The sequence below is a fragment of the Dreissena polymorpha genome, chromosome 12 (assembly GCF_020536995.1).
Source record: "Dreissena polymorpha isolate Duluth1 chromosome 12, UMN_Dpol_1.0, whole genome shotgun sequence".
NCBI classification, from domain to species: domain Eukaryota; kingdom Metazoa; phylum Mollusca; class Bivalvia; order Myida; family Dreissenidae; genus Dreissena; species Dreissena polymorpha.
The window spans coordinates 3,111,936-3,256,114 of record NC_068366.1 but is presented as its reverse complement, the minus strand read 5'-3'; the positions used below and the strand labels follow the sequence as shown (position 1 = coordinate 3,256,114).

At 34.3% G+C, this 144,179-nt stretch overlaps 3 protein-coding genes across 9 annotated transcripts in view; all 3 read right to left on the bottom strand.

Annotated features, from left to right (window-relative positions):
* Positions 1 to 28,966, bottom strand: part of LOC127853365 (centrosomal protein of 85 kDa-like) — a 58,455-nt gene extending 29,489 nt beyond the window's left edge. For all 7 annotated transcript variants that reach the window (XM_052387838.1, XM_052387836.1, XM_052387839.1 and 4 more), the window contains exons 1-7: positions 28,826 to 28,966; positions 15,279 to 15,380; positions 7,610 to 7,648; positions 5,885 to 6,906; positions 4,622 to 4,689; positions 1,539 to 1,677; positions 610 to 704 (exon numbers count right to left, since the gene is read on the bottom strand). In XM_052387838.1, coding sequence (XP_052243798.1) covers positions 610 to 704; positions 1,539 to 1,677; positions 4,622 to 4,689; positions 5,885 to 6,906; positions 7,610 to 7,648; positions 15,279 to 15,324 — 1,409 coding nt within the window. In that variant the 5' untranslated portion in view covers positions 15,325 to 15,380; positions 28,826 to 28,966. The remainder of the gene's footprint in view (positions 1 to 609; positions 705 to 1,538; positions 1,678 to 4,621; positions 4,690 to 5,884; positions 6,907 to 7,609; positions 7,649 to 15,278; positions 15,381 to 28,825) is intronic.
* Positions 28,967 to 53,814: 24,848 nt separating this feature from the next.
* On the bottom strand, positions 53,815 to 87,168 carry LOC127853372 (cubilin-like). The gene is made up of 9 exons (XM_052387866.1): positions 87,020 to 87,168; positions 67,796 to 67,890; positions 67,179 to 67,383; positions 65,969 to 66,162; positions 64,918 to 65,106; positions 57,349 to 57,493; positions 56,358 to 56,440; positions 55,741 to 55,890; positions 53,815 to 55,478 (listed from the first exon to the last, which is right to left on the bottom strand). The coding sequence occupies exons 2-9, from the start codon at positions 67,857 to 67,859 to the stop codon at positions 54,952 to 54,954; spliced, it is 1,557 nt and encodes a 518-aa protein (XP_052243826.1). The 5' UTR covers positions 67,860 to 67,890; positions 87,020 to 87,168; the 3' UTR covers positions 53,815 to 54,951.
* On the bottom strand, positions 72,291 to 73,916 carry LOC127853826 (uncharacterized). Its single transcript, XM_052388615.1, has one exon. It carries the CDS (start codon positions 73,914 to 73,916, stop codon positions 72,291 to 72,293), a length of 1,626 nt encoding a protein of 541 aa, XP_052244575.1.
* Positions 87,169 to 144,179: the final 57,011 nt, after the last annotated feature.

The following is a 144,179-nucleotide window of genomic DNA, read 5'->3' as shown; positions in this document are numbered from 1 at the left end:
GAGGTTAATGCAATTGTGAGTTAATGGCAGTCCATGCAATTGTGAGTTGATGGCAGTCCATGCAATTGTGAGTTCATGGCAGACAATGCAATTGTGAGTTCATGGAGGTCAATGTAATTGTGAGTTGATAGCAGTCCATGCAATTATGAGTTCATGGAGGTCAATGCAATTGTGAGTTGATGGCAGTCGATGCAATTGAGAGTTCATAGTGGTCAATGCAATTGTGAGTTGATGGCAGTCTATGCAATGGTGAATTCATGGAGGTCAATGCAATTGTGAGTTGATGGCAGTCCATGCAATTGTGAGTTCATGGAGGTCAATGCCATTGTGAGTTCATGGCAGTGAATGCAATTGTGAGTTGATGGAAGTTTACTTAATTGTTCGATTATGGCAGTGAATGAAATTGTGAGTTGATGGAACTTACTGCAATGTGATGTCATAGAAGGCCATTAAAAGTAAGACTAAAGAATATCATACAAATGTGATTTAATTAACAGAACAGACAGTTAATAAAGACTAAAACATTTGTACATAGTCTTTAACGCATATAATTATTAATAAAGAAATAAAAGTCAATGGAAAGCTATGTAAAAGATAGCCGTCTCCTACCCCAGTTTGATCTCCAGTTCCTCTATCTCAGCCTGCTTCTGGTGCTTCATCTTGGCCAGCTCTGTACGCAGCTCCGCATTCCTGAACTCTAGCTCCTGAATGTAGACATACAGAGGTCAGAGGTCAATGGGGGTCTGTGTGCAGAAAGAACGTAGCACTGAGGTCAATGGCAGATGGGACAAGAGCACTAGCCATAGAAAAAGGGAAAAAATAGTATGGCAATACCAAATTTGTGGGTAACTCTCATGCGACCTTAATTATAGAGAGAATTGTAAGGGGTAAGTTTCTTTATTACACCTAGGTACATTTTGAGGGAAAACTGCACTCATTTTAAAGAAACATTTTGAACAGATTCAGCATATATTTTGCTTAAGGTATAGAATTTTAAATTAGTCCTTAATGCAGTGTTAGAAATAAGCTTGAGCCAGTAACCATGCACTTTGCAGGGGTTTCCTTTAGAACCGCGAGACAGATGAATCCTACAGCTATTTTTTACTGAAATATTTAAATAAACACAGCTACTTTTTAGGCTTTAGTAAAAAATAATCTCAATGGCCCCTACACTTACAAATCAACTCTACTTTAAATCTGAATGAAACCCCAGCATTGTTAAATTTTGAATGGGACTTGCTGCCTTGCTCAGATTTTCAATTTTATAATTGCAAACTTGAAAAGTTTTCTTGGACACATTCAATTACATATGAACACTTCTGCTTTTTCTATGACTGCAATATAGTGCATATGGTAGGAAGTGGATGGACCTTTCTTTGCTCTTTATTTTAATTTTAAATCACAAAAAGAAAACAGAAGATAGTTTAATAAAGAAAATCTTATCTTGTTTTCAAAAAATTATGTTGTTTACTATTCTCGTATATCCCTTAGACACACATATAATGCTTTAAAGAGCGTACTATCCTAAAAGTTCCCACCTGCATCTGAGTGAAAGTCGCCCCAGTCTCAGTGCCGTGTGAGCGCTGCCTCAGCTTAGTCTCATACTCCTTCACAAGCTCCTCCAACTCCAACACTGTCTCTCTCAGCTGACTCTCAACTCGACGATGGCTGTCTGTACTGAAAGATTAAAATGTTTTATTTATTTTATTTTTTTATTTATATTTGTTGTTGTTTGTGTTGTTGTTGTTTTGCTTATTGAACTGAGCCTCACTCTGAAAAAAAACAGGGTTAAATGCATGCAAGTAAAGTCTCATCCCAGATTGGGCAGTGCAGTCTGCACAGACTAATCAAGGATCACTCTAGTAAACGCCCAAACTGGATTTTTGTCAAGAAGAATCTTCCTTTAAACAAAAATACAATTAAATCGGAGAGTTTTGTCCCTGATTGGCCTGTGCCGACTGCACAGGCTAATCTGGGACGAAACTTTACGTACATGCATAAACCCCCTTTTAACAGAGTGGGATCAAATGTTCGTTCGTTTTATTTCAATTTTGGGTTTCTTTAACAATTTTTTTTCAGATCATGGTGATCATGTGGAAATAATTTGATTGCCAAACCCCACATAAGATATGTGAAAGGGCTGGGAATGGAACCCGCAATCCTCAGATTTGTATTCAACAGCTCTACCAACTGAGCCAGCGAATATGGCAAATTAAGATATATTTGTTCATTTAACCCCCGCAGACATATAATGACAATTACTTTATTCAATTAAGTTGAGGTGGAGAGCAAACAATTACACCGTTTCATTTTAAAACAAAGTTTTAAAACATAAAACATGCTTTCATGTACAATCTAATAATATAAATCTTGTGTTGAAATCAATATAAGTAAATGACTATGAACAAGCTTTACAATCTAAAGATACTTGTTTTTAGTTGTGTGAGTTTTATCCTTGTATATTTTGATCCCCAACTTTACAGACAATAATAGAAGTAAATGCACACTCTTAGTAAGTCTAAAGACACAGATAAAGTCATGATCCCAATGACGAGCAACTTAGTCTTGGTTTAGCTAACTAAACACCCACAACTATTTGAAGATTTCCAAGTAATCTATAGCAGGGTTCGACATTTACTTTTTTTACAGCAAGACCGTCGGACCAGCTCCTCTTAAAATGTACTAGCCCGAACCTGATGTCTACTAGACCATAAATGACATAGCAAATGAACTCAATTGTGTCATGTAACTGTTTAATCAGGATTTATCAGTAAATAATCAGTGAACACCAGATTTTTTTATGCATAGAGTAAAACAATAAAATAACCCTTTTTTTGCTTTTCTTCATCAAATTCAAGCCATGGGAACTGACTCGATTTTCCATCTAGGATAAAATTAACGTTTTTGTGTTTCTTCATATTTACGTTTCGTGTCAGTTAAGCGTCGTATTCTTTTTTATTAACTGATTTGTCGGACAAAAATCCGAACTTGAAAAAAGCCATTCTTTAAATTACATTATCTTGTCTGCTACGCAAAAATGTTTACATTGACGATACTGATTTTCGATAGAAGTCCTAAAATCATGCTCTACAGTTTTACGACACTGCAGAAAATCATTAAAATTCATGACAACTTGACCAATTAAAACAAGCAATTTCTGCAGGAAGCTCTCCTTTGCGTCTAAAAATAGTGATGAATTATGTGAATTCTCTGCATTTATTTAAATATACTAGTTTTGTTTTAATGTAAATAACGGATACATAAGTAATTTTACACATTAAAAGTAAAGGTTTTCACAGCAGTTATTTATAGTTATATGAATCAGCATTGATTTTTTTTTTTAATTTTTGTACGACCAGTCGGACAAGCTAGCCCGCAGTTTTACTAGCCCGACCACCGATCTTACTAGACAATGTCTGTCGGACGTGCCTTAGTGTCGAACCCTGTATAGTAAAGTACAGCCAATCTTGTATTTAGAGACCACTAAAGGGAGTAACCAAAAGTGGCATCTTAATAAAATGGTCTTTAAATAAAAAAGGCCATTTGGGATTAATGCAGACCTTTGATTTTAAATTCAGATATAGGATTATCTCCTTTTGACACAGCAATTTCAGCTTTTGTAATCAAATGAATCTATATATAAATAAAATGAATAAAACATTTTTTTACTTAAAATAAGTTGTATTTGTTCTCTCTAATTCTAAATACAATGTAAATGGTTTGCACGGAGAATGGGTTTTTCCGACTCCAAACTCATTCGCGATTAAATTTACGTGTACTTTTACTCTTCGACACTTCATATACCCGATTTTTCTCATTTAACATTAATACTTTTTGTTTTAACATTTTAATTTCTGCATATAAGCTTATAAATATCTGACTCGATTATGGTACATAGGGAAATATTAAAACACCTTGATTGAAAACTAATAAACACGCCTGATTGAAAAATTTGCTAACACAAACTAATTGGCATCATAACAATTACCAGTACATTTTTTAATGAACAGATTTCGCTACATGTTACCGATTAATATTTTATTTTTTACACCTCTCGAGAACACTGTGAAAATGTTTGTCGCGTCGGCGCATTGTTTCTGCAATAAAATCGGCGATCAAATTTGTCACTTAACGTCCCAGATAGTAAACTCTATAACCCGTAGACTGTTGGCAATACCTCACTGTATTATTCGACACCAAAAATTGATACGCAGTCAGCATTAACACCGGTCAGAACCGGTCATTGAGACAAAGGAAAATGGCTGGTGTGAAATTAAAACAAAGGTGTAATCAGTCATGTTATCGGCTTAGATAAACAATCAAAACTGACTTGTCCCTGAACGGTCAACTGATTTTCCACTTTTACCTTAAAGCGGTCGCTTAATTCAAGACTTGAGCATCAAAATACACTAAAATCAGCAGTGGCTGGTCGCGTAAGACACAAGTCGCTTAATACAATATGAAAATATAGTTAAAACGCTCAGGCGAGATTTAAAGTGGTCGCATAAGACAAAAGTCACTTAATTCAAGTGGTCGCAAGCACAAGATTGACTGTATGTTCTCTATGTTTTCTTAAAGATTATTGTGCATTGCCCAATATCCACGGCAGTTTAATCCTTACTCATTCTGCCGCAACAGATCTGAGTCTGTGTTGTTATCACTGGAGAACTCTCTGTCACGGAACGCTTTCTGAAATATAGAATTGTTCTTTGCTCAAACTTCTTAGTCATACCATAGCTTTTCAACATATATTTTAGCGGTAATTATTTTACTTTTTATTTATCTAGTTAAGTATCAAGTTGGAATATTATATTATAGATAATTTATACATAATTTAACGCCTGTAACAGGTAAGGGTTCCTTTTGAAATTCAAAGGCAAATATTTTAAACTGAATTTTCTATTGTAATTTGATACTGCCTGACGATTAATTAACATTCAAGGTAAAGGAAGAGATGATTGTTAACGCATGTATGCCCCACCCCCTGCAGCAGCTGTTTCCGTGACCTTGATCCAATATCTCTTGATTTACAAAAAATGGGGTTGTCAAGACTAAGCCGCATTTTAATTTATGATATTATAATCCAACAAATTCTCTAGAAATAGTGTGGAACACAATTTCTAGACACAAGCCCCATAGGCCTTGACCATCGACCTGGTGACCTCAATATTAGTAGAGGGCTTATTTTCCACCCATGTAACAACAACATAACAGATTTTTTTTCACTGTTTTGGGAATGGGGCCGGGTCCCTGTGGATTGGGAAAAATCACCGCGTTTTGACCACAATTGGGAAATTAGTGTTTTTGTTATTTTGCTAACAAATGCTTCAAAATATGAATTAGTGTTTTAAAAATTTCCTTTAAAAAAGTCTTACTTGTAGAGCTCCATGGGAGATAAAAAAAAATGCTGCTCTAAAAAAACAAAAACACTTTCAATTGGGAATTTTTAGGTCCAAATTTGGGAAAAATATATATTTCTTTTCCATTTGGAATGGGGGACCCGATAACAGGCCTCGATTTTGAACAATAAAATAATTTGCATGATCATATGGTGCAGAGACTTATGTCCTGTTACAAGCCTTGTAACCGTGACCTTTGACATATTGACCTGAAAATCTACGGCCATCATTCATTCCTTAAAAGCAACAAGCATACCAATTTAAATTCATGTCAAAGCATTCTCTGGCTATCATGAAGAAACTAATTTCTTTACACAAACCCATGGGACTTTGACCTTTGACCTGGTGACCTAAAAATCTACATGTGTCTTCTTTTGAAACAACTATATCAGCCAAAGGCAAATGTTAAGCAATATACACTTTGAAGGGGGCATAATTTGAATAGCCCAAAGAGGTCAATAAAATCTACAACGTTAACATGATACCTTGTCCTGAGAGTACGGCCTATGAACCAAGCCTGGCTTCAAGGACAGCCTCGTGTGAAGGTCAAGGTCGCGAGGGCTTGGCGGGGAGCGCTGCTCTTGCTGCCAGCTTGTCAGGTTGCTGGGTTTTCCCCGCAGCATCTTACCATGTTGGACCAGTGTCAAGTCAGCAACATTGCCGTGGTAGAGAGGCGGGGAGGTGAAGTTTTCCCGGAAGGTATCGCTGTTCTGTTTCCCCATTTCACGGTCGGGACCACTGTCCTGGTCATCACTGTGACCATCTGAACGTCTCTCGGCTTTATTGCCATTCCTCTTGGCCTCATTATGAGAATCTAGGTTTGGTTCGCTCTGCGAAATCTTCCTGTAATGATTATGCTGCAGCTGCCCAGGCTGCTCATCGTCATCAAAGCTTGCCTGATTGTTGTTGAATCGTTCAAAGTCTGCTGCCTGGATGCTGCTTTTCACTGGTGAACTGAAAATATCCTCATTGTGCGACCGGGATTGACTGCGAGACGTGTCCGGGCTTGGTATCTCCAACTCAAAGTCACTCGAACGCTGGCGTTGATGTCGAGGGTTCATTCCGCTGTCGCTGGAGTAATCAGAGATGGACGGACGACCGATGTGGTTGCGGCCAGAATCACTAGAATAGTCCACCCGCTTAGTAGAATGAGATCTTTGGCCAGAATCACTGGCATAGTCCGTTACCCTGTGAGCTGCACTCCTGTAGGGTTCAAGGTCAAACTCACGACCTACGTACCCATAAGTCTTATCATTATACACATTTTCCGACCAATGGCTGTTCTCATCCGGTGCTAATGACCTATAATTTGACAGACTGGTTGCATTGTACCCGGATGATTCCACCGGTACCCCGTATTTACCCGGCTGGTAAGTGGTTGAGTAGCCAGGGTGGGAACCGGTTCTAGCTAACCCTGACTGGTTCCTGGCATGCAGGTAGCTGCCTGAACTTGCTGCTGGGAACCGACTGGAGTAGGAAGGTAGAGATGGCTGGGTGCTGCTCCATCCTGCAAAAACATCAGAAACAGGGCATAATGCATGTGCGTAAAGTGTTGTCCCAGATTAGCCTGTGCAGTCTGCACAGGCTAATCAGGGACAACACTTTCCGCCTAAATTGGATTTTTGCTAAAAAGAGACTTAATTTAAACGAAAAATATCATAAAAGCAGAAAGTGTTTTCCCTGATTAGCCTGTGCGGACTGCACAGGCTAATCTGGGATGACACTTTACGCACGTGCATTATGCCCAGTTTTCTCAGAACATGACACATATGAATCTTTCACAGTGATTTGTTTGCTATATATTCTACAGCCTGATTGGGGGGAAACGTGTGATAAACCATGAAGTTGGGAAAACAGAATCATTACTAATATGATAATAAATAACAATATTCTAATTGTTAATAATTGCATGTTTAATTGCACTTTTTAAATAATATCATTAAGTGCTTTGGATTTATATCCCTGTATAATACACTCCATTACCTAATTATTAAGTTAATTGGGAAAATTATGCATCTTTATGGGAAAATATTTGTCAGATTTTCTAGAAAATGTACACTTTTTGCTGTTATTTTTGGCAAAACAATTAATGTTTTAGAACTTTGGAAATGTTTCTATCACTGTTATATTGTTATATATATATAGATATTTCCCAAGGATTCCAAAGACATTTTAAGACAATGATCCCTTTTAAGAGTTCCACTACCCACCTGAGGCTGGGGCTCGACCCTGCAACATCTTCTGATAATCTGAAATCATACAACAACATCAGGTAATTGTAGTCATCAAAACAGTGCTTTATCAAAATTAGAAAACAACATATTTAATGTTTGTTTCAAAGTACATTGTACCCGAGCTACCCAAAAATGATGCCCCGGCTCTTGGAAACTTTAATAATTTAATTTGTCATTATCATGTTAAATTAATATTTTCAGAGAAAAATATTACATTTTTGGATTTACAAAATTTATTTGATTACATCAATTTTAAACAAAGGATTTTACAGAAACTGTCAGAATATTATTAAATGTTGTATAATCTTGATGAGTTTTGTTGCTAAGAAGACATTAAAGGGGCGGTTAACCAGATGTCCAGATTGCTATATATCACGAAAAAAAAAAAGAAAAAATCTAAAATACCATATTTCTTTACAACTATTAGTTTAAATATTGATTACAATATAATGAATGGTACACGTATATGACATGAGCTGAAAAATGTTATTCAGTTTTCATATTTTCAGTATATTCAGTAATAAAATTTTACTGAGTATGTCTACCAGGTAATTTGGAGAGTTCTGTTGTTGTCGTTTTATTGTGAAACTACGAGGATTGCTTATGTAAAGTATAAAATACAACGCTCATTGTATGAGCATGGATGGCCGAGTGGTCTACTTGGGAGACTTTTTACTCATTTTACTCAAGGGTCAGTGGTTCGAGCCCTGTTCGAGCTACTTTTTTTTCTTTTTTTTCCATTTCATTCTTAACTTTTTACTGGAGATGTTTAGATCCAATGTTTAAATTTATCAATATAAAGCATTTAATGACAGTATTTTAGAACTTTTGTTTTTTTGTCAATTTGGTTGACTGACCCTTTAAATGTTAATAATCAATATCTTTCTGCAGTATTTTTTTTAAGATTAGGTTACCAGGGGCGTGAACAACAAAGTGCAATAAAATTTAGTGTAGATCTTGGTTCTAGTAATAAGTCTTTAACTTCAAAGATTGCATCATGCTGGTCATGTGCAATATACAATCTTGAAACACTTTATTATTGTGAACTTGGAATATGAAATTTAACTTAGGATGGACATCACTTTGGCACATTCCCACTCATAAATGTTCATTACATGTTTTGTTATGATATTTTGAATAAAAAAAGCATTTGTTCATGACTTTTCATTAGAAGTAATAATGTTTTATATCATTTTAACTATTTGTTTAACAGTGTTCCATCGTTCATGCATGCATGGACACAGGAAAAGATTTAGAGAAATTTCAAAACCAGCATTCATTTTGTGATCAAATAAATTTAAATAATTCAATTACAGATCAAACTGATAATTTGCTAAAATTAATAAATACAAGATGTAAAACTGAGTTTGAAGCATTGTTAAAAAAAAGCATCAATGTAGTTTATTCAAAGATGGATGTCTTATTTCAATTTCACATAATAGTGTGTTTTAAGTAATTAATTAAGATGGGTACCTAGTGAGCACATGTGATTACAATCATTAAAGGGGCCTTTTCACGTTTGGGTAAATTGACAAAATTGAAAAAAGTTGTTTCAGATTTGCAAATATTCGTTGTAGTTATGATATTTGTGAGGAAACAGTAATACTGAACTTACCATGCTCTAAAATAAACATTATATGCATTTTTTTGACAATTTGAAAATCCGAAAATTATAAAGCGTTGCAACGCGAAACAAATGAATAATTTGGAGAGTTCTGTTGCTGTCGTTATATTCTGTGAAACTACAAGGATTGCTTTGATAGAGTATAAAATACATCTGGCATTGTATCCGGAAGGATGGCCCAGTGGTCTAAGTGTTAGACTTTTTACTCCAGGAGTCAGTGGTTCGAGCCCTGTGGAGGGTTACCTTTTTTTTCTTTTTTAAATTTTATTTTTGATTTTTAACTGGAGCTTTTTATATCAAGTTCACATTTATCAATATAAAGCATTTTATGAAAAACTTCAAAACATTCCCAAATCTGTGAAAAGGCCCCTTTAAGAGAACAACAGCATGCTCCATGTAGATGGAAGTTTAACATCAAATGCCATGTTTAATTCGATATATGAAAACTTATAAAGCAAAACCTAATTCATTCAACACAGTAGTTTCAAGGGTCACTCACTAGAGTTATTCACCATCACAATTTTTTTTATCTCCCCTTTCTCATACTTGACAACAGCCACTTTGAACACCATCATCAAAAACAACAAAAATAACAAGAGCGCATCAAAATCCGGTGTTGAAATGACACAATTCACTTCAGTCTATTAATATCTCTTCAAGAAGCTCAACAAACAAATCAGAGAAGTCAACATAGGGTCTAAAGGCACAACTTCAACTTACAAGCACCAAGACATTTGTGCAAAAGCTGTTTATTTTAATATCAAATAATTTAAAAATCCCTTTCTCCAGACTTATTAATCTTTTTTAATTTAAATAAAAACATGAAGAAGAACTCAAAGATTAAATCCAGCACATAAACTGAAGAACACGAGTTAACAAATTAACTCCAATATAACAAATGATACTTAAAACCAAAAAATATCTTACATGGCTAAAGAGGAGCATCCCACAATAGGCCATGGCTATCTGTTTACATTAATGTAATTGTAATTAAATTTCAAAAGAATGCAAATCAACAAAACAAGGCCAACCAATGAAATGAACACTCTGGCCACTAATTAGGGCATGTGTTCATTCCTTCAATGTTTATCCAGCTTTGATATCAAAACGCAAATTGAACTATTTTTTTAATGGGGCCTGGTTCCGTAAGGATTGGGAAAATCTCCAGCGTTTTGACTATAATTGGGAAAATTGGGAAATTAGTGTTGTTGTTTTGCTAAAAATGCGGCAAAATTGAGAATATAAGTGTTTTCAGTATTATATTAACTTATAAGGTTGAACTTATATGGATGGTAGATGAACAATATATTGAGATCTACAAAAAGTATATATATATATATATATATATATATATATATATATATATATATATATATATATATATATATATATATATATATTCATACTTTTTTAAACCTTCCATTGGGAATTTTTAAGCTCCATTAGGGAAAAATATCTACTTGTTTCACTTGGGAATGGGGCGGATTACCAGACCCTATTTTGAATGAACAAAAACACTGCAGTCCATGCACAATATCAAACAAAAACAAGAGTGCCAAACTGTCACAAGATACGCCCCTTTGAAGGTTTTGGACAACTTGATAACTTTACCATGACCCATATTTGAACTTGACCTACATATCATCTAGACACAACTTCTGACCAAATTTGGTGAAGATCAGATGAAAACTACTTCAGTTAGAGAGCGGACACCATGCTAAATGCTTGAAATGCACTAAGTGACCCTGTGACCTAGTTTTTGACCCTGCATGACCCATATTCAAACTTGACCTAGATATTGTCTAGATACAACTTCTGACCAAGTATGGTGTTTTTTGGATGAAAACTACTTCTATTACAGAGCGGACACCATGCTAAATGCTTGAAATGCACTAAGTGACCCCGTGACCTAGTTTTGAACCAGCATGACCCATAAACGAACTTGACCTAGATATTGTCCAGATACAACTTCTGACCAAGTTTGGTGAAGATCGGATAAAAACTACTTCAATTAGAGAGCGGACACCATGCTAAATGCTTGAAATGCACTAAGTGACCCTGTGACCTAGTTTTTAGCCCGGCATAACCCATATTCGAACTTGACCTAGATATTGTCTAGATAAAACTTCTGACCAAGTTTGGTGAAGATCGGATGAAAACTATTTGAATTACAAAGCGGACACTGCTGTGAACGCCGCCCGCCCGCCCACCCACCCACTCACCTGGGAAAATAGGGCTTAATGCATTTGCAAACAGTGTCATTTGAGATAAGCCTGTTCAGTCAGCACAGGCTGAGCAGGGACGACACTTTCCGCTTTAATGGGAGTTTTCGTTTAAAGGAAGTCTATTCTTAGCTGAAATCCAGTTAAGACAGAAAATGTTGCCCCTTATAGCCTGTGTGGACTGCGAAGGCTAATCATGGATGGCAAACCACACTCATTAAGCCCCATTATCCCACTGGGATGACAAACCACACTCATTAAGCCCCATTATCCCACTGGGACGGCAAACCACGCTCATTAAGCCCCATTATCCCACTGGGATGACAAACCACACTCATTAAGCCCCATTATCCCACTGGGATGACAAACCACACTCATTAAGCCCCATTATCCCACTGGGACGGCAAACCACACTCATTAAGCCCCATTATCCCACTGGGACGACAAACCACACTCATTAAGCCCCATTATCCCACTGGGACGGCAAACCACACTCATTAAGCCCCAATATCCCACTGGGACGACAAACCACACTCATTAAGCCCCATTATCCCACTGGGAAGACAAACCATACTCATTAAGCCCCATTATCCCACTGGGATGGCAAACCACACTCATTAAGCCCCATTATCCCACTGGGACGACAAACCACACTCATTAAGGCCCATTATTCCACTGGGACGGCAAACCACACTCATTAAGCCCCATTATCCCACTGGGACGGCAAACCACACTCAATAAGCCCCATTATCCCACTGGGACGACAAACCACACTCATTAAGCCCCATTATCACATAGTAAGGCTCAACTCATTTATTGCATGCTTTTAGATACAGTGGCAAACAACAAAATCTTTCCAATAACTTGAAGATTTACACTTTGAAAAGAAACTAAAGTCAATAGTAGTCTCTTTGACTTTTGTAACATACAACAATATAGGTCTCCATTTAAGAACCCACTGTACAGACTGTTCAAAGTATAAAGTGCAACTAATTCCAGCTCAGTCGCACTGAAATTTGGAACCCATTGAAAAGAATAACACCAGAATATTAATGTACAGAACTAAAAACATTCTGTCATAGGCTGATTTGTTAATACTTGATTTCAGAAAATGTTTTATCGCCCAACTTAGTACACCAATGTGGACGTAATCATGAAAATTAGAACTCATTATAATGGATTATATGCCAGTTTAGACACACAATTAGAAGTAATTTCCACATTCTGTCAGGTTTGCTGGGAACAATCAAATACAAGTTTACATAAATCAACATTTAACTGAGAGAGTAAGGTCCCCTGTGAATGGACATTGCATGCTAGAGACAGTTTTCTTGTCACTGTTACCTCCCTTAGGATCTGCAGCGCCACTACTCCGAAAACAAAAGCTTTTTAACAGATTTATTCTATGAATGTATTGCTTTTGCCTCGGGGACTAAAGCAAATAAGCAGAAAATGTGCCACCTATATGCACTTGCCATCTCAGCTGAATGCCCGATGATTTATTACATGTAGTATAAACTAGAACTAAAATCTACATGTATTATCTTACAGACTAGAACTAAAATCTACATGTATTATCTTACAGACTGAGGGGCCGTTGTCGAAACAACAAAAAGTCAATAACAGCAGATATGAACGGGGTGGCAACAGTTGTTTACAAAAATTAAAATGTTTGAATAAAATATACAAACAATTCTTTGTCTGTGTTTTTGCACTTCAAAATTGGCAGCTTACGTTGGGCTGGAAAAGTTTTAAGGTTTCAACAAGGTCTTATTCGCGGGTAAAGGTACATGTAGGTGTGAACAGGGAATTCTTAGTGTTTTCTAGTTTGGTCCAGGTCTTTGGAGCCTTCAATGTACATCACATTCAGGCCTGTGTAGTGTGACTAACAATGACATCACATGTCCAACATAATAGATGAACAGTTGTATGTCAATACTGACATATTGATGTGCCCCAGTTTTCTTTAAATGTGTACATTTTTTATTACAATAAACATCACAGTTAATTTCGACAATAAGTTCACCTACAGTTTTAATTTGCATAAGGATGAACGATTTTTATCATAAACATGTTTATTTCTCCCCATAGCAACACTTGTCTCGTGTTTTTTCTTTTAAACACAGTTTAAGGTTCGAGTCCTAATCCTATAAAGTTAATATATGTAATTTTTTTAATGAAGCCATTCTATAGGGAATGTCATTGTTTACACATATGCTATAATGGTCTGTGTGCATATTTTTGGTCGACCATAGGCCGTGTAAACTCGATCGACCCTGTTGACCAACGCAATCGTTCTGTGAGCTATAAATAGTCTGTGTAGTTTCAGAGCGGTAGGGCTGGAATTTCAAGACGCTGGAATATACGCTTGTTGGATTTATCAATTCTACGTATGTAAACGGATTAGTTTAACTTTAAATAACATCATTCTGTTGTTTTTTAAGATCATTTTAAACTGTAAAATAGTTTTTTAAAGTGTTCGGTGGTTTTTAAAGTGTTCGGTGCCAACTGCCCTCACCACCGATTTCGCGAGTTTAAATCAAACGCGCTTTTGAAACTTGGATTACGATTACACAAGTGTTACTGTGGCTTTTGTGTTTTTTATCTTGTGAGCAAAATATGATTATTGCCTAAAAGTGGTTATGACAAGAGTTAGAATTAATAAATCATTTAATAAAATAACTGAGTTGCTGTGTCTGTTTCCCCCGCACATAAGAGGAGCGCAACAATATCTCAACAACTACAGCCCCGTCTCCCATGCCCTCCTAAGATTTTATTCAGCATTCAAATTTAAAGCCCATGGAATCCCCGAGGAAGAATGACATGATGTACATGATTTATTATTTTCACATGCTTTACACGCATTGCATGTGGACTGTTAGTCTGTTGCTAGAAAGTTACTAAATTGTCAGAAAATTAGTGCTACGCAACCCATGCTCCTTATCATAATGAAGCTTTCTCTTTTGAATGAATAATTAAACTTTCCAATAACCCGGATTAATTGATTGCATATAAAAATGGCGGCCGATTTTTGGTTTGATTTTCAGGTTATTTTTTTCTTCATTTTTGCTATTAAAAAGCGCATGCGTGTTATACATGGGGTGAGTTATAATTCGGTACATAGATAAACACACTCACACGACATATACAAGTTACAATTATTTCAAAGAGCCTATTGTACATAATTTTGACTTGAATGCAATAAGTTTAAAAATCTGTAATGAAGGAGTTACTAACTACTGAGTACTGAACCAACCATAAAAAACATGAAAAAGACTCCTCAACAAATAACCCAGTTCTGACAAAGGGCAATAACTCCTGATATTTTCAAACTGAAAGACCAAGTTTTTCTGTCATATCTGTTGAACGGACCTTTTCCCAAAGTAAAATGGTAAAAAATAATCATCCCAATTTGAAACAAAAATCCAATTAAAAAAAATTCAAATAAAGGTCTAATGATTATTATATCTCAATTTTATTTGAATTCCATCTACAGGTGTGACAAAGTATATACCTATAATTTATATGATTTTTTCCTTCTAATTTGATTTATTATAAAGAGATATATTCAATTAGAGGACTTTTTACACGAGAAATTTCCAATCCCAAAATTATATTTTTACAAAAATGGCCAGGCAAAAGCCTTATGGCAATTGTATTATGGGAGGTGACTCTATAGGTTTCTCACCTGGCAAACAAGGGAGGCTACTCTATGAGTTCCTCATCTGGCAAACAAGAGAGGCTACTCTATGGGTTTCTCAACTGGCAAACAAGGGAGGCTACTCAATGGGTTTCTTACCTGGCACATTAGCGTCCAGATGGCTATTGGAGCCCCGCCACGACATCCTGTAGTGGCGATGATGTCACATCTACACCTTGCCTGGGCTGATTACATCTTTATCTGCGAAGAGAGACAACATCATGTGAAATGTCTGGAATTCCTAAAGGTGTAGGGGACTGTAAAAAGTTGTATGCGTGTAATAAAGGTTTGAATGCAATTCATGTATAGTGTTGAAAGTTGAAACCAATATTATATGCTAGCCACTTACATGAATGTTATGGGTGTCTCTCAGCCACAAATTCAAATTGTCTATGAACATCTATTTAAATTAATATAAAAAGAAGACCCGCAATGATTGACCCTTCTGACTGCTGGATTTAATTTCAAGCATTTTAACTAAAACATGATGTGTCCATAGGGCACAGATGACTCCTCATTTTAAAACAAAACCCCGCCTTGATCTAAAAGTCATGCTGTTAGACTCAAACCAAAAATCCAGAAAATATCTAAAAGTGTTTCACAAAAAAATCTGGGAAATTGTTGATTTAGAGAAATCAATGGACCAGAAAGAAACTCAAACTTGATCTGTAGGTCATGTAGGTAGACTCACACACCAAAAATTAGGTACATATCTGCAAGCGTTAAGGAAAAAAATCCATGCAACTATTATTGTAAAGAAAATTCCAAGGCCAATAACTTTGGGAAAAATCAATTGACGGAATGGAACTCGAACTTGATCTGGAACTCTGGAAACTGAACGCCAGACGGACTAACTGACAGACAGTCAGACAACCATATGCCACCCTAATGGGGCCATAAGAAGAAATCTGTATAAACCGTGTAGCTGATTCATCAAGGAATAAAAAGGATTGAAATCAAAGTCCAAACACAAATCCATTTCAGTATTATTAAAATTATCAATATTATTTTGTCTTAATATTAAACAAGATGTGTTTGTCAGAAACACTATGTCCCCTTCTGCGCCGCTTTGAAGCTATATATTTGACCTTGAAGGTTGACCTCGACCTTTTACCACTCAAAATGTGCAGCTCCATAAGATACACATGCATGCCAAATATGAAGTTGCTATGTTCATAAATGGCAAAATGTTAAAGTTGGAGCAAACAAACACACAAACCAACCAATAGACAGGGCAAAAACAATATGTCCCCCACTAAAGTGGTGAGGGACATAAAAATCAAAGAAATCACTTAAATTAACAAAATAATCAGGATAAATCTAACATGCTCAAAACAAATAAATGTGTAAGTCAAATGTGTTTTTGTTTGCTTAATTCGTATGTTAAAAATTACCCACAAACTCAGTTTTTCAAGTAAGGATCCCATCATCACGTTACACAGTTAACATTTGGTTGGTAGTAAATTAATAAGTAAGAAGAATACATGTACAAATACTAAAAACACTTAACACAAATAAAGTGAAATTTCACCTTTATTTCATTTAAATATATAGTCCTCAATGTCACACTATTCATATGCATGTATTTAGACTAGAGTTTGTCATACACTATGTTAAAAATACCTGATAATTACACTTAATTCTTACAACACACAACTTGGCAGAAAACAACCATTTTAAATAATTACAATACTGAATGTACTTAACTATTTTACACTCTTACTACAATACCTTCTCCTATTAGTTTTAAACCATTGTTTACAATAATCCTTGTGCGGAAATCCTGACTTAAGTCAATACATATTGTTGTGTTACAGGCAATGACCAGGGCTTATCAAATATTGACTATAACCCAGGTACCTCAAAGTGGCTTCTTATAATAGTCATTGAGTTTATCTGTAAAGACTCAACAACAGTCAAAGAGAATACATTACAGAGTTGGACATTGTGTTTCAAATCTGATAAGACACTAATTAGCATCAGCTTTTGATACTAAATAATTGTTGGGGTCAGATCGGTCATTTCATCTTTGTAATAGCAAAATATAAATACTTAGCCTAAAGCTCTCTTTCTGTGACACTCTAAATATACTTCACTATTCAAAATCTCACCCCCAAGGCTTGGCATCAAAGAAGCAAAAATCTTACAGGTACTTGAACATTAGGGTTAAGTTTGGTCAAGATCATGACACCAAACAATAAGTAAAAATATTTGACAACAGAAATCCATCTAGCCTTTAAGTCTGTATACAAATATATGCATCTTCAATTTGGAGTCTAAATAAAATATAACAAAAATTCCTTAATGAACATTGTCAATTCGGGGTGAACGGAAAACTGTTGTAACTCATATTAAATAAAGAAGAAGATACTGCAGTTTTCCGTTCAGCCCTCGAATTATGTTTACAGACAGTTGTTTGACATTTTAACCCTTTGCATGCTGGGAAATTTGTCGTCTGCTAAAATGTCGTCTGCAGAATTTCTAAAATTAGCATTTTCTTCGATTTTTTTCAAAGAATACTATCAGAACAGCAAACAGTTTGGATCCTGATGAGACGCCACGTTCTGTGGCGTCTCATCTGGATCCAAACTGTTTGCAAAGGCCTTTAAAATCCGGTCCCGCACTGAAAGGGTTAATTTGTTTTGTAACCATGTTCTATGCAGGGATTTCAATAGATTTTTAAACCCAGGAGTCAATGACTCCTGGACTGAAATTTTGAGGAGTCAAATTGAAAAATGCTGGGGTCAATTTTGAAGCGCACAATTAAGTGAACGTGAATTGTGTTTTTTGTCTGTTAAGTTTTATTCAAATCGTTTAGATTAAAGAAGACTAAGAGTGACACAATTTCTTATTAACTTATATTGCTTTATTAAATTATTAAATAACAATATCATGATAAATAATATAACAGAATGTTAATAAATTGGTACAAAATGATAATGACAAAAAATATAATTATGAAGTACTGCTTCTTTGTAAAGCAATACATAAATCAAGCACCAGGAATACAGATATCAAGCATCAGGAATACAGAAATCAAGCAGCAGGAATACAGAAAACAAGCATAAGGAATACAGAAATCAAGCATCATGTATACACAATCAACATAAATGTTACCAATAAGTTTATCAATGCCAAAAATCAATTATAAATAACTCTTAATGTCAGACCAACTTTAAAAAAAAATCCTACATTCTAATTTAGAAGTTCACACAACAGTATTGGCATATAAAATGTTTCATATGAAGGAACACAAGTAATACAATGTAGAATCTTTTTATCAATAATACTAATACCAACCCCTTAATACCTTTAAATACTGGTATAAACTATTTTTTCATTCATTAACATGCACCATTAACACTTTTATTCACTATACTTTTTAGGCATGTATTCACAAGTCTCCATTCACCTTTTGACATCAAAATGTTATTCTTTATTTTCTTCTGTTTTTACCTTTCATGAAATTCCTGGCAACTTCTTTAGCATCAAAGGCACATACTGATGGTCCCTCTTCCACAATTCGGATTAGTTTAGTAAGTTTGCTATGCTCCATCCTGGACCTTGCCTTGGTTTTTAGTCGGTTTTGGGTGGAGAAGCCTCGTTCACATGCCACACTTGTTACTGGTGCAGTCAAGATGTACTTGGCTAAGACAACATAGTCAGGAAACATGTCCTGGTATGAAGATATGACTTCCTGACACACCACTTTCAGTGAACGCCCTTTCATGTGTTTAAGGACCATCTTGAATTGTAGGTAATTGTTTATCATCCTGTTGCTGTCAATCAGCCCAGCTGCTTCACCATCACATGCACCCAGCCACTTGCAGATTTCTTGGACCTCAATTTTTCCATATTTCCCAATCTCAGCTGGCACAGTAGGCAGATATTTAGGATTCATGACTCTGTTTGCCAGCTGCAGTTTATCCATGGACTCCTTTTCAAACCTGTCCTTGATGTTATTTATAAGTGTGTCCAGGTATGAAGAAGAAGCTGTCTGGAAGCCCATTCTGTTTTGCTGCGTATCAGTCAGCTTCACATCCTTGTACCTGCTTTCAACAATTTCGCTGTACGTTTTTTCTAATTCCACTCCGTTGCTTTCTTTCATATCAATTAGAGTGTCCACAGTGCTTTGAACCGACACATTAACTATTTCAATGTCAAGTTCGTCCTTCTGGAAAGCACGACACAGTGTGTTCACAACCTCAAACACATCTAGAAGGAAGGCAGTCCTCAGAAGGAATGATGCCTGTCGCACTTTCAGTAGGATGCCTTTTGCCTCAGCTGTCCCAGATGCTGCCTGGCTTTCAAGGGTTGTCACTAGAGCTGGGTAGACATCCATGATGGCTCTTACTGGTAGAATCTACGATCACTCAAATGAATATAAAATTGTGTTTTAAATTTGTCTACAATGCTATTACACAACAATGTGTTGTTGTGTTGCATACATGTACATCATGAATGGTGAATTATTGATGCTTTTAACAAAATCAATGATATCAAAATGAAAATTGTTGCGAAAATTTTTAAGCAGCCCCTGCACATCATGATGAGACTGCAATTGGTTATTTGTATGCATATTTGGTTTATTTCTTGACTTAACTTGCTACAAATTTTCTTAGCGGAGGCTGTCATTTTGTGATGATGGAGGCTATTCTAGGGTGATAAAGCCAATTGATGGATGAACAGTGAACTGTTTGTTGTGTTTTTTCAGCATTTGGATCAATTCGTGATTGAAAAGGCCATCAACAAACCAGTGATCTTCTATGTAAATGGCCTTATCTACCCATATATGTATCAAGGCATAGTCAGTTTCTGTCTGACCCCCTTCTCCCCCTCGGTTACCTAGCGTTGGTTTGTTCAAAGAGCTAGGAGCAACTCATTGTGCCTTTATTTTTCAAGTCAATACATTAACAAACAATACATGTAGCTGTAAAGCAACCTCCTTATATTCCAGGACACTAGTTAACTTTTGAAATTTCTATACCTGCTTACAATCCCAAGATGCAGTAGGATATCTAATATTTTTCACATGTACATGTATCTTCCATCAAGTTTATTCATAACTGCTCTATGAGCATCATGTGCATATTGCTGGCATAGAAGTATTGATTGGTGCCTTTTTATTGGTTATTTCTGGCATAGAAGTATTGATTGGTGCCTTTTTATTGGTTATTTCTGGCATAGAAGTATTGATTGGTGCCTTTTTATTGGTTATTTCTGGCATCGAAGTATTGATTGGTGCCTTTTTATTGGTTATTTCTGGCATAGAAGTATTGATTGGTGCCTTTTTATTGGTTATTTCTGGCATAGAACTTATAAGTATTGATTGGTGCCTTTTTATTGGTTATTTCTGGCATAGAAGTATTGATTGGTGCCTTTTTATTTGTTAAAGTTAAAAGATAGTGCTAAAATTATTACCAAGTCAGTTGTAGAAGATGCTATACAGTTTGATGTTAGTAGTAATAAAACAAATTGGTTTAGTTAAGTTAAGAACCTTCTTACACGATACAGATTTTATTATATTTGGTGTAGTGACATACTTATAAATGCCAACCAGTTCATTTGTACATTTCGGAAAAAGCTAATTAATGAATATTTGCAACAATGGCAAGAAAATGTTACAGATAGTGGAGTTTTAACTTTGCATAAAACACTTAACCTGTCACATGGATTTAAATCTTATCTAGATCTCATTGTGTCGAGAAATCTCAGAGTTGTACTTATGAAATTACGTATATAATCCCATAACTTGAGAATACATACTGGTAGATAGGAACAATTGGATAGACATTATGTATTTGTAAAATCTGCCCTACCAATGAGATCGAGGACAAATTTCATTTGATGTTTAAATGTATAGCATATGCTCATTTAAGACCAATTTATATAAAAAGTTATTATAGAAATAGACCTAGTATGTTTAAGTTGAACTGTTTAATACAAACAACAAATCTGAATTGTTTATGTCGAGTAAATATATATCTAAAGCTTTTAAAATTCGCAATGGTAGCATTGATAGATTTAAAACACTGGTCATTTTATACAAGACACCAGACAAGTCATTGATAGAATACATTATACTACATGTAATGTATTTATTTGATTATAAGATATTTTTATACAAGATTAGATTATTAGATTATATTCAATTTTCTTATATTTTGATATAAGATTAGAATATTATAAGATAACATTATAATTTCATTATAATATATTTTGTTCCAACAATACAATTTTATTACATATTTATTTCCATACGAAATAAATCAAAGTACCAAATAAGCATGAATACACACATGTATAGATTGTATATAACTTAAGTTCATCCTGTTAAACAGATGTGATAACTATAATGACCCATACTTCATTGCATAATCCTGTTGTATTAATTACCATATGTATTATATATATATATATATATATATATATATATATATATATATATATATATAACACAAAAAACTGTAAAGTTTACGTGAATAAAGTTTGTACTCAGGACTCTTGGAAACGCTTAATTAAGCATATTTGTACACATAAATTTGACAAATGACGCTTATCAGAAACCAATTGAGAGTCCCCTGGACACACCTTTTTTGCATAACTGGGTTTTTCAAGTAAATCCATAAACAAACAGTGCTTGTAAAGCAACCTCCTATTTAAATTCCAGCCAACACAATTTATTTCCTCACACCTGTTTAAAATCCAATCAATCCCATCCTCTACATGTATGGAACTCAGGTATAAATGTTGTATCTGACAGTATGTGCATAATCTTCCAGTAATTTAATATTGATTAATGCTGTTTTAAATGGCCACTTGCTAATGTGTTACAAATTGATTTAATTCTGAACACGCACGCTGTGGGTTTTTCCGATTTCTGAGGGCCCGGAAGGTACAAACATTGTCATTAATACAGTAATGACCAGTAACGTTGATATCCGATTTGCTTCCCATTCAGTAGTGGATAATAAGTATTTTAAACGACAGTAGTGTTTACCTTTAGGAAATGTCGAGATCAAAGTATTTTGTTGTTATTACTATTTCGATTATTATTAATAATTACACATAACAAATCTAACACTGATATACATGTATGTCAACCGTTAAATACAAGATTAAAGTCTAAATACAGATGTACAGCCGCCTATATACGAATGGGTCCAGTAGCTAACACCCTTAAAAGACATGAAAAACAGACTTTGTCAGCTGTATGGTTACAATGAAGGGACCTATACAAACGGCTTGACATATGCAATATTTCTTCTGAAAAATATAATTGATGTTCTTGTTTTTTTCGGCATTCTTTATAGATATTGCAAATAAAAGTAATGTATGGTAAAGCCCTTTAGTGATGTGTCTTCTAATCTTAAGGTATAGTCTTAAGCAAATAAATGTCTTTACTTTTCTGATTAGATTACAGAAAAGCATCACAATACAGCTACAGGGCTTTCCACAGGCCATTTAACGATCCCTTGCCGGAGCGCTTGAATTTCAAAATCAGAGTCCCCAGGGCGCTTATAATTTTCAAATCAGTTTATTTTTCAGTAAAAGAAAGTGGAGATTGTCAAACAAAATCAAGGTTTCCCTATCAGTGTATCAATATTCCCTCTTTTAAAAGAGCACTCGGTACCTACTTTCACAAGTAATCGCCATAAACACCACATGGGGTAATGGATAATCCACTGATAAGACGCGTGTATCGATTATTCTAGCCACATTACACAGTCATTTAAATGCTGACAAGGATGTATCAGGTAACTTTCCAGTCGTCAAACTGCGATGTTCATGAGGGCGGGGTTAACTATCGACCATTATTTTTGATTGACGTCGGACACAAAGTAAGAGTTTATCGCAGCTTGATTAGCAAGAAGTTAAACCATTTACATGATATTAAACCGGTATCTAGTACAGTACAGTACATTAAAGACGGTTTTGGGCGTCATCATCACACCTTTTTACTGTAAACAAGTGTTACCTATGACTCATAATTAATACGAGAAATTAATTGCAAGTGGTAAACAATTAATTACTTATAGCGATTAAGTTGGGCAAATAACTCCTGGTTACAATTATGCCATAACAATTTTATTCCAGTACATGTATATTTCATCATGTCCATTTATACTTTGTAGAACTGATTCACCTCGTTTTTCTGACATTTATTCGACACGTAATGCGCTTGAACAAATTTTCGTTGAATTAATTACGCACACTTGTAAATGTTTCGTCCGATAATCGATACTTAGAAGACTGATGATGGCAATCAGCCGTAATCCTTGTGGACAACGTGAATTTCATGCATAATTCCGTCAAAACATTTATTCGACTCCTAAAGTGTTTAACCAAATTATCGTTGAATTCATAACGCAAATGTTAATATTTGTTGAAATCTCAAATGGGAATAATTAAATTTGTAATCCGAAACCCATTCCCGTTAGTCGATGTTCAGAGCTCCAGATTAGGATTTGCGAAATTAGTAACGGTACTGCCACTGACAGAAAGAAAAGGAGTAACGCTGAAAATCAATTAGTACCTGTACTACCATATCCAAAAATACAGGTAGTACTGTACTACACGTGTTCTTGGATATTGAAGGGTGTATAACTGACTTTACAGAAACATTTGCAGCAATTAAAATAAATATATGTAGCTTCTTAAACAGTTACTGTATTAGGTTTTCCATTCTGAATTATGATGCTAATACAACTTCACATTAAAACTCATGACTAATACTATTTCTTCATTTTTCTTGACAAGAAAAAACAGCCAACTAGTAAGCTAAGAAAATGAACACTTATTTCACTGTCTCATCCGTTTCCTATTGTGTTTTCTAACGTTTATGCCACCGATGCAATCAAATCGTTTAATATCGGGGCGACAATGTCTTTTTCTGGGTTTACAGATTTAATGTCAGGATGGTTAGAAGACACCGTATTATATGACAACAAAGTGTTGATTTGAGCCGCTTTCGGTTAATATATGAACCCAGTCTACAACTTTTCGGTAATTTAAATTAACGAAAAGCGCTGTTAGGTTAGAGACCAACAAATCACACCGCGCTGACGCAGACGTATCGGTACGGCCAGATTTTTTTCGTTAATGCGTAAAATGGATATTAATGTCGTAATTGTACGTCCAGTTTATAAAAATAAATGCGTAAATCTTCATGAAAAAGGCGTATTTACGACTGTACGGCCCTGATCTGGAGCTCTGGATGTTAACGCGTTTTTTATCCGAAACACACTTCCGTATGTAAATGTTACTGTTAAAATATTCTTGCTTCAAATTAGCAGTGCAAATTTATTTTGTGTCAAATCTTTTTCTCAATTAAAAAGAGCGCGAAAATTATGCAGCATGTACAACGTTGCGTCATGTGCATTGTGCGTGTATTGAGCGTTTTAACAAGCACACAACACGTCAGGAGATTGATGCATTTTTTCATAGGCAATTTTTAATCAAATCTATAAATAGTCACTTAAAATTTATTTGATACTATAGAAAAATGGCAAGGTTTGTGTATAAGAAATAATTGAGAGCTTTTATCGGAAATATTTACCAGAAAGTGATTTATACAAACGGAATAAACGGGATTTTGGGGTAATAAATAGAAAATTGAAAAGTAGTAAGTATACAGTAATAGAGTCGGGTTGAAACGAATGTATTGGGGAATTGTTCGAGTTGGAATTTTACTATCTGTGCGGGAAAGTTTTAAAACAAACAACAAAAAAATTATTTTTTTTAAATGACTGGGGGATTTTCTTGAAGAGTCATAGCGCACCAAATGACGTCTTTTGACACTGTTTTTCTTTGAGTTATAACGCACCACAGAACATGTTGACATGTTTTTGTTTTTTTCAAATCAACGTCGGGAGGGGACACCCCTCCCGAACCACCCCTATCAGCCCCAGGGCGCCTGACAAAAATCCTGTGGAAAGCACTGAGCTAAATCAATAGACATACATATAAATATCCAACTGATATGGAACGATATATTAGTTATATTTCTAAGAATGGACTGAGGAAAGTAAGGTTTTTGTTGTTTGGTACTTGTCTGTATGATTTTAAATATATTTGAAAGGTATAATATATATACGATGGGGTCAATATCTTGTAGTTTTGCTGACAAACTTCCATTAAAACTGTATGCCCAGGCCTCGCACAGTATATGCAATTACACAGTTACGTGACCGAAGCTGTTTACATGTACATGCAGCATTATAGTATACATAGTATTCTTACAAATTAAACACGATCGAGATTAGTTCACCTAAAGAAAAATGATTAAATCATAGTATTTATCAACTATAACGAACGTTTGAGCAGAAAAGTGATGTTTACTATTCAGCGATAAGAGAAATTATTGATTCACTCTCTTTTAAAATATACTAGTCAGCTTTTGTTTGTACCTACCGCACGTGCTCAAATATCGGAAAAACCCAGACTGGAGAGTTCTGAATAACAACTATTTATAGTTTTAACTTCCTAGAAACTGGCCGCAACCTGGCATTCAGATCAAAGACCTTTGATGTCTGCAGACAGCTTGCAGTTTTTAGAGGCATAAGTTTAATTGATGTGAATGATACAGTACAGGCAACGTGTACTTCGACAAACGCCACTCGTCACAGTGTTCATTTAACGGTGTTCGCTTACGAAACGACCCCCGCGATGGGTGTTCAGATCAAATATTCGCGGGGGCCGTTTTCCATAAGATGGACACCGCGAATCACCGCGTACCCATAATATCTACCGTGGTGATCATCGTGTTCGCTAGAAATAAAATAATTGAACATAAATGTAGGTCGGTACCAATTTGCAGAAAGAATCAACCGTGCGTTTGAATGTTATAGGTGTCATTTGGTGTCTAAAAAATTAACAACAATTACAAACAATCACAATCGAATTACCGCATACATGCAAAAATTCCCGTCTCTGTCCATTACCCGATAATCCCGAGATTTCCAATTTCATGCAAATTCTGGTCAATGTTGACGATAAAAGTGTGATAGAAATGCAAAAATCACAAACGTTCGCCATATCTCTAAACTACCAAATGAATTTCGGCATATGTTTCTATTTAAAGATTTGATGAAATAAGCGCCCAATCAGAACAGGTGTATTCCAACATTCGTAAATCACCCGACGCCTAGTGCGCGCGTTGTGTAGAGTTCATGTTCTGTTACAAATTGTAGCCACAAATAAATACATGTATTTATGCCCATGATATTTTCATTTTCTTTTTTCTGAACCATAAAAAGCGTGCGAAAATTGGCGTGGGTGTATTTATTTTTTACACAAAATCTTCGTAGCGCAGACAACATTCGGATCTTTTAATTTCGATTTAAAGTTTCGTAGTGAATTTCTTCTCAAGTACCATGGTAGCTGGCGAATGATTTGGAATTGACATTTCATCTGAATAAAATAAAAATCACGCTATATTTAGATTTCATGCAACATGTACAAGTCATTTTCTGGAAATCAGGAGAAATGAAACCCAATTTTGTAAAAACAAAAAGGGCAATTGCATTGATTAACACCATTAGAGTTAATCGTATTGATCATCTAAACGCTTAATTTTAGTTTCCGACTTAACGTACATGTACTGCCCGAGTTTAAGTAGGCATAAATGTGCACATAATATATACATGTACATGAAGTATATGATTTTATTTTGTACATGTATATGTACATTTAAAACGCGTGAATGACCCTCGCAGACAGGTGTTTACGGTGGCTGCGCAGCATCGCGGTGATCACGGGTGTTCCCTATAGCGTGCAATCGCGGCAATTTTGGGTGTTCGCCAAACACCGCGGTCAGTAGCGTGTCCGCCCCTGCGAAATGTCACCCATCGGGAAAATTGAACACCGCGGACACGCGTTTTTGCCAAAGTACACGTTGCCTGTACTGTAAAGACTTGTGTATATAACTGGTTTTATTATTGTTTCAAAAGGAAATATGTTTGCAAAGTAATTATGTTTTAGTTTAGTTTAAACCTATTTATTTTAGCTCGATTGCATCGAAAGCCTTAGGCTTATATAAACGCTCTCGAGTCCGTTTCCTGGGCCTAGAACCAGTACTTGGTGTCTTTGTGGGAGATCTATAGAACGCTCCCACGGTGGGGATCGAACCCGTGACCTCCCGGACGCTAGGCGGACACCATATCCATTACACCACGGCGACCTAAAATTATGTTTTGTTTAGAAAAAAATAAATGTATGTCTGTGTATGTAAATAAATTAAGCACTTTCATTCACAGAGTTGTTTATTTTGTTGTTGTTTTTTCAACATGATTTTTTATTTAAGTAACAATAGAGAGAATATAATGAGAGGGATTCCTAATGTACATTTTTGTATTTGGGGTTTTAATAATGAAACCAATAATTATATTATGTATTTTTTTGTATTCATTCTTTATGAACATGGATTTTTTGCGGAAAATTTAAAAACCTGTACAATATTCAATCAAATGAGACTATTTTTTTCTTTTGGACTCCTACTTTAAAATCCTAGTGAGACCCCTGGTTCTGTTCTGTTCATGTTCTGTTTAAAATGGCCATGTGATGATCATTACAGACTTACAGCTTAAAATCAGTAGAAATTTGGCATTCACATCAAAGACCATTGATGTCAGACCAACACCATTGATACTGTAAGTGCTTGCGGAATTTTAGGTATGTTTAGGTATGTTCAACACATACTGTCTGCCTTCAAATGCAGTATTCTGCATCTATTGAAATCCCATTTTACTTAAATTAAATAGTTACCTCATACAATTTGTAACGGGTGTTGTTTTCACAACTTACTCGCCATAAGTAATTAATTGCTCACCATTTGCATTTATCTTCTAATAAAAACAATTATTGTTTAAGAAATTGTTTATGGTAAAAAGGTGTGATGATGATAGTACCCGCCACCATCTTTCATGTACTGTTTAATTACCTTTGGATATTATTGGTACGTAAATTTCAACACTGTGATTCTTTGTAAATCAATCTGCGATCAACGCTAATCTTAAAAACTGATCTCAATCAAAAATAATGATCGCCAGTTTACCCTGCCCTTATACGCATTCTCATTACTGATTGGACGCTGAACAGCACAGTTTGGCAAACGGAAAGTTACCCGAGAATTTCTTGTGGGTGCATCTGTGTCAGCATACATGGCAATGTAATATGACTTTATTATTCGATACTCTTATATCTCTTATCAGTGGATAATCTTCTACCCCATGCTGCATTTATGGCGATTAAGAGCAGAGCGCGATTAACAGATTGAATGACCAGATTAACTGTTATGATTTGTATGTCCTGTGTATAAGAAAACAGTTTAAAATTGGATTATCGGACATCCATGGGAGTTCCACCATTTGAAAAACGGTCGTACGACTGCCGATTTTAGGCGTAATTTACGCCCGGACGCCCATTACGGAAACGCTGTGAAAAATGGAATTAGTTTGTGCAATTTAAAGCAAGCCATGAAAAAGACATTTAATTCCCTATTTCAGCCTCACAGCTTTTCCATGTAATCATTCATGCTATTAGTCAAAAAATAGATCCGAAATTCGTATCCGAAAACTAAACCATATTTTGGTCTCGTGTGTAAAAATGACGCCATTCGAATCAATGTCTGAACAACTATGTCTTACCTGTTTATTCTGTATTTATATGTGTGAATATATACTAAATATTTCTTTAAGTGATATAAATCTACGGGTTTACTGTGTACTATTAATTTCTAGCTTTCAAGAATAAACAAGCAAAAACAATAACTTCCGTTAGGAAACCACACCGCACTGTACCGAGTACAGCACGGCTACATTGCACTTACCATGCACAGCTTGATCACTTCAGTATTTTTGCGCATGGCATCTTATATGACAAAAGGTGCTACCTATTTTATGGGCAAAGCTTATTTGATAATGGCGAGGGATTGATAGCGCCTGAAGTTGTTTCCACAAGTAAATTGGACCACGAAGGGACCACGCACATGATAAAAATAACTTAAATAGCACCGTTTTAGGCGCAACCAAATGCTGGGTGTAAAAGACATATTGCGCGACTTTAATGTACATATTTTAAAAATTATAAAAAAACAAATACATGAATGATAATTAACATATTAAAATTTCTAAAAGTATAAAAATTATACAAAGATTTTGTAGGCGAGGAATACACACGTTTGTATTATTTTCAAATTAACGTACGTGTGAACTGATTGTTAACGGACCTGGCGTGTAAACGGACTGTTTTCAGGACCTCGTGTAAACGGACTGATTTCAGGACCTCGTGTAAACGGACTGTTTTAAGAACCTCGTGTAAAAGGTCTGTTTGAAGGACCTTGTGTAAACGGACTGTTTTAAGGATATGTCGTGTAAACAGACTGTTTTTAGGACCTCGTGTAAACGGACTGTTTTAAGGACCTCTTGTAAACGGACTGATTTAAGGACCTGTCGTGTAAACGGAATGTTTAAAGGACCTAGTGTAAACGGACTTTTTTTCAGGACCTTGTGTAAACGGACTGTTTTAAGGATCTGGCGTGTAAACGGGCTGTTTTAAGGACTTGTCGTGTAAACGGACTTTTTTCAGGACCTCATGTAAACGGACTGTTTTAAGAACCTCGTATAAACGGACTGTTTAAAGAATCTCGTGTAAATGGACTGTTTTAAGGACCTCGTGTAAACGGACTATTAAAAGAACCGTGTGTAAACGGACTGTTTTAAGGACCTGTCGTGTAAACGGACTGTTTGAAGGACCTCGTGTAAATGGAATGTTTCAAGAAGGTCGTGTAGACGGACCGTTTTAAGGACCTCGTGTAAACGGACTGTTTTAAGGACATCGTGTTAATGGACTGTTTGAAGGACCTCGTGTAAACGGACTGTTTAAAGAACCTCATGTAAACGGACTGGTTTATGGACCTCGTGTAAACGGACTGTTTAAAGGACCTCGTGTAAACGGACTGTTTCAGGGGCCTGGCTTGTAAACGGACTGTTTAAAGGACCTGGCATGTAAACGGACTTTTTAACAGACATCGTGTAAACGGACTGTATTAATGACTTCGTGTAAACGGACAGTTTTAAGGACCTCGTGTAAACGGACTGTTTAAAGGAGCTCGTGTAAACGGACTGTTTTAAGGGCCTGGCTTGTAAACGGACTGTTTAAAGAACCTGGCATTCCAACGGACTGTTTAAAGAACCTCGTAAAAACGGACTTTTTTAAGGACCTCGTGTAAACGGACTGTATTAAGGACCTCGTTTAAACGGACAGTTTAAAGGACCTCGTGTAAACGGACAGTTTTAAGGAGCTCGTGTAAACGGACTGTTTTAAGGACCTCGTGTAAACGGACTGTTTTAAGGACCTCGTGTAAACGGGCTGTTTGTAGGACCTCGTGTAAACGGGCTGTTTAAAAAACCTCGTGTAAACGGACAGTTTTAAGGTCTCGTGTAAAGGACTGTTTAAAGAACATCGTTTAAACGAACTGTTTTAAGGACCTAGTGTAAACGGGCTGTTTGCAGGACCCGTAGTGTAAACTGATAGTATGAAGCATCCTTCGAAATACTATTATAGATACCACTTATTCAAATTAATAGTTTTCTGTACGTCCCTTGCAAGAAGTTTAAACGCCCATAAACCCTCAAAAGCAAAGAACATTTCGTACACGATTAAAAAAGTTAACCAATAAAAATTAATGTTCCTTGTAACAATAGCCACATTTTTTTGCGGAACAATATATTAAACACATGTTCCTGCACCAAGTCAGTGTTCGCGTGTCGTATGAATAGATATCATTGCGAAAAATTAAAATAGAATAAAGTGCTCCACACAAAAATAAAAACGAGCGTTTAGTATCTCTTTTAATTTATGTTACCATACCAGTTCTAGCTTTGAACATTTTGCTATGACTATAAGGAACATTGATATTTTATGTATTAACATTATTTTTCGAAATATTGTACGTACTATTCGTTTATTTTGAGTAAATGTTACTTAAAGAATGCCAGAAAAGTAAATATATATCGTAATATAGATTCCTTTGGCAGTATTTACCAAATAAAATAGAAAAACAAAACCCGGAATAACGAATACACAATTGAAATATGCCCGCATACCTGTACGAATACAACAATACAATAAACGTATTTAAAAAAAGAATTCAGTAAACGACAAATAGTTTCATTTTATTTCATGATTTTATATAACACAATGTCCCCATATGCTTAGTCGTAAATATGAACAGTAAAGCTTATTTATCTTTACATTGAAATGACAAACGGCGGACGATTCACTAAACATCAATTTAAACCTTTGTTTTTACATCCTCATACATGTATATAGCTACAATTTGTATAAGCCCATCCACTGTTCCCATATCTCAGGCCGGAACATCTATAAAAGAGTCCTCACTACAGCAATGCGATCACTTAATAAAACGTCTTATATACGTTGGTGTTGTGTTGGGTCGGGCAGTATGCTACCCATATATAACCATTAACGGGATAGAATTATTAATAAACATCCAGTTTTTTCAAAATGCGTACGCACATATGCCACATTAAATGACAAGTTCGTCTTGAAATGTCAATGCCAAGCATTTGATATTTGCATTCACCGGTTTTAAAACATTTCGAACCTATCGCACAATCATAATTTATAAATTTAATTACAATTCACGAAGTAAAAAAAATAGTCCGTATAGTTGAGAATCAAATCATATGGTCATCAATAGAATTATGTTTTAGTCGCTAAATGGTTTGATGTTCCCAAAGAAATAGAGTTGTATGGCAAGCGGTTCGACGCATAATCTCAAGAAACTAGGTTTTTACTGAGAACCAAGGTTCTCAGAATAAGAACATAGGTTATCATTCTGAAAACTCATAGGTTCTCACTTGAAGATTGCACCAGGCTTCCAGAACCCAAGTTTTTATTCGATATCACAGGTTTTCACCAGAAACCAAGTTATCATAAAATGTTCATCAAACGGCGATAGCCTATGTTCTTATTTAAAAACCAAGGTTTCGAAGCGAATTCGAACCGCTTGCCATAGAGTTGCATATGCCAAACGTAAATTGCATACTAGTATGTCAATCATGATACATCGGCTATCTCCGGACTCCCCCGTAAGATAACATAGATTGGTATAAATTAATTCAAATTGAAATTGTATAATCATACCCGACGGTAAATAGATAAGATGTAGTTTTATAACTTTATAAATTAATCGGTTTTGAAAACTCAAATGCAGTTATCGTGAACAGATTTTAGAAAAAAATTGAACAAATCAAAGTCAGTTTTCTATGTAACTAATTGAATAGTCCATTGTCAATAAATTCATAAAACCTTTTAGATTTAGTACAAAATGGCCCAACACATTATTATACCAATATCATATTGAATCACTATAATATTGAAGTTTCGGAAACATAATCATACATGCCTGGCAATTTATTTGCAGACATGGCAATTTGCGTATGTCTTCTCTTTCTTAACAATGCATGTCATTTTGTAAAGCGAATATGACTGGAGAAAGCATGAGTTTGACGTCCATGAAACCGGTTTGAACTCTTAGTTAAACGTATGCAAGTTCGGTGTTTATTTAATCTTTTGTTATTCACCGTGTTAATATTGGAAATGTGTATTTATTATTTACCAAATCTGAAAGGCAACTCTTGTGTTACAGTTAACAGTAAAACTTCCTCAGCTGGACTCTTTCTATTCATACATAAACATGTGAGTGATGTAATGGATATTACAAGCGTATTTTATTTCCCTAAATATTGTTTTATCATTATATATTTTACACTCGTAAGTATGCGCTTCGTTGTTTAAATTTATATTCGACAATCATTTGGGGAATGGTTTCATTTGTTCCCCAATCGCGTAACCATATTTTACAATCAAGAAACATTTCTTGGAATTGGACGTCTCTGCAGAGAACACTCTGAGACAGATAATCACATTTTCTCATACACTGCTGAAAATAAGCGTTTTTATGTTGCAGTAATGTCGGGAATATTCGACGCTCTTAACGCCCAGGGACTTGTTCTGTCTGGTGGTAAAACAATACATATTGCGACGTTAAAGTTGTATGCCAATCGAAAAATTACTGAACAACTTTAAAGATATAAACACTTAAAGGTAATTAAAGTTATAAATGAGTAAAAGCTGTGTGCTGCCATGTATTATACAATTTCGAGGACAGAGATTTCCTCGCGACAAATGGTTTCATTTTCAGTCCAAAGAAGTTAGATGAATCGTTTGTTTATTTTGCACAACATATGTTTGATGACAATTAATTAGCAAGTACACATCACGCATGTCAAATGCATAGGTGGACGAAGGATCAGAACTCTCACACAAACTCGTCTACAATTCATATTTAAATATATGTTGTATATGTTTTTATCATAATTGTCATTTTTACCAGGTATAACATGAAACACACAGACTATGTTATAATGAAGACGCCCAACATTTGTCCTGACCTGTCTAAACGGATGTTATTTCATTATAAAATATTCTACCACGACCGGGAATCGTTTTCTGTAGATAAAGAGGACATCAGTGTAGTTTAATGTGAAACAAAATATGTGCGGAGCCGAATGTTTTGAAAGAAGTTTGGAAAATTCCAAGAAAGTATTCAATAAAATGCCCATGATTAAATTAAACTTTTGATGAAAACAAATAATTTCTGCATAATGCAAAACGGCAAAAGTTATGATATTGTTATATCTAAGTTCATCAAATCTTAACATCTATTTTATTTGCTATTCGATTATTATTTTGTCCAATTCACTTTACAATACATATAACGTAATAGCGATAATTCACTTAATGTTTATGAAGGAAACAGATGGTATTTTTGGTGGGTTGACGCTCATATCACATGGGTATGCGATATTTATTGTAGCAATGACCGACGGTTTGCCCTTCCGATGCTTTGTATCGACCCACTCGGGCCATCACCCTTGTGAGTTGATTCCTACGCATCGGAACTCAATACAGTTATAGCTATTACCGCAATTATCAACACTAAGCCGGAATTTATTTCTGCCACTTTACGTATTACGCATAAGAAACAAATCAGTGTCCGTTTGTTATTCCAATATGTTACTCACGAATTTGAGCCGCGTGATGCGTACAAGTGTCTTATGCCAGCGGCCGCGCGTGATGCGTACAAGGGTCTTATGTCAGCGGCCACGCATGATGCGTACAAGGTTCTTATGTCAGCGGCCACGCGTGATGCGTACACGGGTCTTATGCCAGCGGCCAATCTAGCCAGGAGCTACCCTGTCCGCAAATGAGACCACGAAACCCTGCCCGAATTTATAGCGGACAGCATTGCTCCTGACCAGACTGTGAAGATATGCAGGCTGGTCTTGAGAAACGATGGCCGGATATGGCATAAGACCCATATCCACATGTCGCGGCTCATTTGCAAACACTAAAGAGAACACACATATATTGCCCACATCCGAAACACGTGATTGTGCCTATCTTAAAGCTCTATTTAAATAACCGACACATTTTTTTCTTATAAATATACTAATATTTTTTGATAACTAAAGTCATGTATAAAAACAATACTTTCACAATTTTGTATTGGGCACAAGATCTTCTTGGCACAATTTGTTTAAAAGAAAGACTGCTGTATCGGAAGAAGAAGTTATGAATGATTTCATGTTTACGACTGTAGCTACTTCGCGCTGTTCTTTGCGCTGCCAAAACCTACTTCAACACCCACGTGAGCTCGGAGATCGGATGTCACCTCCAGGCGCCGTCAGGTAACTTTCGCCGCACCCGATAGCAGACGGCGGAAATAGATGCTAATCTGAGATAGTCTTTTATTTGAGCCTTTTTCTGCAAAAACTTGGCTTAATGCATGTGCTTAAAGTTTCGTCACATATTAACCTGTGCACTCAGCATTACTATGTGTCTATAATAATGAATATCATAAAGTATTATATATCCATGAAGATCAACATGCTGCCAGTTACCATAACATGTTCATATAATCATGTACTTTTAATGAGTCCATATTGGTTACTTGGGGTATCCTATACGGGGTTACGCTTATTTGGATAAATGTGTTCTCCACTTTACCTTCTTCTAAGATGCTGCTGATATTGCACGTGCATGTTTTTAATTATGTTATCACCAAGCTTTATTAATTAATTATCGTGACGTATTAATTCGTTGCAACGAAATAACTAACTCTTGGGAACTACTTACAAAATAGTGGAAACGCCTTAGTAAATCGTGGTAAGTCGTGGTAATGAAAGTGAAAATTCGTACGACTTCTTACGATATAACATACTTATGGAAACGGCTAAGTAAATCCAAGGAATGAGACAATTAACTAGTGGTAACAATACATGTATAATGAATCAACCAGAATGCATTGTCTTTGAAAAGCGTTTGCAAGCGCTAAATTTCGAAATATTTTATACATAACTACGATAGCTTCAATTGTATCATGTTGAAATGGCTTTTAATAACATGCATTCTGATTGTCTCGTGATGTTGCTCCCACGAAAGAGGTATCTGGTTTTCACGACGTACGTTGTCGTTCTCATGTGAAGGTGATTCCATTACAACGACTTTCAAAGTGGTCCACCCACTATCTGAATCGTTCTCGCGACTAAATAATCTCGTTCCCATGACTAAATAAGTACCGACAAAAACATGCATATCTTACAATATGTGCTCACTCTTGTCTGTGAATTCGTAATGTTCCAAGAATTCCTAATCGTTCATCGTGACGTCAGAGTGGGAGACAATCTCGAGTATTGATTGGGTGGAGATGAAGGGGGAGGCGTGGTCTTGCCGCAGTATTCAGTCCGTGGCTGCTGCTTAAAATCCCGGATGTTGATACTGGAGATCTCGATGTAATCATAGTTACATCTGGAACGGGAAATACATAGCAACTGGAAACACAAATAGCAGTATTAAAATATGTTTCCATCTATCTATATTTATATGAAATACAAATATCAAGGATGTTTGTGAAGTCAAGAGCGTTCATCAATAAAGGGATCTTTTCTATAAGGGTGAAATACAAATATCAAGAATGTTTGTGAAGTCAAGAGCGTTCATCAATAAAGGGATCTTTTCTATAAGGGTATTGATCAATCATAATATACACTATTGTAAAACCAAGCAAATATAATCAAGGCAGTCCCAGAGAAAGCTATTGCCCAGCCGATATATTTTGACCCCTAAGTGCTAACCTCGATTTTAAGCCACAATGACTGACTATTGTCTTCTGTGTTTGCTAACCTAATCGACCGAACACGAAACAAAGAGTCAAACGTTTGACCATGACGTGTGACCTCGACTTAAGCCTCGAGAAAAACTAATATCTTCTGCATAAAGTCTACGTCACCTTAAAAATGCAACCAAGTTTCATGAAAATCCTTCAAAGGGTTTAAATATAAAGACAGGTACATGCAGGGGACAAAAATATTTCTAAACTGCACTCGTCCTGCAGGACAAGTGCATAAAAATTTTCACTCGTCCTGCAAACACATGATCGTTTCCTTCAAATATGTGTGAAATAAAAATTGCAAAGGGCTGATATGACTAATAAAGTTTCTTATATCACTGCTAAAATGCTGCTTACTCAGTTATTCATGCCAGCTGATCACAAAAGCAGTGAAATAAGTTACTTTATTTATGAGGAACACAAATTAATAAATGAAGACAATTTTGTGTTTTCCTTTTTTCTAATGCTCGTGTGCTTTCCGTTTCGGACGTTTGAACATCGCTCCCGCCAACTTTAAAGAACGCTCGTTTGTCAGTCCTTTTCTGACAAAATTCAGACTGGTTTAAAGCCGTTCTTCGGGGTTAAATAATTCTTTAAAAATCAATACTTACAGTGAATGCAGTCGGATGGTTCCCTGTCAACATGGACGCGCAAAGTTTATACCAAAAAGCCAATATTTAATCGGGACACAGTTTTGCATAACAACGCGCACCTGCTGTATGAAATTTACAATTGCAATTTCCGGTTCATTCGCGTTCTACTTTCGGAATAGATATGCTTTAAGAAAATGATTTTATTTAATGAAAACGAGTCTTACTTGTCAGAAAATACATATTTTAACATCAGCTTATTTTCACTCGTCCTGTCGGACGAGAGCTTCAGGAAAATTCACTCGTCCTTTCAAGATTTCACTCGTCAATACGAGCGGACGAGTGGTATTTTTGTCCCCTGACATGTATTACCTTGACTCATTTCTTCTGAAAATATTCTCAAGGACCTACACGTTGTTGACAAATTACACGTGAAAAAGTCCTCCAGAGTGTACATCAGATATGGATTGGACCCGAACATGAAGGCTAAAATGTTTGACCATAAAGTACGACCTGGACCTTTAGCCGGCATGACTCATACATCTCCAATGCATAGTATCTCAATTCCCTAAACATTTGAGGCAAGTTTCATAAAAATAAGTCGTAGAGTATAGGGGATTAGGAGCGGCCACGAAAGTTTTTCGGACAGACTTACGGACTGACGTTTATACGATATTTTTTGCAGAAGTTAAATGGAATTCAATTATTTAGTACTGTTTACTTCTACCGATGTGTCCCTTAATGGTGACGTTTATAACCGTGTACGCCTTTGTAGCATGGACGAGCTTTATTGCCAATTTACGTGACACAACTAAATTATAATATCAGTTTTGAACAGCTACATTAAACATATTTATGTAAAACCTTTAAATTTGATATCAAATGAAGTCAACAGATCAACAGATCGGCTAGTAAATCGGGTGATTTTTTTTTACATTTTCATTCTCAATAAATTAGTGCAGTTTTATCTCAAAACATCTAAATCATACATGAATCTTTCGAACACTGACGCTGACGGCTGACCATATTGGTAACCATGGCGACAAAGATCAGCGCGCGCAGACCGGAAGTCATACTGGATCAAACATAGCGACATGTCGTCTAGCTAGAATAGCAATCAGTATCATTTCGTATAATTGTATTGAACCTGTTTATAACAGTCTTTGATATATCCTGCTTTCTATCTACTTAAACTTATCAAGATGTTTTACTATGGTGATTAAGAATAAAAATTATTTGTAAACCTAGATTGCTTTAAAGTTAAATATAAAACAAACACAGTTAAAATGAAACCTTAGAAAGTGTGCTCCTTAATCTCCTTCATTGCAATGGATGAACAAAGTGGACAAAGTTGATTATTATAAAAATATCCCTTTCTTTAACATTTGCAATTTTCGGTTCACAATGTTTCTCGATATATTTATTTATTAACAACATATCCCTTCCAAAAAATAAGTGAATTCTCTGTCAGGAAAAAAATAACATCACATAACAGCCAACAACACATTTTCTTATCAGTGGACACGTTTGTTATGATAATGTCAGCTCTCCTACTTTCGAATAAAAATGTTATTGTGGTTATTTCCAGACATATTTACGACGTTCAGATGGAATTGATTGTGGATTCTAAAGACAACTGGAGATTGCTTTATCACCGAAACAATTGGTTGAGTTCGATAGCATCCATAATTTACGCATACAGCTGACCCCCAAAATATACAAGATTGTGATATAATATTGAAAGTGAAAAACGACCTTGACATTTTCAATTTAATCTGCGAAAAGGTTGACGCTAAACAGAATTCTTCCTATACAGTATATGGAAAATACTAGGTCGGTGCCGAATAAAGCAAAGTTTATTTTGCGAGGCTTAGAAAATCTTAACCACGAGCCTTGGCGAGTGGTTCAGATTTTCGTGCCGAGCAAAATAAACTTTGCTTTATTCGGCACCGACCTTGTATTCGATTTATCCCATCAATTTTCTTAGGCGTAAATTATTTCTTTAAAAATAGAATAGGAAAATCGAACTACACGGAAAATCCCAAAGTTATTTTAAGCAAACATTGTTTCATTATTTTAATCGTGCCGAGCCTAATACACTACAAAAAGATCAGTAACTGACCTGTTTTTTTCTGTTTATCGTACCTCTACGTCCCCGATTTTTAAGAAATAATAAAAAAAAAACACTAAACAACTGCAGCTTTAGCGTGAAAGAACATGCATTGTGTCGTATGACGTGTTAATAATGACGTCACGAGTACGCGCACTTAATATTTGTAAATAATGTTTTTTTTGCTTTTTGAGTTGCATTATGTGTTAAAAATATATTACATCTTGGTATCAAATTGTTTGTTTTGTTGAATCTGATTCGATTTTACTAAAAATGATTACTTTATAGTTGATTCCGAGTAATATGACCATTCTCCGCCGCGCGTGACAGCTATATTTCAGCACTGCCGAAATAGAGGAACATTTATTCCACAGTCGTTTATTTCGACAATGCACGTCTGATGATGGGATAAAACGTTCCCTTTAGTACTTTTTCTATGATAACGTTTAAGCAATACGTCGAGATAAAATATCTAATTGGTTTTAATTAAGACCACGTTCGAAGTGTGTATTATTATACAGAATTTGACTACTTTACTTTAACACCCAAGCTACTATAGGAATATATATTATTATATATTCAAATGCAGTAGCTGTTCACATAGTGACATTAGAAATTGTTGTTGAAACTTGTATTTATATTGTACCTTAATCTACCAGAAGATGATGTTTTTAAATTTTCTTAAGAAAAAGATTTGTTAAATGCTGGTATATTGTATCCACAGTGAAGACAGATAGAAGAGCAATGCTCATTGTAAATCATTATCTGATATAACTCCGTGCTCTGACATTTTGGCACTCATTACTTTTGATATGTAAATTTTATATAACTTACTTTTCCATGTTTCGTTTCATGTGTTATTATTACTGTATATTTCTCCGTGGTATTGTAATTCAAATATAATTTTATACTTCTGACGTATAAATAATACAATTTCATGATATTAAATTTTCACTTTCATTACAGTTTTGTACTTTAAGTCTTATCCCAATTCTGATAGAAAAATAAAATAACTCCCTAAAAGTGTTTCTGAAACATTTTTCATATGTATTTGTTATAACTTTTTGTTGGGATACCCTTACAGCCATTACATCCTTAATGCTTACTTGAAATAACTGAGTATAATCTTAGCACAATAGTGGTAATTAAACATTGTAGCTACCCATTGTAGCTACCCAGCAATTTGGAATTTGATATAGTTTTATATGTGTATATATATGCTCATGTGTTAGTGCATAAATAAATGCTATCTATGTATGTGTGAACATGTGAATGTAAGCATGTGTATGTATGCCCATGTTGATACTATGGTTGTGGACTTAAACATGTATATATGTGCATAAATTAATGTTAATGCTTACTTGAAATAACTAAGTATGATCTTAATATTCACAGTAGTGGTAATTAAACATTGTAGCTACACAGCAATTTGGAATTGATATAGTTGTATATGTGTATATATATGCTCATGTGTTAGTGTGTAAATAAATGCTATCTTTGTATGTGTGAACATGTGAATGTAAGCATGTGTATGTATGTTCATGTGGGTACTATGGTTGTGGACTTGAACATGTATATATGTTCATAAATTAATCACAATCTTGACTATAACGCAATTGGCGGGATAAAAGCATTCACCAAACACTAAATATCCAATGCCATCTTATCAACTAGCTTGTCTTAAAACAAGAATTATCATTTAATCAACCATAATTAGGTTATGCTTGACGTATATGAATGTATTCGATCACTTAAAATGTGTATATGTATACCTTTAAAAAAATTTCCGCACTCTATTAATTATAGTAATTATTTTAACATGGTTATATTTGGTTCGCCTAACAAATGTGTCTGTGCGCCAAACATGTAACTGAGCACAGAGCATTGACCATGAGTACGTACACTCTATGATGATTTGTTACAAATTCTCAAGTTTTATTTCCAAAGTTTTCAAATCTTATTGTTTTCTGTGACTCATTACAGGGATTAACATTAGCAGTAAGCATACTATTTTGTATATATTTAGCAGGCAGAGATAAGCTTGACAAAGTGGCAATTGAACTTTTTCATATTTTTTACATATTTTTTCATATTTTTATTCCTTCAATTTAATTTCGTGCATAAACGCATTGTCAACATGCATACACAATGCTACACCATCTACCCATTAGTTTGAATTGTGTTTCGTTATCTAAAAGTGTTTTGAAACACCAATAATTAACCACTTTTAAGTACCTTCTATACTTGTAAACGCACTTACATTCAATATAATATAAAGAAGTGAATTAAATACCGTATATGGCAATCACTTAGAAGGTCAATATGCCAGTGGTCAAAATAAATGTTACATTTATTATCACTTAACCCATTTCTACGGTTAAACTTCCATTTGAAATGCTGCTTCTATTTTGCTTTCGATTGAAGCTTAAGGATGTTAAGTGGTAAATATAAACATAAAAATAAACAAAAACAATAACAAAAATAATAACAAAACAAAAAATTAATAATAAATGAAAACACAATTACAACACATCTAAAAAAACTTAAACGAAATTAAATAAAACTAATCAAAGCAAAATGTAACTAAAGAAAACATCATTTTGCGCAATGCTTATTTCTACTGAGTTGATATGCAAAACAATAGACGCAAAACAATTAACGTTTTTCTTCTTTTAAAGTAGGCGCCCCGAGTCTACATGTCTTATCATAGCTCCATATAACCAGTTTGAATGCAAGGCACCATGTTTTGCATTCGGAATACCTAGACTTTTCAATACACGTATGCTTGATACATTAACATATATATATGCTCAGGTGTTATACATACAAAAGCTGAAGTAACATTTAAAAAATATTTACCTGTCCTATTGCACTTATTTGATGCACTACAAACTATGCTATGTATCTATTAGTAGCGTGTAACAAAACGTATATTGTAGTGTAAAATTTAACAGCCACTTACAATACTTAATTCATTTATTTGCTGCATGTTGTTATCTCATTGTAGCGTATAGCAAAACCTCTATGTTGTGTTCGACATTTATTCTCTCCACAGAGGAGCAATTAAAATTGTGCTTATATAACTACCGTATTCTGTTGGAAAATAGTTTATACGCAATTCCTAACACAAGGGCCTATAATGTTGCGTATTAGCAAATATTGTATGCTAATTATATCTGTATCATTTTGTAATACTTGTTTTGTGTGCGACATATATGCTCTCTTAAGATGACTATGACTATGTTAACTGATAGCTGTACTGAATTTACACATAGTTTAGGTGTATTTTTAACTACAAGTCCTATTATGCTGTGGAAATTATAGTTTTCCAGCATTTCATTACCATAAATTGACCCCTTAATTTGGCGTAGGTGTAAAACTGTGTCAATTCTCTTATTTGAAAATATTTGCTGTTCATCATTGAAAAACGATGTATGCTTACTTATTTTTGCATTGTATACTGCATTTTGTTAAGATCTGTGTATTAACATAAATAGTCCTAACCATGTCCATTCCTTTTTTTGAACATATGTTCTTCTAATCATTGAAAAATGATGCATGCTTACTTATAATTTTCATTGTATACTGCATTTCTGTTAAGATCTATTTCCTAACATATACAGTTGTACATCCTTTAGATGCATATTCTTGCACGAATTCTTTCTAAAACCATATCCCTGGCTCGGCGATGCCTAGCTTCCATATACACACTATAATGTGTATCTTATTAACTCTCTCTCTCTCTTTTTGCTTTATCCTAAACCCTACCCAAAATTTCATATGTGACAGATACCTAGGTGACCTCAGCTATCATGTAAAAATATACTCATGCACTATAACCGTAAATTTGACAACGTTTCAGTCCTTTCTTATCCTCATTAGCTCAATTACATAATGAAAAAACATAACTCTTATCCAATAAACGTTGTCATGTCATGTTATAGAATACGAACTGCATTCCCTTTGTTGTTACACGTGTGTTTCGTCCTTTGTATTTTTGTAGATATCTTATCGTTAATATCGGTGAAGTACAATATTACATCGACTAATAACCAAGCTACATTAATCGAACATCATTCATTTTCGTATGTGAAAAGCACTAACTCGGAAACCAATAAGAGGCTGTCATCTAAATTGATTCGCATATTTTTCGTGATGTCATGTGGTCTCTTTTTACAAATAATCTTATCACGAGCCGGAGACATACATCCTAACCCTGGCCCAACATTGTCAGAAACACGCAATACTTCTTACTCAAGTTCAAGCTCTTCTGAGAGTAGTCTTGTTAATTCCGCGCGAAACATGTTTTCATTTGTCCACTATAACGTACAAAGTATTGCAAACAAAACTGATCTTCTTTACTCAAGTTTGAATTCATTTGATGTCATAGCGTTTTCCGAAACATGGCTCAGTAGTGCGACGCCTTCGAGTGATATCTGTTTCCATGGTTATCACTCACCGATCCGAAAGGATAGACCGCTTGATCCGCACGGTGGGGTAGCAATATATTTACATGAAACACTAACATACACACGTAGACATGATCTTGAACCAAACGGACTTGAATGTATATGGATTGAAATAAAATTATGCAATAAAAAACAAATATTATTTGGAGTAGTCTACCGCCCACCAAACTCCGATACGTCATACATGAACTTAATAGAAACTTCTTTTGGATTAGCGGCTGACACTGGCATACACGATATCATTATTACTGGTGATTTTAATTTAAATGCAAACGCGTTACTTTCAAGGCGAAAAATTGACGGACTATGTTCCCAAAACAATCTAAAACAGATCATTAATGACACAACGCATTTCACAGAACATTCAGCATCTGTCATCGACCTCATATTCGTTAGTAATCCCGTTTCAATCATTTTATCTGGTACTGGCGAACCGTTTCTTAACCAAAACATACGTTTTCACTGTCCAGTTTTTGGTATAGTTAAACACAATAAACCAGTGCGCAAAACATTTAATAGACATATATGGCGTTATGACCAAGGTAACTATGATAAATTGCGAACATTAATCGCAGGCATACAATGGGAACAGCTAGTAGATGAGGATATTAATATATATACACAAAATGTCACGCACGCTATATATGATGCTGCTATAAAGTCTATTCCGAATAAAATTGTTTGTATTAGAACAGGTGATGCCCCGTGGATGAATCATGTGATTAAGTCAACAATACGTAAACGAAAACGGTTGTATCACAAAGCCAAAATTTCTAACTCCTGTACTCATTGGGAACACTTTCGAACTGTTCGTAATCAAGTTGTTTATCTCGTCCGAGATGCCAAAACACAATATTTTGAAAACCTTAGCAACAAATTAAAATCATCTAATGTCAAGTCAAAAGATTGGTGGAAACTATTGCGAAATTTTATTTCTCCCCAAGAACATAAAACAATATTATCACTACGTGACGATAGAACAAACGATCTTATCAGTGATGAAACAGATAAGGCCAATATGCTTAATGAATACTTTGCATCTCAATCACATATTAACGATAATAATCATGAACTTCCATCAAGTAATAACCCGTGTGTACATACATTAAACTATATTACTATAACGCCAAATGAAGTATTAGACGCCTTTAAGAATTCGAAATTGGGGAAAGCCTCAGGTCCTGATGGAATTGACAATCGAATTTTACGCGAATGTATGGAACAATTGAAAACCCCGATTTGTGATCTTCTCAATGCTAGTCTGACCAAATGTGAAATGCCAGAAATTTGGAAAAAAGCAAATGTATGTGCAGTATTTAAAAAAGGTGATCCATCTTTGCTATCTAACTATCGACCTATATCTCTGTTAAATACTCTTGAAAAGGTTTTTGAGAGGATACTCTACAAGCACATTTTTAACTTTTTACATGGAAAATCTTTCTTCACCCAATCCCAGTCTGGTTTCATCCCAGGGGACTCTGCCGTAAATCAATTAACTTACATCTATGACAAATTTTGTAAAGCCCTGGACAATGGCCTCGAAGTTAGAGTTGTCTTCTTTGATATAAGTAAGGCTTTCGACAAGGTTTGGCACAAGGGACTTCTACACAAACTTCACTGCGCTGGAATACGAGGGGACTTGTTAAAATGGATATCAAACTATCTGTCTGACAGAAAACAGAAAGTGGTTCTTCCAGGGGTTGAATCAAGATTCGCAAATATATCTGCCGGTGTCCCACAAGGATCTATTCTTGGACCGCTTATGTTTTTAATATACATAAATGACATTGTGTCGAATATCCACTCATGTGTTAATCTCTTTGCAGACGACACAAGCCTGTATATGATTGTCAATTCTCCTGATCAAACAGCAACCTTAATGCAAGCTGATATTGACCGAATAAATACGTGGGCACAACAATGGCTAGTAACATTTAATCCGTCCAAATCAGAATCCCTCATCATATCTCGAAAACTAAACAAGCCAATTCACCCACCTCTTACAATGCAAAACGTAACTATCCCTGAAGTTTGTGTTCATAAACACTTAGGACTCCACTTGACTAATGACTGTTCATGGCACGAACAAATTGCACATATAAAGGACAAAGCATGGACTCGTATAAATATTATGCGTCGACTTAAACATACTCTTGACAGGAAAGCGTTAGAAGTCATATACTGCTCATTTATAAGACCCATACTTGAATATTCAGATGTTGTATTTGATAATTGCTGCCAATTTGAAAAAGACGATTTAGAAAAAATTCAAACTGAAGCTGCGCGAATTGTATCCGGCTGTACCAAACTTGTGTCCATAAACGAGCTATATAAAGAAGTAGGGTGGGAGAAACTAAATGAAAGGCGCCGAAATCATAAACTTATACTCATGTACAAAATTACTAAAAACCTTTCACCAGCGTACCTTATATCTTTAGTTCCTGCCACAGTCCAAAGCAATAGCTCGTATCCATTACGTAATGGAGCAAACATTAGAAATGTGACAGCTCGCACTACCTCATACTCAAACTCGTTCGTACCCTCTGCAATAACAGAATGGAACAATCTCCCACTAGAAACACGTAATGCTGATTCTCTTCACTCGTTTAAAATGCTCCTTTCTAGCGATACTGTTAAATCTAATTCACTGTACTACTATGGTGAAAGACGCCAACAAATGCTCCATACTAGACTCAGAACTCGTTGTAGTTCATTAAATCAAGACCTTTATATGTGCAATATTGTTCAGTCACCCCTATGCAGTTGTGGATCTATCGAAACCGTATATCATTATTTTCTAGAATGCGACCGTTTCAGGCAACAACGTGAAGTTCTTATCAATACAATTGCCCCTTTGGCACCTACATCTCTTAACACATTATTGTATGGAGATGAAAGTATTGACTTTGAGAAAAACACTCGTATTTTTGATGCAGTTCATGAGTATATTAAGCAAAGTAAACGCTTTGATACCTAGTTATCTGTCACATCAAAAACATCAAATTAAAATACAATCAAAACTAACAAAAAGCATTTGTTCAAACATCTGTGTTCCACACTATATCGGTACGTTTGATTAGCTTCCTTCGTCCGATCCCGGTCCTAATGTCTTGTTTCGCTTCTTATACATGTATTACAAAATGTTTCCTTTATTTTTATTTTTATTTCTATATTACAAGTTTCCTTCTTTTGTTTAAAAGGTCTTATTGTATGTTTACTAAACATTATAACCACCCACTGAATCGTAAAGTTACAATCCTGCAAACAATATGTACGGAGAAGAACTATACAAGACTTGGTCTTTCGTTCTTATCCATTTTCAGAACATGTAAATCAATTGTAACTATGTATGCATACTTTGTATATAATATGATTGTTCTTGAAATAAAATATGTTTAAACTAAGAGCAATGCACATCACATATGAAATATAACAATTTTTTTTTTACAAATAAGTAGTTGTAAATATGAGCGCAATAATGTGTGTACATAAAACTATCCGATTGTAGATCATGTTTCATCAAGGTCATCGTAACTTTAGCTGCGACTCAGATATAATAATAGAAAATGAATCGTTTGTGCTAAACACACCTGGGGGAGTCGTAAACAATGACGCATGGATACGGTCGATGCAAATCTGATTATTATTATTCCAATCAACGGCGATTTTTATATCATCGCATTAACGACATTCATGTAGCTCACATGTTATTTTAGATGACTGATACCGATTCCTATTAAAACTGAATGGGTTGTTCTCTATTTAATTGTAATTTTCCTGGAACGCTCTCATATTTCACTTTGATATCATCTCTCGACCACTCTAGCCATTTTTGCCATCTGTTTTTATGTCTTGTTTAATGATATCACTTGTTATAGTATGTGAATCGTCAAGATAATATTGCTACATCATTAATTTATTGTCTGGTTTCATTTAACTAATACGCAGTGAATAGATGATATATTTTCATGATAATTATATTTTCAATATTGTACATTTAAAAAGAACGCGATTTCGAGCTGCAAAATGAAGATCCTTTTTAGCTCTTTAAAATGTTTGACTAAGTGCAGTTCATATAAGAATATCAATAGTTTCCGTAAACAGTCGCAGTCCTTCATTGCAATAGTTCAGCGCAATATTGAGCCTGGAAGATACTATGTATATCATGAATATCCACACTGTTTTTTTTTGCGTTAGAAGTCGTATAATGTATTATACTACATGTATATAAAACGCGAATTATCTTTGCAAAGTGCAGCAATTATAGGAGGGCAGACTTGAACAAATGAATGACATAACTATTGGCATTATTCCACCATAATTGTTTATGATTGTTAATGTGTGTAGTTCATGAACAATATACATTATCCAATGAGGTTTAATTATAAAAACGATACAGATTATGCCATTTGCTGTAAACGAGTTGTAAATTTTATTCATTAAATGTAATGTATGATCTAGACATTTTGTAAATTGCATGAATTTTACAAATATCAAAGGTCAAACTTTTGTTTGATACGCAACAAAGTTAAACTGATGCAATTGATTAACAAGTGTTGCTTCCTGGGATACTTTAAACAATTTACGAGACCTGGATAATAGCTGATAACTAAAACATGAAGTTTCGCACGTTATAATCAGCGTTCATGTCAACCGCCTTTTGTATTCAATGAAAGTGATATAATATTGAATTGAATATGCAAGTAAACTATAATGTGAAACAAATATATAGGCTTAAATCGTTTTGCGTTTACTACACAATACCTTCATAATTAATATCGTGCCAATGCATGGGTGCCATTATTATGATTGACGTGTTGCCGCTATTGCTGAAGTTAATACCAAAATATATTTAGACTATATAGTATTGACTTTCCAATGCAACATGGAGCCCCGTATTGGGAAAACTTGGCTTAATTTATGTACAATAAGTGTCGTCTGAGATTTGCATGTACGTTCACGACACTTTCCGCAAATACTGGAATGTCGTTTAAAAGAGACTTTTTTTTGCATGATCAATTCCATCAAAGCGGAAAGTGTCCCAGAAACAGGCTTCAGGTATTGTGAAACAATGAATCATCACAAACAGATCCAAGCAACACAATCAGATCGGTCTTGGAACAGTCTCATAATGTAAGGAAAATTGAGCGATCTGTTGTCGCAATATGGTTTCAGCACATATTTATGTTCTCAGTAGTATATTCATCATCGGTGTTTGTTTGTATAATAAATCATCGGAAGGGAAAAAGACAGCGTATTGCCTACCAACCTCTTTGCTCTTAAAGCGCAAATGTGTAACATATAATTGTGGCCGCAGTTTCTTTGTGTTATAGATGATGGTTTCGCATCACTGTTTTTGTGAATTCCAATTAAAACTTTAAGACAAATTTGTGCGTCCGCACTCGTCGCAATTTTGCAGATAGTCACCGTTTCGGGTTAGCGGGCTTTCGACCAATTACATTGGCTTCCCCAGCAGCATACCACCACACACGTATAAATATTTACTTAACAAATAAAATGTCGCCAATAGCAGACGGATTCCAAAAGCATATCAATTTCAATTTTCGATGATTCTAGAAGCAAATTGGGTTCTATGACATATGCCAGGTCCTAATGAGAAGATAACGGAATGACATTCTATATTTAATGACAGTATACTATTGATTAATTTAACATTATGACAATTTATTTAAAAATGCTGACGACAGGCACTCCGAGGAGAGCTTGAAACATGAGCGGATTTTCTCATTATAAAAAGTCGTCTGACCTTCACCCATGACCATCAACGTCTGACTTTCCCCCATGACCTTCAAAGCATGACATCTCGCGCCGTTTTTCATTTTTATTCTGTATTCTTCATTTTTAATTAATTGTGTCTTGTTCTGATAAAACTGGGCATAATACATGTGCGTAAAGTGTCGTCCCAGATTAGCCTGTGCAGTCCGCACAGACTAATCAGAGACGACACTTTCCGCCTAAGCGTGATTATCGGTTAGTAGGGACTTCCTTGAAACTAAAAATACTATAAAAGCGGAAATTGTCGTCCCTGATTAGCCTTTGCGGACTGCACAGGCTAATCTGGGACGACACTTTACGCACATGAATTAAGCCCAGTTTTCTCAGAACAAGACACAATATAATTTGACCTGAGTCATGCACACATTGGTCTTAAACTGTTCGCATCCGCACAGTCTGGTAAGGAGCTACCCTATCCGCGATTATGTCACGCAAGGTTTCGTGGTCTCATTAGTGAAAATGGCAGGTTCTGATTAAACTGTTGAGCTACGCTTGTCACAAATGTCATTAGACAAATTTTCGCATGACGCATATTATTTGTGGTTTCAAAGCTTTCTTTGAAAATGCAAAGTGTGTGACTCATGTTTACGCTCGTTTTATTATTGAATGCATCATTAAATACACAAATTAAGCTTCTACCTTGAACATACCGATTATTTGTGATTAACAACCACAGCAGTGTGTTACGTTATCAGAGCAAAAATATTTATTCCATTTGTCGTCAATCACTCCATAGTGTTGCAGTAGACTGCATGTCGTCAATCACTCCATAGTGTTGCAGTAGACTGCATGCTGCCATTATGTCGTCAATCACTCCATAGTGTTGCAGTAGACTGCATGTCGTCAATCACTCCATAGTGTTGCAGTAGACTGCATGTCGTCAATCACTCCATAGTGTTGCAGTAGACTGCATGTCGTCAATCACTCCATAGTGTTGCAGTAGACTGCATGTCAATCACTCCATAGTGTTTCAGTAGACTGCATGCTGCCATTATGTCGTCAATCACTCCATAGTTTTGCAGTAGACTGCATGCTGTAGTCAATCACTCCATAGTGTTGCAGTAGACTGCATGTCAATCACTCCATAGTGTTGCAGTAGACTGCATGCTGTCGTCAATCACTCCATAGTGTTGCAGTAGACTGCATGTCAATCACTCCATAGTGTTGCAGTAGACGGCATGCTGCCGTCAATCACTCCATAGTGTTGCAGTATACTGCATGTCAATCACTCCATAGTGTTGCAGTAGACTGCATGTCGTCAATCACTCCATAGTGTTGCAGTAGACTGCATGTCAATCTCTCCATAGTGTTGCATAAGACTGCATGTCGTCAATCACTCCATAGTGTTGCAGTAGACTGCATGTCGTCAATCACTCCATAGTGTTGCAGTAGACTGCATGTCGTCAATCACTCCATAGTGTTGCAGTAGACTGCATGTCGTCAATCACTCCATAGTGTTGCAGTAGACTGCATGTCGTCAATCACTCCATAGTGTTGCAGTAGACTGCATGTCGTCAATCACTCCATAGTGTTGCAGTAGACTGCATGCTGTCGTCAATCACTCCATAGTGTTGCAGTAGACTGCATGCTGTCGTCAATCACTCCATAGTGTTGCAGTAGACTACATGCTGCCGTCAATCACTCCAAAGTGTTGCAGTAGACTGCATGCTGTCGTCAATCACTCCATAGTGTTGCAGTAGACTGCATGTCAATCACTCCATAGTGTTGCAGTAGACTGAATGCTGTCGTCAATCACTCCATAGTGTTGCAGTAGACTGCATGCTGTCGTCAATCACTCCATAGTGTTGCAGTAGACTGCATGCTACCGTCAATCACTCCATAGTGTTGCAGTAGACTGCATGCTGCCGTCAATCACTCCATAGTGTTGCAGTAGACTGCATGTCAATCACTCCATAGTGTTGCAGTAGACTGCATGCTATCAATCTCTCCATAGTGTTGCAGTAGACTGCATGTCGTCAATCACTCCATAGTGTTGCAGTAGACTGCATGTCGTCAATCACTCCATAGTGTTGCAGTAGACTGCATGTCGTCAATCACTCCATAGTGTTGCAGTAGACTGCATGTCGTCAATCACTACATAGTGTTGCAGTAGACTGCATGTCGTCAATCACTCCATAGTGTTGCAGTAGACTGCATGTCGTCAATCACTCCATAGTGTTGCAGTAGACTGCATGTCGTCAATCACTCCATAGTGTTGCAGTAGACTGCATGTCGTCAATCTCTCCATAGTGTTGCAGTAGACTGCATGTCGTCAATCACTCCATAGTGTTGCAGTAGACTGCATGTCGTCAATCACTCCATAGTGTTGCAGTAGACTGCATGTCGTCAATCACTCCATAGTGTTGCAGTAGACTGCATGCCGCCGTTATTTGGAAAGTAATACGTCTAAGATAAGAAATAGCAATTGCAAAACTTAAATTAAGGAATAATACAATCGTGTTCTCTGACACTGAACTTGTTTGGTATAGCAATTTCATAATGAGAACATACAAACACAATTATGGCGAAGATTTGTTACCCCAAAAGTTGTTTCTACAATCGACTATAACCACAGCGGGACCACGAAGGTGATACCAACATGAAAAGCAACGCTTGAGGCGCAAAGAATTGCTAGGTGGTAATCCTATATTGCGCAGCATTGCTGAAAATGTTATAATAATTGTATAGACTTCATATTATTTATTAAAGTATAACAATTCCTCACAGATCTACACTAAATGGACGAGGAAGGCATACTTTTGTTTTATTTCTACCCAAGACGTGTTGTGTCTGTAAAAAGCCGTCTGTAAAATGCTTAATGACGATGCACGTTTTGAATTGCACCATGAAAGGTTTAGTGTGGGCTAAAATAATCAGAAAATGTCTTTTCCCTTTGAATATGAGCCTCGTTCTGGTAAACGATTTGTGCGTGTGCGTCCGCACAGGCTAATCTGGGACGGCATTTTCTAATGGTGCGTGTGCGTCCGCACAGGCTAATCTGGGACGGCACTTTCTGCTGGTGCGTGTGCGTCCGCACAGGCTAATCTGGGACGGCACTTTCTGCTTTCATTGAATTTGTCGTTTAAAGGAAGTCTCTTCCAAACGGAATCCTCTTTTATAGGTCTTTTATAGTGCATAATAAGGCCAATCTAGGTACAATTTACGCTATTGTTTGTAAACAATAATCAGAGTCAGGCTAACTCATTTGACAAAACACTGTCAATCGGTAGACTCAGGAACTGTGTGGGAGCCGGTCCTGAACATTTCACGTTCCCTTACCTCTGATTTCATAAGGGCGTTGCCAGTTGCTGTTATCAACGTGGCTAAGGTTGTTAAGAAAAGTTTGTAAAGGTTAAGAAGCCGCATGATTTGCCAGAAATCAAATTAACACAAGTATGAACACTATTAACAGACTTTTAGTTTTTACATTGAACAAATTATTGTTAGAATTAAAAAGAAAATATCAACACATTTCTTTCCAGAATGATTAAGTCCGTAGTATTTAACATTATGATCTGCCAATCATGCTATTGATGTCATTATAGACTCAAAAAATTATGCTGGTCGAAAAATATGTTTCATGAGTTAGTATGATGAAAGACACGTGTAAGCATAGTAGATTCTACAATCAATGCGTCCATTTATCTTTCGATGAGACATCATCAATGTGCGTTGTCGTTCAGCTATCTTGTAACTGACATTTTGACGAACCTGTAGTGTGACCTGAATGCTCGGCATACCTGTTGATTTGACAGACATGTCGAGTGAACCCATTGTTCGAGATACCTGTCGTGTAAATCTAGTTGTTCGACGGCCCTGTCGTTTTAACTGATTGCTCAACAGACTTGTCGTGTGAATTGCTTGCTTACCGGAACTGTTGTGTAAACCAATTGCTTGACGCTGTAAATTGAAAATATCTTGTAAAAGGATTGTTGGAAGGCAATGTCGTATTTATTTATTCCTCGAAACAGCGGCCGTGTAAACTGATATTTGACCGATCTGTCGTGTGATAAGATAGTTTAACGGATCTCTTCGCATAAACTATTTGCGGACATGTCGTGTAAAATACGCATACACCACATTTCAACAGCGCTGGACGGACCTTCATGTTTGTTGGCGTTGTTATCAGGCCTTTATAAAATTATTTGGTGTATCGTCAATTCAAGTTTACTCGGAGAGTTCAGTATAGCGCCGACACTTGCTGCTCTTATATGCACACATGGGCCTTGCTCAGGGAAAACGGAGATACGTGTATGTGCGTAAAGTTGACTCCCAGATAAGCCTGTGCAGTCCGCACATGAATGAATCCCCGTTTGTTCATAGCACTGCTCATATTTATTCGCATTCATTTATTAGATCGTACGAACATCAATGATAGATAATGGCGTTCATGTCATCGAAACAACATAACTAATGGGCATTGTTTATTTTTCAAATCACTCAATATAATACACTTCGTATTACATGCAAACTAAAAATTACACTTATAATAATTGAAATATCAATTAAACAGTACAATTTTTTTGCTTTTCTCACAGCATGATTGCACAATTCTGTTCTAGAACATGATACATTTAAAAAATAATTCAACAGGTATGTCCTTGTGCATGTATGCATGTTATCTTAGTCATTTTTGGAGGTCGCACTATCAACGCATAAAAATGCGGTCACAGTCTCGAAAGCCGTCTTTGTTATGAACAGCGTCATGCGAAAATGGGTCTTATGCCATATGCGGTAAGCGCAGGTTGTCTAAATGATCCTTGTCCGCCATAAAATATTTACATGTTTGTTGGTCTTATTAGTGGACATGGTAGATCCTGACTATAATGCGCGTATCAAACAAATTTCCGGTTGATCGAATAGTTATAATAGGCCTTTTTCCTGTTTATCAAGCACATATAGAACATCAATTTCTCGATTAAACCAACAGTTATACAAAAATAATTGACGAATAAAACAACTTTTATACAAAATACTTTTTTTTTAAAGATTTTGTCAAAGATCAGTGAGATATATTTAAAGAGCAATTAATATGCATGCCGTACGAATGAAAAATGCCAATAATGCAATAAATAATATGAATGCTGACTATAAGATTGCTGTAACACATTCCATCAAAACGTGAGATAAACATGCATCATCTTGCAATAAATTCCATATATTGATATGCATGATTCGTTTTTCATAAAACACACGTCCGTTTTATAAAAACAAATGCACTGTAACACATATACATCGGAACTCCACGTGACTACCGCTTACGTTCATTCCGGAACAAGATCCGGCTTCCGAAATTGTACCATTTTTACCCTCCTTCAAAGCAATTATAGAACTTTTTAATTTTCAAACCAAACATTTCCAAAGTTTTCCGAACAAAAATTGCATTAAAACCATCCATGTATATCTTTGTTTAAAAGCTAATTGAACAAAGCATTATTTGATGAATGTTAAAAGTGTCGTTGATGACGATACTATCACATGACCCTGCGCTCCTCATTTAAACCGGAAGTGAATATATCTCTCAAATCCGGATGAAATGTGTGCGTAGCTATATATCCGGAAGCATATTCCCGTCCTGGTAACACAGCTCTCGCATCATGTGGTATGAGGGTCGTTTTTGGTGACCCTTATAGGTTGCTGACGATTCTGCCACCGGATGGAAAACGTCTGAGTCAGTATCACCATCTGTTTCCATGTTAACATGATTCAGAGATTTAGAGTTTCCAAACGTGTGCAGCGCTTTGGTGCTGGAATGATTGGATATGGCATTATCGTCATTCAAACTTTGCAGACGACAATCGGTAAATGACGTCGTGTACATGATACTCGAGGTCCGGGGGCTGCGGTCTAGGGTTCGCACGGGGGCGCTGGGGCTTGTCGCGGGCAGGAGCGAGCGTGTGACCGATTGGGCGGAGAGGCCCGACTGGTTCTTCGGCACGTGGTACCTTATGCGATTGTGCCGTCGTCGGCGCCAGCGTCGACAGCAGCAGACGACGATGATGACTATGATAATGATCAGAGCGACAGCGGCCCCGGCGCCGATGTAACCCACGTATCGGAAAATGTGATTTAGGCCTGAAAGAATCGGACCATCATGAATGTTACATACACAATAGCATGTGATTAAAATAACAGTTTTATACGATTTGGAAAAGATCCTTAAATGGTGTTGTAGAATGTACAATTCATGAAGAAACGGTCTTAACTAATGGACGCAGCAATTATTTTATTTGAAATGTTTTTTTTGTAATTTTTGTAATTTCAATACTGAACACACATTCCCATCGCATATTGCGATGTACTCGGGGAATTACTATAATCTAACACAATGACTTACACTTATGTTCGTCACTTTCGTCCCTGGCCCCACAATTAGGCAGCTCATTACATTTTAAAGATGCGTCGATACAGAAACGACACTGCTCATGCGCAATGTTGCGCGCGCACAGACCGGAATTTCCGGCGCACTGGAATCCCGTACATAGCCCTGAAAAACAAACGCGGTATTTGTTATATATATGTCTCGCTCTGGGAAAACATTGTTTAAGGCATGTTCGAAAAGTGTCGTCGTAGAGTGGCCTGTGCGCACTGGACGACACTTTTCGCATAGCACTGGACGACACTTTTCGCATAGCACTGGACGACACTTTTCGCTGACTGGATTTTCGCTGAGGGGAAACTTCTTTTAAACTAAAAATATCATAAAAACTTAAAGTTCGTAGCCTTATTAGTGTTTGCGGACTCCAAATGCTAATCTGGGACGACATATACGCTTACAAAATGCATTAAACCCCGTTGTCCCAGAGCTAGGCTCATATACTGTTACGTTGTTGTCAAAAATAAAAACAAACACATAGAAATAAATATGTTTATCAAAATAATGAAATAATGGTTGCTCTTCATAGTGGAGCAAATACTTCCTGTTTTCTGTTTACATAACCCATAGTCCCTTACCTCCATAAGTGTGTATTGTAACCGCCGTCCAACTCAAATGGAAACCAGTCAGGCGACCGAGGTTGTTCATTCCAGACTGGAATCTGAAATGAAGTCCGGTGAAATGTTTCATAAATAAACAAAAGCAGTCGGCAAATGTATAACACTACGCTTCTTACAATAGAACTATATGTAGACGCCAATAGCTTAGCTATTATAGACAACACATATTTATCAACTACGAAAACGGTGCGCTACCTACAACATGACTATAAGTGGATACCAATTATTTATCAACTATGATAACACTGCGATACTTACAACAGAACTATAAGTGGACGCAAATTATTGGTCAATAATGATAACACCACGTTACTTACAGCGGCACTATAAGTGGACGCAAATTATTTATTAATATTGATAACACTACGCTACTTTCAACAACATTAAAAGTGGACGCAAATTATTTATCAACTATGATAACACTACGCTTCGTACAACAGGACTATAAATATTTACCAATTATTTATCACACTTCATTATTTATTTGACCTTTTATTAACATCATTTTTCTCTTTTAAACATGCATTCTTAAGAAAAATCAAGCTTTTCTTTGTTTTCAGTTGTGATGATGTTACTCATCTTTCATGGCATCCTAATATTTTATTTTATTAATGAATTTAATTACGTTGTGTATTTTAGTTTCGTAAGGATACTTAGTCTACCACAAGGCAAAATACTTTAAAGAGATCTTATTCAGCCTCAATCAAGAAAAACAGGGATTAATGCATGAACGTAAAGTGTCGTCCCAGATTATCGTGTGTAGACCGAACAGGCTAATCGGGGACGACCCTTTTCGCGTTTATGACAATTTTTTTTAAAGGTAAGTGTATTTTTAGCGAAAATCTAGTGTAGGCAGAACGTGTCGTTCCGTTCCTGATTAGCCTATGCGAACTGCATAAATATTTATTAAACATATATTATTGGGGCTCATATTTCACGTGATCCCGACCTGATGACCAGTCTGTCTCCGATAGATAGGTACTCTCGCCGCTCTACTGGTTCCTGGTCCAACTGACCGCAATAAGTGACGGGATCCAGCTCTGGAGTCACGTGACCATCGAACAACATCAGCAGATTTGTGTCCTGACACTTCGCTGCAACACACACATTCTGAGCATCTTAACCTCTTTCTGGGAAATCTGGGCTCGATGCATGAGTGTTAATTTTCAACCCAGATTAGCCTGTGTGGACTGCACAGGCTTATCAGGGATGACGCTTTCCGTCTTGGCGGGATTTTCGTTATGTAGAGAACTTCTTTAGACAAAAACTTTCATGAAAGCAGAACGGGTAGTCCCTGATTAGCCTGACCGGACTGCAAAGGCTACATGTATTCTGGACTACATTTAAGCACATGCATAAAGCCCTAATTTCCGAGAACAAAACTAATTTAATGATTTTACTGGACTTAACATTTGTGTTTGTGTGTCTTAAAGTGATACATATTAGATAGTAACTATGTTCCCCAGAACGACAGTTAGAGTGGCTCGTTAACTTATGCACAGTTATGATATGGTATGGCATTCAAATAGATAGTATAATCAACACTATATGGAATATTAATTAACTGACCCTCGATCATACCGTTCATTGTAAGCAAGAAGCCATGAAACTTATGATATTATCATTAAGTTAAAACCTTAACAATATTCTATTTGCAATGATTTTGATCAGTCGCTATTTGAAAACAAAATTTTAGGTCGCCGTGGGAGGTCACGGGTTCGATCCCCATCGTGGGAGCGTTCTTTAGATCACCCCAAAGACACCAAGTACTGGTTCTAGGCCCAGGAAACGGACTCGGGAGCGTTTATATAAGCCTTAGGCTTTCGAAGCAATCGAGCTAAAGTAAATAGCTTTAATAAAAAACAAAATTAAATGTACGTTTTGGAAGCGCGATGTCGTTTAAATAACTTTTCATAACATTTTACAATCAACTGACTTATTCGTTATATCTATACAGAAGTCGGCATGAAAAAGGAACAGCAGCCGTCAAGCATTTGTCTGAGAACAAGTTTCCCTCTGGCTCAGAAAAAGTATTATTTGCAGTAAATTAAACGTTTGTTGTTCAAAAACAAAATAAGATTGCCAGAAAAAAGATATTTGTCGTACTGTAGATCCCTGTGGCAATTGTTATCAAAACGAAATAGAAGAAAACCCAAATTAACGAATACACAATTCAAATTTGCTCACGGGCCCGTACTGACACAACAAAAGAACAAATCTTAAAAAAGGGAATAAGTTACGCACAAATAATTTGGTTTTATTTCATATTTTCCAAACATTTCGTAGTAAATATGATATGATAAGCTAAGTAATCTTAATATCGAGATGACCCAACGGCGGACAATTTACTTAACACCAAACCCGTATTTTTACATTATCATTCATGTCTACTCGTATATAGCCACAATTAGAATGTTCCCATCCCATGCTCACATTTCTCAAGTGAGAACATCAATGAAAGCGTCTAGACCTACAGACATGTAATCACCGCAATTACAATACATATTGCATACGTTGTTGGTGTGCTGGGTCGAGCAGTATGCTACCCAAATCAAATAGAAACATTTCGCCTCTGGGGACATTGGCTGGCGATAAATATGCATAAACATCCAGTCGTTCCAAATTCATACGATCTCATTCTGAACTCGCTACATAAAATGACATTTTCGTATAGATAAACGTCCATGCAAAACAACAGGTGGTTAGAGTGTGGCTATGATATTAATTAGTAAAAACATCATTTTAAATGATTTATAATCATATGTGTCTTGTTCTGAGAAAACTGGGCTTAATTCATGTGCGTAAAGTATCGTCCGCACAGGCTAATCAGGGACGATACTTTCCGCTTTAATGGTATTTTTCAGTTTCAAGGAAGTCCCTTCTTACCGAAAATCAAGTTTAGGCGGACAGTGTCGTCCCTGATTAGCCTGTGCGGATTGCACACGCTAATCAGGGACGACACTTTACGCACATGTATTAAGCCCAGTTTTCTCAGAACAAGACACATATTATAACAAAAAATAAACTTTTCTGAAAATAACTCACTATCAAATATATATAAATAACGAGGTATTCAACTCAAAATCACCCAAAGACAGGGTGCATCGCTTTGAACAGCCATTACTTCATCAATTTTGCAGCGATTTTCACGATCTAGGTCTTATTCAACGCATAAATAAATTTCCTTTCTGGAAATGTATATGTCGTGCAATATTTTTACAAATACTGTGTCAACTTTTTGCACCTGTGAGCAAAACATTTGGGGTTTAAATTAACCGATTTGAAGACAATCCGAAACTAATGCACACAAATGTATACATTAAATTACAATTCAAAAATTTAAATATTATTTTTTTATAATTGCGAATCCCATTAAATGGTACTGAACGATAACCTAAATATAACATTATTACAGTTGAATTGTATAGTGAATCAAATGCTCTCCATGTGAATTGAATTGCATATGCTTAAATTTGAATTGGGTGTGCTACATATTGCAGTGCATATGCTACGACTTGAATTGAATATTAAACATTTTGAATTGCATATTCTACAACTTAAAATGCATATGCTACAATTTGAATTGCATATGCAGCAACTTGAATAGCATATGCTACGATTTGAATTGCATATGCACCAACTTTAATTTCATATGCTACAACGTGAACTGCATATTTTACAACTTGAATACCATGGAAATTGTATTATTGACCCGATGGTTAATGAGTTCGATAAAGTTCTGAAACCTTATAAATTATTCCGCTTTGAAACTTCACCATGCAATTAAACTGATTTAACAAGAAATCTCAACACGTTCGAAGTCAGGACAGTATGCTTAACTAATAAAAAAGTCCATTGTGTGATTATGTGAACACTGGCGCGACGCATTATTATACCTCTTCCATAATGCACCACTATCATATTGACATTTTGAAAACAGAATTCTACTTTCCTGACAATAAGTTTCAGAGATAGGCATTTGCATACGAATTCTTTTTTTTCTCAACAAAAGTGTTGAATAGTGTATAACATTTTTAAAAGCGAATATTACTGGATGCGTTTGGCGTCTATGAAACCGACTTTAACCCCTTGTTTTACTTAAGTAAGTTTTGAGTTGTGTTCGTATTTTGTTATGCGTCGTGGTTATTATGGATACATATAACCGGTATTTACCAAAAACAAAACCTAAAAGGCAACAATTGTGTTGATTATAACAGTTTTCAGTCGCAGATAGACGCTGTTTTTTAATTATGCAATCCTACGTTTACACTTTATTGTTTATATTCAACACTCACTGGGGGATTGTTGTATTTGTTTCCCAATCGCGTGACCATATTTTACAATCAAGAAACATAATGTATTTCTCTGGAGAGAACACTGCGAGACAGATAATCACATTTTCTTGTAGACTGCAGAAAATAAGCGTTTTTATGTTCCAATAATGTCGGGAACATTTTTAGTGCCAGAGGAATAGTTTTGTACGTCTGGTGGTATAACAATAAATATTGCGACTTCAGGGCGTTCTATGCCACCGGAAAATTGATGACAACTTTAGAGATATAAAACCTAAAAGATAATTAAATATATAAATGAGTTATAGCTGTGGGTTTGCATTATGCAACTCTAAGGACAGCGATTCCCTCAAGAAAAATGATATAGCTTTCAGTCCGAAGAAGTTAGATAAATCGTTTGTTAACTTTGCACAACAAACACTGGTTGAAAATTAGTTACCAAGTACACAACACGCATGTCAAAATGCATACGTGGACGCATGGTCATTTCTCTCAAACCAGCACATATATATTGCTATTTTAAATATGTATTACTCATAGTTATGAGTAAATTTATTATTCTCTATTCTCAAAATACTATTAAAATCTCATCATCTTTATAACCCATATCATCATCATTATCATTATCAAACAAATAATAAACCAAAGACAAAATAGGAGTGAGTGCTTGTATTTGACAGGACTTTCAACATATAAATGCAAAAAACAATTCTTCTGACGCCCGTATGTGTTGTATGTGCAATGGATATAGACCTCAACGGCACCGCTCAATTGATGGGCCTCGAGACGACTGGAAACAGTGTAACATCTTTGTTCAGGTGTATAAAGAACTGAAACGATACTATTTAAATGCTGTAGGGCATGTAATTATGAATTCTTCACATGCACATGTGTGTCATGTGAAAAAATGCAAATTTATTCATAACAATTAGACGTCATGTATATATCTAAAATAAAGAGTTACTGTTTGAATTAACTGATCCCGGCCGATGCCCAAAGTGCACACAGGACGCCCACAATGCCCATCAATCACGCTAACTTGCTTAAATATTATAAATTAACAATTGTGAAACATTAATTTGTTCAAAGAAGCTGCTAATATCTGCAAGATTCATCCATCACCACCAATCAAGAGAAGTGTACATGACTTCACGTACACCCCATACAATAATCAGTAGTAATAAACGATTCAGGTAAAACCGCGAGCGGGATACGCAACCCTACTGCCATTTTTGTTTTCTTATTTTTTTTTTTCTTTTAATGGCAGGGGGACGTATGAGGACCCATGGCTCGAGACCGGTGTCTAGGTGCCTTCATCACCTCCCGAAACCTCTAATTTTAGAGAAATCTACAAATAAGCAGCTATTATTATACTGTAAACATTAAGTATTATTTAGTAAAAAATGTAATTAAAACATTATCAATTTCATTGCGCAAATTAACATAACAAACAAACATCAAAAGCATCCCGCACACACCCCGGACATCAACATAAAAACAAACAAATCACTCAAACCATAAAATCCATAAAGCACCTAAAAAGAATGTTGATAAATCATAAGTATTCCGAGAAATATATAAATGCATATGACGAACAGCTATATTAAACCGACTTCAACATCTAACCAGTCACACCAAAATGAAAATATTAAGTAATCGTACAATAAGGATGTCTTTAAAATTAAACGTTCATTACGAAAGACAACAAAAAATAATAACACTGAAATTTAAACATACCAATATTTCAATAAAAATGCTGGAGGTACTATCTCCAGGAAGTGAGAGTCTCGAAAAACATGACACCCATAACTTAAAAAACCTCATTCAAACACAATATTAAGTAAAAAATGAGTCAAAATAATCCAGAAAACTTAGCTGCTTCAGACTTAAATGAAAATACACCCATCGTCTTTCCCAGTAAAGGAATCGGTTTGTGTTAAAATCCCATCTCACATGGACTAAAAACCGAACTGAAAATATACTAAATATAGACTTTATAATTGCAAAATTATAAACATAAAAGCAATGTAACCAATTATTTAACCAAACATATGTTCATTAAGGGCGGGCGGGCGGGGTTATCACCCTTTCGTTTTCTTGCTCCATAACTTTGCCTGTCAAAAACAACCCTCGAATGGCGTCTCACTAGATGTGCAAATCATATATACCCCAAAACGAAAAACTCGTGCGCTTTCGCGCTAAAACATGCACACAAAACCCGTGCATTATACGCGCTAAACCATTACCATAATCTCTCTTCTAAATAACACGTATTAAACCATACTATACCGTATTTATCAAACCGAGAATAATTTCATTTGCATTTATTTTTAGCATACTTTCAAGCGCGCAAAAATAAACCAGTTACGCTGATACATTTATCTCCGCTTGCACTCTTGATTTAACCTATATGCTACCTTGCACTCTTGATTAAACCTATATGCTACCTTGCATTCTTGATTTAACCTATATGCTACTAAACTTATGGCCGTGGATTATTCGAAAAACAAACTACGAACTTCCGGTTTATTACTTCTATAATTACCAAGTATTCCTGCACAATGGTCATACACGAACAGTCGTGCCATCTACTTCACGTAAGCAAAAATACATATTGTACTATTTGGGCTGGATACATTAAAATACTTACTGATAATTTAAGACTGATGTTTTTTCTTACATTCTGTACTTGTTCCCAACAACTAATTATTGCAGAAATGAGAGTCCATGCATGCAGACACCTCTGTAGGGCTCACCACGCCCGCTGCTAATGTTTTGAGACTTCCAATCAATCTGACTTCAGACATTACGCCATTCCAGACAGCTTGTGTGACAGTTCTTGTGCTAAAAGCTTTGAGATACGCCGTACAATGACGCACGTTCGCGACTGGGAGAGTGTTAGTTCATCGGCATTTGCTTATATCGGTCTCGGGTTCGAAGTGAGGCACGAACTGTTCGCCTTGTTAAATAATTATTGTAATGCATTTCTAATATTACAGTTTAGTGATTCTATTAATTATTTATTATATTTTTTTTTAAATATTATAATATGTTATGTTATGAAGTCCTGTTCAAGCAAACTATCCTATTAAATAATTTTGTTTGCACTTATTACTTATCTTTATTTAATGCTTTCCGATAGTTTATAAAGAAATACCAGTGAATTAAAAAATTTTTCAAACAGTGAAAAATGAAAGTGAACATTATCCAAAATTATTATTGTTTGACCGGAACTATTTTTATATATATTTGGTTTCCTAATTGTGGCCCCAAAATGTTTCCAATGGCGATTACTATGCATTGAATGTTTATAAATGCATACGGATAAGCTTCCCTTGAACATACATATAATAAAATTTGTGGCGCACAACGGGGAATTATATTGTCCGGAATGGCAAAAAATACAAAAATAACGATATGTAAGCATACATTTAAAAGACAATTTTTTGTTGGATTTGGTGGAATATCGATTTTAATTCACTCGTGACCATAGAAAAAAATAATTTTATTATCACTCGTAAATTAAAATCGATAGTCCACCAAATCCCACAAATATCCTCTATTTATGATATTTTAAGCTCCGAAATGAAATTAAAATGACAATTTATGTAGCGTATGAGGTTCGCCACTTAATACACAGGCGTTCCATCAATATAATAATGAACATGAATCTTATGTGAGCTGACAATCTTCGTAGTTTTTCTGCACCATGAAATAGCAGGGAATGTTAAAGTCTCTTTTGATGTGCATTGAACAAGTCGGGTTATATAACAGGATAGAACATAGACACACCAATTGTCTATTTGAATGAGAGTATACATAAGAAACAAGTCAGTGTCCGTTTCTTATTATTGATACGAAATTTTAGCAGCGTCATTCGAAAATGAGTCTAACGCCAGATACATGTCCGTTAAATGAGACAACGAAATTGTGGTTGCTTTAAATCGGACAGGGTAGCTCCTGATGAGACTACGCATGCTAATCTAGAGCTACGATGTCGCATATTACAAGAGACACATTTTCCCAAACATTAAAGAGAACACACATATTCTCACATCCGAATCAAGTGATCGGGATTATTTGTTAAATCTCTATTTAAATTCTTAAAAAATTGTTTCCTTATTAATGTATTTATTTAATTGATAACGAGAATAATGTATAAATGATGATAATATCACCATGGTTTGTAAGCAACGAATGGGTTTTAGTTTATCGACTTTATCTACCTGAATTGGTTATTTGCAGGGCAATGATCGTCACCAGAATTCGTTGCATGGGCAACACCTGCAGCACCCACGTGCACCCAGCTTCGGCCGGATATGGCCCCGGAAAACCTGGCGACCGGATGTCGCCTCCAGATCCCGTCAGGTACCCTTCACCGCACCCGATAGTAGACGGTGGGAAAGGATGCCAGTCTTAAATTAGATGAAAACGATTGACAACACACGCTTTAGTGCTTTTTCCTTTGAAGTGAATATTTTTATAGCGCTTATTTGCATCTGTGTCTATAATAATGATAATGTATATCATCTAACATCATATCCATATGAAGATGAACACGGTGCATGCTACCATTAAATGTTAATATGTACATGCATGTTTTTTGAGGCCATGTTGTTAACAGAGAAACTATGGGTTTGCTCTACGGGGCTTTGCTGTTTGAAGAAAATATATTATCCAACTAACATATTTACATGATGGTACTGATGTGACATGTACATGTTGTTTTATAGTTCAACCAAGCATTGGTAATTCATACCAACGACATTTAATTCGTTGGAACCAAATAACTTTCTCGTGGGAACTTACTAAAAAGTGACCCGAAGTATTACGGGTTGCCGTTGAGCGTACTTACCGTACGCGGGACACAATATAATATACTTAGAGTGCTTAAAGATACCTGAGCCGACAACGACCAATCACGCCATGGTTACAACCCTGCAAATTCGCGGGAACGACTTTGTAATTCGAACGACTTCTTAACTCGAGAAAATTAACTAATGGTACCGAAATAATCGATCAAACAGAATACATTTAATTTCAATAGTATATAAAAGAGCCACATCATTCCATATAGTTTATTCAAAATTATGTTATGATATAGCAATTTCATTACCACGACTTAATAATCGTCCACTGAATCGTTCCCACAATGTAGTTTTCTCGTTCCTAAAACTAAATGAGAACCGACATAAACAAAACATGCACATTTTACAAATGTTGTACCATATATTTGGCATATTATGCGGATATAATTATAATCGTTCTACAACTCACTCTTGTCTATGAACTCGTAATGTCCCAGGAATCCTTTAGCGTTCGTCGTGACGTCAGAGTGGAAGATAATCTCGAGTTTTGATTGGGTGGAGATGTAGAGGGGAGGCGTGGTCTTGCCGCAGTATTTAGAGCGTGGCTGCTCCTTAAATCCCCGGATGTTGATACTGGAGATCTCGATGTAGTCATAGTTACAACTAGAACGGGAAATAAATAGCAACTGGAAACACATATCGGTATAACACACGGTAATCTGTCCCTTTATCAATCCATAAAAAAAAGAATCAAGGATTTTAAGTCAAAAGCGAGCATAAATTAACTGATATTTGCTGTCAGGATAATATACATGAACTATCACATTAAACGATCTTGTAAATATAAACAAACATAAACAAGGCAGTCAAACAGACATTGGAGCATGTTGTGAGAATCCTTCATTGTGTAAAGAAGATATGAATTGAAGACAAACATATTTAATATTCTATGCTTAAAATATGACCATGGCCTTAAGCCTCATTAAATACTCATGTCTTCTGTACCAAAACTTAACATATCAATGTTTCGTAAAATCATTCAAGAAGAATAAAATAAATGGACTGGTACGAAATAGAGGCTAATAGTTCGACATTTGAAGTTCGACATTTACTTTGAGCCGACGATTTAGACTCACGCCTTTTTCACATTGTCTTTATGACCTTAACATTGCAGCCTAAACTCCCCTAAGATCGATAAGATTTATTGAGCGGACACGAACATAGAGGCTCAAACCATTGACCTTGACCTTGGACCTTGACGCGCGACCTTAACATCAGCCGGTATGATTAACTCATGCCATAAGGATATCGTCTCAATGCCCTCAACATTTGAGGCAAGTTAAAAAAACGTCAAAATGAATGTATGAAGAGCGGACACGAAAGTGAAACAGACTTATAAACTTCAAACATCGGAAGACCAGTAGATGCCTGTGAAGTAAGGATTGCAATCTGTTTTTTTCATAAGTTATATAACAAGGTCGAACAGATTCATGTTGCTTCAGTATTGGAATAATGGAATTCATGCCTTTACAACACATTATAAAACCTCGAAATCAAGCTTCGAAAAATAACTTGAATAATTGTTCAATCCAATAATTGATTTAACTATCAATTCTTTACGGAATGAAATATTATACGACTAGTACATGACATATGAAATGCCTTAGTTTTCACCGTACCCGTTTTCCGACTTTTCCAGTTCAAAATAGTCAAACTCGATGCGGACTCTGCCCTCGTCTTTGGCGTGGAAGAAGTAACAGCACGTGGTGCGCTCCGGGTAGTTGTCTGGAAAGCCCGGGGATGTGAAGATACCCGTGCGCGACCCACGGAACGTGTACTTGTGTTCACAACCCGCACACGAGTCAACCACGGACTCGATGAAGTCTGCGATAAAACATGTTACAGGTTCCGTCGGAGTCCTTCTTCACATAGTATTCATGTTAGAAATATCATTTTAATATATTTTGTCGAATTGCAATTATTTCAATTATTTAGTACCTTTTATTTATTTGTGTGTTCCTCGTAATAGTGATGTTTGTAACCGGGTTAGCATTGGAAGCTTAGTCAAATGATAAAAACAAAATTAAAACCTATGTTTCGAACGCATTATTTCAACATGTTTAATCATCTGTTCAAATTAAGGTCACAACATACTAATGCCAACCCTTATGCAACTCAATATCAAACATTGAGCTTTGGTAAAAAATGACGTTATATGTTTTCAGGAAGTATACAACCTAATTTTACACTTTTTCAACGAACATTCTAAGCATAGCTGGATCTTTCAATTACCTACCCTGACAGCTGACCATATCGGTAACCATGGTGACGAATATCAGTGCGCGCAGACCGGATGTCATACTGCATCAAACATGGCGACATGTCGTTTAGCTAGAATTGAAACAGGTACAATTTAAATATAATAATTATAAACAGTTCTTAACAGTCTTTGATATATCTTGTTTTCTTTCCACTGCAACGTATCCAGAAGTTTGACTATCATAATAAGGAAAACATTATTTGTACAACTAGGTTGTTTAAAAAATAAACCCGAAACAAACAATTTGAAAATATACTCTTCGATAGAATGATCCTTAATGTCCTTAGTCGTAGAATGGATGGAACACATTTCTTAAAAATGTGTCATTTCCGGTTCACAATAACTTTTTCTAAATAAAACTTCCCTTTAAAAAAGAAATGTATTTTCTTGCACGAAAAGAATACACCACATAGAAACCAAAACCAAATTTTTTTCATTCTTGCAACTCTGGTTATAATAATGTAAGCTCTCCTACTTTCGAATAAAAATGTCAGTGTGAATATTTCCCGACATCTTTACGACGTTCAGATGGAATCGGGAATTCTAACGACAACTGGAGATTGTTTTATCACCGAAACAATTGGGTAAGTTCAATAGCATCCATAATTTAAGGAGACAGTTGATCTGCAGAATATACCAGATTTCGCGATATCTTTGAAAGTAAAAACTGCCATGACATTTTTATTTGGAATGCGAAAAGTTGGAAGCTAAATTTTGTTTCATAAACGGAATAGCGTATCGTTTAGTTGCCTCCATGTTTCTTAATAAGCGAAACGTTTCGATGAATAGATTAACTAATTTTTATTTAAAACACGGTCAATGCCTGTATGTTTATACAAAAATTAGTACTATCATCCAATCTTCCATATGAATATATATCATCATGCAGTGACTGTTCATATATTATGCCATTAAATGTTGTTGTTGTTGAACTCGTTGCTAATATCTTACTTAAATCCTCAATAATACTATATATTATTCTTAAATAATCTTAAGAAAATGGTTTGTTAAAGGTTCGAACATTTCATACAAAGCGAAGACAACAAGACTTGCAAAACACATACAATATAGCAATATGTGCTTTACCAGTATTGTATTGTAAATACGAGTGTAGTCTTGTTTGTGCACAACCTTATTATCAGACCTCAGATTAATTGATAGAAACTGAATCGTTTGTGCTAAACACAATGGAGCGAATCGTAAATAATGACGCATTAATACTGTTGATGCAAAACTTCATTATGCAATCAGCGGCGGCTTTTATATCATCGCATTAATGACATTCGTGTCGAACATGTTGTTTTAGATGGCCGTTATCGATTCCAATTAAAGCTGTCTGCAGTGTCCGTGTTTTATTTGTCATCATTTCGTAGCACACTCTCATATTTCCTCTGATATCATCTCTGAAACACTCAATTCACTCTTGTTTCATCTTCATTATGTCTGTTAAATGATATAGCTCTTTATATAATGTGAATCATCATGATAGTGCTGCTACATTGTTACTACATTGTCGATTGGCTGCACTTCACTAAAATGTACTTAATAAATGAATGATTTATGATTGTATTGCAAGTTTAAACTGGACGGGATCTAGAGCTGCAAAACGAAGATCTTTTTAAGCTGACATTAATATGCTTGGCTTGACTATGTTCAGATCATATACAAATGTTTATTCAATAGGTCTCTCTTATATGGCAAATTGTCAACTTCATACTGTGCCTTGGACATATATTGTTTGGAATACACGTCAGATCGTCTTGCGTCTTGCACATGGTAGACGTCGTATTTATATCTAAATCCACGATTGTTTGCAAAATACTTTCTGAGCTGCTCCCTGGGAGCATATTACCAGTACTAACAACATCTGCGAACATAACATCTATACATAAATGCATATGGTGTTAAAACATATGTCAAGATAATAATGTCTTTATTAAGCAAACAAAATGTATTTAACATATGTCAGAAGCAATTAGCATGTACCGTTTCATTAATGAGATAACTGTAACAGATGTTCTAACTAAAATCGCATGTAAATACATGTTTATCGAAAATACTGCGTATACCTTCTAAAGATGTCATATTTTGCAATGTATTTTCAGTTTTCGAACATTGCGCAATAATTCATGACATGTGTATAATTTAATATAGTATTGTTAAATGCATTGACTTCAAGCACGTCTAATCTGGCAGAATTTAAAGCATTATCATCCTACATGACTCGACACGTGGTTTTATAATTATCATGTACTAACTTCGAAGTTTGGCAAGCCTATAAAAGTCATTGAAGTATTGTCCTCCGTCATATACGACCAACTGATTCATTCTTTAATTGATTACTAGTATTTAATTATCCCCAATATTAACAGATTGTTAACACTTCTAGAACTATCTTGCCTATTTTGACCTCTACAGATGATCATTCAAATAAAAAAATAATTTTATGCGCATATGTCAACAATGAATTGCATCATTAATTATACTTTTGATTCAGAGTTGGCACAATCATGTATTTAATTATTAATCTTATTTTTGGTGTATTTTTTCAAAGTTTTTATTCATGTCGTTATATATGATACAATCAATTTTAAATACATGTACATGCATATACTTTTAAAACCAAATGTCTCATGTTTAAACTTTGCAATAGCTATAAAACCACAAACTTAATTACTATAGAATTCCTTCATCCTTTGAAGCAAATTTTACTTCACTTTAATACTTAATCTTTATTTATGTATCACACAAGTGATTCTAAACAAAAATCTTTTCAGATTTAAAACAACAGTTTAACTATGATTACATTTTTTAAATAACATAAAACCGTACGATGTAAGCTTTGCTAGTTGCAATCAATTATTATTTGGAATTCAATATGCACACACATGTATAATTTGAGCGAAAGTAATTAAAGACACAAGTTTCATAGGTAACAACTTTCAATATATCATGGATAATTATCAAATACTTTTGCAATGTAAGGTTTTTTATATAAGAATAGCAATAAATTATGTTTGCAAATTACATTTCAGTTTACTATGAGCACATACGTATTTTTAATATATATGTATTATTATCTATGATGGTGACTATCTGTGATATTTCTGAATTGTTAATAACTGTTTATACGGATTGTAGTATTATGCAATGTGCACAAATAAAATTATTATTATTATTATTATTATTATTATTATTATTATTATTATTATTCTCAACAATACATTTATTGTTTCTTATTTAATAATCGGACTGAACAGAGGTGCTGTATCGCACACGAACCTCTTTTCTAGTTATACCGAGTGGGGCTTCAATTCATTGTAAACGCAGTTTATGTAATGTGTTCTAGATGGGGCTTCAAATCATAGTGAACGCAGTTTATGTAATGTGTTCTAGATTCCAAAAACAACGAGTGGGGCTTCAAATCATTGTGAACGCAGTTTATGTAATGTGTTCTAGATTCCAAAAACAACGAGTGGGGCTTCAAATCATTGTGAACGCAGTTTATGTAATGTGTTCTAGATTCCAAAAACAACGAGTGGGGCTTCAAATCATTGTGAACGCAGTTTATGTAATGTGTTCTAGATTCCAAAAACAACGAGTGGGGCTTCAAATCATTGTGAACGCAGTTTATGTAATGTGTTCTAGATTCCAGAAACAACGACAAAACATCAATACATCTGGATACACTTATACCATTCAAAATATCATTCATTCGGCCCATTTTTGTATATAAGACTGTCCTCGTGACATATTATTTGATAATTTCACCAGAGTTAGAAAAAAAAATTGCCTCTGTGTTTAGATATGATTGGCTGTATTCTTGTGATAAAACTGTGAAGTACAACTGTCTTAACTTTCAGCGTCTTGGTCGATAGTATAAATTAATATATACTTTCAGAAACAAATAGAAAATAAAATTATAAATGCAAGACACAGTAGTAATCATATGCAAATACTTAATTAAAGGGACTCTTTAACATGTTGTTGGTTTGAACATTTCCAAAGTATTGGAATAAATATGTTTAAACCAAACAGTGTATAAATCTTAAACATCCATGTCTAGCGTCTAGAAAAATGGCCCCGGCAAAGAGCGTAGACCCATTTGAGACGCCACATGATGCGACGTCTCATCAGGGTCTGCGCTGTTTGCTTAAATGAATTTCTGTAAGAAATAGTCTAAATATAGAAATAAATATACTAGACATCCCTAATTTTGGAAATACATTGATCCAATTTAGAAGGATGGGACAATCCACTAGGCATTACATAAATTCCTTTAACCAAACAGCGCAGACACTGATGAGACGCCGCATTTTCGCTGTTTGTCAAGGCCTTTTTCTAGACGCTAGGCATAAATGGGTTAATAGGCAAGTTGTTACAAGATCACAGCTATTTATTCCCACTGAAACATTGTCTACTGTTTCAGTATATAAGCCTCGCTGTGGGAAAACGGTGTTAAATGTATATGTCAGTGTGGACCAATATAAGCCAGTGCAGTACGTACAGGGTAATCAATGACGACTGCCTGTGCAGTCCGTACAGGGTAATCAATGACGACTGCCTGTGCAGTACGTACAGGGTAATCAATGACGACTGCCTGTGCAGTCCGTACAGGGTAATCAATGACGACTGCCTGTGCAGTACGTACAGGGTAATCAATGACGACTGCCTGTGCAGTACGTACAGGGTAATCAATGACGACTGCCTGTGCAGTACGTACAGGGTAATCAATGACGACTGCCTGTGCAGTACGTACAGGGTAATCAATGACGACTGACTGTGCAGTCCGTACAGGGTAATCAATGACGACTGACTGTGCAGTCCGTACAGGGTAATCAATGACGACTGACTGTGCAGTACGTACAGGGTAATCAATGACGACTGACTGTGCAGTCCGTACAGGGCAATCAATGACGACTGACTGTGCAGTCCGTACAGGGTAATCAATGACGACTGACTGTGCAGTCCGTACAGGGTAATCAATGACGACTGCCTGTGCAGTCCGTACAGGGTAATCAATGACGACTGACTGTGCAGTCCGTACAGGGTAATCAATGACGACTGACTGTGCAGTCCGTACAGGGTAATCAATGACGACTGACTGTGCAGTCCGTACAGGGTAATCAATGACGACTGACTTTGCAGTCCGTACAGGGTAATAAATGACGACTGCCTGTGCAGTACGTACAGGGTAATCAATGACGACTGCCTGTGCAGTGCGTACAGGGTAATCAATGACGACTGACTGTGCAGTCCGTACAGGGTAATCAATGACGACTGACTGTGCAGTCCGTACAGGGTAATCAATGACGACTGCCTGTGCAGTACGTACAGGGCAATCAATGACGACTGACTGTGCAGTCCGTACAGGGTAATCAATGACGACTGACTGTGCAGTCCGTACAGGGTAATCAATGACGACTGCCTGTGCAGTCCGTACAGGGTAATCAATGACGACTGCCTGTGCAGTCCGTACAGGGTAATCAATGACGACTGCCTGTGCAGTCCGTACAGGGTAATCAATGACGACTGCCTGTGCAGTACGTACAGGGCAATCAATGACGACTGACTGTGCAGTCCGTACAGGGTAATCAATGACGACTGACTGTGCAGTCCGTACAGGGTAATCAATGACGACTGACTGTGCAGTCCGTACAGGGCAATCAATGACGACTGACTGTGCAGTCCGTACAGGGTAATCAATGACGACTGACTGTGCAGTCCGTACAGGGTAATCAATGACGACTGACTGTGCAGTCCGTACAGGGTAATCAATGACGACTGCCTGTGCAGTCCGTACAGGGTAATCAATGACGACTGCATGTGCAGTTCGTACAGGGTAATCAATGACGACTGCCTGTGCAGTCCGTACAGGGTAATCAATGACGACTGACTGTGCAGTCCGTACAGGGTAATCAATGACGACTGACTGTGCAGTCCGTACAGGGCAATCAATGACGACTGCCTGTGCAGTCCGTACAGGGTAATCAATGACGACTGCCTGTGCAGTACGTACAGGGTAATCAATGACGACTCTTTCCGCTTTTATGGTTTTTCTTCTTTCAAAGGAACTCTCTTGTTTGCAACAATACATTACGACGGAGGTGTCTCTAATACGTTATTCATGCAACTAGATGTAAGAGCCGCATGTTCTGTTATAGTACGTCGATAATATTATTATATTGCATTGTAGAATACAAATACACGATACCAAACACATGATATTGAGGATACAAAGTTATTAAAATAGCTTAAATTATCTCAGTATGTTATATGATGTCGAATTCTAAACAAAGAAGACAACATCTTACCGGTAAGGTAAACTTGTATTAATGAAGCAAAATATATTAACGCACTATGCAAGCTTAAATGTAATATCTCAAGGCTCGGCTTAAAATTTAAACTTCAAGAGCATTATTGCTTCTAATTAAACAAATGGGATTTGAAATTTAACCATACCAACACTTAAATACTTCATTCAAGTGTATTTACAGAGTTGTGTCCAGTATGCCAGATTTTCTTCATATTGAAATATACATCAGTATTCATAACTAAATTAACGTTTTGATTAATTAACTAAAGTGGAAATACTTTTTTTCTTCAAGGTCAATCAAATACATGAAGTGCAAAGTTGAACGTGTGAACAATAAAATGTGTATATATTTCTGTATTATCTACATGCCATTCATTTTTACCTAATGAACTTTTCTATACAGTCTGTTTTAAATAACTATATTTTATATGTGTGTTATATTTATTAATTTGTATATTTAAGAAATAATCGACGGGTAACCGTTGCTTATTGCGGTAATAACCAACGGTATGGAGTTCCGATGCGTAGGAATTAAACCACGAGGGCGTAGCCCGATTGGTTTGATAACAAGCATCGGAACGATGTTGAGTCGCAAATCGCCTAACTTTTGTTTTTATAGATAATTGTCTTGAAAACAGAACAACACTGCTATTTTCTGATATATCAGTATGTAAATAAGGCATCTGCCCCTTTCCGTCAAGTGTACGAATTATAATAATAATAATAGTAGTACATTGAAACCACCAAAAATTTCATTATGTTCTTAATTTGAACGAGCATATTAGAGTAAATTGCGTGCTCACATTTGTAGATAAAGCAGCTCAGGTCCATTATCATACCAGTAACTCTGCGTAGTCCCAACAACAATGAAGGTACGGACTGGTTTTGCATTTCTTGCCCGGAATATTTCGGTGCTAGATATGATATTTGCTCATCACGATAAATGCACTTGACTGATTTCTAAAATCTGACTTAAAACAAAGCAATGCAATCGGCAACTTGATGCAGTTTAGTGATTGGATATCAATTAAATACTGTTTCCTCCTTGTAACTTTCATAACCAAGCACATCGACATGATCAGTTCAGGTAAAATGATTCACGTCTTAACTTTACAAAAATCTCACGTTATTTTAATTAAGGACAACACTAACAAATTGTTATTAACAAAGTTATCGTGCAAGTTGTTGTCAACGCTCAGTTAATACCTGTTATTGTTTTGATCTGATAGGCGCATGCACATCTTCAACGTTGAGGTTAAAACATGTCTAAGATGTTTCTAAATCTCTAATGAGAATTACCGCTGGAGTTCAGAATAGTTTAAGAAGAGATCTTGTGCGAACAATACGCTCTGAGACAGGTAAATTGTATGTAAATTTGTTTTAATTACCTCATTTTTATTTTCAATGACGTCTAAGCTAATGTTCATTTTGCTACATACTGCTTTAAGATAAATGGGTTGGTGGAAATTATAATAGCTGTAAATAAATACATCAGTATTTTGTGTATTTGAATACACTAAAATTAATTTGTACTTGAATAGTAAACCAGAGTAGCTTTTTTTACTTTATTATGCGTAACTAGTTAATAAAATTCATTTTTTAATGGAAACAACAAATGCACTTTTAGTATATTCATCAAGTTTTGTTTTAACTTTTACGTTCAAACAGACATTTCATTTTACAACAGTTACCAATTTGTCTCAAAACCAATAATGTTTGACGATGCATTTATGACTAAAAATAAAGAACAAACTACGACGATGCTTAATTACTTGAACTTGTGCCGAAAGAGGCAAGCATATTAATTTAACGCACTGTTTCAACGATTTGTTTTTCAAATAAATGAAAAATTTACAATTTCTGTTCAGAGGAAAAATTCAATTTGCTATGATATACGCCATGATTTTCTTAAGGGCTTTGAACGTTAAATAATTTTATTTTTTATATAATGTGTTATGTTAAAGTTGCTTACTCCGTCAAGTTTCAGCAAATACTCGCTGTAAAAATTCGAACAATCTTTATAGGAATATTACACCTAGGAGAATTTCATGTGAAAGAAATGTTGTTGTTTTTGTTGTTGTTTTTTTTGTAAATAATTCATATCTTTTAAAGGTGTTTGAAGCTTATTTACAAGTCACCATTCTCTGATCATATGTACATATTATGTTTAATTAACAATATAGTTTATATAATAATAGTTTACAAAATGTCTATTAAAACAACTTTCTATTTTTATGTATTTTGTATATCACTTTGTTTAACACTTGAAACTGTAAAGGTTATGTGCAATACAATTATATTCAGTTCTGTTTTATTGTGTTATAATTGAACAATTGAACGTACAATATTTGATTTTATAATTAGTACCAAATAGTGTAATTTACTTTTTTCAGATCAACAATTTTACATTTTAGCCAAGTGAATTGATTGTTAATCAAGACTTATCATGGATAGTTTATAGTATACAAAACACACATTGAAATTGTTATTATGAAAACAATAACAATTTTGTCTTACCATTAATAGGTAATTGAAACAGTTCCGCTTTCCAAACACATTTGAATAGCTATCAGGCAACAACTAATGTGTTGCGTAAATCATACCACATCTCATATCAATAATAGTATATAAGTTTCATTCATGCAATTATATCACCACGTAATTCACGATACATCTGAACTTTTTGAAAGATGAATTTTGTGAGTGGGATGGGAAAACATCTCGACAAGAATTTCGATACAGCAAACATATATTTTCGCAAGATATTCCATATTCTATTGATCTTGTTGACACATCCTTTCAACATTTAGTTTGAGTGCAAAAACATTTTTCCGAACGTTTTTTTAGACTCACAGTTTGGCAAGCAATTAGGCAAAACATAAATAAACGATTATCTTTGGAACAAGACAAAATGTAAATCGCTTTTATGTCATTTGTCTATCTTTTTACACAACTAAATAACAATATATAGAATTCAATCTTAAAGCCCTTCAACAACCGTAACGCAAACATTAACGGTGAGCATTAACGTAAACATAAGTCTAATTAGATTTATAACACAATCGAACATAGACAAAATCACAACAAACATAGTTCACAACAAAGCCGTATAATAATCATAAATGCAACCGTTTTTAAACTAAAAGTGTTATTTGAACTAGGCAGTAACACATGCTTTGCAAAAATTATAGTAAGATTGACAATTGCCATTAATGTATGTACATGTATTTATGCAACACATTTGATTCGCATGACAATTATGTGGTTTGCACATTAACGCATCGGGTCCCAAGAGTGCATCGGAATTTTATCAAACTGATATTAAGATGAACGTCTGTAGACCGGATGACTCTCGCTCATAAATTTATATAAACGTTTGGCGGTTTCAAACTTTACATGTTTTGTATACTTTATCATTAGTTAAGAAAGCATTCTCTTTTTTATCACGTGCGTTTATTTGTTATAATGTTGCAATAAATTTCGTTTTATTGGTTAGTTAGTATTTCACTGTATGTTTACGGACACAATCAAACTGATCCATGATGTTTTTGGTTAGTAGGTTTTTCTATATTGTTTATGGCGCTTGAATGTGAATTTTGTTTTGTTTAATTTGAGCTAGATGTGTTAGAGATTTTAGTTTCAAATACAGAAATAGGGGAAGTCTTATCAACTATTTTAAATGTGATTTTCTCCCACTTAACACATATATAAAATGAATTTCTCTGAGACACATAGCTCAGATAATTCCTGTTTGGAACTTTAAACCGAACCAGAATGCAAACTATTTAAATCTACAAATGTTCATAATCAGCTGTTTCCGCTATTCTCGAAGCATTTTTCTGAAGTGATTAATAAGCGAATTTCCAACAGGACAAATCTTCATGAAGAAGCATTATTGATCCCTTAACTTTCACACATTTTAAAAGTAAGTGAATGAAAGGCGTATTTATTAGGGAATTCAGTGGCAAACATTGAATAATATTGGTATGTTTAGGTCATACAAATGCCATCTACACAACATATTGAAATTGTGCTTTTGGTTGATATCGTGGTATTGGGGATGTACGCTATAACGTTTGACTAATTATTTTAAACTTAAATATCCATGTATTTTCAACTTTATATACACATATTTTATATTTATCTGAGGTGTTATACAATCAAAATCTTTATGCTTTATAAAGCAACGTGACGTTTTAGTACACTCACTCTGGAACGAATAAAGATGAAATGGCTAACACAAGCCTACACCAATTACTTATACTTAAATATAAATATATGACTTGTCGGATCAGTTAAAAGAAAAACTGTATATAATGAAAAGTCAACAGATTGTTTTATGAAATAAATATCGAAATATATCAAGTGAACACTATTTAAAAATAAACAAACAAATTCGAAAACGGATGACAATATTATTAGCAAAACTAATGATTATAGGAAATCAGAAGTGGTTATGTTAACAAATTATGGTTCATTAAATGCTAAAACGTACATCCAATACATTATTGCAGATTCTTGAAAATGTATCTCGAGTAAAAACTTATGTTCAATGCATTTCTACGAAAAAATCTTCTCGTTTATCTCTGCTGTGCAGGTTGTTTTTCAATTTCACTAGTTTCAACAGCATGTCTAGACGCCAAGTTTAAATGTTTACGAGAAAAAAATAACATGCTATAGCATGTTTCCGTATAATACCGCCTCGGCTGTTTCCGTATAATACCGCCTCGGCTGTTTCCGTATAATACCGCCTCGGCGGATATTTTTGTTGCCACCCATAACTACTGTAAGATAACATCTCGGAGTAATTAGCACATGTAAAGACTCTTATAAAGTTAAACCACTTAAGTTTATTTCGACGAAATGACGTAACTTAAGTGCAGATTGTTTGAGTAAAATTGGAAGTCCGTTTCATTTTGTTTTAAAATGCATGCCGCAGATACTGGTTCTCATAATACTCTTATGTCATAAAATTGTCTATGAATTTAATTCAAATGCTGTCCAAAAGTTTCGAATTTGTTAATAAATATATGGAATGCAACAACTTCTTGTGTCAGATACTCTATTTATCACGCAGAGGATCATGTGGGTACACCTTCAACACTATGCCGTTAGTGTTGTCTCTTTACTATAACATCAACAACACTGTAATTTGTATTGATTTTTTATGCCCCCGGATCGAATGATCGGGGGTATATTGTTTTTAGCCTGTCTTTCTTTCTGTCTGTCATTCTGTCATTCTGTTCCAAAACTTTAACCTTACAGTAAAGTTTTACAATAACTTTTAAAATATTGAACATAGCAACTTGATATTTGGCATATATGTGTATCTCATGGAGCTGCACATTTTGAGTGGTGAAAGGTCAAGGTCATCCTTCAAGGTCAAATGTCAAAAAAAGCGGCGCTTAAGAGGGGCATTGTGTTTCTGACAAACACATCTCATGTGCGAATTAATTATAATGTATAATTGTCTGATACGTTTCATGCATGAATATAAAATCGCGGGTCAAGTCAATTATGAATAAATAAGCAATTTTAACACAAAAGTCGCTCACCATAGTAGTATAAACGTAAAACAAGGGCTGTTTAATTTGTTTTGTGAACAGAAAGGGTTTGTTGTTTCGGCCGATATAAAAATATGTGCGTCAAAGCAGTTTTTAGTGTTTATGCTTTTTGAAAAAGAATATTTCCTACCCTGAGCGTCAAAGCAGAATTTTTGACAAAAGTAATATAAGGACAATAATTCAATGGTGAGCAAAATATGAAAAAGACAATTGATGATTTGTTGTTATTTTAACAAATTGTTGTTCAGCTCTGAGATCATGAGATAAGCATCTCAGCATCTTTGTATGCCATGTGGGATGACTTGCTATAATTAGACTTGACAAGAACAGCTTTATAGTCCAAAAACAACTGCATTCTTTAATCGATTGAGTGTTTATGAAATATTAAATTGAATATGTTGAATTGTTATTAAAGTCGGTAATAAAGAGGTAAATGAGTATAAACTCTCTTCAAGAAATTCAATATCGATCTTTTTGTAATGTACCAAACATCTGACAATCGATCTTGCTAATACTTACAATACTTACAAAAAAGATCCTATCGTTGTGAACCAATATAAATTAATTTGACTTCAATAAGCGAGGCATAGGTCTATATAAGGAAATGAATGACTTTGAAAGGTATAATACGCGTATAGAATAAAAAAGACATTCGTTGATTACTAAACTTTTCCAGTGGAAACGCTTGAAGAGTACACCTCGCTAGTTTCTTCACTAAATCAATAAATATCCACTTTAAGGGTCACACAATTGGTCAATTGTGTAAAATAAAGACTTTCGGATAGTAACAAAAACGTGTCTCCATGTCTTCTGGTAATGATTCTGAAGAATATTTTATATATATTTAATATTATATATGATATAAATTAATATGTGTTGAAAAAGTCCATATGCATGTGACGATTATATATCTACGATTACGACATATTTGAAATGCCTTTTACAAAACATAAACAAGAACATTATCTATTTAACACTTCTCAAAGTTACATATTGGATATACAGATTATGCGACTTTGATGAATCAATAGCATAACACACATTTACATTATGTTGTTATGCACATACCTTTTCGAGCGAGACAGTCACTTGTATTAAATATCATATTTGTGTGATGTGTCAAATTGATTTATAGCTAATTAAAATTATTCCATATATTTGTTTCACAATTATAAATTATGCAATTTGTAGTAAAAACAAAAAAATAAATATTTTATGTTTAAATCGTTTGAATTAAAGTCATTTAAGAATATATAGAGTGGTTGGTAAAAAAATACATGCTAATACAGGCTATTTTAAAAATGACGTAAATTTTAATGTAAATAAACACGAGGAAAATAAGTGGTTTGATAGCGAATGCAAAGAAGCGCGTGTTTGCTATTTAGAAGCCCTGAAATAATTTAACATACATAAGACGGATGCTTTAAGAATAATTTTTTGTAAGCAAAAGAGGAGTATAAAAATATTGTTACTAAAAAAAGCGTATATACTACAAAAATAAAATGCGTGAACTTGAGAAGCCTAAGATATTATTTGTGTATATTGAGAATGTCTGCCAATCCTTTACTAATTCAGACTGGGAGACACATTAATAAACCTAGAAATGAAAGATATTGCTTGTACTGTTTCAATAACAACACATTTGATATAGAAGACGAATACCACTTTGTATGCATATGTCCTTGCTTTTCCGATTTAAGAAAAAAGTATATAAATAAGAAATATCGTATACGACCATCAGTGTTTAAATATATACAGTTATGAAAAGTGTAAATAGAATTGAACTTATCAAATTATCTTCATTTATAAAAGAAGCATTAGGTGTACGTTCTGCCTTTTATAACAATATTTTGTAATTGTTCATCTCCATTGCTTATTGGCAGTCATTAATAAACCGACTCTAATTAACTATTGTTACATGAATAATACTTACTTCTTTCTTACTGTTTATAAACTGTATGTTTATTTAATAACCATTGCTGTAATGTATTTCTTATACACCATTGTTGAAATGGAATGTTGTTAGTGTGTAAAATTCACGTTGTCGCTTTATAAACTATTTCTTGTGTTATAGACGATGTACCATGTACAAGTCTGAAATAAACTATCTATCTATCTATCTGTCTGTCTGTCTGTCTGTCTGTCTGTCTGTCTGTCTGTCTGTCTGTCTGTCTGTCTGTCTGTCTGTCTGTCGGTCGGTCGGTCGGTCGGTCGGTCGGTCGGTCGGTCGGTCGGTCGGTCGGTCGGTCGGTCGGTCGGTCGGTCGGTCGGTCGGTCGGTCGGCCTGCCTGCCTGCCTGCCTGCCTGCCTTCCTGCCTGCCTGCCTGCCTGCCTGCCTGCCTGTCTGTCTGTCTGTCTGTCTGTCTGTCTGTCTGTCTGTCTGTCTGTCTGTCTGTCTGTCTGTCTGTCTGTCTGTCTGTCTGTCTGTCTGTCTGTCTGTCTGTCTGTCTGTCTGTCTGTCTGTCTGTCTGTCTGTCTGTCTGTCTGTCTGTCTGTCTGTCTGTCTGTCTGTCTGTCTGTCTGTCTGTCTGTCTGTCTGTCTGTCTGTCTGTCTGTCTGTCTGTCTGTCTGTCTGTCTGTCTGTCTGTCTGTCTGTCTGTCTGTCTGTCTGTCTGTCTGTCTGTCTGTCTGTCTGTCTTGTCTGTCTGTCTGTCTGTCTGTCTGTCTGTCTGTCTGTCTGTCTGTCTGTCTGTCTGTCTGTCTGTCTGTCTGTCTGTCTGTCTGTCTGTCTGTCTGTCTGTCTATCTATCTATCTATCCAATACATGTACCTGTTATTCATTTGCGTATTGCGCTCAAAGTTAAATAATATAATTACTGTTAACAGTTTTACAAAGGCGATTTAAAATGGGTTTCGTTAGAGGATAAAATTAATAAAACCGATGTGGCAAAACCTTATTGAACCACTGAAAATGTTTCTGATTCTTTGATAAAGTCAATGTCTGATAAAATAATTTACGTACATTTATTATTGTCGGACAGGAAACATATATTTATTCTAATAGAGATGTGCCAATATGTGTGCATTTTTCTAGGTTACATTACGATGTAAGCCAGCATTTATGTTTTCTAAGACTCACCATTCTGACGATAAATAGTCCTGTCTATAAATAGTCCTGTCTATAAATAGTCCTGTCTAAATAAAAGTTAATTATTGTCTTTTCTATATTTATCGACACACATTTGTTGGCAAAAATGCTCTTAAGTGTCATTGATCATTGTGTGCAAGCAAACTGAACTATCGGAATATGATAGGTGGGCTTTAAATGTATATGGTAAGCATCAGCAGCAGAGCAAGTCAAGTATATTTAACCTATGTGCTATTTGCTTGGTTGTTACAGTTATCAGATGGTAAACTATGATTTTTGGCTGCTTTATTTATTTCGCGAGTTAATATCTGTCTCATCACTCATGATTTGGTTACGGCCGTTTGAATGCAAATTAGCGCAAAAGGATAACAACAGCAACAACAACAACATAAACTATACACTACGTCTTTTTCATTTCAAACTTTAAATGTTTGTGTAGCACGTTTACAAAAAGATACGGAGATACATGTTTTGAATTAATTACCGTGTACTTAAACCGAATGGAGTTTTTCTAAACTTAAAATAAAGGAACCGTAAGCGGAATGCGTAAAACGGACTAATGCTTATTGATGCGTGCATAAATGAAAAGATTTATATCATTTCAAATGAAATGTTCATATTCGGATTTCGAACACGCAAACAACGGAAGAAAATATTAGTAGACGTTTCCGGTCGCGTGCTACTACAAGAAAAGGTGATGTATCTCGACATTAAAACGCACTCTACAATCACGAATATTTACAGGAAACTAGCGTTTGTAAACAACAATGAGTGATTAATCATTTCGAATTTATGTTGTTTTTGCACTGCGGATTCTGTATTGTTTAAAAATCAAACACTTGGTTTGAAAGAATACTGTGTGCTGAAAATCGCATATATTATACTAGTAACTATGCGTAGTTAAGCAGCCTAGTTCAGTATTATACTAGTAACTTTGCGTAGTTAAGCAGCCTAGTGCAGAATTATACCTGTAACTATGCGTAGTAAAGCAGCATCGTTGTTGTTTTATACTAGTAACTGCGCAGAAAAGCAGTATAGTTCCAGTTTATACTAGTAACCATGCGAAGTTAAGCATCCTAGTTCGAATATCATACTAGTAACTATACGAAATAAAGCAGCCTTGTTCCAGCTGTATACAAGTGACTCTGCGTAGTAAAGCCTAGTTCGAATATCATACTAGTAACTATACGAAGTAACGCAGCCTTGTTCCAGTTGTATACTAGTGCCTCTGCGTAGTAAAGCCTAGTTCGAATATCATACTAGTACCTTTACGAAGTAAAGCAGCCTTGTTTCATTTGTATACTTGTGACTCTGTGTAGTAAAGCCTAGTTCGAATATATTACAAGTTACTATGCTCAGTAAAGCAGAATTGTTCCAGTATTATTCTAGTAACTACGCATAGTAAAGCATCCTATGGATTTTATATCTTAGTAATGCACTAGATGGATTTCTGAACTTGCATGATTTGAAATAAAACCCGAAGTGATTGGAAACTGTTCATGCTAATATACGTTCCTCTTTGTAGCACCACATAGCAAACCACATCGTTATGCTCAAAGCCGGTAACATAATTTAGGTCTAGACTTCATTGATGTATTATATAACTGTAATAAAGGAGAACAATAACACATTATTATTAACTCACACATATAGCAAGTACTTGGCAAGTTTCATATAATGTGCGCCAATGATATTATCTGAAAGTGGTAGTTGTAGACGCATCTTGAAAGATGAGCATAAAACATTTCTCAGAAGTTAATAAAGTTCTCCTGGGGATTAACGCAGATTTTAGAACAGTAGAGAACTATTGATCCAAGACAAAATAATTTGCAAAATGTCAGTAATAGAACACACTTTAAGCCAAATAAATAGTGTGTGATGGATTTTTAATTACCAAATAATTAAAAAAATAATAAAAAAAAATGTATAAGCTAATGTTAACCTTGCTATATACTTCCATTAAATAGATTGGTGGGTAAGAATTATAGAAGCTGTAAATGAATGCATACTTGGATTTTAATTATTTAAATTACACTCAAATGTCTACGTTAATATGAATAGTAAACCTGAGTTGTTCTCAAAATTTAATATGCTTTAATACTACACTTATTTAATTGTTGTTTTTTGTTGGACACACAGATGTAGCTTCCATGATATTAATTGAAATATTTCTAAATTGTATTTTAATACATACATTTCATTTTACAACAGTAGCTAATTGGGTCTTGAAATACACATATTTTTCAAATACGCATATATGATTAAACCAAGCTACGAAGATGCTGAATTACTGGAACTTTTGCCGAAATAGGAAGACATTATACATGAACGTTCTGATTCAATTAATTTTCCACATAGTATTAGGAATCTTTGACAATTTCTGAACAGAAGACAAGTTCATTTTTCTATGTAATTCTTTTGCCATGAGTTTTCTTCGAGGATTTGAACGCTAATTTTGTTCAATAATTAAACAATATTTGACTTGCTAGACCAGTCTAATTTTCAGCAAATACTCGCTGTAAAATAATTCAAACAACCTTTTTAGGCAGCTTCATTTACTGATTTAAGATTTTCATATGAATGGAATTTGTTTGCTTCAGTTATTCCGCAGGACAATTCTTGTTCTTAAAAGGTGTATGCAGTTAATTTAATATTCATATGTCTCTGAACTATGAATGAACACTGTTCTGATAAATGAGCGCATTTCTTCCCTCAAGAACATTAATATATTCACTGTTCTGATAAATGATCGCATTTCTTCCCTCAAGAACATTAATATATTCACTGTTCTGATAAATGATCGCATTTCTTCCCTCAAGAACATTACTATATTCACGTAGTTCTTATATTCTCTTTGTTTAACACTAGAAACTGCTAGTGTGTAATACAATTGTGTCTGTACTACTTAGTTGTGTGCATATATTTAAAGTATATTATCACTTTAATTAATTTTCTAGCACTATATCCTATTTTTATTATTTATAGTACAATCCTTCTCATAGCTGTTCTTTTGCTTGAAAAAATTGCTGTGCTGACTGCACAGGCTAGTCTTGGACGACACTTTACGCACATGTTTTATGCCCAGTTTTATCAGAACAAGACATATGTAATGTTTTTATCACAATCGCGCCATTGTAAATACTCAAGCTGTGCAATAACATATACACGGTGCGCAGGATTATCGTATTAAAATGAATTGTATACATAAAAAGATCAATATTGTTACTTAACAGAAAGCTAGTTTTATTTAATATAATAACTCAATTGTCGATGGTACTGAACACGTAATATACTGACATAACAATGAAAGAAATACCAGTGAACACTTTTGAACATACACATTTGACCAGAAATAAGCATCGGTTCATGCTCTATGTACATCACATAAAGTTAAATATTTTGTAAAGTTTCATTTAACACATGCATTTTTATACGTAGATAATGTACTTGGATAAAAAAGAACTTTTTTTTACATTCACTGAATCGTCTTTCGATAAAAAACCCTCTTAAAAGTTAATAGTTATAACTGATCTCGTTCCATGTTAAAAATAATGAGGGAACAACGGAGTACCATGTCGTTAAAGGGGCCTTTTCACAGATTTTGGCATTTTTTAACTTATTCATTAAATGCTTTATATTGATAATTGTAAACATTGGATCGTAAAAGCTCCAGTACAAAATCAAGAATAAAATTAAAAAAAGGAAAAGAACATTGCCCGGAGCAGGTTTCGAACCAGTGACCCCTGGAGTCCTGCCAGAGTCCTGAAGTAAAAACGCTTTAGCCTACTGAGCTATTGCGCCGAGTACACATACTTGATGTATTTTATACCTTATATAAGCAATCTTCGTAGTTTCACAAAATTTAACGACAAAAACAGCACTCTCCAAATTATTCAATCGTTTCGCGTTGCAACGCTTTATACTTTTTAGGTTTTAAAATCGTCAAAAGATGCATATAATGGCTATATTAGACCATGGTAAATGTTCAGTATTACTGTTTCCTCACAAATATCATAACTAAAACGAAAATTTGCGAATCTGAAACAACTTTTTTCAATTTTGTCAATTTACCAAAGCGTGAAAAGATCCCTTTAAAATTTTATTTTTCATAGCACACTTTTCAAATCAATATTGATTTATAAATACTTAATTATTATTTTTGAAGTTTATGTGATATAGAACACACCATCATTGTTTTTCATTTATAATTTATGAGCATAAGTATAACTTACCATAAGAAGATGAATGCAATAGTTCCGCTTTAAAAACACACGAGAATAGCATTTAGAAAATCAGTAAACAGTTGTACAAATCATACCAAAACTCACAATAATTTAAAGATATGTGTTTCATGCATGTAACGATATCACCTCGTTATGCACGTTCTGTTAAAGACTGATTGTGTTCGCCGGCTCTCATCTGGAGAAGAATTTCGATACCGCAAACAAGCTTTGTTCACAGGAGATTCTTAACTCTGTATTGATCTTGGCGAAACATCCTTTCAGCATTTTGTTTGAGTGTGAAACATGTGCCTCTATGGTTTATAGACGGATAATTTGGCAAACAATTAGGTAAACAATTAGGCAAAACATTAACAAGAAGACTAGACGTTGTATAAAAAATAGCCGTTTTCGTTCGTACGTCTATTTAAGACAATTAATCAGAGTTCTCTATAACTTCAGACGCTTATGCCCAAGGAAACATTGACACAAAAAGTAAACGTACGCATTGAAGTATCAATTTGTTGACTAACATCTATATTCACAATATAAATAAAGACAAAACTCAGTAGAAAAACAAACAAAAGCCAAATACTATTATATTATGAAACAATTAGTTAACTGGAATTCAGTAAAAGTTATTATTCGAACTAGTTAGTAACAAAGGCCTTGCAAAAATGACAGATTGACGGTTACCTTTAATGTATTTACTCATGCAACACATTTGGGTTGAATCACCATTTTGCATGAAATAGGAGAATTGCGTCTATGGAGCCATAATTTGCAGTACTTGTTTCCCAAGAATGTATCGAAGCTGGTATACAGGCGAACGCCTGACAGACTGTTTATCTTAAGGTTTTGCGGTTTCTGACAAGACACTTTTAATATAGGTTCTCATTAGTTTAGGCATCATGCTTTCTTTTGTAATGGTTTGATATGTCATCATGCAATATGTTTTATTGACTCGTTTTATTGTATATGTGTACGAAAAAGTCAAACCGATCTTCAAAGCGTTGCTTGGCTTGTGGTGCGATTGTTTATGCCGCTGGAGTGTTTTTTTCCCTTTGGTTTGAACGAAACACGAAATTTTAGATGAATGTTTCATGTTAACTTTTTGCTGAAGTCTGATCAAATGTTTCAATGAAACGAAATGATACTTAATTGTATATGTTACAAAATAATCATATGAGCAAAACGAACGATTCTGAGTCAAATCTCTCAGATAAATCTAGTCTTGAACTATAAACTCAATCAGTGGGCACACTTTTGAATCCAACATCTTTCGCCTAATCAACGTTTTCGATTATTGTCATAAGAGGTCAACGCACTCTTCTTAAGTCCTTCCTAACCAAATATCCAATTTGACAAATCTTTCTGAAGAAGCCTCGATTATTGATCCCTTGGCTTTCACACAATTTTGATGTAAGGGAATGGACGTTGAATTTATCGTTGGCTTCAGCGGCAATTTTGAGATAATTTGGTCGCTTTTAGGCAGACAATTGCCATTCTCACAAAGAAGAAAGGAAACAATTGTTTTGGTTGATGCGGCAACATTGGGCATATACGTCTTGATTTTTGACTGAATATTTTGAACTTAAACATCAATGTTTTAACTTATAATTGCGATACAATATAAAATGTTTATTTGCGGTGTTGAGTAATAAGGATACTGATAGTTCTTCGCATAATCACGTGACGTATTCAGTACAGCCTCATTGTAAGCTTAATCACGTGACGTATTCACTACAGCCTCATTGTAAGCCTAATCATGTGACGTATTCAGAACAGCCTCACTGTAAGCCAGCATGTGACGTATTCACTACAGCCTCATTGTAAGCCTAATCACGTGACGTATTCACTTCAGCCTCATTGTAAGCCTAATCATGTGACGTATTCAGAACAGCCTCATTGTAAGCCAGCATGTGACGTATTCACTACAGCCTCATTGTAAGCCTATTCACGTGACGTATTCACTACAGCCTCATTGTAAGCTTAATCACGTGACGTATTCACTACAGCCTCATTGTAAGCCTAATCATGTGAAGTATTCAGTACAGCCTCATTGTAAGCCTAATCATGTGACGTATTCAGTACAGCCTCATTGTAACCTTAATCACGTGACGTATTCAGTACAGCCTCATTGTAAGCTTAATCATGTGACGTATTCACTACAGCCTCATTGTAAGCTTAATCACGTGACGTATTCAGAACAGCCTCATTGTAAGCTGTATCATGTGACGTATTCAGAACAGCCTCATTGTAAGCCTAATCATGTGACGTATTCAGAACAGCCTCATTGTAAGCTTAATCATGTGACGTATTCAGAACAGCCTCATTGTAAGCTTAATCATGTGACGTATTCAGAACAGCCTCATTGTAAGCTTAATCATGTGACGTATTCAGAACAGCCTCATTGTAAGCCTAATAATGTGACGTATTCACTACAGCCTCATTGTAAGCTTAATCACGTGACGTATTCAGAACAGCCTCATTGTAAGCTTAATCACGTGACGTATTCAGTACAGCCTCATTGTAAGCCTAATCACGTGACGTATTCAGTACAGCCTCATTGTAAGCCTAATCACGTGACGTATTCAGTACAGCCTCATTGTAAGCTTAATCACGTGACGTATTCAGTACAGCCTCATTGTAAGCCTAATCACGTGACGTATTCACTACAGCCTCATTGTAAGCCTAATCACGTGACGTATTCACTACAGCCTCATTGTAAGCTTAATCATGTGACGTATTCAGTACAGCCTCATTGTAAGCCTAATCACGTGACGTATTCACTACAGCCTCATTGTAAGCCTAATCACGTGACGTATTCACTACAGCCTCATTGTTAGCTTAATCACGTGACGTATTCACTACAGCCTCATTGTAAGCCTAATCACGTGACGTATTCAGTACAGCCTCATTGTAAGCCTAATCACGTGACGTATTCAGTACAGCCTCATTGTAAGCCAAATCACGTGACGTATTCAGTACAGCCTCATTGTAAGCCTAATCATGTGACGTATTCAGAACAGCCTCACTGTAAGCTTAATAAAAAGAAGGGCTGTAGTTGACACTTGGTTGCAATTTCATTTCATCGTTAATTCTGTTGCTCTGGTCTCCTTCCTACAATTGAGTAATTAAATGGTAATTAAATTAAATGCGTTTTAGTTCCCTTTTATTTTTGTTTAATTTTAGTTGCAATTCTATGAGGTTAAATTTTATTTACACTTATATGTAACATGGATTATTGCTGGACCAAGTGTGAGGTTGAGCGCTCCAAAACCGGTTTTAAACCCGAAATGCTTTGAATTGACCGTTCCAAGGCGGTGACCCCAGCTTTATATTTCTATGTATGTATCTTGTTTCGTATTGTTCTGTTTCGTACTCTTTTGGCAATTGGTCACTTGCCTTAAATAACGGACCAACTAATTGTATATTATGAAAATACAATACTGCTCCAGCTGCTGGAGTTTCAATTCTTTATTTTAACACACATACTATAAAACATATTATAATAACATATTTCTTTTTCAAACTATCTCAAATAGATCAACATCATATTTTGGGAATAAACTAGCAAACTAGAATACGGGTGACAACACTAATAGCAATAAAGATTGCAGACACTAAAATTGGCCATGTAAATAAAACATGATTCAAACATGGAATGCAAAACCGTTCACTTAATTGATTATTGCAGATACCTTAAACATATATATCAGAGAAAAACTTATGTTCAAGCGTTTTAAGAAAAACTAACGACCTCGTTTATTTCTGCTGTGCAAGTAGTACTTTAATTTCACTACTAAAACAGGTTGTATGAACATAAAATTAAACTTAATAAGAAAACATTTAACGTGCTACACCTTGTTTCCGTATTATACAATTAACGCTAATATTATGTATGTTACATATAGCGTACTACAAAATCACATCTGGAGAGTTTTGCAAAGGTAAATGATTTGACTGACCAACAGCAGTTTATTTTTGTAAATAACTTCCAAGGAAAAATGACGTAACTCAGTTAAACTTTCTGTGTAAAATAAGGGGTCCGATATATCTTATAAGGCATGCCCCAGGCGCTCGTTGTAATTTCATTAATTATTTGTATATACTCTCCAAGGAAATTTCTTCGAAGGGTCGTACGATGATCCGAATTCATTAATAAATAAATAGTATACAAAGTATTCACTTGTAGAACACTATTTATCCTGCAGAGGTACATCTTTGTACACCATTACCGTTAGGTCTTTGCTTTTTTTAAAGAGAAACAAGTCCCTAACTGGAGAATAAATTACATTTTAATAAATAATTGTATTTTTATATTCGAATAGATTCGTATTTATATTTTCCTATTTCTCTCTACGCAGAAACAACTACAAGCATAGGCCAAGTCATTTGTCTATGGATAAGTATTCATAAGAATTCATGACCGTGGCCATTATGATGAATTTTTCAAAATGTTGGATACGCATAAAACATGTTATCTTACAATAGTGAATGTTGGTATTTGAATGGTAAATTGCGATTATAATTGTAACAACATTCAGATATGTATCTGATGATTGACCATTATTATAATTTGGACAACACACATATATACCTTATTATTCGAGGCCACTACAATGCAGTTAAACGCTTGCTCGCACATCCATGAACGATATTCTAAACTATATCCCTGTTTATCATAAGTAGTTTTGTATTCATGTTTTCGGTTTCTGAATCGCAACATACAATGCTGGGCAATACTAATGTCTTTTGATGAAAATCTAACCACCTTATCAGATCATTGTATTCGATGGAGTCTTACACGATTCGTTTTCCTTCACCAAATTGTGTTTGTTAAGTTCTAAATGTTTACAATGCCTACCTTATTTGTATAAATTTTATCATGGTTACAGAAAAGTAATCAATACGTTAAATTTGCATAATGCATTGTATTTTACATAGAAGAAAATTGATTGTTTATTAGATTTGTTGTGTGGGAAATCATTTTGTTGTGAGCCTGTATAAAATCAATTGGACTGCCATAAGAAAGGCTTAGGTCTAGCTCAGGGAAATGTTCTACGGACTTGTTTGGTATAATATCCGAACTAAATTACAAAGACATTCGCTCATACCTAAACTTAGCCCGTAGAAAAAACCCAGAAATCTTCACTTTTCATGTTTTTTTTTACAAAATCAACAATAATCCACATGGAAGTTTACACAATTGTTCACTTAAATAAATACTTGCGGATTGTAATACAACATTATATTATGATAATGATTCAAAGGTTATTGTTTTCATATGTTTACTTATAGATACAAGTTGTCAACATTTTATGAAAAGTAAACAAAAAAAAAGTTTTCTCGTGGAAACCCTTTCTTATTCGAATTAGCACATTGATGATATTTCTTCTATTTCTTTTGGGTTAGGGTTAGGGTTATTCCTTCAATTTCGTTTGCGAAAAGATGTCTTATGCAATATGCGATCGGCGAGGTTCAGCGGACAAGGCAAGACGTAAGCCGTTTATTTTATAAGACCCATTTTCTGACTACAAAGGCTCTTATGAAATAACTTTGGCAATTAAGGTTAGTTTATATGATTGCTGCTAGCAAGATGTGTAAGTATTTTCATATTGGAACACATGTTGATACTAAACGGTTATTACATCAACGACACCACTTATGTTTGGTTTCATTATCATACATTTCACGACGATGTATCCCTACAAAGTATGAATTGCCACATGAAAACGGGATTTTCTTTCAGTCATATTGTAATGTTCTTCATCGTTCGATTGGCATTTGTATTTAACACAAATTACTGCGGCGACACATACACGCTCTTCATAGCTATATGTGAAATGCAACAATAGACTAGTTACACAATACTACCGCTGTTGCTATTTTTAGATATCACGTGACGCGTCGAAACGAGGCTGAACGTGTATAGATCTTTGGCGAAGAATATCGATGGTTAGTAACCAGTTGAATTTTATTTATTACATTCGCGATTTTTATGAGTATTGACACTGATAACAATAACGACAAACATATGCACACATGCATGTGTTGTTTAGTCAATACATTGATCAGGGGTTATAAAATAAACATTCTCACACCTAAGTCATATTTCAAAGCCATATTATTTAGTACCACTAGTGTATATATTATACGTATATATACATTTTATTTAATCTTGATTCAAATTCAAGATACACATTGTCATCAGAGCAAATGTGATCTGAAGAATAGACAATAATTGCTAATTGCACAAAACAAAGATATACACAAGTCGTATAACACAAAACATTATTAAATAACTTAAATTCTCAAAGGTATGTTTGTTGGTCTGTAATATACTTCACGAACGATCGAACGTGTAAAATGTGTGTGGACTCAATCATACGAAAAAGCAATAGAAAATGCAAAGCACATGAACTATTTAAATGTTATGTCATTTTTTTTAACTTTAAGTGATGTTCTTTTAATGTATAAGACAAAATTGAAGACTTCTTTTATACAGGTGAAAAAAAAACGAAAGTGTCATAAATCTCTCTTGTGTGTGTGTGTGTGTTTATTTTTCGGAAACATTCTTAAACCTCTTTGTGGTCAATGAAAATGCTTGTTTTAATTGTGTTCTTTCATACACTAACGAACACTCTTTATAAGACTATGTAATGACGGAGTTTTATTTTAGCGGTACCCGCTAAATAGGTTTCGTGTTTAGCATACAAGTTTATAAACATTTCAAATGTATTTAAAAGTATTAAGCACTTAATTATGTATCCGAAAATTCTTACACAATGAAAATCGTTTCTACGCTAATTTTGACAAGGCGGACATTCGTTTATATGTTGTTTAAACTACCCGGACATTCATTCCCACGCTATTTAGACATCCCGGACAATCGTTCCAATATTATTTTGACCGGATATATACTCCTACATAGTTTTAACGCACAGATTTCTGCAAGGTTTGGAAAATTACAGATCAAAGTGGAAGTTGATATATTCGAATATATTTTAACGTTATCATTCTCATGATCACGATAAAATCTTTCAACAATAAAAAGTATGACACAAAATATGAGCATTTTATAACTTTTTTCCAATGACACATTAAAATACCCGATAAAATGCCCAGAGTACTAGTGTCATATTATTTTGATAAAATGTGATACTAATGACCGGGATATCAATTATTCAGGAACGAATCTCCGGGTTGTCCAAATAACGAAGGAACGAATGTCTGGGCTGTCCAAATTATGTAGAAACCATTATCCGCATTGTCAAAATAACGATGGCACGAATGTTCAGGTTGTCAAAAAACATAGGAACGAATGTCCGCCTGTGTTGAAAATAGGCTAGGACGAATGTCCAGCATTCACTGTATAATTATGATTAACTGGCTAATATCTATCCAGAACTGTATTTAGTTTGAGTATTTGGCGTTACATTAGAAATGACTATACGTAATACTTCTACCACGAAAAGACATTGGGGTACCATACATGGTTTTCAATGACCAGGCATCTACCACGGGTGGTATATGACACCATGCTGTTATTTAGTTTTTGTCGGCCCAGTATCTGATAATAACGAGATAATGGGATTATCCGGAACACAGGGGTTATTAAACCACATATGTATCAATAAACAAGATAGATCTTTATTCAAACAGCGCGATAAAAAGCTCTTACAAAGCGTGTCAAATGTGTGAAAAAAAAACAAGAAGAAAAACAAGTACTTTAATCAATACATTTTTTTTATGTTTTGACACTAATAATGTCTAGTACATATTTATAACTTATTCTGACAATGTCATATTGTGTTTTTTAAATCATTACATCGCCAAATGTTTAAAAGAGTGAAAGGTTAAAATCAGATGACGCGTTGCGCGGGACTATTGGATATTTATACACGTTCAGCCTCGTTCTGGAGTTCTGCGAGTCACGTGACTGTGCGCTCTTATCAATTTTGGCCTATTGTGAAAAGGGTCTATTGAGTAAGACATTCAAATGTAAAAACAAACTGCAGCGCATTTTAACATACATAAGGCATTTTAAAGGTGAAAATAACGCTTTCATTTGTTTCTGTTGTTAACAATAGCATCAATACATGACTGCAAATAATAAAAGATGATTGCCTATCATGAGCAGATGTTTATAACATATCTGCTGATATAATCATGAATTAACGTCGCATTTTCGATACAATGTTGAATTGCAAAAATTATTATTTTTATTACAAATATATGATACTTCCTTGCATGGAAGCACTATTCTGCCTTGTCGAATGTCTGGGTTTGGCTTCAGAGTCAAGGTTCGTTGAACTACCTTCCTTCAAAGAATTCGATAACTCGAGGAGCCGCTGCTTACAGCAGAGACTTCATACTTGAATTAATTGATCTCGGCAAAACATCCTCGGAACACTTGCCATTTCAGATGTCTTATTTGATATTCATTGTTAATAGGCGCGGCTATTTAGCTTTGTACTTGAAAGTTGTTTCAGGATTTGAGGTGTCATTTATGTTTGACCTAAAATTCAACATTCGGAAGCAGTATATGAAGGGTTTAAAGGGATCTTTTCACGGTTTGGTAAATTGACAAAATTGAAAAAAGTTGTTTCAGATTCGTACATTTTCGTTTTAGTTATGATATTTGTGAGGAAATACTATTACTGAACATTTACCATAGTCCAATATAGCCATTATATGTATCTTTTGACGATTTGAAAACCTAAAAAATATAAAGCGTTGCAACGCGAAACGATTGAATAATTTGGAGAGTTCTGTTGTTGTCGTTTAAATTTACGAAACTACTAAGATTGCTTATATAAAATATAAAATACTTTCATTGTGTATACCTGGCGGAATAGCCGAGAGGGCTATTGCGTTTTTACTTCAGACTAATTCCAGGATTCCGGGGGTCACTGGTTCGAGCCCTGGTACCGGCTACTTTTTTTCCTTTTTTTAATTTTATTCTTGATTTTTTACTGGAGCTTTTAAGATCCAATGTTTACATTTATAAATATAAAGCATTTAATGACAAACTTCAAAATATGCCAAAATCTGTGAAAAGGCCCCTTTAAAGGTTTTTATTTTAACTGTGACCATAATTTTTTTTTAGTGAAATATATTTGGCCTCCTAACATCATTTAAACAATTTGCGAGATATGGATTTATGGCTAAGAACTCTAAAATGAAGATTCGCAAGCAAGTTATAATTAGCATTCATGACAAATGCATTCTGTTTGTAATTTAACAATGTAGTTAAGAATATGCTTGTAAACTAGAATGACTAAAATTGCACGAAAGTCGTCGGAGTAATTTTGAAATATGCGTTTAGAAGTAATACATTATTGTTCGCGCTGATTTATTTTACTAGAAACAACACAACTGTGTGTTGAATTTTTAAATTTAAGATGAAATCATTAAACACTTATTGTTAAATGGTCTTCATGTGTGTTCTTGTTTTGCATTTAGTACCCAGTTTGTTGAATAGTTAATATTGTGACGATGTATGAATTACTTTCGTGTCGTACAGCATATACTGTATACTTATATACCATTAAATACAAACCAGTTTTTAACAGTGGTTTTCATTAATTAGAATTGAGCGATATGCTGTCACGTTTAATTTGAGCACGGAAACTGCTTATCTTAAAATAAGCATCGTGTTTATTCTTATTAAATCATCGGAAGGGAAAGAGACAATGCATTTCATACGAATATCTATTTTATTTAATCACAGTAGTGTGACATTTCATTGTTAAGCAGTTTCTATAAAGTGTTCTAGATTATTTATGTTCATTACACCTTTTGTTGATTAAACTTTAAGAACAACACAAACAAAACTAACAAAAACAAAACAAAACAATTATAAATTTGCTCTGATTTTAGCAAGACATCCAAGTTGGGAAGTATAACCAATCGGTATCTATTTTGTGTTTGATGCAATATTCGTGTGATAAACTGTGAAGTACAACTGTCTGTACTATAATCACATTAAATCAGCTCGGTAGACGTTAGATATTTTCATGTTAACAGAAACAGAAAGGAAAGGTAGTACGGAAAATGCAGGACAGAACAGTTTTTATAGAAAATACAAATTACATTACATCGAATAGCTTGAAGATTGTCGAATTAAAATTTCGAAAATATGGTGATAATAATAAAACAGAGAAACACCTTAATTGTGTTTCAATATTTATTCACTAAACGGTCAAAGACCTTCATCAGTAGTAAACATTTTGTAATAAAATAAAGGAAATGACGTCAAAATCACATGACGTCAATTGCAACAACGTCCAACTGTTACATACTATTTGGCGTTAAAATGTACATATAATTAAAATATGGTGACATATTCCAAAAGGTGTTCTCAATGGGAAAAATATATTTTTAGACATAGACCTAGTTTATTACTGTTAATATCAGTTTTTCTATCTTTTGACTGGTATGAAATTGCAGATTTCAAAATTAAAAATAAAAATGACATATAACCAATTTGTAAAATTTTGCATTCTAAACAACGAATGACGGCTTTTTAAGATGCAGGACAACCCGGCAATGGTCTATTGTTATTTCTGGGCTAAGTACTTTAACCGTTTAAAACCCAAATGCTATACATTATCCATTTTAAAGTGGTGACCCTCCAGCTTTAATCGTTTTGGCAGTGGGCTGAATTACCGGTATGTATTTAAAATATCGTATAATACTTGCGGATGATAGCAATAATTACTCTCCTGATGGAGATTCAATTTAATTATATTAATATTAAAAACAATCGTACACGTAAAAACACTCGACACGATGGCATAATACGCAAAACGAGGAAATTATATGAAGTGATTATCGTGTTTTTGCATAAATTGCATAAACACATGGATTAACATAACAAAAGTATGTAAACGTTCTTCAATAGTAATCTTTGATATCGCACTCCAGATTAATCCTGAAGAAATAGTAGTACGTGTTATCATCAACCATCTTGTGTCAAATACTTAAACACAATTTCAGGAAGAAAGTTAAACATTCATCATTGCCAATGGACTCTTGATTTGAATTCGAATAGCATAATCGATGCGCAATCGCTTTATGAACGTGGAGAATCAGAAACTTGAAATATTACTAAATAAACTATTACCGACATGTAATTCAATTGCCGTGACTCTGTTTAGAAACTATTTGGCACTTATTAGATATGTCAAAGAGGATTGCGTATGTACAAGGGACCACACGGGAAATGAAAGTTTATCTCTCTGTAGTATCGTTCATCTTGGTGTGCCTGACATTGTTATTTGTAAGTTACTGTATGTAATGTGGTTTACTTACTACATACGTAGTTTTAGAAACAGACAATGAGTTTACATGCATACATTTATTAATTGTATGGTTTGAATGTTTATAGCATACATCAGATAAAACTTCACAAACAGGTTTATAACTTACACTTAAATGTCAAATATTCGTGATTCAAACGTGTTTCTACAAAGGGTGTCACGATCGGCTCACCTTACGATACGATACGTATCGTGGTACAGTGTGTACGATACAATACGTATCGCGATACGTATCGTCAGATGGAAACAACATACAAACCATTTTAAACCATTTTTCAATTTTATTTAAAGACCTCTACATATGTGTCTTATAATATACAAAATACCATATAATATCATGAAAGTACATGAATTGACAATTAGTTATTATTATTTACAAATCTAAAACTTTGATTAAATATGAAGACGAAATTATGAATATGTTTGAAACATACGGACTGCTTTAAGTTTCTTTTACTGCGATAGATTATTTAAGGTAAAATTAAAACGTGTTTACTAACAAGTCAAACTGGCTTGTGCCAATCTTTGCTTGTGCGGTAACAAAACTCCAAGCGCAATTCTTAGAACCAGTCAAATATTGCACCTTGTTTCGTGACGTAGGCGACAAAGCACATTTTTGAGTGTTCAAACTTTGAAATTTAATTTTAATGGTTTCAAAGAATTTGCGAAATTCTCAGCGGAATCACAAAATTACAGCTCCTGCTTAGGAAATTCGTAGCGACTAAAGTCTTGATATAAAACAAATGTTTATACGAAATAAACGCCTACCACTTTCCTTCTGATAACACAAAATTCTTTCATATTTTTTTATTAGAAGCTCGCTGGAGATGATTTCAATTAAACTTCCGCCATTTTTTGGGCGATTTACAGTTACTTCCCTTGAAATGCGTCATGGAAAATGACGTACCGTACCGTACCGTATGGACTCGGAGGCGTATCGTGAACCGTACCGAGGGGAGACTATTACGATATACCGTCCCCCGGAGTACCGTGACACCCTTAGGTTCTACGAAATAATCTTGTACCGACCGTTCCAAGACGATATTTTAGGCTTCAAGAATTTGACAGGTTGTTCACCAGACGATGTTTAAGGTAACAAGCGTTTAACTGACATTTTTGCAGACAATGTGTTCGGTTAAATTGTTTTAATAGTGAATTTAATATATTGTAACATTTTAATGTTTTATATACATTTTAGTGGTTGTCAAGTGATTGTCTTTTTGATAGCAAACCATTCCATACAACACTGTTTGTAACATGTTCCAGTTTATAAAGTAATTGCAAATAACGTTTATGTTATGATATATAGCTTGCAGAGTCGTATTATCTAACAAATATAAGTTTCTGATACATAGCAATACGAATGTTGTTTTGATAAAACAAACACTATGAACCAGAACATAGTTTTAATATATAATTTTAATCACAACCGTTTTACGTAATTAAATATGGTCGCGCAATGGAAGTTAACAAATAAGGTCCTAAATCAGTTGTAATGTATATTGTCTGTGCATGCAACACGTATGACATCTACTGAATTAACCAGCTCGATTAATTGTTACATAGTAGTTCTAAAAACACGCTCTATTCAATGACAAACACAATTAAATAATTAAACACTAATTAAATAATATATGATGGATTATACTTGAAACACTGTCAATTGAGATTATTTAATGATGGCATCGATTAATTGCAGTGTATTTAGGGACATGTGGGCATACACAGTGTAGAAACGTGGATCTTGTGTCTGACAAATACCGAATCTAAACGTTATGAATAGAGATCAATATAAGCGTTAGAAAATTGTGGTCACTAATTTGATGATACACCAACTATGTGATTACAATAACGTGCTGACAATACGAAACGATTTCTTCTGCCTGGTTAAATTCAGTGTTCGTGAAGAAAAACAAAAGGTGGAACGTTTTCGGAATACAATTATTCTATTAAAAGTTTCCTTGATGAAACCACCAGTAATTATTTAAGTTAATGGAGTTTCAAATTAACTACTTAAATTCATCTGTGTCTAGCGTTACCTAATTATCCCCCGCCATAGGCGGAGGGATATTGTTTTGGTGTTGTCCGTTCGTCCGTCTTTCCGTCCTTCCGTCTTTCCGTCCTTCCGTCTTTTCGTCCTTCCGTCCGTCTTTCCGTCCGTCCGGAGCCATATCTTGGAAGTGCTTTGGCGGATTTCATTGAAACTTGGTATGAGTATATATATGGATAAGAGCATGATGCACGCCAAATGGCATTGTACAGCATCTGTTAATAACGGAGATATGGCTCTTTGTAGCTTGAAAAAATGCTTTTTCTGAGTGTCAAATATAACACTTTTGTGAAGCATATTGGCGGGAGATATCAATTCAACGAATTTGCTTGTTTATTAAGCTTTTTGATATAATTTGCTTCGATTCTAATACAGTACCATTCTTTATGATTATTAATGCTTGTTCATGCTGGTTAGAAGCGATCTCAAGATAGAACGTGTCTGGAATAAAGGGGAATATTAAACGATTGCTTGTTTACTTTTTTTTAAATTTCCCCGATTTCAACAGTAGTTAAGACATATCAAGTGTTCACTGGTATACACTTTTTCCTGGATTAGTTGGGACCAGTGCTAATTGTACATATTTATGCAGGTAACTGACAACTGTTCTACTTGAATCAGAGTTGGGAGAAAACGGCCAAACAAAAGATTTCATAATCCATACGCACCCAAAAGTAAATATAAAGAGTCGGGGATAATACACATGATCGTCGGATGTGTATTCCAGCCCGCATATTGTTCAATGTATGGTTAAGTGTTGAATTTAAGATTCTCATCGATTGTCTTTTGGACATAGTTATCTTACTAATTAAACAAGAAGTCCAGAACATCATCCCAACATAGTGTTGCACAAACATTTGATAAGTCACGTTAAAATCGAAATAATATTCGCATTATTATCGGTTAAGAAACGTAAATTGTTCCGTTCTTGCAACATTGTTATTTATTGTCCAAGAAACTATTAAAAATATTCTGAGTAAAAATTCTTATATCCATTTCGCTAGGTTTAAAAAGAAAATTTATTTTAGAATAGGAACGTCATTTGAACTACAATAAATACTTAGATATCGGTCTACAATCAAATTCACATTCCTCAAACAGCAGCCACGATTTATTTATATCACTGAACAACTCAAACACATTTCTCAGAACGCTGAATGTATTATCAAATTAATGAATAAGCTTAATCAAATCTTAAAATACATTCAACTAATAAATTGAGCATATTGATTTACATGGGATGGCAGAATTCCATCAAATACAAATCTGTTTCAAGACAAACTAAGTCAAGAGCTTGTCGGCATATAACATGTTTATATTGGACCATTTATGTCCCCTGACATCCGAAGCAAACATTCTTGGTCTTTGACCTTGTTGTTCTAATCCAGTTTAAGAAAATGAATCACTCGATCGCCAGAGACGTAACAAAGCAACATATGCGCATTGCACTATTTTATAACGTCGATTTTAAACAGCAATTATGTCATCATTCATCATTTGTTATGATAAGCATAAGACACATTCATACAATTTCGGATACAATGCTACGTAGTATTGAAGATGTCGACGGAAAACTCTTAGTGTCATTGTTGAAGCTCTCATGTAATAAAATAATACATTAATCGGTCAAGCAGGTGCGGTATAGCATATCCGGCCGGCATCGCAACATAAAGCCATCGGACTAAAGCTCTCGGACCTAAATTACGCTGCTGAACGAATTTTACCTCTCGACCTTTGACAGAGGATAAATCTCTCCGAAAATAAATCAATTAATTATTCTTGTTGGTTATGCCACATGAAGATAGTTTAAAATGATTAATGCTACGAGATGATATTTTCATATAAATGATAATCATGTATTTCGATAACCAGATCTCAGATAGATAATCATTTAATGTATGTTTTAGTAACAAAGTATGGTCTAAATACACAAAGTCGGATCAGCAAAGTACATATGTTAATTTAACTTCATGTATGTTAAAGTTGTTTATTTACTGCCATAGCATTTTGGAACATTACAGTTTAAGTTTATTCTTTTTACTCAACTAATACTTAAAAATATGCTTCTATTCTAAAATTTGAGTACACACATTCAAATCCAATACGCTTTAAAGGGGCCGTTTTAAAGATTTTGGCATGCATTGAAGCATGTCATTAAATGCTTTATATTGGCAAATTTAAACATTTGACCCTAAAATCTCCAGGAAAAAAACAACAAGAATACAACTTTAAAAAAGGAAAAAAGCAACCCTCAACAGGGCTCAAAACACTGACCCCTGGAGTCCTGGAGTAAAAAGACTCCCGCCTAGACCACTCGACGATGCATGCTCATGCTTAGAGCGGATGTATTTAAAGGTCAAGGTCGGTGGTGTAAGTCTCTGTTTTTATAACAGTGATAAATTATAGTAAATTGTAGTATATGTTTGTAAATGATGAAACTATATTAAAACTAAATAAATATATCAAGTGGAACAAATGGATAGTTTAAGTGTTGTGACGGAAGATTAGTGTTTTTTGGGGAGTGAAGAGAAAATCACTTTTGAATATAGTGTTCCCATAACAAACCGGTTTAAACAAAGACACCATGGCGGGTCTGGTGGTTTTGAACCTGTCAACAGAAATAGAAAAAAACAAAGCAGCGGTTCAACAAATGCCTTTGTGAGTATGAACACTGATAAAAAACTTGTATGCATTTTTGAACAAACAAACAAAACGTATGACAAAATAAGAACTATCGAAAGCAAGCAAATCAAATGCATCAACGATATGAAAAATATCAAACAGAGTTACCTGGACTTAGATCATAGGCTACAGAAAATGGAAAATCTATGCAAAACACAGGCTTTACAGTCTTCAGCGCTATCATACAAAGCTATTGACGCTGAAGCGAGAAACATGAGAAATAATATAGTTATATATGGCCTTGCAGAGAATATTCATAGGGATGCAAACAACTTAGTTCGAGCCTTTATTGAGAATGAACTAGATATTGACATTAGTGAAATGTATATAGGGCGAGCACATCGAATAGAAAAGGGCCCACGAACCAATGAAAGTAAAGGGGCCGATGGTTATACGGTTCAGGGATTATGTTGACACAGGAATCATAATGGAAAAGGTATATAAATTGAAAGGAACACCGTTTGGCATTGACAGGCAATATCCCAGGGAAATATCCGGAGCACGATCAGAGCTGTACAATAGCCATGAAGCGCGTGACGTGAGAAGTTAGACGCTTAAAAATGCAGATCAGATACCCTGCAAGACTATATGTTGAAGGGAAAATGGTTGAGGATAAATTCCCAGACTGGTATGAAACCCTGAACATGGACCGACTGGGTAATACCACGACTAATACAAGAGATAACCAAGAACGAAAACACTAGTATTTATTCGAATGACACAGTTGTCAACAGTACAATCACAAGAGCAGATCGGAGAAGTCAATCTGAAAATTACGAAGTGTTCGAGGTAGCCGAAGTAGCCGAAAATCGCGAACACAGCTGCGAAGAAAGTAACAGGGGCAACGCCCACACGAAAGTAAACAAATCACATAAAACAGCGACCCATGGAGAAAACCAATATGAAATCAATAACAAACCTTGTGCTGAAAAACGCCCAGATTCATCAGCTACAGAAGGACGTTATCAATCCTTTAGTGAAGTGGTAATGTCAACACAAAACAAAAATAACAATGATAATAAACACTTGCACAAGAACACGCCAACAAACAAATCAAAACCGGAACCACGTGGAAATGCGACAAAGACAAAACGCGAATCTAAAAATAGACAAGAAAACCCGTCCGATGAGGTAAAACGTGACTACTCGCTGGGATCCCAGCAAGTCGACACCGAGGAAGCACGGAGTGCAGAAAGATCGACCAATCAAAAACGTAATTAGGAATGCGGTATGGGGTTAAACGAGGACAGAATGTGTTTATTGAACGTTCAAGGACTTGTGGGTAAAACCTATAACACATTAGATGACGAAGAAATGAAAAGACTGTTTACGTCTCACGCAATTTTGCTATTTACGGAAACATGTCTTAATGATTTTTATAATTATGATGTTCCAAACTTTCACTCATTTATATTAAATAGAGACAAGCGAGTAGGATCAAAACGGAATAGCGGCGGTATGTATTGTTTACATACATGATTCTTTAAAGGGGTATGTTGACTTTGTAAAAATTCGGATGATTGTATTATATGGATAAAATTAAAAGGGAACTTGTTCAATCTAGAAAGAGATACTTAATTATTTCTAACATATAATGTCCCTCAGGGGAGAAGCAGATTTTTACTAAGCGAAAATAATATCTTTGAAACAATTACTGATGATATCATTAAATTTGAAACAATGTATGGAAAAGACTTACATTTTATTGTTACTGGAGATCTAAATTCTAGAGTAGGGGGGAAAGCCGATTATGTTGAAAATGAAAATTCTTTTGTATCAAATATCTTACCTGATGGATATGCTTTTGATGTTGAATTACCAAGAATGAGCCAGGATAAATGTGTTAATGAACATGGCAAGAATTTATTAGATGTTTGTAAATCAACATGGTTGAGAATATTAAATGGGAGATGTGGTGTTGATAGCAATATTGGAAAATTTACATTTGTATGTACTCAAGGATGTAGTGTTGTTGATTATGTATTGTGTAAACCAACTTTTTTTAAACATGTGAATAGTTTTGAAGTACTAGAACCCAATATTATTTCTGATCATTGTGTAACAACTTTTAGCATTAATGCTGTTGTTTATGATGAAAATGCAATTGTTTTTGAAAATAATGCAAACTTTTTACCTTGCAAATGTAAATTGGATTCCAATAAGGAAGATGAATATCTTAATGCTCTATCAGATGAAAACATTACAAGGAAATTTGATGAACTTACAGAAACTATTGATTTATCTGATAGTAGTAGTGATTTGGATTGTAATCTTCAGATTACAATCATTTTGTGATATTGTAGAAAGTGTTTGTAGTCCTCTTTTTAGAAAACAATTAAACATAAATAAAACTAAACAATTTAAAAATATCGAAAACAAATTATACTTTGATAAAGATTGTAACGATGCCAAATCAAAATATTATAAATGGCTTAATACCTATAGGAATCACCCGAATATAGAAACAAGACAGGAAATGGTACAGGCACGAAATACTAATAAGAACACAGTAAGAAAGAAAAAAATTATCTTTGATGAAAATAAAACTCAAAAATTAGAAAAGTAAAAACTCGATAATGCTAAAATGTACAGGAAACTATTAAAAGGAACGGTTGTTCAAGATAAGAGTCCCATAAGTACTCAACAATTTTTTGAATATTTTAAATCTGTAAATGATCCCCAATTTGTGTTTTTTCAACCAGACGAAGACATTATATACTTTAATGAAAGATATTGAAACGGAGAACTACAGTTGATGTTCGATGAACTGAATAGTCACATAAGTGTAGAGGAAATTAAAAGGGCATGTGCAACTTTAAACAATAGCAAGTCCGCTGGATCAAATAAACTTCTTAATGAATTCTTCAAATGCGGAGTGCAAAATGTTTCATTTATTAATGTTCTGCGAAGTTGTTTAATAAATTGTTTAACGCTAGTCATTTTCCAGATAAATGGGCGGAAGAGCATATAGTGCCGATTTATAAAAAGGGGGACGCATCTTTACCAGAAAAGTATAGGGGCATTACGTTATTAAGCACATTCGGAAAATTGTTTACAAAACTCCTTAATAAAAGGTTAAATAATTTGGCAGAGAAATATAATGTATATATCGAAGCACAGGCAGGTTTTAGAGGGAAAATGGGAACAGTAGACAACATTTTTGTATTACATAGTGCTATTATGCATTTGATAAAAAATGGTAAGAAATTATATGCAGCTTTTGTCGATTTTACTAAGGCATTTGATTACTTGGTTAGGGATGTTATTTGGTTTAAATTGATAAAATTTGGGGTTAGAGGTAAAATGCTTGATATAATTAAAGCGATGTATATTACCGTCAGATCGCAAGTACAAAATAAAAATCAGCTGAGTGAAGATTTTGAATGCTTTCTTGGTGTAAGACAAGGTGAATCGCTCTCACCATTTTTATTTTCAATGTACCTTAACGACATTGAAGAATATTTTATATCACGTGACTTCGGAGGGCTATATAAAGGTATCTTAAAATTATGTTTGTTGTTATATGCAGACGATATCGTACTGCTGGCAGAGACTGAAACTGGACTTCAAAACGGATTACACATGTTAGAAGGTTACTGTGAAAAATGTAATCTGTGTGTAAATACTGATAAGACTAAGATTATAATTTTTAGAAAAGGTACACTGAGAAAAAACGTTATTTTTACATATATGGAAAAAAAAAAGTCATTGTTCAACACTTTACTTATCTTGGGATTGTCTTTACAACAGGGGGCTCTTTTAATGGTACGTTTAGCTCACTGACAGGTCAAGCTATTAAAGCTATTTTTAAGTTAAAAAGTTGTTTTACAAGATTTCCCACAATGTCAATAAGTCACAAGTTAGATTTGTTCGACAAATTAATTACACCAGTCTTAAGTTATGGATCAGAGGTTTGGGGGCTAAACAAAAATATCATACAAATAGAAAGAATACATTTAAAATTTTGCAAAAAAACTACTCGGTGTAAAGCCCCAAACACAAATTAATTTCGTATACGGGGAACTGGGCAGAACCCCAATGAAAAATAAAGTTTATACAAATGTTATAAAATACTGGTTCAACATATTACAAATGGAACCAATTAAATATGCACAAATAGGATACAATACCATGTTAGAAAATGTAGAAAACAATAATGATACCAAGACATGGGCATATAGTGTAAAGATTTTATTACAAGCTTTAGGTTTTCCCCATGTGTGGATATATCGAGGTGTTGGGGACATAGATATGTTTCTCCTCTCGTTTAAAGAAAGGATCAGGGAAGTATTTTTTTTTTACAAAATTGGACAAATGAATTAAACGAGTCAACAAGATCGAGCTCATATACTATGTATTCTATTTTTAAATTACAACCATATTTATTCCTGGTTAATATAGACAGTTGTAGGATTGCATTATCAAGATTAAGAATGTCCGCACATAATTTGAAATTGAAGCTGGTAGATGGAAAAAACCAATACCTTCTCCACGCGAAAATAGAACATGTTGTATATGCCATAAGTTAGAAGACGAATTCCATTTTTTATTTGAATGCCTACTTTACACTTAATTAAGAAAAAAACATTAATAAATATTACTATGTAAGTCCAAACATACCGAAATTTATCGAACTTCTTCAGTGCAATAATAGTAAAATAAATAGAAACCTGGCAATTTTTGATAAGAAAGCTTTCAAATTGAGAAATACATACCATACATATTATGAATAATTTAAGCAGTTTCATAGTACATACCTCTCACACACTCAACTAACAAATAACATGATAAAATATTTTCCTCAGTACATTTATTATTCTGTATAACGTATTATATTACAAATGATGGATTGTAAAACATTGAATGTGCTCATATGTCTGTGTATGTGTTATAGAGAATATATTGTTCTTCATAACATTGTGTAACAATATGCATGTTTAATTATAACCTTGACATCGATTTAAAACATATTTTTGTATACTTTTATCTACTCATGGGCATTTCTGACCCGATGTATTTGAAAATAAATCCTAAATCCTAAATCCTATTTGTTACCTATGTAAGCAATCCTCTTAGTTTCCTAAAATATATCTACGACAACAGAACTTTCCAAATTATTCAATCGTTTCGCGTCGCACGACGCTTTATAATTTTGAGGTTTTCAAATCGTCAAAATTTGCATATAATGGATATTTAAAAGCATGTAAAATGGTAAGTATTATTATTTCCTCAAAAATATCATAACAAAAACGAAAATTTACGAATCTGAAACAACTTTTTTAATTTTGTCAATTTACCAAAACGTGAAAAGGCCCCTTTAATAATGTTGAAACAATAACAAACACAGCTATTCACTCAAACAGAAACATTGCCTACTGTAAAAGTAATTGAGCCGCCCTCTGAGAAAATGGGGCTTAATGCATGTGCGTAGAGTATTGTCCCAGATGAACTTGTGCAGTTCGCACAGGCTTTTCTTGGACGACACTGTCTGCTTATATGTGTTTTTTTGTTTGAAGGAAGTCTGATATCGAAAATCCAGTTAAGGCGGAAAGCGTCATTCCTGATTAGCCTGTGCGGATTGCACTTGCCAATTTGGGACGACACTTTACATAACAGTTAAGCACCTTTTGTCAGAGCGAAGTTCATTCAAATGATTAAGAATATATCGCTCTGGTACTCACATCTGTAATTTATCCTACAGCTAAATGATTTTATAGAACAAATAAGACTCATAAAGAAAAGATAAGGTTTTCTCCACGGTTATTTTTAGATAAGGTTTATTCCACAGTTATTTTTAGAGCATAGGGACTACTTTTTTTGGCCTTTCACCCCCGATTTCGTCATTCAGGTTATTGGGAACGCAGTCGTTTAACGAGTTAACGAGTGTGTGTGTGTTTACGATGGATTATTTAGAGGATAATACACGGCTGAGATGGGCCGAGCAGTGATAATCGGCACGCAGGGGGCATAACCCTGGTTTGCGACCTTAGGCCGATTATCACTGCCCGGCCCGGCTCAGCCGTGTATTAACGTCAATAATATATATCTTACTTTTAACTAAATTATAGATGGGCACAGGTTCTGAGTCATACTATAATACTATTTTGGTTCTTCACAAAAATTTATGAAGAACCAGCTTTCCGTACTTTTATTTTCATTCAATTGATTACGCAATTTATGACGTATCTCGTGTCACGTAATTTAAATTACGAAACTAGCTAGACGCTTTGGATTTAAGGACAACATAAAATCGGACTTGGAGGGTTTTTATTTAACAATTAAATATTTTTTAAGCATCGAACGATTATTGTGTGTTTTTACGATGAATTATTATCATATTATGAATGTGAATAACAGTGTTGGGATATAAAACTGGAATGAAACTGGTGAGATTGCATTTAAATGATTTTCGATTTCGTTAAAATGTCGAATGTACTCGAATAACGCTATGTTTTGTTGAACAATTGATGGATAAAATTTAAGAAAAGTATCAGTGAATTGTTCTTTTACTTTCGAAGGAAATCGAAGTTGAGTTAAAAGGGTAATTTCTTTGATGAATAAGGCGTTTCTTTGTCAGTCGATCAAAGAATGTCTATTCACAAAGAATTGCCTGCTTGCATCCAGTGCGTTAAAATGGAAAAGATGGATGGCGATAAAGAAATGTGTCCAGAATTTTAACTCGTCATGGAAGCAAATTAAACTTTACGAAAATAAACATGGTTAGAAGATCTACACAACTTCACTTAGGTTTCTACACATTTTGTAAATTTCAAAATGGCAGCCATTTTTGTTTTCGGTAGTAATTTACAGTGATGAAGCCAGAATTGTAGTTTGAACAGAACCGTCTGTGTTCTACTTGAATTTGTAGCATTTGGAACACTGATTAAATTTGAATCGAGGCGTAAAGCGATATTTTGTCTCGTTACTCTTCTTTTGCGTGAAATTCTTAAGGACTATTTCGAGTTCCGTAAACGGGAAAGATCACAATTAATATAACTACGCAATGTTAGATTCAGCTATTTTAATGTGTTTTTGCTTTTATTTTATAAATTAAAATCTACTATTTTTATTGCATCAGAAATAAATTAAATAAAAAAAAATATTGTAGGATAAATATAATACTATGTTAGTGTGATTGTGTACTTAAATTTATCCCACTCGTCTCAGAAAGGCTTACAAGGCTCGGCAAGCCTCGCCATGTAAACCTTTCTTCACTCGTGGGATAAATTTAAGTACACAATCACACTAACATAGTATTCTCTATTTAGCTAACGGCATGTTAACTTAAAGTGTCAATATCATTGTTCAATTTATAATTTTGCCTACCAACACTTAAAATATGTTGAACATGCCGATTTATGAAAAAAGCATACACATTAAATGTGAATCGTATAATTTACATACACATCTTCCTCCAAACGCAGTGCATATTTTGTAGCTTAATAGGTAGGTAAGGATATTGTAAACGGCATCGATATGAATAATTGCTATGTAAAATCCATGTATATATCATATAGTCATAATGATCATTGTTTACGACATTTTGTATTTTGTTGTATTTTGTTTATTTACTATAACACAAGTCAACATTTTCAATCAACAACGCACAAACTCAAACAGACATAGAACCAGCATACAACCAGGTTATGAGTGTGTCTAATCATGGTGCGTAGGTTCATTGTAAGAACAGCATTTTATGTGCAACAACAGTTGGTTGTTTAAATTAGCCCTGCTGGTAGATGTAAGAACCGCATGTTCTATTAAAGTATGTGTATTGTTTTAGAAAATGTATTGTCAAATATAAAAACACAATATCGAACACATGATAGCTCGAAATTCAATGGCTAAAATAGCTCAAATTTTCTTATTTTTATTTTACACCAACGACTAAACAGAAAGACATAGGTCTTATACAAGTCTTATCGGAACTTGTAAAATATTATTCCGGAAGTAAACAATGATTGATCACGTTATCAATCTTAATAGCTTGCTTGAATGTTGATAAATTTAGGCTCGGCTTCAAATAAAGCCTTGAATGTCTTATTTAAAAAAGCAATGTTATAATTTAATCATTATAACACTTCAAAAGTTCATGCAAGTGTTTGTACAGCGTTATGTGCAATATGGCAGATTTACATAATCCAAAATTCATGACCACGTTAACGTTTCGATTAATTACCTGAAGAGCACATTCAATACCTTTGTTCAAATTTATTAAAGACATGAAGTACATAGTCAAATCTGTTTGTGTGCATATATCATATTATAAATAATATATTATATTTAAGAAGACATTAATGGCACCATTATGATCTTTCTGTACAGCCTTTGTAAAATACAAATATGTGTAGTTGTAATATATTTATTCAATGGTATTTAAATTGAAACAAAACAACACAACACCACACAATTACTAACGAAAACTTTACTATAAACAAACCACATGTTGACGTTCAAATATGTGTGTTCGATATTTCTACATGTATTTACAACATTAAATCAAGTCATTATAGCAAGAAATGACATACTTCGAACGTTAAGTTGGATATGTATTCTTCATGTGACCAATATATCTACATAACGTCCAAGATGTACGTTCTAAGTAATATATCAAGATAGATTTAACATATGTGGCCAACATAATATATTTAAATGTCAGAATCATTAAGTACTCAATATTTCAAGTCCATAGCATGTTTAATGCGGATTATTGTCTTGAAAATATAATAACGCTGCTGTTTTCTGTTATAAAAGTGCTTTATTTCCCCTCAATAATTTAGGTATCTTCCCTTAATGTCAAATGTACGAAGAGTTCTGATAATTTTCGAAAATATAAAGACAATCACATTTTCTTTTCATAAATTGGAAGTGAAAACGTTGTGATTGTGAGAGCAGAGTGTGAACAAGACACAGTCCACTATCTCTTTGAAAGTCCAATGTAAAGCAAACAAATTTCAGTATCCATCTTGTAACTCTGCGTAGTAAAACTGGCCCCGTGTTCACAAAGCATTTTTTGCAATCGAAAATTGATTTTGCTAATCATTGAAAATGGATTTCCATTGTAGTTGAAAAATGAAAATCGATGTCACTTAAAAACGATTTTTGATTGCAAAATCGTTTTGTGAACACGGGGCCTGACTTGTTCAATTATCATACCAGTAACAGTTCGTGGAAAAGCAACCTAGTTCCAGTTACGTGCTCGTAACTCTTCGTAGTGAAGCTGATTAGTTCCTGTATCATTCAATTAACTATGTGTAGTAAAGCAGCCTAGTTCGAATATCATACTAGTAGCACGGCGTGGTGATTTTAACAAAGAGATGCTGAATGGTTCGCATTTCTTCGCCCAACCGTAACAAAGCGTATATTTCAGTTTTCGTGCATTAAATGATTGTGAAATGAATGTAATAACACTTGTTATGCAAGTGAATTATTTCAGCAACTGCCCTGAATTGTACATTAAACGGTGCTATCGACAACTGCCTTACGTATTGAGATTAAATATTAAAACTTTTCTCGTTGTAGCACTCAATCGCAATGCACAATGCGTAACGTTATGCCAAGTCCCGGTAACATGATTCCCGTCTAGACTTTATTTAAAGCTATACTAAAGTAGAACAATAAACCATTTTTATCTACTGAGATATCATGCATGTTAATTGTATGTATGTGGTTGTTTTCGTGTGATAGTGTTATGTCTATGCACACCTTGAAACTTTAGCGTTAATGATTTCCCTGATGTTTCTTAAGCTCTCATCGCTATAACCTTCAAATTTTAGACATTAAGGATTATTGACCCAAAACGAAATCGTGTGCAAGCAAAAAGTAAAAAAATGTGTTAAGCAATTTAAAAAGTGTATGATATTTTGTTATTACCACATTTTTAGCAATAGCGACTAAGCTAATGTTCAACTTGCTACTTACTGCCATCAACTTAAAGGGTTCGTGGAAATTAAAGATGCTGTAAGTATACGTGGGGTTTATTATTAAAATAGCACTCTAATGATAACTTGTATATGATTAATACAACACAGTGCATAGTTAATTTGATTGTACTTTATATTACAAACAATAACGTGTTTGTGTTTTTTTGTTGGAAATAACAAATACTTTCCTTAATAAATTAAATGTGTTTGTTTAATATTTATTTTGATAGGTACGTTTAATTGTAATATTGACATACCGATCATTTTTTGAAAATAATTTATGATTGAAAAAATAACTTCGAGAATGCTGAAAGACGAAGTGCAAGATTAAGTGACCAGATATTAACATTTAACTTCACATTTTATGATATCTAAACAATTACATGTTGTTTTTTTAAACAGATTTCGCAAAATCTCATCCGAATACTTATTATATTAAATAATCATAAAATATTATTTAATTATTGGGTCTGATTTACAAGAACTCGATTTGACATATTTCAATTTTAACACTTATTACGTTTTTTTTTGTTCCCGAAAAAGTTGCCGGGTTGTCTTGCCGTCATAATTCTTCTCCTTACTCTTTATCAGAGTTATGCGAGTTTGAAGATTTGAAAATTATAATTTCTCCTCGACTTCTGTACACCAATGAAATTATCTTCCTTACCAAAAAGGTACGCATGCTGTCAGCGCATTGTACTTTGATGATTCGCGTAAGGGTTTATGGACGTTTTTAATTCCTGCATTTGTGTATACATAACTCAGTCTAGTCCGAGATTTCAATGAAACTCTTTTACCGTAGAGGGCTTAAACATTTTTTCCCGGGATTATTGGAAAATTTGACCATTTCTAAAAAGAGGTAGAGTTAATTTTTTATGACAGTCTGCCACCATCGCTTTTTCACAGTTTATGAACAATAAACATATGTTATATCTAACTTGCTTACCCAGTCATACTTTCAGCAAATACCGTATCGAAAAATAATGCATACAGCCTTTATCGAAAGATAAATCATTAATTAAATAATTATTAATTAATATATTTTTTTTTATCTGAAAGGCTTGTTTTTCTTTGGTGATTATTGTATTTTGTATTATCAATTTATTCAACACTAGAAACTATTAAACGTATATGTAAGAAAATGTGTTTGTTTTAATATGTATTCTGTTACGTTATGTTTATATTGAAGTAGTGATTTAGAACTTTGTATTCGTTTTATAGCCCTTTTTGCGTTCTTTGCATTGTTTTGTTTTGTTCCGTCACATTGCATTTATATTGCTTGGCAAAGCCGAATGATAAGTATACATTGCTTAACTAATATTTTTAACACACTCGTGTCATTGTTAACACTATCTCGGAAAGATCTCATAAACATTTAAACTGTGCGCATTATAATCGTACAAAAATGAAACGTATTAATAAAAACAAAATGAGATTCAATTAACAGACTTTGCGTTCTATTCAACATTACCTCTGAAACGTATATAGAGTGTACTGAAACAGGTAACGAGTGTAATAAAGAAAAACGAATGATAACTTTTTATAAAACTAATTTCATCATAAATAAGCATCTGCCCATCCTCTATGTACATCAGAATCAAATAAGATTGCAATATTTTGTAAAATTACATTTAAACATGCATTTCTTTACGTAGATAATGCACGTAAAATGGAGTACAACGGATTAAGGGTTATATAATATTTAAAGACATTCACTGACTCGTCTTTCCACCAAAAAGCATCTTCCAATTTTGTTTAGCTCATTCAAAATAATTTCTAATTATTATATTCTTCATAACAATATTTTTAATCAACTGTTTAGCCAACGTAATTGATTATTAAACAATACTTATTAAACGAAATAATTTATAATTACAATTAGTACGTACCATACATACGAAATCGAAACAGTTCCACTTTCCAAACACATTAGAATAGAGTTCAGAAAACCAGTAATAAGTGTCGCCAATCATACCACATCTCAAAATAATATAAAGATATGTGTTTCATACATATCACCTTATTATGTACGGTACATCTACGCTCTGTAAAATACAACACACAATTTTCAAAAGAGATTCTTTACTCTGTATTGATCTTGGCGAACATCCTTTCTCCATTTGTTTTGAGTGCAAAACATGTGTCCCGACAGTTTGGCAAACAATCAGGCACACCATTAAATGTAGAATATCTTTTAAACTAGAAGAATTCTAAGGCGTATTGTTTTGTTTTGCTCGTTCGTACATGTATTTTCACAACAAATCAGATGTCTGTATAGCGTGTTTTCTAGATTCACTTATACAGCGTTAAAACCACCAAGTCTCAAGACTCAAAAAGTGTTATTTCATTTGTAACACAATGCAACAGAGAAATACCACGTATACAAAAGCAGCAAAATACAAACACAATGCAACCCCCCCCCCACATATTATTAAACAATAAAACCGTTTGCTAATTAAAAGAGTTGTATTCTTACTTGGCAGTAATAACACGCTTCGAAAAATGATAGCTAGATTGACATTTGCCTTAACTTCTTTTACATGCAACCCAATCGGTATGTTTAACCCTTGTGCATAAAATAGGCAACGCAACGGGTCACATGTGCGCTTCGTATCTATATCAAAACTAGTCCAAAGACAAAAGCATAACAGTCTGGGTGACCCTCATTCCCCATTTTATCTGAACGGTTGTATACTCGACATTCTCGAATATTCTGTATTTTATTGTGTTGTATTTTCTCGTTTTATGTTACATGTATTAGTCAAAACGATACAGGATGCTTTGCTATGCAGGTTTTTCTATTTTGAGATATGGAATTTTGTTATATTATTTTGAATTATATTCAATAATGCACGTTAACTAATTGGTGAAGCCTCGTCAAATATGAAAATGTAACGAGGCAATATCGAAATTGATTTTTTGAAAAATCTCAAACATAGTGAAAAGGAATTATTCCGAGACGAATCAATCATAATTTATCCAGTCTAGCAGAATGAACCAGTTCACACAATATTTTATCCTTCTATGTTCGCCTAATGATAATTTTAAATGATTGTCATAAGAGGTACATGCATTTTTCGGAAGTCCTACCTAAGCAAATTTCCAATAGGACATTTGTTCCTGAAGAAGCTGACATTATTGATCCCTTGGCTTTCACACATTTGGCGGCATGTTGACGAATATTGGTTGCGTAAGGTCTTAAATTGCCGTCCTCACAAAACAGTAATGGATTTTTTGCTTTTAGTTGATGTCGTGTCATTGGGAATGTACGTTATTACTATTGACGTTCGATTTCGAACTAAACCATACTTGTGATAACCAAGAATTTGTTTTTAAATATAACCATAAATTGTGTTGGTGTTTACAGACCTCCATCTTTGGCTACACCTGTTCAGTTTGTGAGCAATTGCTTTTAATTTCTAGAAGACATTGTCGCAAACTATTCAAACCTTTTGGTCATGGGCGATTTCAAATTGCACATACATGATGATAGTAATCAATTTCAGAATTCAATAACTGTTTATTTGCCATGGGATTGATACAACATGTTACTTTCCCTACACATGTACATAGTCTTGACCTAGTGATAACTGAAGTTGCAAACGGTGTAGAATTACTTTCTTATGAACCTGGCCCTTCCATCTCTGATCACTGTGCTATCAAAGTAGTCACGAAAGTGGAAAAAGAATATATAATCAGCAACACTGAAGTTTTTAGAAACTTCAAAGACATGGATAATTCCGAATATGGTAGTGATCTGGCTAAATTGTCAATCGAATCTGACTCTGAAACTTATGTCCATCAGTTTGAGGATGAAATCGGGGGACTTCTGGATAAACATGCTCCAATAAAAGAAAAAATGCAAATTTATAGACCCCCAAAACCGTGGTTTAGTGAGAATATTATTCACTTAAAGCGATTTTTACGTAGGTCAGAAAACATTTGGCGAAAATATCGTAAACCACAAGACTATGAAAACTACAAAGTATCGCTTCATAAATATCACTGTGCATTCAAGTATGAAAAGCAATTGACACTCAGTCAGAAAGTACTTGAATCTAAAGGTGATTCCAAAAAGCTGTACAAATTTGTGTCGGAGCTTACGGGAAGAAAGTCTGTTCAAAATAAAAATACTTAAGCTGACACATTTGCTGATCATTTTATACATAAAATAGAGACAATCCGAGATAATCTTAAAGACTTTGACAACTACATGCCGATTGCGAAACAGTTTATACAATTTAGAAATTTTGAAAAACTCACAGAAGATAAGATAAAAAAGCTAATAAATAAATTACAAACAAAGTCCTGAGAAATTGATATCTTATCGACAAAAGTGTTAAAGTTGTTTTGAATGAGATTCTTCCAACCATTTCTAAGTAAGTAAACCCTTCCTTGGCACAAGGTGTATTCCCTGCAAGTGGAAACAGGCGGTAGTTAGACCTCTGTTAAAAAAGCCGGCCTTGAATTGACCTTTTCAAATTACAAACCATTGAGTAATTTGCCAATTTGCCATTTCTGTCAAAAGTAATTGAAAAATCATCACTCTATAGATTAAACAAACATGGCAGTGAAATTATCTTCTCCCAAAGAACCAGTCTGCTTACAGACAATATCACTCTTGTGAGTCGGCATTGCTAAGACTTATTAATGATCTCCTAGCTGGAATGGAAAACCAAGAGGTAACAGCACTCATTGCACTAGACCTGAGTGCTGCTTTCGACACCGTAGATCATGACATACTCTTAGATGTCTTGAAAAGTCAATATGGCGTTTGTGGTGTGGCGCTGGACTGGATGGGCTCATACTTGCGGCCGCGAAGTTGTTGTACAAGTGTGAACGGATGCATGTCAAAACCACGTGGGTTGAAATGCAGTGTCCCACAAGAAAGTTGTTTGGGTCCTTGGCTCTACCGCACTTACGCAGGAACAATATTTGACATAGCACCCCCTTCCATCTCTGTCTATGGCTTCGCAGACGTCCGTACTGCCAGCAAACGTTTCAAGCCGATTTTATCGTAAGAAACTGGAGCCATCAACGAACTTCAAGATTGTGCACACGAAATAAACAATTGGATGAACAGTAACAAGCTCAAAATGAACGCTTCAAAAACTGAATACATAGTGTTTCGAAGTCGCCCTCAATTAAATAAGTGTAACACTCAGGACATTGATGTTTGTGGTGACAAGATCATATTTGGGCGCATTTTTGTATGAAACTCTGAACGTTAAGGAACACGTTAAGAGAAATTGTAGATCAGCAATGTTGAATTATTTTAATATAAAAAGCATTCGTAAATACTTCACTCAAGACGCCACAGAAACACTAGTTCTTTCTTTAGTCATTTCTCATTTGGACTATTGCAAAGTTATTTTGTACGGCATCTCCCAGAGTGAATTGGCAAAATTACAGCGTATTCAAAATATGTGCGCAAAATTGGTTTTGAGCCAAAGTGACAGAAAAAGTGACAGTTCAAAACAATCACTTCATGACCTGCGCTGGCTGCCAATCAAGGCTAGAATCGAATTCAAAATTCGTACATACATGTTTAACTGTTCAATTGGTAATGCCCCTGCCTATTTGATCCAATTTCTATCCACTCCGATTTCTAAACGTTATTTTAGATCATCAGCATCATCAATAGGCTGTTTTCATGTACATCTCAACAAGAAAAGATCATTCAGTGATAGAAGCTTCAGTACCGTAGGTCCAAAACTATGGAACAACCTACCTTTGAGTTTAAGACAATGTACTTCAATAGACACTTTCAAAAGACATACTTTTTGGTGACTATTTTGCATATTTTTAAGGTAATTCGTGATGTACCTTTGTATGTTTTTAATTTGTGTTTATATTTTTTTATTTCTATTGTACAACGCCATTGAATATGTTTTATACGTAGAAATAGGCGTTAAATCAAATGCTCAAGTTTCAAATTTCAAGTTTATTTTAGGTGTTGACCAATTATTGTAATCCTAGTTGTGTGTACAACAATGTGACGTCTTTCGTTCAACTACATTCGAACGGATCTACATGAAAATGTCAATATCATTTACGAAATTTACTTAAAACATAATACATGTAAAGATTAGGGTTTTCGGTCTTTTAAAGAGCTCAAAATATATACTACACAAAATAAAAAGCCCGCAGATTTATAATTCAAACAATCTAAAAATATATCCACATAACAATGTTTCGAAACGGAAAACCAAATAAGTCTACGGACGACACCACTAAAAGAACTTTATCAAATATAGCAAATTAACAGTGGCAATGTAAAAAAAAATTATTATTCAAATACACATGTACTTGATGCAAAACCGTACACTGTGTCGATTATTGCAAATACTTTGACAAATGTATATCGGGGTAAACTAATGTTCAAGCATTTCAAAATCAAAACGTAATTACCTTGCTTATCTCTTCAGTGCAGGTGGTAATTAAATTTCAATACTTTCAACAGCATGTCTAGACGCCAAGTTCAACTGTTTTAGAGAACTAAATTTGCATGCTTACGCTGTTGCCGTTAATCACTATCAACTTGAATATTGTTTATGTAACACATAGCTTCCTGTGAGATTACGTTTAAGAGTGTTTTGCAGCGGTAAATAGTCGTTGACTGACCAAGTTTATGACGGCGAAATGACCTCGTCAGGAAAAATGACGTAATTAAAGTAATTTGTGTAAATCCTACAATTTCACAAACATTTAGGCACAACATTAAGTAGACGACTATCTTTTGACACAGACGTTCAAAACAGGCGTTTTTTTTCCGTCCGTACATCTATTTACACAAGGAAATCACACTTCTCTTTACCATTCCATCTTAATGCACATGGAAACATTAACACAAAACATAATGGTAAACATTGACGTATCTTTCAATGTTATAAGCTTTATAACACAATATAATATAAACTAAACTAAAAGGTGTTATTCGAACTAAGCAGTAACAACATGCGTTGCAATAATGATATTAAGATTGACGGTTACCGTTAATGGCTGTACACATTTAACTTACTTGGTATGCGTTACCAGTTTGCATTAAATAAGAGACTTGCGTCTACTGACCACAATATGCTTGTATCGGGTCCCAAGAGTGCATCGGAACTATACCTAAACTGGTGTAAAGTCGAGTTCTTGTCAGAGTTATTATTTTCGGCGGTTTCAGTCCCGACATTTCTGAATATTCTTCTGCAATAGTTTAAACTGCATTCTCTTTGTTACATACGTGTATATAGTTTGTTCTTTATGCATACAAAAAAGATCAACTTGATCAAGAATACGTTTGCTTGGTTGGTGTTTCTTTATTGTTTTGTCGCTGCAAAGTTCATTTTGTTTTGTTTAATTTTAACGATATGTTTGACGACGTAAGTTTCATGTAAACTTATTTGCAAAGTCTTATTTAAATTTTAATAAAACGAGGCTATATTTAAATTTAGATTTTTCAACACTTCGCAAATGGGCAACTGTAGTATTTAGAGTGAAATCGCTAAGATAAATCTTGTATTGAATTTAAACCCATCCAGTTTACGCACTATGAAATCCTGCAAATTTCGCGAATTTAGCGTTTTCAATTATTGTCATAGGAGTTCCACGTATTCGTCTTTCCTAAACAAATGTCCAATAGGACATATCTTTCTTGAGAAGCTTGGATTATTGATCCCTTGGCTTTCTCGCATTTTGGATGTAAGCGAAAAGAATGGTGTATTTATTGGAGGCTTCATTTGCAAATTGTGAATATTGGTCGCTTTAGGTAAGAAAATATCGCCTTTCTCACAAAAAGAAAAGGAAATATTGCTTTGGGATATATTGGTGTCAGTGGGAAGTAAGGTCCTGACTTTTTACAAAGCTTTGAACTAAAGCATAAATGTTTAAACTTGTCATGTGTACCATATTAACCATTTTTCTGCGCCGTAGAAAAATAATAATACATGTAATCCTATAATGCTAGTTATGTGTATAATAATTATAGGTTATTAGACGTTTCACTGTACAATACGGAAATATATTTGGACGAGCACACAGTTTGACGTCATATTGGACGAGCCGTTAGGCGAGTCCAATATGACTTCAAACTGTGTGCGAGTCCAAATATATCACGTATTCTACAGTTTAAACGTCTAATAAGCTTTTTATTTTATATCCCTTTCTTCAGGTCTTTGTTTCATTTTAATTTTGATTTTAAAATGCTTTAATTGCATCTTTGCTATTTTCAAGACAAGCGCCCGTGAGTCGATTATAGTACATTCGGATGCTTTTTCTCAGTAACGGCTTTTATCGTTATAAAACAATTGCTTAATGCACTTGTACTCAACTGTCCAATATGGAAAAAATACAGACATTTTGGATCCAATACCGGAATATATTGGACGGTCACGTGGTACATATGAAGAAATCCGATTGGATGAATTTATTGGATATAGGATAATGTGATTTAGTACAATTATATTAGAAAGGCTCTACCAGAAAAAATGATAAAACAAGATCACACAACTAGTGACAACGTTATACATTTAAAGAAAAGGATGTATTGGTCATTTACAGAGTTTCAAAGATACAAATGTCGTAATACACAACCATATAAAAATACGGATGATAACACTGGTAGCATACAACATAGCAATTAAAATGGGGTCGTGTTAATTATTTACTTAGTGCAAACCATACACTTGACCGATAAATGCAGATCATTTAACAAATGTACCTCAAAGTAAACTAATATTCAAGCGATTCAGCAAAATAATAACAACACAACACCTACGTACCTCGTTTCAAACTGATGTACAAGAGGTAATTAAATTGGCTTCTTTGAACAGCAAGTCTGGACGCCCATTTAAAATATTACAAAGAACGACATTTCCGTACTGTTTTTTTTACACATTGCCTACAGAATGATTAAATATTGCAGTGCTTTTCCCTGTTAAATATTAATATAATGTCCAACCGCACAAGTTTCTTATTGGTGAAATGACGTCGTCAGCAAAATATGACGTCATTAAAGTTCGCATTGTATTGTAAAATTGGAAGACCGTTTTATTGGAAAAATCATGCCGCAGACACTCGTTGTTAATTCATAAATAACTTTACTATTCTCGCAGAGAACATTATTTCGCAGGATCGTCAAATGTTCGTTTGTAAAAATATGGCAGTAAAATGCTTCTCATATGAAGTAATGAACTTACCCTGCAAAGGCACATATGTGTACCTCTAGTTTCATGCTTTTATAAACATGAAACATGTATCCTATCTAGAGCATACAAGAATGCTTTCATTTTTATCAATAATTCTATTTGTTTATTCGAATAAATTAGTTTTTATATTCGCCTTATACAATCTTTACAGAACAACACACGCGTGCGTAAAGTCAATGTTTATGTATAAATATTTATGAAAAAAGTCGTAGTTTTTGGTATTTAGTTGTAAATTACGATTGTTATTACAACGGATTTGTATCTTGTCATTGACCAATATAATTATTTTGCCATCACACATATATATCTATTATAATTATAAAATAACATGTACCTATGAATTCGAGATCACTAAAATGAAGGTGAATTGTCGCTCGCGTATCCATAAATGCTAATTAAAATTATATAACGTTTTAGCATATATAGTTTTTTGTACTTGTTTGAGGTTTCAGAATCGCAAAAAAAGTAAAATGCTAGACAATAATATTTTTTGTGGATGAGAAAAATAAACACCTTATCAGATCATTGTAATCGGTGTAGTCGTACCCGATTAGTTTGCCTTCACAAAATTGTGTTCGTTGATTTCTTAAATTTAACAATTCCAACTAAACCAATTATATTTGATGCTGAAGGACAGAAGGATAATCAATACGTTATATTGTTATTATCAATTTATATATACAATGAAGCAAATTTATTGTATATTAGATTTGCTTTTTGGTATATCCCGTCTTTGTAAACAAATATCAATTAAGCTGGACTGCAATTAGACAGGCTTAGGTCTATCTTGGGGAAATATTATGCTGACTTTGTTAGGTATATTACGCGTATAGAAAAACAAAGCTATTTTGTGATTACTAAACTTTGACAGCGCAATTAAATGAAGTAAACACTCATTATCTTTTCTTCACCAAATCAATAAATATTATAATGATCCGGTAGCTTCAATTTTCGTATATTAGTTGTATATACATGTCAGCAGAATTTTATGAAAAGCAAACAACAAGAGAAAAGTTATATTGACTCAGCACACTGTTGATATTTGTTAGTACCCGTGCCAGTCGAAAATGGGTATTATTCTATATGCGACCACCGCAGCTCCGGACCAGCCTGAAGAATCGCGTTTCTTCAGGAGCTATTAAGTCACGCGAGACTGAGTGGTCTCATCAGTGGACAGGGTAACTCCAGACCGGCTGCGCGGCTGCTGGTCTGGATGTACATTGGCTGTATGTTGAATAAGACCAATTATCACATGACGTGGCTCTCATTAATCGGCTTTTGCAATCAAGCGTAGTTGATATAGTTGCTGCTAAAAGCTGACGATCAAAATTTTCATGATAATGCATCCCTACACAAGTAAATGTTTTTGCATTGCCATATCGAAAAAGGAATTATATTTTTTTCAGTTTCATTGCATTTTTTAATATAGCTTGGTTCGCACTTGTATATAACAAAAATCATTAAGTCGACACATATATTATTCGCATACCGAATCGAGAAATGCAACAATCCAAGCAGAATTCAGATATTACAACCAAACTTCAGTGTAATGAAATACAAAACGTTGTTTTTAAGGCGAAACAACTGTTTTCATTTTGTTGCACTTGTTTACAATTATATTAAGCTTTACATGGAAAACAAAAAAACAACAATTTGCTTATCATGAACAGGTTTTCATTAGATATCCGCTCTTATAATCACGAGTCAATATCGGACCAGCGACACGGTGTTAAGTTGCAAGTATAAAATGACGTATAAATAATAATTCCCAGAACTGCAGAACTATTCTGCGTTTACGAACGTCTGAGTTTGGCTTTAAAGTCAAAGCTGTTTGAACTTCCTTCCTTGACAGAATTGGATAACTCGAGGAGCCGATTCTTACAGCGGAGACTTGATACCTTATTGATCTCGGTGAAACATCCTCGGAACACTTGGCATTTCAGAGGTCTTATTAGATATTCATTGTTAATAGGCGCGAGCTATTTAGCTTTGTACTTGAAAGTTGTTTCAGGATTTGAGGTGTCATTTATATTTTACCTAAAAGACAACATTCAGAAGCAGTATATTAAGGATTTGAAGGTTTTGATTTTACCTGTGACCATAAATTTATTTTAGGGAAATATATGTGAGCTCCTGACATCATTTAAACAATGAGCGAGATATGGATTTATGGCTGAGAACTCTAAAATGAAGATTCCCAAGTTATACTAAGCATTCATGACAAACGCATTCTGTTTGTAATTTAACAATGTAGTAAAGAATATGCTAGTAAACTAGAATGACTAAAATTGCACGAAAGTCGTCGGAGTAATTTTGAAGTATACGTTTAGAAGTTATATATTATTGTTCGCGCTGATTTATTTTACTAGAAACAACACTACTGTGTGTTGAAGTTTTAAATTCAGATGCCATAATTAAACACTCACTTATTTATAAATGGCCTTCATGTGTGTCCTTGTTTTGCATTTAGTACCAAGTTTGTTTAATATTTAAAATTGTGACGATGTTTGAATTACTTTTGTGTCATACAGCATATACTGTATACTAACATACCATAAACACAAACAAGTTTTTTAACAGTGGTTTTCACATTAATTAGAATTGAGCGATATGCTGTCACGTTTAATATTGAGCACGGAAACTTCTTATCTTAAAATTATATTTAGCATCTGTTTTTTTATTAAATCATCGGAAGGGAAAGTTACAATGCATTTCATACGAATATCTTTGTTATTTAATCACAGTAGTGTTACATTTCATTGTTACAGCAGTCTCTATACAGTGTTCTAGAGTATTAATGTGCATTACAACTTTTGTTCATTCAAATTAAAGAACAACAAAAACAAAATTAATAAAAAAATACAATTACAAATATGTTCTGATATTAGCCTGTCATCCAAGTTCGGAAGTATAACCCCTCGGTATCTATTTTATGTTTGATGCAATATTTGTTTGATAAACTGTTAAGTACAACTGTCTATACTATAATCACATGACATCAGCTCGGTAGACGTTAGATATGTTCATGTTTCCAGAAACAGAAAGAAAAGGTATTACGGCAAATGCATGACAGAACAGTTATCATAAAAAATACAAAATACATTATATCAAATAGTTCGAAGATTGTCGAATTACAATTTCGAAAATATTGTTACGTATTCCAAACGGTGTTCCTCAGGGAAAACAATATATTTACAGACATGGACATTATGTGAAACCATCTTTTGACTGGTATAAAATTGCAGTTTTCAAAATTATAAATATAAATGACAGATGACCAAATTGTAAAACTTGGCATTCTAAACAACGAATGACGGCATTTTAAGATGCAGGACAACCCGGCAATGGTTTATGGTTATTTCTGGGCTAAGTATTTTTACCGTTTAAAACCCAATTGCTATACATTAACCGTTTTAATTTGGTGGCCCTTCAGCTTTAATGTTTTTGACAGTGGGCTGATCTACCGGTATTTATTTATAATATCGTATAACACTTGCTGATGATAGCAATTATTACTACTTACACTCCTGATGGAGTTTTAGTTTAACTCTTTTAATATTAAAAACAATCTTAAACGTAACAAACTCGACACGATGACAAAATACGCGAAACGAAGAAATTATATGAAGTGCTTATCGTGTTTTCGCAAACATTGTATACACACATGGGTTTACATAACACACGTACGTTTACGTTATTCAATATTAATTTTTGATATCACACTCCATATTAATCATGAAGAAATAGTAGTAGGTGTTCTCGTCACCCATCTTTTGTCTAATAATTAAACGCAATTTCAGGAAGAAAATTGAATATTCAACATTGCCAAGGGAATTTTGATTTGAAATTGAATATCATAATTGATGCGCAATCGCTTTTATGACCGTAGAGAATCAGTAACTTGAAATATTCAAAAATAAACTATTACCGACAGGTAATGCAATTGCCGTGACCTACGGAGAGAACTCTGTTAGGAAACTATTTGGCGCTTATTCTCTCTATGTATTATCGTTCATGTTGGTGTGACTGGCATTTTTGTTATTTGTAAGTTACTGTATGTAATATGGTCTACTTACTACACACGTTGTATTAGATACAGACAATGTGATGACCTTATATGACAACATTTACTAATTGAATTGTTTCAATGTTTATATCATACAGCAGATAAAACTTCACAAAAGGATTTAAAACTTAAACTTTAATGTCTGATATTCGTGATTCAAACGTGTTTCTACTGAAGAATCTTCCAACGACCGTTCAAAGACAATATTTTAGGCTACAAGAGTTTGACAGGTTGTTCACCAGACGATGTTTAAGGTTACAAGCGTTTAACAGACAGTTGAGCAGACGATATATTCGGTTACATGCGTTTCATAGTGAATTTAATATATTTTACCATTTTAATGTTTATATATACGTTGTTAAGTGGTTGTCTTAATTGATAGCAAACCTTTCTATACAACACTGTTTGTAACATGTTCCAGTCTAACAAGTTATTTCTTATAACGTTTCTTTAATCAGATATAGCTTGCAGAGTCGTATAATCTTAGAGATATAAGTTTTTGATAAATAGCAACACGAAGATTGTTTTGATAAAACAAAAAAATATGGACAAGAAAATAGTAATAATATATCATTATAATCATTACCGTTTTTCGTAATTAAATATGGAAGTGCAATGGAAATTAACAAATACTTTCCTAAATCAGTTGTAATGTATATATTTTCTGTGTACGCACACGCATGACATCTGCTTAATTGACAAACTCGATTAATTCTTAAATTGTCGTTTTAAAAACACGCTCTATTCAATGACAAACACAATTAAATATAATGTCAATATCATTGTTTAATTTATAATTTTGCCTACCAACACTTAAAATATGTTGAACATGCCGATTTATGAAATAAAAGCATACACATTAAATGTGAATCGTATAATTTACATACACATCTTCCTCCAAACGCAGTGCATATTTTGTAGCATAATAGGTAGGTAAGGATATTGTAAACTGCATCGATATTATTGATTCCTATGTAAAATAACAAATCTATGTATATATCATATAGTCATATTGATTATTGTTTACGACATTTAGTATAGAATCCACTGTATTGTGTTTATTTACCATAACAAAGTCAACCTTTCAAATCAACAGCGCACAAACTCAAACAGACATAGAACCAGCATACAACCAGGTTCTGAGTGTGACTAATCATGATACGTAGGTTCATTGTAAGAACAGCATTTTTTATGACAATTACATGGCTAAAATAGCTCAAATTTTCTTATTTTTATTTTACACTAACAATTAAACATAAAGACATAGGTCTTATACAAGTCTTATCGGAACTTGTAAAATATTATTCCGGAAGTAAAATATGATTGATCACGTTATCAATCTAAATAGTTTGCTTGAATGTTGATATATTTAGGCTCGGCTTCAAATAAAGCCTTGAATTTTTAATTTAAAAAAGCGATATTATAATATAATCATTAAAACACTTCAAAAGTTCATGCAAGTGTTTGTACAGCGTTATTTGCAATATGGCAGATTTACATAATCCAACATTCATGACCACGTTAACGTTTCGATTTATTAACTGAAGAGCACATTCAATACTTGTGTTCAAATTTATTAAAGACATGAAGTAAGTAGTCAAATCTGTTTGTGTGCATATATCTTATTATAAATAATATACTATATTTAAGAAGACTTCAATAGCACCATAATGATCTTTCTGTACAGTCTTTTTAAAATAAAAATGTGTGTCAGTTGTTATTTATTTATTCAATGGTATTTGTATTGAAACAAAACAACACAACACCACACAATTACTCACGAAAACTTTACTATAAACAAACCACATGTTGACGTTCAAATATGTGTGTTCAATATATCTACATGTATTTACAACATTAAATCAAGTCATTATAGCAAGAAATGACATACTTCGAACGTTAAGTTGGATATGTATTCTTCATGTGACCAATATAACTACATAACGTCAAAGATGTACGTTCTAAGTAATATCTCAAGATAGATTTATCATATGTGGCCAACATAATATATTTAAATGTCAGAATCATTTAGTACTCAATATTTCAAGTCCATAGCATGTTTCATGCGGATTATTGTCTTGAAAATATAATAACGCTGCTGTTTTCTGTTATATTAGTGCTTTAATTTCCCGCAATAATTGAGGTATCTTCCCTTAATGTCAAATGTACGAAGAGTTCTGATAATTTTAGAAAATAGAAAGACAATCAAATTTTCTTTTAATAAATTGGAAGTGAAGACGGGGCCTGACTTGTTCAATTAGCATACCAGTAACAGTTCGCGGAAAAGCAACCTAGTTCCAGTAACGTGCTCGTAACTCTTCTTAGTGAAGCTGGTTAGTTCCTGTATCATACAATTAACTCTGTGTAGTAAAGCAGCCTAGTTCGAGTATCATACTAGTAGCACGGCGTGGTGATTTTAACAAAGAGATGCTGAATGGTTCGCATTTCTTCGTCCGACCGTAACAAAGCGTATATTTCAGTTTTCGTGCATTGAATGATTGTGAAAAGAATGTAATACCACTTGTTATGAAAGTGACTTATTTCAGCAACTGCCGTGAATTGTACATTAAACGGTGCTATCGACAACTGCATGAAGTATTTAGATGAAATATTTTAACTTTTTCTCGTTGTAGCACTCAATCGCAATGCACAATGCATATCGTTATGCCAAGTCCCGGTAACATGATTCCCGTCTAGACTTTATTTAAAGCTATAATAAAATACTGAGATATCATGAATGTAGTTGATCATGTTAATTGTATGTATGTGGTTGTTTTCGTGTGATAGTGTTATGTCTATACACATCTTGAAAGTTCAGCGTTAATGATTTCCCTGATGTTTCTTAAGATCTCATCGCTATTACCTGCAAATTTTAGAACATTAAGGATTATTGACCCAAAACGAAATCGTGTGCAAGCAAAAAGTAAAACAATGTGTTAAGCAATTTAAAAAGTGTATGCTATTTGTGTTATTACCACATTTATAGCAATAGCGACTAAGCTAATGTTCAACTTGCTACTTACTGCCATCAACTTAATGGGATCGTGGAAATTAATGATGCTGTAAATATACGTGGGGTTTATTATTAAAATAGCACTCTAATGATAACTTGTATATGATTAGAACCACACAGTATATAGTTAATTTGATTGTACTTTATATTACAAACAATAACGTGTTTGTGTTTTTTGTTGGAAACAACAACTATACTTTCCTTAATAAATTAAATGAGTTTGTTTAATATTTATTTTGATAGGTACGTTTAATTGTATTATTGACATACCGATCATTTTTTTAAAGAATTTCTGTACACCAATGAAATAATCTTCCTTACCAAAAAAGGTACGCATGCTGCCATCGCATTGTACTTTCATGATTCGCGTAAGGGTTTAGGGACGTTTTTAATTCCTGCATTTGTGTATACATAACTCAGTCTAGTCCGAGATTTCAATGAAACTCTTACCGAAGAGAGCATGCATAATACCAGAAAGTTCTGCTTAAACATTTTTTTTCCCAGGATTATTTGAAACTTTGACAATTTCTAAAAAGAGGTAGAGTTAATTTTTGTATGACAGTCTGCCACCAACGCTTTTTCACAGTTTATGTACAATAAACATTTGAACAATTACCACATAATATGTTATTTCTAACTTGCTTACCCAGTCATATTTTTAGTAAATACTGTTACAAAAAAATAATGCATACAGCCTTTATCGAAAGATAAATAATTAATTAAATAATTAATATAATTTTTTTATCTTAAAGGCTTGTTTTTCTTTGGTGATTATTGTATTTTGTATTATCATTTTGTTCAACACTAGAAACTGTAAAACGTATATGTAATTAAATGTGTTTGTTTTTATATGTATTCTGTTACGTTATGTTTATATTTTAGTAGTAATTTAGAACTTTGTATTCGTTTTATAGCCCATTTTGCGTTCTTTGCATTGTTTTTTGTTCCGTCATATTGCATTTATATTGCTTGGCAAAGCCTAATGATAAGTATGCATCGGTTAACTAATATTTTAACACAATCGTGCCATTGTTAACACTATCTCGGAAATATCTCATTAACATGTAAACTGTGCGCGTTATAATCGTAAAAAAATGAAACGTATTAATAAAAACAAAATCGAATTCAATAACATACTTTGTGTTTTATTCAACATAACCTCTGTACTGTCTATAGAGTGTACTTAAAAAGTTAACGAGTGTAATAAAAATACACCTATGAGAACTTTTGATAAAAAAAATTTCTCCATTAATAAACATCTGTTCATGCTCTATGTTCATCAGAATCAAATAAGATTTGCAATATTTCTTAAAATTACATTAAAAACATGCATTTAGTTACATAGATAGTGCAAGTAAAATGGAGTACAATGGATATAGGGTTATATATTTTTTAGACATTCACTGACTCGTCTTTCCACCAAAAAGCATTTTGTAAAAAAATAATTAATTGATCTCATTCCAAACAATGAATAATTCTTGAACAAAAGGAGTACCCGGTCGTGTTTTAATTACTATATTCTTCAAGACAACATTTTTAATCCACTGTTTGGCAAACTTAATTAATTGTTTAACAATACTTATTAAAAGAAATAATCAATAATGACAATTATTATGTACCGTAAATAGGAAATCGAAACAGTCCCACTTTCCAAACACATTAGAATAGAGTTCAGGAAACCAGTAATAAGTGTCGTCATGTTAAATTATAAAGCACACGTTGATTCTATAGCATATTAAGCATTACTTACGACACGAAGTGTATAATATAATATTTATTTTTATTCTTTTTTCTTTAATAAAGGCCCACATGTCCAATCAGCGGCGCTTAATCTCAAACAAAGATCGATCCAGTCTGATCAAGTATAATACTTAGGTTCCATGCAGGAACCGTGGATTTAGTTCATGAACAGTTTATAGTTTTAATTACTCAAGCTAGTAGATATAAGAGCCGTGTGTTCTAGTATAGTCTGGGCATCATATTTGATATTACATTGCCGAATATGAATACAGGATACCAAACACATGATATAAAACAACAGGAAGATTGATTTAGCTCTAGTATTTCAGTATATTATATCACGCCAAAAATTATACAGGAAGACATATCACTTTAATGCTTACCGGAAATTGTTTAAAATTATCCCGGAAATAAAATGTGATTTATTCCGATATCAATCTTAAATGCTAGCTTGTACATATATAAAGGTGTGGCTTAACATTTAGCCTATGATTTATGGCTTAAAAATAATATATTGATGTAACGATACCAGCAAATAATAGTAAATACAAGAATATTTAATGAGTGTAGTGCAATATTTTCAAATTACAAACCGTTTTTCCTATACAACAGCTATCGCAAAACGTCAACTTTTCAATTCATCAACGGATTAGCACATTATTTTTTGTTAATTCCAATGCATGTAGTATATTGTCGAATGTGTGAAATATATATACATGTGCATCTTTTTCTATATTATACATGCCATGAGCGGCATCCGAAAACTAGTTTTGTACGGACTGTTTTAAATGCATAAATTTGATTTGTGTGTTGTATCTTTTCATTAAAATATGATTTGAACAAGCCACTTTTTTAACGAAAACTTCAATTACATTTTACAGTCCATAACAGTTTTGTTCGATATCTCTGTATACTATTTTATAATCAAATAGACTTGTTATAAAATGAAACGGCGGCGATTGAACGTAATGTGGGATATATATATTTCTTATATGACCAAGCTTTCATTTAATTTCTAAGTTATGCCTTAAAGTTCACGTGCCGCGATTAAAAAAACCGTAAAACCCCTTTATTTATCGAATTTAGTGCATATTCAAACTATTTCGCACCTCTCTTCAATTCACTTACGGTGTTATTAGCGAGAACGAAGAGGACAAAGTCGCGATTATTCACACATTTCGATCTTCTCGCCATTTTCATTCAAACCAGAAGTGACGTCACTTTTTCCCATTGTTCATGCTCTCAATAACGAACCGGCGTTATATGGCTTCGGATGTTTTATCTCTCGAAACTTTTGCTAGAAAAATTGATGGAACATGGAAGATGATAGTGATTATGATGAGTTTTTCCGTTCAACCGTAGATGTATGAGCCAGAATTTAGCGACAGTCTGTCAGATTGTTCTGATTCTGACTCGGACATCGAGGTAAATTTTGTCGATGCTCAAGACGACCATCGTGTTGGGAATTCGGATAGGAAAATATATAAATGTGTTTCATGCACGTGTCGAGAGAAAAAATTCTTTGATAGTTGTTCTTCAGTGAAAGCTTGTTGGATATGATTAGGTTACACAAAACAGTGATCAATAATAAAAAATAAGAACGGATACGTGCACCAGTTATGATTAGGAAGGAATGTAAATATTTCTAATTACATGAATTTAAATTTAATACACTGTTTTTATTAATAATTAAAGGGTTTCATTGTGAACATTTATATTAATTTATTGATAAATACAACTTCCGTTATAATCACATGATAATCAAAACAATTGCATGGTGTAGGTTCAAGTGGGCAGAGTGGGACATTGGTTGGACATGGAGCTGCACCGCTTAGTTAGCTAAGCTGTAGCACTGGTCTGATTGTGATACATTTTATTATTGTTTGTCGATGAACTTGGGCTTGGGCTAATCTCTTATCTGAAACCATACTGTGTCTGAAATAATCAACTGTGATATATCCACAGTCAAGGCACATTTCAACAGCCAAATAGCCACAAACTCCATGCCACTAATGGCAGTTCTGTATGGACTAATACACACCACTTGTTACTTGTGTCAATTTGACCGGTAGCCATGGAACTCTTGAAACATAAAAAAAACTAAGAAATCAATAATACTATCTATGAATATATTGTTTTCTGAGGCTATTAAAAACTGGACATTTGAGAAAGCAATGGAACTCATCTTCGAGAACGTTACAGTGTTAACATAAAAACCGTTTGATAAGTTGAAATATTGGTCTTTATTTTATTTGTATTTATGATAGTATGCACACAATTAATTGAATTTTCGGCTGATTATAGGTGTTAACCTTTGATCGGCGTAAACAATGTTTTAAGGTTTAGCATCTAATTGTATCAACCAATGGCCGTGGTGTCAAAATTATATAGGGACGACTGTCCGGGTATGTAAAAATAATGAAGTAGCGATTTTCCGGGTTGTAAAAAATCATGTAGGAGCGACTGTCCGGGTTGTCACAAGAACGAAGAAACGAACGTACGCCATGTCAAATTTAGCGTGGAAGCGATTGTCAGGATACCCATTGCAGAGAAATGCCAAGCTGTTCATTGTTTATGAAATCCATAAATTGTACTAATAATTACAATCCATGCACAAAACCCTTCTCAATTAACATTTGTATCTGAATATTGCAATATTACATTCCCCATTAGATAAGAAATCTTGGACAATTTCTGAAATGAGTCACAGTCCATTCTTAAATGAAAGTGTGGGGCTATTAGTTTTCTTAGAGGCAGTGTTTTTTATAATATTAATTAATGTGTTATTTTTTAAGACGACCAGTCTATTTTTCAGCAAACACTCACTGTAAAAAAATTAAACAACCTTTATAGGTGCTTTAAGTTTATATACTATTATACTTTCTCTGAATTATGAATTAACCAAATTATACAAGGGTATAACCTTTCTACAACAACCACTTTCCATAATCATGTATTTTGTATTATCAATTTGTTAAACATTAGAAACGGTAGAGTTGATTTGTAATAAAATTATGTTCTGTTGTGAATATATTAAAGTTATATTTACATATCACTTTGATTTTTTTTAAACTACTTTCCTTGCATTGTTTATAATACAGCACTTATCATTGTTTTTATATTGCTTGAAATTGTTATAAGTATGCATCGGTTATAATGCTTTACACAATCATGCCATTGTAAAACCTCCCTCAAAAACATCAAAATAACTAGTACACTATGCGAATTATGATCATAGTAACAGGAATTGAATAAATAAAAAGATAAATATATTTCCACAACATATTTTATTTAACATAATTTCTGATTCTTCATTAAAAATTACTAAAAACGCTAAACATTTTAATAAAGAAATACAAGAGAGAAATTTTGATTATAATAATTTTAATAACCAAAAATTATCAATTGTTTATATATAATGTATTTCAGATATGCACTGATGTATAAAGGTACATTTAAAACATGCATATCATGGATTCTTCAATTAAACATGGAGCAAAATGGAAACATGTTTAAAACAGTTTAGAAATTCAACGACTCGTATTTTGACCAAACCCCTGTCATACTGAATTGATTGTTAAACAATACTTATTATACGTTAGGTTGATACAGAAGACAACTTATTTTTTCAAATAATAATTTATAATGTAAATTATTACTTACCGTATGAAGTTTATTGAAACAATTCCGCTATGCAAACACATCATACTAACATTCAGGTACCCAGCACTTATTTGTGTAAATCATACAATTTCACAAAATAATATAATTATATGTGTGACATGGCTACAATGATTTCACCTCGTTATCTACGATACATCTGGGCTCAGTAAAAGACCGATTTTGTGAGTCGGCTGGAAAAGCATCTCGAGAAACATTTCGATACCGTAAACAAGCTATTTTCACAAGGGATTCTTAACTCTGTATTGATATTGGCGAAACATCGTTTTGACATTTTGTTTGAATGCAAACCATGTGTCCCGACGGTTTATAGATTGAGTTTGTCAAACAATTAGGCACAACATAAAAAAGACGACTATCTTTTGACCCAGACGTTCAAAAGGGCGTTTGTTTCCGTCCGTACATATATTTATACAAGTAAGTCACACTTTTCTATACCATTCCATCGTAATGGAACCATTAACGCAAAACTAAACCGTAAACATTGCAGTATCTTTCAATTTAATAAGCTTCATAACACAATATAATATAATGTAAACTTAAACGTTTTTTTCAAACTAAGCTGTAATAACGCGCGTTGCAAATATGATATTAAGATTGACGGTTACCGTTAATGACTGTACACATTTAACTTATTTGGTATGCGTTACCAGTGTGCATTAAATAAGAGACTTGCGTCTACTAAACCACAATGTGCTGAATACATAAACGTATCGGGTCCCAAGAGTGCATCGAAACTAAACCAAAACTGGTGTAAAGTCGAATTCTGGTCAGACGAATTATTTTCTAGGTTTCATACTAGACATTTCGGAATACTCTTCTGCAGTAGTTTAGACTGCATGCTCTTTGTTTTTAAAATGGGTATTATTCTATATGCGACCACCGCAGCTCCGGACCAGCCTGAAGAATCGCGTTTCTTCAGGAGCTATTAAGTCACGCGAGACTCAGTGGTCTCATCAGTGGACAGGGTGGCTCCGGACCGGCTGCGCGGCTGATGGTCTTGATATACGCTTGCTGTATGTTGCATAAGACACATTATCGCATGACGTTGCTCTAATTAATCGGCTTTTGAAATCAAGCGTAGTTTATATAGTTGCTGCTAAAAAGCTGACGACCATAACTTTCATGATCATGTATCCTGACAAAAGCAAATGTTTTTGAATTGCCTTATCAGATTTTTTTTTCAGTTTCATTGTGTTGCTGAATATAGCTTGGTTTGCACATGTATATAACATGAATCACTTCGTCGACACATATACTATTTGCATACCCATGCTTGAAATGCAACAATTCAAGCAGAAATTCAGATGCTATAACCAAACTGCAGTGGTTTAATATACAAACATTGTTTTTAAGACGAAACAACCGTTTTCATTTTTTTGCAAGTGCTTACAATTATTGATGCTTTACATGGAAAACAAAGAAACAAATCGCTTACCATGAACAGGTTTTCATTAGATATCCGCTCTAATAATCACGAGTCAATATCGAACCAGCGACACCGTGTTGAATTGCAAGTATAAAATTCCGTATAAATAATAATTCCCAGAACTGCAGCACTATTCTACGTTTACGAACGTCTGAGTTTGGCTTCAAAGTCAAAGTTCTTTGAACTTCCTTCCTCGACAGAATTCGATAACTGGAGGAGCTGCTTCTTACAGCGGATACTTAATACCTTATTGATCTCTGCGTAACATCCTCGGAAAACTTGGCATTTCCGAGGTCTTAGTTGATATTCATTGTTATTAGGCGCGAGCTATTTGGATTTGTACTTGAACGTTGTTTCAGGATTTCAGGTGTCATTTATGTTTAACCTAAAAACAACAATCTGAAGCAGTGTATTAAGGGTTTAGAGTTTTTTAATTAAACTGTGACCATAAATTTATATAGGAAAAATGTGACCTCCTGACATCATTTAAACAATTAGCAAGATATGGATTATGACTGAGAACTCTGACATGAAGATTCGCATGTTAAAATTAGCATTAATGACAAACGCATTCTGTTTGTAATTTTAACGATGTAGTTAAGAATATGCTAGTAACTATACTAGAATGACTAAAATGTCGGAGTAATAATAGAGTATACGTTTAGAAGTAAAAAAATATTGTTCTCGCTGATTTATTTTACTAGAAACGACACAACTGTGTGTTGTTTTTGTTAAAATTCAGATGACATAATTAAACAGTTACTTATTGATCAATGATTTGTTTGTTTTATATTTAATATTGTGACGATGTATGAATTACTTGTGTGTCGTACAGCATATACTGTATACTAATATACCATCAAACACAAACCAACATTTTTAACAGTGGTTTTCATTAATTAGAATTCAGCGATATGCTTTCTTTCTTATTAAATCATCGGAAGGGAAAGAGACGATGCATTTCATACGAACATCTATGCTACTTAATCGCAGTAGTGTTACATTTCATTGTTACAGCAGTTTCCTATAAAGTGTTCTAGATTGTTAATGTGCATTACACCTTTACGTTGATTAAAATTAAAGAACAACAAAAACAAAACTAACAAAAAAAATACAAATATGTTCTGATATTAGCCTGTCATCCAAGTTGGTAAGTATAACCTATCGGTATCTATTGTATGTTTGATGCAATATTCGTGCGATAAACTGTGAAGCACAACTGTAATCACATGACATCAGCTGAAGCACAACTGTCTTTACTATATTCACATGACATCAGCTGAAGCACAACTGTCTATACTATAATCACATGACATCAGCTGAAGCACAACTGTCTATACTATAATCACATGACGTCAGCTCGGTTGTCTATACTATAATCACAGGACATCAGCTCGGTTGTCTATACTATAATCACATGACATCAGCTCGGTTGTCTATACTATCATGACATGACATCAGCTCGGTTGTCTATACTATAATCACATGACATCAGCTGAAGCACAACTGTCTATACTATAATCACATGACGTCAACTCGGTTGTCTATACTAAAATCACATGACATCAGCTCGGTTGTCTATACAATAATCACATTACATCAGCTCGGTTGTCTATACTATAATCACATGACATCAGCTCGATTGTCTATACTATATTCACATGACATCAGCTCGATTGTCTATACTATAATCGCATGACATCAGCTCGGTTGTCTATACTATAATCACATGACATCAGCTCGATTGTCTATACTATATTAACATGACATCAGCTCGATTGTCTATACTATAATCGCATGACATCAGCTCGGTTGTCTATAGCCACTGGAAACAACAGAGAAGAGGCTTCGCCAGCACATCCATGACGCCTGTAAGATAGCTCGTGACGTTGCGGACTCCATAAAGTTCGAAAGGGTGCACCGTTCACCGGGTTCACCAATTTCTGGCAAGGTCAGAAATATAGTGGCGAAATTTACATATTTCAAGGACAGAGAGAGCGTTCGGAAGTGCTGGAAAGAGTTAGATGGGACTGTGCACCGTGTGTTCGAACAATTTCCACAGGACGTAATCGAAAAACGGCGTAAATTAGTGCCTAAGATGAAGGAGGCAAGGCGACAGGGTAAGCGTGCGTACCTGGTATTCGATACGCTTTACATCGACGGAAACGCGGTGCGAGCGTAGGGGCACGAAGGCAGTGAGATATCCATACTATCATGGAATGTACATGGACTGAGTGAATGTAAAAAATCTAGTACTGAGTTTTTAAATATTTTATGTTCTTCTGATATATGTTTCTTATTTGAATCATGGACCAAAGCTTCTAGTAACATTACAATCAATGGCTATCAATCCTTTAACTTTTTTAGAAAATTTCAACACAGGAATGCACGGAGATGCAGCGGTGGAATTGTTATTTATTTTAAAGACCATCTGAAAGATGGCATCGAAATTGTTCGTAACCATCACGACACTATTATTTGGTTAAAACTTAGACATGATTTTTTTTATACTGCTAATGATATGTATATATGTGGAAGCTATGTATGGGGAGAAGATTCTCCAGTTTATAATACTATTAACGTGGATCTTTTTGATATTTTAGAAAATGATGTTTCATATTATTCTGAACTCGGTAGTGTCTTTGTTACAGGAGATCTGAATAGTAGAACCAGTAATAAATGTGATTTTATTGTATATGACTCAATTAATACTGTACTTGACGATTTTGATTATATACCAGACCACTCCTCAGTTAGGGCCTCTATTGATACAATACACAATAATCATGGAATTAAATTGCTCGATTTATGTAAATCAACTACTTTACGTATTGTCAATGGAAGAATAGGTGATAGTTGTAAACAAACATTCTTTTCAAGTAACGGTTCATCTGTCATTGACTACTTATTGACCAATGAATGCAACTTTCCATTGATATCACAATTTACTGTTGGCGAATTTAACGAGTGGAGTGATCATGCTCCGTTGCACTTTTCATTGTTTGGTAATAATTGTATACCTAGTTACAAGACATTCACCGATGTCAAATATAAATGGGACAGTTCGCGTAGAGATGAATTTCGCTCAAGAATTATTTCGAAACTTCCTATTTTTAATGAAATTGTAATAAGTATTGATAATTCGAGCCAATTGTCAATTAACTCCATTATAGATAAATTCACAGCCACAATTCGCAGTGAAGCGGATGAGTTATTCTCAAAATCGTACAAGTACAGTAATAAACCTTCATTCAATACTGACAGTAATTTAAAGCATGCAGATTGGTTTGACAACGAATGTATTACTGCACGAAATCACTACCATGACGCTTTAAAATATTTTAACCTTAACATGACCAATTTAAATAGAAAAGTGTTGTGCGAAAAAAAAAGTATTTATAAGAAATTAATTATGAAAAAGAAAAATATTGTATATCAGCGTAAAATGGCAGAAATTGAAAGTTTGAAAAGTAAAAAGCCGAAAGATTTTTGGAAAATTTTCAAATAAAAAAATAAAAGTAATTGCAATAAAATTCCATTAGATGTATTTAAAGAGTTTTTTGAAAATTTAAGTAATACTAATTTGGACAATCATAATGCACAGGCAGAATTTTTTTGTTCGAACAATGACTTTGACATTGAAAATTGTACTTTTCCCGAATTAGACCAACCAATAACGTTAAATGAGGTATTAAATGCATGTAAACACTTGAAGCGTAATAAAGCGTCTGGTGGTGACTGTATTTTAAACGAATACTTCATTGAGTGCATTGATATCTTATCCAGTCATTTGTGTGATGTTTTTAATAGTATTTTAACCTCTGGCTATTTTCCTGAAAAGTGGACAGAGGGTATAATTATACCATTGCATAAAAAAGGCCCCGAGGACGATGTGAATAATTATAGAGGAATAACCCTTGTTAGCTGTTTTTCTAAGCTATTTACAACTATTTTAAACAAACGCATTGAATTATTTTGCGAAAATAATGCTAAAATTTCGGATGCACAATTCGGATTTAGAAAAGGTTGTTCCACCGTTGATGCCATATATATTCTTATGTCAGTTGTACAACATTTTTTAAATGAAAATAAGCGTCTGTATGTTGTTTACGTTGATATACTTAAATGTTTTGATAGCATATATCGCAATGCATTATGGCTAAAAATGTACAAATCCGGTATACAAGGCAAAATATTACGAATAATTAAAAATATGTATGAAAATGTCAAATCATGTGTAAAAGCATGCTCGACATACTCTGAATACTTTAGCTACGCCGTTGGTCTACGGCAAGGGGAGGTAATGTCTCCTATTCTATTTTCATTGTTTGTCGAGGACTTAGAACTTTTTTTACAAGATAGTGTCCATTCTGGTTTAAATATAGAAGATATAATTTTAATTTTACAGTTGTTTGCAGACGATATGGCGATTTTGGGTAAATCACCCGAAGAAATACAATCTCATTTAGACAACCTTTACCTTTATTGTAACTCATGGGGACTTAATGTTAATACTAGCAAAACAAAAATAATCGTTTTTCGGAAAAGGGGTAGAATTCGCCGAGATGAGACTTGGACATATAATGGGGAAACTATAGAAGTCGTTGATAATTTTAACTATTTGGGTACTGTTATTAATTACACTGGTAGTTTTATATTCAACCAGGAGCAGTTAGTATGTAAAGCCTTTAAGGCTATGAATACTTTGCTTTATAAATGCAAACAGTATGATCTAAAACCTAGAATATTGTGTCAATTGTTTGATGCCTTTGTTGGCTCTATTTTAAATTATGCATCAGAGATATGGGGTTTTAATAAATTCAAAGATATTGAACGCATCCATTTAAAATTTTGTAAAAGGTTGTTAAACGTTAAAAGCAATACATGTAATGCAACGGTATATGGTGAATTAGGTAGACACCCACAGTATGTAAATAGATATGTTCGTATTGTAAAATATTGGCTTAAAGTTGTTAATAGTGAAAATATTATCATAAAAACTGTGTATAACCAGGAGATAAATGATTGTGATAAAGGGTATAAAAATTGGGTTTCGAATGTGAAAAAGTTATTAAATGATTATGGATTTTCATATATATTCAAAAATGCAAATATGATTAATGCAAAGTCGTTCTTATGTGAATTTAAATGTAGAATGTATAGAATATTCAAAACAACTCTTGAATACGAAACTTACTTAGATTTACTGCCAAAAAGTTTGCGTACATACTTTGTTAAACTAAGGGCTTCTGCCCACCCTTTGAGAATTCAAACTGGAAGATACGCACGTAATAATATTCCCCGTAATGAAAGATATTGTCAATGTTGTGAGCAAAGAGACATAGAGGATGAATTCCACTTTATATGTAAATGTCCATGTTTCCAGCAATTAAGACAAAAATATATAAAAATTGTTTACTATGTGAATCCATCAGTTTTTAAGTTCCATACTTTATTGAACTCAACTTGTAAAATTGAAATTATAAATTTGTGTAAATATATAAAGGAAGCTCTGGCCGTAAGACATTTTATCACAAATAATATTGCCAGCGAAAACTAAAGTAGTTCCTTACTGCTAGTAAAACGATATATATTTAACTACGGTAATGTAAAGTCTTTCTTCTTTGTTAAATATACTTTGTCTCAAATTGTTATATTACATTTCGTATATTGTTATAACTCATACGTTGTAATATATAGGCACGTGACAATATTTTGTATTATATTTTGTGTATTTAGACGATGTACATTTGTATAAGTCTTAATAAACTGTCTGTTCTGTTCTGTTCTATACTATAATCACATGACATCAGCTCGGTAGACGTTAGATATTTTCATGTTTGCAGAAACAGGAAGAAAGGTTGTACGGCAAATGCAGGACAGAACAGTTATCATGGAAAATACAAATTGCATTATATCGAATAGTTCGAAGATTGTCGAATTAACATTTCGAAAATATTGTGACGTATTCCGAATGGTGTTCTCAAGTGAAAACAATATATTTACAGACATAGACCTAGTTTAATACTGTTAATATCAGTTTGTTTATGGGAAATCATCTTTTGACTGGTATGAAATTGCAGTTTTTCAAAATTATAACTATAAATGACAGATGACCACATTGTAAAACTTGGCATTTTAAAGGGGCCTTTTTACAGATTTTAGCATTTATTGAAGTTTGTCCTTGGATGCTTTATTTTGATAAATGTAAACTTTCGATCTAAATAGCTCCAATTAAAAATCAATAATAAAATTTTAAAAAAGAAGAAAAAAGGTAACTCTCAACAGGGCTCGAAAAATTGTTCCCTGGATTCCTTGAGTAAAAGTCTACCACTTAGACCACTCGGCCAGTCGTGCTCATAAAACGGAGGCTGTATTTTATACTTTATATAAGCACGTTTTTACCGAAGAATCTTGCACCGACCGTTCAAAAACGATATTGTAAGCTACAAGCGTTGAACAGGTTGTTCACAAGACGATGTGTAAGTTTACAAGCATTTAACAGACAGTTAAGCAGACGATGTATTCGGTTACATGCGTACAATATTGAATTAACTCCTTTTTACCATGTTAATGTTAATGCATACGTTTTTTTATAGATAATTCTCTTTATTGATAGCAAACCTTTCCACAGTAACTGTTTTAAAACATGTTCCAGTCTCAATAGTAGCTATATTTAACCAAAACCCACCTTTTGGTTATCATAAATAGTTTGCAGTGTCGTATTATCTAAGAGACATAAGTTGTTTTGATTATACAAACACTATGAACCAGAAAAAAAAGTGTAAATATCTAATCATAATCATTACGTTTTTAAAAATATGAATAAAATGGACATGAACAGGAAATTAAAAGTATTAAACACTTATCACATAATGTATTATGGGTTATATTTGAAACACTTTCAACGGGCGTTGTTTAATGGTAGCATCGATGCAGTGTATTGCGGGAAATGTGAATATGTGAAATATCAAAAGGATCTGAGCTTGATACAGTTATAAAGAGGCTATAGTTTGCTGTAGTATACGTGAAACGTTTATGCACAATACGTATTTATGTGTCGAATACTCACCTGAACGTAATAGCTAATAATCTCAAAGCGTCTTTTATACAAAGTGAAGAAAAGTGGATCTTTTGTTTGACAACTAACGAAGCTATACATTTTGAATCAGATAGATGTAAGCGTTAGACAATTGTTGTTACCAATTTAATGATAAGCAAACTTTATAATCACATAAACCTGCTTAAAATATGAAACTCTGATTTATTCAGAGTTCGTTAAGGAAAACAAAAGGTGAAACCATTTTCGGAATTCAGTTATTCTATTTTAAGTTTCCTTGATGAAACCACGAGTAATTATTTAATTTGATAGATTCTAAAATTAACTACTTCAACTCATCTGCGTCTAGCGTTAATTTATTTAGCTTTCTGTTATTCTTTGCTTTTGATCTAATAAAGTACCATTCTTTGTGGTTATACATGCGTGTTCATTAGGGATAGTATCAATCTCAAGACAGAAGCTATAATCATATCAAGAAACGTGTCTTGAATAAAGAGGAATATAATACAGTTGTTTGTTTGCTTGTTTTTGTTGAAGTTTTCACCCTTTTCAACAGTACATGTAGCTCAGTCATATTAAATTTTAACTAGTTCACAGTCTTCCTGGCTTAGTTTAGTTGATGCCATAACTAATTGTACATACGTATGTACGTAACTAACAACTGCCCGACTTGAATAAGAGTTGGGAGAAAATGGCCAAAACAAAGGATTCCATAACCAATACGTTCCCAAAGTAAAGGCGACGGGCCGAGGAAAATACTTGTGATCGTTTAATGGACGGGCCGAGAAAAATACTTGTGATCGTTGGATGGACGGGCCGAGGAAAATACTTGTGATAGTTGGATGGACGGGCCGAGGAAAGTACTTGTGATATTTGGATGTGAAGTCAAGCGCTCAACCAACTAAGCAATATGAATGTGAAAAAATAATATTGTTCGCTAATGTTTTTTGGTTAAGATTCTCATCGATCAACATATGTACATGGTTGTTGAACTAACTAATAAC

Bases quoted from the DNA above. Each gene is read 5' to 3' on its own strand.
- LOC127853826 (XM_052388615.1), bottom strand. From the start codon at position 73,916: ATGTATTGTTGCAAACAAGAGAGTTCCTTTGAAAGAAGAAAAACCATA.
- LOC127853372 (XM_052387866.1), bottom strand. From the start codon at position 67,859: ATGACATCCGGTCTGCGCGCACTGATATTCGTCACCATGGTTACCGAT. The intron at 56,441-57,348 runs GTCGGGATCACG...ACTTCATTTCAG, and splicing joins GGAGACAGACTGGTCATCAG to ATTCCAGTCTGGAATGAACA. The intron at 55,479-55,740 runs GTAAGTCATTGT...CGATTCTTTCAG, and splicing joins CGAAAGTGACGAACATAAGT to GCCTAAATCACATTTTCCGA.